General features: G+C 41.1%; 6 protein-coding genes across 10 annotated transcripts; 2 read left to right on the top strand and 4 right to left on the bottom strand.

Annotated features, from left to right (window-relative positions):
- Positions 1–2819: 2819 nt before the first annotated feature.
- On the bottom strand, positions 2820–19500 carry UBA2 (ubiquitin like modifier activating enzyme 2). The gene is made up of 17 exons (XM_074157861.1): positions 19258–19500; positions 15563–15646; positions 15231–15301; positions 14070–14134; positions 13496–13596; positions 13212–13333; positions 12482–12549; positions 10730–10851; positions 9741–9840; positions 9049–9209; positions 8051–8144; positions 7840–7952; positions 7197–7352; positions 6533–6629; positions 5913–6018; positions 4914–5050; positions 2820–3912 (listed from the first exon to the last, which is right to left on the bottom strand). Exons 1-17 carry the CDS (start codon positions 19399–19401, stop codon positions 3731–3733), a joined length of 1923 nt encoding a protein of 640 aa, XP_074013962.1. The 5' UTR covers positions 19402–19500; the 3' UTR covers positions 2820–3730.
- Positions 19501–20395: 895 nt separating this feature from the next.
- Positions 20396–25677, bottom strand: PDCD2L (programmed cell death 2 like). Of its 3 annotated transcripts, XM_074157966.1 has the most exons (7): positions 25550–25666; positions 25297–25460; positions 25142–25211; positions 23141–23544; positions 21988–22101; positions 21082–21230; positions 20396–20550 (listed from the first exon to the last, which is right to left on the bottom strand). In XM_074157966.1, the coding sequence occupies exons 1-7, from the start codon at positions 25664–25666 to the stop codon at positions 20420–20422; spliced, it is 1149 nt and encodes a 382-aa protein (XP_074014067.1). In that variant the 3' UTR covers positions 20396–20419. The 3 variants fall into 3 exon arrangements, with proteins under 3 accessions (XP_074014067.1, XP_074014068.1, XP_074014069.1); XM_074157967.1 differs by lacking the exon at positions 25297–25460 and having other exon boundaries at positions 25550–25669; XM_074157968.1 differs by lacking the exons at positions 25142–25211; positions 25297–25460 and having other exon boundaries at positions 25550–25677.
- A 3190-nt stretch (positions 25678–28867) lies between these two features.
- On the bottom strand, positions 28868–37414 carry LOC141471430 (fatty acyl-CoA hydrolase precursor, medium chain). 2 transcript variants are annotated; one of them, XM_074157964.1, is made up of 14 exons: positions 37281–37414; positions 36311–36515; positions 35319–35463; positions 34739–34872; positions 34268–34421; positions 33951–34052; positions 33011–33115; positions 32829–32879; positions 32183–32323; positions 32012–32098; positions 30885–31032; positions 30549–30680; positions 30163–30235; positions 28868–29746 (listed from the first exon to the last, which is right to left on the bottom strand). In XM_074157964.1, the coding sequence occupies exons 1-14, from the start codon at positions 37351–37353 to the stop codon at positions 29572–29574; spliced, it is 1725 nt and encodes a 574-aa protein (XP_074014065.1). In that variant the 5' UTR covers positions 37354–37414; the 3' UTR covers positions 28868–29571. The 2 variants fall into 2 exon arrangements, with proteins under 2 accessions (XP_074014065.1, XP_074014066.1); XM_074157965.1 differs by lacking the exon at positions 32829–32879 and having other exon boundaries at positions 37281–37365.
- Positions 37415–40507: 3093 nt separating this feature from the next.
- LOC141471334 (fatty acyl-CoA hydrolase precursor, medium chain-like) lies at positions 40508–56490 on the bottom strand. Of its 2 annotated transcripts, XM_074157823.1 has the most exons (14): positions 56065–56490; positions 51627–51765; positions 49805–50009; positions 49247–49385; positions 48854–48987; positions 48154–48307; positions 47793–47894; positions 46867–46965; positions 46244–46384; positions 44853–44933; positions 43824–43971; positions 43039–43188; positions 41193–41265; positions 40508–41041 (listed from the first exon to the last, which is right to left on the bottom strand). In XM_074157823.1, exons 4-14 carry the CDS (start codon positions 49364–49366, stop codon positions 40852–40854), a joined length of 1392 nt encoding a protein of 463 aa, XP_074013924.1. In that variant the 5' UTR covers positions 49367–49385; positions 49805–50009; positions 51627–51765; positions 56065–56490; the 3' UTR covers positions 40508–40851. The 2 variants fall into 2 exon arrangements, with proteins under 2 accessions (XP_074013924.1, XP_074013923.1); XM_074157822.1 differs by lacking the exons at positions 51627–51765; positions 56065–56490 and adding an exon at positions 50579–50654.
- Positions 53117–57934, top strand: CIAO2B (cytosolic iron-sulfur assembly component 2B). The gene is made up of 5 exons (XM_074157824.1): positions 53117–53282; positions 53390–53469; positions 53728–53853; positions 54321–54366; positions 54927–57934. Exons 1-5 carry the CDS (start codon positions 53141–53143, stop codon positions 55022–55024), a joined length of 492 nt encoding a protein of 163 aa, XP_074013925.1. The 5' UTR covers positions 53117–53140; the 3' UTR covers positions 55025–57934.
- Positions 57935–70936: 13002 nt separating this feature from the next.
- RRAD (RRAD, Ras related glycolysis inhibitor and calcium channel regulator) lies at positions 70937–76484 on the top strand. The gene is made up of 4 exons (XM_074157943.1): positions 70937–71422; positions 71517–71590; positions 72095–72299; positions 73701–76484. The coding sequence occupies exons 1-4, from the start codon at positions 71068–71070 to the stop codon at positions 73976–73978; spliced, it is 912 nt and encodes a 303-aa protein (XP_074014044.1). The 5' UTR covers positions 70937–71067; the 3' UTR covers positions 73979–76484.
- Positions 76485–121896: the final 45412 nt, after the last annotated feature.

Raw genomic sequence — 121896 nt, 5'->3', positions numbered from 1 at the left:
TTTAACAATTTGAAGCTGCTCCACAGATTTGCTTCTTGAATTGGATGCTATCTGATTTTTTTTGCAATTTCCCTCCTTGTGTCCAATATTAAAAAAACCCAATGAAATTATACCTTGAAGTCCCCAAGGTAAATAAGACTTATTATTACTCAGGGATTTACTGTTCTCATTTCCAGTGTTAAAACTGATCGGTTTCTTGGTAAGGAACGTAATGATTATTCTTTTTCTTTGGTCTGTTTTAAGCCTGATTAAAGAAACAGAACTGTGAAATTCATACACAAATTATGCTGAGGAATGTGTTTATTTTGGGAGGGGTGACTCCCAAAACTGAAGTTTTTATTTTCTTTGAAGTGGTAGCTGTATTTTGTTTTATATTGCTTTGTTTTGCTTGCCTGGGTCCTGCATGTTAATTTGTGTTGTGATAACTTGAAGGAAGCTTTTTGGAATATGTAGTTTGGATATTAATATGTATTTGGACTTGGGTGATTTTTTTGCAAATCACCTTGCTCTGACGTGTTTTTAAAAATACTCATTTGCAGTTGGTCACAGCCTTTAAAAACTGAAATTATTGAATGTGTTTTAGGGCACCATCTTCTGGCAGACAGAACACATTGTATTTTAATGGCTACCTTTGCTGGGCACAACTATTTAGAATATTTTTGACTAACACTACTCTGCAGGCATCCAGGTCATTTCTTATTCTAAATCTGCAATAAAACACTATTTAACATTTTTTACATTCTTCTGATTTATTGCAAATGCAGCTATTCACTGTGCTGCACAAATACGACTCGGGACAGACGCTGTAAAATTCCAGCCACAACAGGCGCTTTGTGAACGCGCGAGGTTGGACGGACAACACGTGTCCAAGCACTTAAAATTAATACAGCATTTATGTACCTTAGTTCTTTTATAGTTTCGTCTTCTCTTGCGTATTTCAGATAATAACACTTCTGGCCAAAGCAGTTTATCGGCTCATGCTTTGTTGTATTACTTCGTATTACTTTGATCCTAGTTTCTGCTTTCTTGCCTGTTTGGTATTTTGGATGCACAAAACTGAAGGCTTCTGGTCCTTATAGCTGCAGAGAGAAGAAAGAGGGTATCTCTACCTATAGGCACAGAAACAACAGGGGGGAAAAAGCCCTAATTTATTTTCCTTAATGCAGTGTTTATTCACTTTTCTAATCCAAATTTACAATTTTGGGGCAGCAGAGGTAAGGCTTGAAGCAGCTATCGATGGTATCTCTGAACCGAACACAAGCCTGTATTATCTTCTGGGGTCTAATAAACGGTTGGCAAGAGGCTGTTGTCGTACAGGTCAGGACGTGAAATGGCACATCAACCTGCTCGCCAGCTCTCAGAGCCAGCCGGCCAGGAGAGCACCATCTCTCTGGGGTTCAACAAGGAAATGGTTGCAGAAAGTAAAATAAAAATGTCACGTAGAACTACTACAAACATCAAACGGTTACCTACAGGTTACTGCTCCTCTTTAGGAAATGGGCTGGTACAAGGCTGTCATGGTGGCCCCAGAAACTCTTTCTCCTCCAGCTGCCCCTTAAGGGTGATTCTCGAGATGCTTTGAGAATCAGAGAAGTTGCACTTGGGCCTGTTTTTTTTTGTGGGAAAATCATTAAAAATTTCTTCACTGTAAGTCAGAGCATCTTAGTGAATCTCTAGTTACCCGTTGTGTGTCAATGGCAGCCACTATTCCCTTCCCTGCTCTGCTGCAGGAAAGGGATGTTGAACCAAGAGCCTTCAAAGACACACACTACACTCTCAGCTGCATTCAACTACGCTAAAGTATTCCACTGTTTTTCTCATCCTTTTCATACATGGCACTCAAATTCACCATGTAAATAAAAAATACAAGCGTCAAGAATGAATTGCTGCTACCGAAAGCAGCCAGAAAGGCTTATCTGTGCTACAGAAATTCGCATCAGTGTAAACAACCAACCAGAGGCTGCTGCATGACAGAAGAGCCAATTTGTATCACCGCAAATGGCAATTTGTAGTTTGGTTTAATGAGCCTGGCTCACAAATTGTTAGCGAAGGCAGAGCCTACATCAGGGTTGCCAAGCTAAGGCACCGCGAAGAATTTCTCCTCCATTTTAACATTTAAACCTTGTGTCTTCCAACCACACCCCTTCCCTATCAATACTCCTGCTATTAGGACTTGAACAAATTGTCAGCTGAAAAGTGGCTTCCCTTTTTTTTTTTTTTAATTACTTGAAATTTAATTTCTTGCCATCTAACTACTTCCTACTCAGACAAAAGCAGCGCAATTCCATCTCCTAATGCCATCGAGATGCAATTGCTTATGGAGTTACATTCTAACATATTTAATTCTAGTGCCTCAACTGTTGATGGCAAGAGCTATAGAAGCTTCCCACTGCAAACCCTTCCTGTGACACCTCTCATTTACATCTTTACCTCTCAGTCTTCACTCCTGCTGGCCAAGCAGCAACTGACTCAAAAGGATTTAATTCCGGGGTGGAGTACTATGCCTCCAAACAAGCCACTGCGTCTGACTATTTCTACCTAAAAGGAGAGAGAAAACATTAATTGCTTCGTGGAACCGTAGTTCTGCGCTGCATTGGCAATGTAAGTTTTGGTTCACTAACACAGCGTTGGAAAGTCATTTCGATACAGCGACAGAAAAGGCCGATTAACGTGTTCAAAGAATCAACGCCGACAGTTTGACCAGCGCTGTCCTCTCCCCAAAGGTGCGAGGTGGTGACAGCACGTGTGTGGTGGTGCGAGGTGGTGACAGCACGTGTGTGGTGGTGCGAGGCCAAGAACTGATTGTCCGAGAAAAAAAAAGAGAGACATTCACAAAAGTTTTATTAAAAAAATTCCCCTTTCACCTCAAACAAGTGAAGCTTAAGTTCTGTACTACTAGGTTATGTTTAGAAAAATGAAAATAATACAGTAATTTTTGAAGGCTATACATTGTAAAATCCCATAAGTCAGCATAAACTTGGACTGTGCAAGCAAATATAGCAAGTATTTCAGATGTCATTTATTTGGTCCATCAGATGTACAGTATAGTAGTAGTATCTGAGTTTACAAAACATCAAATATAAATAACCTGAAACTGTAACAATACACAAAAATTTGCTTCTTACATTGACATACCAGGCAGTACGAGCTGAAAAACTTGAGTAAATTAACAGTTTTACAGTAATGTACATAGTGCCAGTTGAAGTTCAAGAACACTATTAAAACATGGCACTAATTTGCTTTATTGAATTTTTTTCTTTACTTGTTCAGGGTGTGAAAAACGTTTAGGACTAGGCTAAAAATATTTTTCTTCAAGCAAAAAATAAAAATGTAGTTACTTAAAATCTGGGCATCAGACGATGACCCTTTACCAAACGAGAGTAGGCTTTTTTTTTTTTGTCCTATTGAATTATACCTAAAAGGTATTTACACAAAAATAACATGCTTGTTTCATGACTGTTTAAGCAAATACTTATCTGTAAGTATTTATAAACTATGTTTCTACTACATTTATATATGGAATTAATACGGAAAAACTTCTGAAAGAGTCTATTGAGAGCTTTATCATCAAGAGAAACAGACACAAATGATTTAAGCCATTGGTTTGGTATTCACTTGGAAACAAAGGCCTTAAAGTAAGTCTAGTTCTGGACATTTTTCACATCCCAACATAATATTCTGTTACTGTATTACTTTATCTGAATCGTTTTGTCAAGGGGCGTTCGTGTGTTCAGTCTAATGCTATAATTTCATCTTGCTCTTCCGTCTGCTCAGTACGCGCTCTCTTTGTACCAACGCACTCTTTATCTTCTAGTTTTCTCTTGCGGCCTTTGTTTTCCATATCGTCGGCGGCGTTGCTTGAAGTACCTTCGTCTTCAGAATCAATGATCAATAGATCGTCTTGATCCGGAGCTGTAAAATACATGGTTTTAATTCAAATGGATGCTGTAAAGGTAGCTACTCTCAAACCAAATTTCATACAGAAAAATGAGAACGTCAAATTCAAATGAGAAGTACAAATTCATTGTAAAAACTAATTTTATGCTAGGTGTTTTGTTTTTTTTAAGTGTAATTTAAATCAGTTTTAGCAATACTGTTAGCATTTAATCTCCCCTGAAACAAGAGGCAATGACTATATACTTGTGCATTTATCTTAAACAGGACCACCTGACAGGCAGAGGGACATCATCCAAAAGCGTAAGAGAGAACTACAGGTATCTAACTTACATCTGCCACACATTTGCAGATTCATACGCTATCCCTATAAAACAGTGTGACGTTTCCAGTACGTTAGCCTTCAGTGCTTAAGCATCCCATATTCATTTAAGTTAAACTATTCTGAGTATGTTCAAAGAAACACCTCTACTTTAGGAAGGTGATGGCACTTGTTCCTGGATAGCAAATACTATTTCCTTGCCATGCTTTGCTTCACAGGCGAAAAATAATTATTTTGTAAGCAGATAATAAAGACGTCTTCTTAAATTAACAAAATGAAACACCATCAAAAACATCCACAAAGTAATTTTTAATCTGTAGGGAGAAAGTGACAAATTTGGTTGGTTCTTTTTGTCAAGCAGTAGCATGACCATCAGATAGAACAGGTCTAACTTTATTTAAATCACTGTGCAACTGATGCACTTAAGGTGACACCCCACCAAGCCCTTGCAAGTTAAATAATATCATTTCAAGGTGTATTTACTGTAAACCTTTATAACAAACTTAAATGTGCATTTTGTGACAATTGTAAATGTGCATTTTTCTATTTAATATCATATTTATACACAGAGGCAACTTAAATGCCTTTTATTTCATGTTGGCAAAGTTAAGTCATAAAACTGACGACCACTGTTTTAATTGGACGGCACTATTGAAAGTCTATTTGGTTTTATTTACTATTGATTACTCTTATTTACCTGTTGATGTCGAGGGTTGCGCTCCATCGTCGCTACCATTGGTAATGTTCTTGGATGTTGGTTCTGATGGTTTGGGGCCAACTTTTTCAGGGGTATCACCAACAACTTCAAATTCTACATCTTTTTCTAGGTCTTCGCTGCAGAAAAATACATATGCTTTTAGACAACCAGGTGAGAATAAAAAACTTGCCTTTTTCACAAAGGATGTATGTATTCAAGTACTACAGCACCCTGCAACTATGACAAAATGAGAAAAACATACTAAGAAAGAAGAAAATCCGTTTAGTCCTCCTTTGTAATTTATGCTTTGTCTAGTCATAGACACTGTTCCACCCAGTGCCATGACTTAAAATGCTTTGGAATGAGAAAAATCATCACCTGAGCTTACCTTTCTTCCTCAGTGTCACATTCCTGTTCTCACTGAAAGGGCAGTGCGTTCATTTACTGTATATAATATGTATATTACTTCTCCAGGGTTAAAAACACACACCAGTTATTTCAGAGCGACTTCTATTTGCATTGCTGCATCTGAACACAGGGAGTCAAGCAGAGGATCTACTACCACAGCAGGCTGGGAAGGTTTTTTGCCTTGTTTTGTTTTTAAACAGCAGTTTGTCACTTGTTGGCTGCCCCAAAAGTAAGTTTGGATTTACACTGTATTTTTATGTCGTATCATGACAAATTATTCAAATAAACTTTTTCCATTTACTGTTGTAAAAAAAAAAAAAAAACGAAACAACCAACCGACACCAAAACCACAACAGAAATACAGAACAGAACCCCAAGCACACTAAACTCTATAAATTCATAATATATATGAATATATGAATATTCATATGAATATATATTTATACTCATATAAATTCCTCTTTTACTTCTGTATTTTCTTTACACAGCTTAATACTTGAGCTTTATTCATGAGTTTAAAATTCTGAGTTGGAAATCCCCTGTGGAACTATTCTACACATAGACACCAGCCTCACTATTCCGAATCCTTACCTATGCAGCACATTGATTAACAGCGTATAGTCTTGGAGGAAGTCATCCGCTTGTAGTCGAGTGCCGTTTCGAATTCCGAAGTCTGATAATTTCCTGTGGTTATTTGCTACAAAAACAGTGAAAAACTGCATTGTGAACAGCTAATTTATAGAAAGATCCTTTACACCCGAGTAAATATGATGAAATGAACCTGCAGATTTATGTAGAAACATAAGGTTCGCATTTATTTGCTATATTTAAAGTAAAAGCTGTTGTTTAAGCCCATAAGGGGTTGAAAATTTGTTTGTATTTGTATTACAATCATGCCTACAAGCATCATAAAGAGTCCACAATCTAAGAACAAGAAAACAAACAGGACTTGCAAACAGAGGAAAATAACTGGTGCACTTTTATAGCTCAAAACCTGTTCTTGAAAGGAATCCTGACACTCCAGGTGAGTGCAGCCTTATAGACAACACCACGAGCCACTCTCAGGCCACTTAAATACTTGGAAATCCAGTTCTCCTCAAATATGAGCCTGGAGAATGACCACTAGAACATTTGCTATACTTCCACTCTGTATATCCCCGTTTCTTCCTAGTTTTTATCTACTCTTACCTAAAAAGCTCCAGCATACATACCTTCTGTTTCTCCTTCTTCTGAAGAGATGAGAATCGTTCCTTTTCCATCGTCTATTTGTACATCTGGTGCTACCATAGCAAATTTTTCTTTCACTATCTGAAAAGAGGAGTATGATTATTTAGTCAATGTCTGACTTAAAAACACTTATAAAAAAAAGAACCTTGAATTACGTTGATTTTCTTATCCTGGCTCATTTTCAGGCATCTGCTGAAAGTCTATACTATTTTAATTTTTTTTTTTACTTCCAGAAACACAGTAATTCTAGTTTTGCTGTCTGAAATCTACAGGTTCAGATATTCTAAACATTTTTTTAGAATACTTCATAGAATGACAGAATTACAAATCAGTTGTGACTACGCAGCTGTAATGTGGCTACTGAACTAGTCAACTGAAATACAAATTTAGGTTTTTGATGTTATATATGAATAGGCTTTGAAACAACAAAAAAACTTACAAAATACATTCTTTCACAAGATACACAAGCACACACGAGCAAGCATTGTACTGGCTAATCTAGCTCTTCTTGTAGCCGAGAGAAATGCAAAATGTAGAGCAAATATAAACAGCTGATGTTCAGTCAAAACACATTGACCAAAACGCTAACTTTAACAATTTACAGTATTAAAATGAAAACGAAAGCTGTAGCTACTATTCAAGATTTACCTTATCCTGGAGTGTTAACACAGTAACTTTGTGTACATTGAGTTTCACAGTCACTTCTGGCTTGCTTGCACATACGTAACAGTTAGGATTCGGTGGATCCAAAGCACAGGGAACCAATAGCTTCTTTCTGGGATTTGGCTGCTTGTTCAGAAAAATCTTGAGGACAGACAAGAATAAAACAAGTTATTCTGTAAGTAAGAGCACTCAGAAAACCTGTTTTCCTACAGATTGATTCTCCCAGGCTGTCCTGTTCCCTGATCCCCTTTAAGATCCCCGATGAACAGCAGAAAGTGTGTGTCACGGCCAGTCCAAACGACATCCGTGCCACTACCCAACAAGCAGATGGGTTTGTTGGCACTACCGTGCCAAACAGATCCACAACGTGACACAATCACATCTCAAGCGGTCAGACTGGTTCTCTCTCCTATTCAGTAGCCAATTTGCATTAAATCAGAGGAATTTTGTGATCCTTGAGACTTCCACTTCTCTTTTCATTGTGGTTGGAAGTTCCCAGCACCTCCAGAATCTACTGAAGCAACAAGCGAGAGACTGTAACACTACACAACAGTCAAAGCAGGTTAAATGCAACTTTTAAACAAGTAATAAATAACAAGAAAGTAAGAGTTATCTTATTCCCGCTTACCGTTCTACACTGATCTATTTTTCCCGATAAAATCTTCAGCCCCTCCAGCACTATCAGACCAGCTATTACTGCATTAGTAGTAGCTATAGCTGGGATAATATTTCCTGCCATTGCTGAAAAATAAGCAAGAGAATGCAGATTTTTAAGAGCAAATGAAAATTAGAAGTTTAAATTATTATTTATATAAAACAATGTTATATTTTATCCTTACACTTGATATCAAATCTGCTCTTCATATTCATACTGAAAACATGCATCCTGAGGTTGGCAGCAGAAGTGACAAAATCCATTGCAGAAGGGTCATCCTGACAAGAAGTTAATACAAAAAGTATTTTAAAATATCAGATTGCACATCGGAAAAAAGTCTGCAACACATGGTTCCCAAAACCTTAAAACCAGAAAGTTTTAAAAAGTCTGTACAGTATCCCATTTCAAAGTCAATATACTTCCTCTTTCAGATGGTATGTTTAGACAGAGCAGTAACACTTTCAACACAAGTTTAGAAATCGTACTTAGTATTTCAGTAGTGAATTAGTGTATTAGTATTAATAAAATGCCTTGTATGTTCAAAATAATATCTAAATCCTAAATTAAAATGTTTTATGCTCAGTTTCAAAAACTGGTATTTCAGAAAGAGGTATTTTTACTGTCTGTTGCGATATTAGTTTACTATTTTGTCCCCCCTATATTGACAAACTACTTGTTTTTCTTACACCAAATGACAACTGACTGCAGGAAGATTACACTGCCTCTGGGGCTAAAAGACAAAATCCTTTTCTTGACTTTTCTTAGAAAAACTCATATTGTATCACATACGTATCATCAGAGCTAATTACTGTATACGAGTCAGCAGAACTCTAGCTACAAATGACTGTACAAGAGTGTGTTTTAGAGAAAACTAAAAAGGAAGAAGTGAAGCCACATTATTAAAATATTTTAAAAAATAAAAATATGACAAGTACTTTGAATTTGTGCTTTTTAAAATTGGTGATTTAAGTTATTTTACATCACAACAGGTTAATCCTTACAGTCAGTGAGTTACAAAATATAAAGTATATCTTTGTTTACATATGGGAAGTGGTTTCAGTGAGGTGCCAGACATTTTTGTTCTAAGTAGCACCATTCTGGAATGAAACTGAATGAATCCGATCAGTATTTGCACCACACATGTAGACTATAACAGGTTCTTACGTTTTTTGGCAAACTAACCTTATCCCATATAAGCTCTGCTCCGTCACCCTTCTCAGCCAGGTGAAGTCTCAGGGTTTCAACACTCTTTGAGAATAAGTGTGCGTAGCTCTTGACATCCAGAACCTGTTGATCCTTCAAGACTGCAGAAGATTCATTTTGTTGGTCAGATACGTTTTTCTCTTTGGGAAAAGAAAAAAATGATTAATATCAGTAATACGTAGAAGTCCCAGAGAAGTCCTCTCAAAGAGCTAAGAATTTTCCAATTTCAGCAAAATTAAGTATTTTCAAAACTGAAGAACAATATCCTTAAACTACAGGAGCCCCAACATTTTACAACAAATCTGCATTTAAAACCGCAACTATAGCTTTACTTTTACAACAGCAAATGTAAATTTTCAGCAAAATTCAGCTTTCAGAGATAAACGCTGCAGTGCTTGTAAGGCCTCCTAGAATAAGCTGACATATAATTTTGTGAAATGTGAATTTTCTGCAGCCAATACTAACTATCTAAAAGAACACCTGCAAAATAGTTTTAGCAAAAACCATTTTCTATCTAAAAAAAAAATTTTAAATCTTCAGGAATCGCAAAGAATTAATATGTTCATTATTAGTACTCAACTGTGACAGTGAGAAAATGGAGGTATCACAGAGCTGCCTCAACAAACAGCAGGCATGATGGGCACACATACACTGGGAGGAAGGACAATTACCTTGATTCTGTACTTCAGCCCAGTCCAGGGGCACTGGAGGCTTTCTTTTCCTCCACAGCTTATCCATTGTCAGCAGATATCTAATGTCATCCTTGAAAAGCTAGGAAACATTAAAAAAAAAAAAAAAGAAACACAACAACAAACAAAAAAACATTAAAATGAAAGGGAAAAAAAGAAAGACATTTTATTTTTACACCTGCTGTGAAACTGAAAAATCAGCATCAGATTTATGAGCTTTTGCTTTTCTCCTTGAAAGTATTTTCAACCACGTTAAAAAAAATAAAATCAAACTCCACAGGAAAGAAAAAAACACCCACAACAAAAAAAATGATTCAAAAAACTTCTTATTCCCCATTCTCTAACAGTTACTGCATAAAGCAGACACAGCTCCAATTAATTTGGAGGGGAGTAAAAACCAAGTAACAATAGTCCAAACAGTGGGTTCATGCACTTACTGAATGAAGCCATCACTACAGCTCTTTGCATGCTCTCCCCGAGATATCCTTACCTACATGCCAATGAATTTCCAAAGTAAAGTTATTATTACCTGTCAACATAACATTCCATACTCATTTCCTCTATTTACCCACTTTCAGCAACTATTTAGAAGGAAAACTCCTAAACCAGTGCATTTTATTATGCCCAATTACATACAGCAGATAAGTGATAGCTTTTAGGTCCTCAGATTACGCCCAATGAAACTCCTACAAAACTCAAGTTTACCTTTTCCATATTAAAAGTAATTTGAATTAACTTTTTTTTTCTGTACAGTACGGACAAGCTGCTGAAGTCATCTGTACAGACACCGACAGAATGCCATAAAACACACAAGTGGTGTAAAAGCCCAACATTACAGCAAAATTGGTGGAAGTTGTAACATAATTGCATAATTGATAGCTAGCATTAAGTGTCCAAACAGGGTTTTGACTTAACTTTAAAGCACCTCATACACTTCAAATAAAGACATTTATTGGGGGTAAAGAAGATACCTTAGTAAAAAGTTTAACTGGATCATATCCAGTTGATTTAGCCCACTCCTTAGTTGAAACACGTTTAATCTCCCCATCTTCATTGGACGCTCGTGCTCTGGCTTCTGCTTCTGCCGGCTCCCCTAGTAATAAAGTGTTAACCAGTATTTTAATTCAAAAAAAGGAAAATCACACCTAACTATTTCCCCTAGAGTCAAGAACCAAAATTCTGCAGGGACCACCAAATGGCTGTGCTGCACCCAACAAAAGCTGAATTAGACCCAGTGCGACTACTCCCGTTTGCTTCTGCGACTGCAACTCGCTAATTCAGCTTGATGGCATCTAATTCCTCTACTGGCACAAATAACGAATGATTGTTTCCTATTAATTTTCCCCACATAATGTGATTTCCTAAATCTCTAACCATCTCTTAGTTGTCTCTTTTCCTGGCTGCAGAGTCTTAGTTTGGTTAGAACTTCAACACAAAACAAAAAAAAAAAAAAAAAAAACAAAACAAAAAAAAATCAGCTTCCTACCTCTGATTATTCCTATACAAAAACATCCCACCTGTACAGACACTATTCATTTTTTCTTTCCCAGTCACATCCAGCAATTGCTGTTGTGATTCCTAATAAGCAGCAGGTTGATGTTCTCATAAAACTATCTATTAACATCTCAACTAAATGAGAAAAATAAAGTCGGAGACCATCCCTTTAGACATAAATTTGTGAACATTTCCCCCCTTTCACCAATGCATCATCTCATATTTCTCTGCACCAAATCTACCTGATGTCCCACTGCCCCATCATTCTGTATCGTGAAGCTTTCTACTACTTTTTTGGAGTTAGTGCTCATCTTTATTATTCTGAGTGACTTTGCTTAATGACAGATGCTGAACAGCACTGGTCCCGTCCCCATCTGAGGCACTTCTCTAATCACCATGTATCTCTAGCATTTAAGTAGTTTATCCGCTTCAAGATTTGCATCCTTTTCCCTCCCCATGGCTGCTTAGCTCCTTCAGGTTCCTCATAACAAGTTTTTGAGTAAAAACCAGCATAAACCAGGTATCAAATTCAAATATACAGGGAAAAAAAATACTGCCCTGTGAAGATCAGTTATACATAATTTGTGCTTCAAGCTTGCTTTTCACTTCAAGTTTCTGTGCACATGGGGAAGACAGGTTGCTGCAGAGGGAAGGAGTCGCCCAACAGATACAAGCTATTCAACTAAATCATATATATTACAATCACACCTGGATGTGTTAATTGGAGCTTCATCATTAGCAAGTATATCGCTTGTGTTCCTCACAGCTGATATCTGAGAACAACTAGTGAATGCCAGTGACCCATCCTGCACTGTATTAAAAGTTTTCACAACAGCTGAACTAATCATTTTAGTAACATTTTAGGCTGCCCAAGGGGCCACAGTTCTGACAGGGGAAACCATTAAACTGTTGTCGTTTTGAAGAGTATTTTTTGCACTTTCTCCATGTAAAAACCTCTGGTGTGCACCATGCATCAAGTTAACTAAAAACCACTGAAATCGTTACAAATACCTAATAAGCAGCTGTACAGGGAACTACATTATGCACAGTGTACACAAAGGTCTGTAAGGGAAATTAACACACCCCAAACTCCTGTTGTCAAATTGAATCCTCTTAAAAGAAAAGGGAGCTGAACTCTCTAACCTTAAGAAATGTACAGAAATAAGCCATAACCTCTGAAACAGGACATTTCGGTAACAGGGTAAGCTACTGGCTTAGATCACACTCACAGGCAGCTTCAGGATCAGCTCTGTCAGGAGAGACTTCTTGATCAGCATCTTCTTCTCCAAACAACTGGCTATATAATAATTAAGAACAACAACACAACACTAGAATTTCATCATATCCAGATAAGGACTGAAATATTTGCTAATGGATATATATCCACTTCAGAATTCTTGCTATCAGGGTACCGCTTCACACACTGCTCTTTAAATTGTTGGGGTTCATTTAACATTAACGGGGATTTAACACTGACAACACAAAATATCCAATATAAAAATGAATTTAGGGAAACAGATTCATGTAACGCACTCAATAGTTCACCCAGCCTTATATTTATATTGCAGTACTGAATGCACTGCTTAGAGGCCTCCAAGATTCCAGCAAACTTTACCTCTGTTAATACATGCATTAAACTGAAAAAATGTGTTAACTTCACACAAAGATGAAGAATAAAGTCATCTCAATGTACGCTGCTGTGCCAAACCACTCTGCCAGATTTTCTGTGATACTAGAGCAAGGCCTAAGTACTAACAAACTTTCCGCCTTTACATTAAAGGAAAAAAAAAAAACCACCACACACCCCAAAACCCAGGTCAAAGAACTGGAAGCTTTTCCTACAATTCACATCCATTTAAAAAAACAAACCGCAAAAAAGCGTGTGTCTGCTTTATTTCTCTCTCTGTAGGTTTAGAGACCAGAAGAGTGAACCACAGTACCTATTTTCTTTTCACTTACTTGAACAAATACTTAGCCCACACAATGCAATGGATCGGCTCCGATGGCGTATTTCGGATTGTGCAGCCTGGAAAAGTCTTCTGAGTTGGTTTAGGATGACATTCATAACATTCTGTCACTCCCTGGTAAAAAGTGAAATATTTCCTTGTCACACTGCGAAGGCTACTGAGAGTGTACGCTATTACCAGCTGAACTGTAACTGTATCTCAAAACACCCAACCCCCTGTTGTCTAAAATAGCCAATGATTTAAACTTAAAGCCACAAGAGTAATAGGCAACCTAACCTTTTTAATAACTGTTACTTGTCCAAGGTAGCCTGCAGTTCCACTCTCTATAAGAGGAACATCAGCAGCCAGACACATCCTGTTCACATGGTTACGGGCAGCTGCAAATCAAGAGTTTTTAAAGAAAAATTTGAATAATTAGAAAAAAAGAAAGTTTTATTTCTCCAAATTCAAACTAGCCTCCTATGCAAACATTTATCCTTAATCTGCCTTATTTTATTATAGAGCACTACACCTTTTTTACAGTCAGTTTTCCAGTTAACACAAAATATATCGACACTATCAAATATAGCAAACTCAACTGAGTAAGCTGCATATGTACACACAATACTCATCATAAAGCAGCAACACAGCAGTTAATGTTTGCTTTGAAAGCACCTGTAAAAGCACTAACTACCCTTTCAAGTTTCTAGTGAAATCCGCAAGCCTTAGTCAAACTACAGACGGGGTAAGAGGCTATTTGTTATTTAACTGACATTGCAGAAGTACTAGCAGTAGAACACATTAAAGTTCAGTTTCTATGAACAAGCAACAGTATTTCATCTCCAAAATAAAATCATAGTGAAAACTTCACCTCTGTTATCCAGAGCATTCATAACCAACGTAAACCGGCGGAAGAACTCTACGTTATAGTCAGGGCTACAGAAAAGAAAAACAATACTCAAAATGGCACATCAAAGTTATGGGTTACTACACCACAACAGAAACCATACGCATGCAAAGAGCAGACTCATGTTTGTGTGATAAATCACACATATTATAGACTTACTGCTAGCCTTTACCTGCCCCATTTGTCTCCTGCCCATTTTAAAGTCGGGTGAAAGCATGAATTTTATGCTGCTGGGAGGAAGCTATTGCAATTAGTACTAATTTGACCAAAGAAACAGGCAGACAACGAAAAAGTGATTATGCTGCTCTGACCTAATGAGTAAATTGGCTGAGCGATGGTAACTGACCTTAAAAACCATCAGCTGAGGCTAAAACATGCACACTGTAATTACCATAGCTCGTCAGGCTGTTGATAACTCATTCTACTGTGATAGCTCAATTGGGTTTGATCATGTCTCCGTGCCCTTAGGAGCCAAGACACGGGATTTTAAGATCTCGACACTTTAGTATCTTTACACTGCGCTTTTCTGATTTGAAGAAAGTGGCAAAGAAGAGAGAGTAAAGAGGAAACAGGGTTAACGGTTTTACAGTTTCAGGAGAAGGATGCAATGAGTCAGTGTTTCAGTGACCAACACCAATACCAGAGTTCAAACCTTAATATTACAGAGTATCAATTTTTAAGAAACTGGACAAATACAAATTAAAACACAGGAAACAGCTAATGAAAGTCTACATAATCTTGTACTCATTGGTTAGGGATCATAAGGACTAAATTTTAACAGTTTGGGGCATGTATAAGTGATACACAAAGCACTTGGTGTTTCTAATCGTGGACTCAACAATCGGATTTATTTTAATCTAATTATTGCTCAAGACAATATATTGTAAACGTTGCTATTAAAATGAAAACCAGACACAAGCAAATGGCTACAGCTTCCTACCAGAGCTTATGGAAACCCATGCAAAATCCACACTCGCCTTCCGGTGTGCGACAGTCTCATATTTACAGCTACTCCTCCTTACTGCTGCAGCTTTTGGAAGTATCTTAAAGCACACCATTGTAGCATTTAAACAACACAGTACTTGCAAATCAAAACACGTAGTTAGAGCTTAAAAATAAACATACTTCATGATGCTATCATGGTAAGCTATAATATTAGCTTCTGGATAAAACTGTAACACGCTTTCCTTGGCAACCTAGAAATAAAAAACAAAACAAAAACAAAAAACCACTTATTATTTCTTCCTTCCTTCTAAAGACAGACTCAATACCAGTTGAGTATCGAGTAAATTGACTACCTTAAGAGATTTAAACACTTTTATAGTGAAATGTTGTGGATAGCCATGATCAACCAACCAACACTTACCTCTTCACAGCAGAAACAAAATTGTGACACGTTTCTAACATTGTCCATAAAATAACACTAAGAAAGGCTTGAGCTTTGGCTCCTTCCTCACCTGTGATTTTGATCTTCCAACATGTTTCTTTTGAAACAAAAACTGCCTGTTGAGATTGCTGACATCAATAGTATCCAAATCAATCTACGAACACACAAGAGACAGCCATTTCACTTTCACAGAAATAAAAGGAACAGAACTGTTAACAGTTTGAAGCAAGTGTGAGTGACCAAAATGCACAAACTTTACATCCCCCTTTTCAGTCCCGCACACGGGTGATACATCCGCACTACAGCAACTCTAGAGGCACAAGGGATCACCTAATCGTCTTCAGGAATCCATACATTTTAAATAACTACCAACAATGGAACCATATGTCAAAAATTAAGGGCTACGTGACAACAAACTTTGTGAAGAAAAAGTCCCTACTAACACCACACGGGAATTTTGAGATACGTATGCACAGCAGTTGGTAGAAGACACTGCAGCCTCTCCATGGGACTGGCCACCCTGAAGGCTGGCTCGGCACCACCCTGCCCCAGGCGCCAAGAACGGCCACTCAGCAAACTAATTAGTATTTCTACCTCGTAGTCAAACACGACTTTGAGCAGCTGAATCAGTCAACTGAGGGCTGCACGGTCATCTCAGTCAGACACCGCAAGGCAAAAGCTTTTACTGTTTGTCACCAGCACTAACTGCTTAAGTGCATATTAAAAAAAAAAAAAAAAAAAAAAAAAAGAAGTCTACTTACAAAGAAAATTTCTAGTAACGCAATCAAGACGTTTAAAAACATCTGCCACAGAACAGCTGTGATGTACAACCTCAAAGGATGCCATGACTGTAATTCCTCCAACAGCCCTGTTTCTATTTATTAATATAAGCACATGAACATCATAATTTCAAGTATCTTTACCTTCCACCACAAGAATTAAGAACATTTAATTAGAACTTTGAGGAGATTTATTCCTACCTTTGTTTCCTCTACTTTTCCTTTAATTAAACAGTTTCTCTGATCAACAGCTCTTTTCAGAAGTCGTCTCCTGTCCCTAACATTTTTAACTAGGGGGGAGTGTGACAATTTTTCAGACATTTCCAGGCGATTTTTCTCAGAGATATTTCTCCCAAATTCCCATAGCTAATCCTGACATACTCAACACAGCAGTGCTTGCAACTAGAGAGAGAGCGCTACCGGACTGACTCTGTAGTGTGAAGTTTAAACATAACCTACTGAGGGTGTTCTCATACGCTTTAAATTTTATTAACCAAACTTGAATAACGAAAAAGGTATGCCCCACGCTCCTCAGTGAGGATCCTTCGCATGCCAGACCCAACATTAAACTTCCTGCTTTCTGAAGGGAATATTTGTAATTTAAGGATTAAGTTTTAATATGCTAAAAACTGCAATAGCTACAGAGTTTTATTTAAACACTAAGTAAAAGCACCTGCGGATATAGAGCAAACAAAATAGACAGTGTTTTAGAAATGTATTATAAAGCAGAGACTGTTAATCTTTATTACCCATTGTATCCTAGTAACTACCCACGGTCTTGTATCTTTTAACGAAAACGGTATTTGCATGAGAACACATTTCTGCCTCCTTCCCTTTCTCGTAAAACACACTGGGAAAGCTTGCTCAGTCCAAAGCCAAAAATCCCAAGAAGCTTGAGTGAAAATGATTAAGTGCATAATTCTGTTAAAACTTCCACTACCCAGAAAGCTTTTAGTACTTTAACTGGAGAGAAAAACAAGTGACATAAGCCACAACTGAAAACAGTTACTACAAAGACCCAAAGAAGCAAAGGAGGTTTTTCTCCAAAGAGAACACTTGAGACACTTAGACCTCAACGGAAGCTTCAACCTAGTTAAGAATGATCAGAATTTAACAGTTCCCTTATTTTAGTAACTTTTACACTGCTCCCGTTTCGTAAGTTAGAAGGAAATGCCTCAGAATTTCCTGAGTATCTATTCATGTTCTTAACTCAGACTTGGATTTTGAGTAATTTGATTTTGTTCTTCATTCATGAGGACAATGGCACTGCCTTTCAACAAAGTATACTTCACGAAATCACACACTAGTGAGTTGTCTGGCATTCAAAACTACTGGATTTAATTTTTTGAGTATTAATATTTTGGTTTAAAAAATATTTTGCAACTTACTTATGTTCAAGTTGTATTCAAGTGTTAGTATGCAACAACCAAGGGAAACCCCCAACAATATCACAAACATTAACCAAGGCAATTTATTCTCCAAACAGCAAACTTCCTCTTTGTGTAACAATCCTCTTTTTGCTCTTGCTTCGTCTTTTGCCCACCCACTCCACATGCTATCAAAACATTACTGCCTTGCATAAAACACTGCCAACGATATTTTTAAATTAAGATGGCCCTGATCCAACATGTACTTGAGTTAATATTGAGTCCAACCAAGTTGGCCTTGAAAGACAATACAAAAAAAATCAGGCTATAATAAGTGAAACAATAAGCATACCCCAGTGAGGTTTATGCCTAATGACGAACTGGAAAATCAGGATATATTAAACTGTTTCTACGATAATGGACTGCGGGAGTATGCAAATGACATCTTAAGGTTAAAAAAAAAAGGGGGGGGAGGGAACAGTGCAAAAAAAGCAGGCTCCCACTCTCCTGCATATGCTTACTTCACCGGTAGGATGTTAAGTCCCAGCTACACAATCAAATCAAAGGGACAATTTGGAATTAAGATTTAAGCACATCCTAGAAGTTTTCAGAAGTATTTAAATAGGAAGACGCAAGTTGTACGAATAACGAGGCAAACCAGTAGCCATGCTCTTCCACAAGCTGATACAGTTTTAGATAAAAGCTGTTTCTAACATGCCTTGCTCAACAAGTCTGACTGTAAAAACAAACTCCTTACAACTTGCCGTACAGCACCCCCAGACCTGACTCCTGGCCAGGCACACACGAGTAGAAATGCATTCAAAGACACCGACCTGTGCCAGATTTGTGCTCCCCTGGTTTCTTAACACCAGATACTTTCCATAACTACTCTAAGAAATTAAGGAAGGCCTGGAAACCAGGTAATGGGAGTTTTGCTATCAGTATTTCTCCCTAGCCCTTTCTCCCGACCACCCTCTCCATCCTGCCCTTCCCGCAGAGGTTCAGCGATCAGCCTCGGGAAGCAAAAGCGAAAGCAGCGGCAGCAGCCGGCGGGAAGCCGTCCCCACCGGGCTTCTCGGACTGACAGTTTTACAACTCGGCGTATAAAAACACGGGGCGCCTCCCACCTATTTTGGTTTTGGCTGCAATCCGTCGCCGGACCATTTCCCACGGCATTAGCAAAGGCGGCGTGAGGCAAAGCTCAGCCTTCGGCGAGCAGCAAACATGGCACACCGCTCCTCCCCCCCGCGCTCCGGCTACGGGCTCCCCAAGAGCCGCCGCAGCCGCCCTCGCCGCCCGCCCGCCAGCTCCCGCCGCTGCCCCGGGAAGGCGGCCCCCCCTCCGCGGGGACGGAACACCGCCCTCCGCCCGCTCCCGGCCCGGCGGGAGGCGGCGGGGCGGATGGCGCCCGCAGGCCGCAGCCCCTTTGTGGCGGAGCCCGTCCCCCGGCGGCGGGGGCGGCGCGGCGGCCTGGCCCGGCGGCTTTGGCGGGCCGCAGCAGTTTGAAAACACGCAGACAATGCGGCTGGCGGGAGGAGCCGCCCGCCTCGGCGCCCCCCGCGCCCCCCTCCCTCAGGCCCCCGCCGCCGCCCCGGCCCCTCATCCGCCCCGGCCCGCACCACGTCGATGTTGCTGAAGCCGGTGAGCACCAGGTCCTTGAGGAGCTCGCAGCCGATGCCGCCGGCTCCCACCACCAAGAGGCGGGCCTGGGCCACGGCCTCCGCCAGCTCGCTGCGCAAGGGGCCCGACACCGGCGCCGACATGACGGCGGGCGGGCGGACAACGGCGGCGGCGGCGGGCAGAGGGAGCGGCTCCGCGCGCCTCGCCTCAGCCGGGCCGCGCTCCGGACAGCGAGCCCGGCAGAGACCAGAGCGCCGCCCGCCCGCCCCGCAGCGCCCCCTGCCGGCGGGGAGGGCCGCCGCCCGCTCCCGCGCACGGAGCTGAGCCGCGGGTTCGAGCCCCGCTCCCGCCGCCCGGCACCGCGGGCTCTGCCCAGCGCGGGGGGGGGGCGACCCCCACTCCTCCTCTGTGGCCGTGGGTGCAACCCGGGCTCGGCCCACAGACCGGGGCCACTCGCCACGGGTGGGGAACCGCGCAGGCCCAGCGCCCACGGGGAGTTCCAGCAGCATTTCACACCCAAAGCGGGATTTTTGTGTATAGTGGCCTGAAGTAACCGACCCTCCCCTCTACACGCTACAATTCTTCCTTAAGAAAAGTTGTTTTGCAAACACATTCCATCATTTTAGGGCCCCCCCGCCTTCTTTCTAAACCCAAACTTTTAATGCAGTAATTTGTGCTGCAGCATTAAACCTCTCCAAAAAGCTTTAAGGACACTTACTTAAACTATTCCTCTATTAAGTCAATTAAAATACTGCAAATTTAGCCTAAACCACCAGGGACCTCCCCAGAAGAATTCAGGCAGTTTTAACTAAAGCAGCCCAATTAATGAGCCTGCGAGCACCAGGCTGCAGTACCTGCCCCATCGCTCCGAGAACAAAAGCTCCCACAAAAACCTCCCCCCTTTCTCCGTTAAGCGTAACTCAAATCACGAGAGAATCTCTCTCTACAATTAATTTTCCACGTGTAACTGAATTCTGCAAGTTTTCTGTCACTAATATACACTTCAAGCAGTTATTCTTGTAAATAAGCACCACGTCATCACAGGAATTTCATTTTTCACCACATCTGAGGCAAATTCTGTCTCATAATTACACACTTTCACCTGTAGTAAAAGAAAAAACCAAACACAACAGACTTTCCATCTGTGCAGAGAAATCCAATTTATTTAAATAATCTCTGATCTGGGTCTTCTTGTACAAAAACAAATTCTTCAAGCGGGGTTTGGTGATTTGCTGGCCAGCAGCTTCTCTCACAGGTGTAAACCACAGCAGTTCCAAACTCCACCGACAGGTCTAAAACCAAAACAATAAAGGTCTGTCACGTGAAGGCATGAAAAGTGAGATAATCGGGGGCTATTGCTTATTGCTATATTTCAATCTTGGCCCATTCAGAAAATGTTTTTCATATTTGGTCTCCTCTGTACTTGTAGCATTTTCTATGCTTTCTCAAATCCTATGTAGCATTTTCTAATTTTAAAGACTTTAAAGCAAGCTGGCTCAGAATTTTCAAAGAGCTTCGTAAGCGTCTGCAATCTCATCTGACAATCTTCGTTGTTATCCAAGGCCTCATTTAAGAGGCAGTAAAGACAAATTACTCCCAAGCTGGCTAGAGAGCAAATGAAGTTGCGATCGTAGAGTCTCCGTAAAGCTGAGTTATGTATTTTGCTCAGTGAAATCTATAAGGGAAACAGAGCAGATTCTATAGAAACCACTCACTGTAGTTTAACCACGTCAGTGCCTGTGGGGAGCAAGAAACAATCCAAACTCCCTAACTTTACCAAGGAGGTGACTGTTCCTGGCTTTCACGCAGCCAAAGGCCATCACCTGAGTCACTCCGGAGCAGGCTGACCAGCGCCGGCATGAGCTGAAACTCAAATATTCTGCTGCTTCCACAGTGAGCACAGGCTGGAACGCCTTTGTCGATGTCGGCTGGAGGAGAGGTGATGAATAAAGGCTGGCCGCCCCATGAGTATCTAAGAGAAGAAAGGAAAAGTAATTACCATTATTATTATTTTTATTGAAATTTCATAGCAAAAATTACACACAGGCAACAGTGTTCAGGATTCTCTGAAGCCTCTGAACTTGCTTGAAGTAAAAAACATTGTTATGAGCCAAAATCGCTGCCTAAGCTTCAGAAGAGTCATTAAACAAAGAATAAAGACAGGGAGGGGTAAACACTTGGAGGGTCAACACTTGGAAAGTCTTAAGGAAAGCGCTGGATTTAAAGGAGACAAACACTTTGAGCTGACACCTCCAAAATATGCTGCACCCGACTCATTTCATCAAGAAAACTACAATTTCCTGAAAAACAGAACCCCAAGCAGTGGCAGTTAAAGGCACTCAGCATCAGAGCTGATGTTTTAGAAGAATGGAAAATTCAAAGAGCATAATGCTGCAAAGTGATAGACCTGCTGAAAAAAAGTTGTCTGAAAACGTTGCTTGCACTCTGCACGAGCACATTTTCTGTATAATCTTTGTTAGACAATTCATGAAAGTTTCTAATGTTTCTTATTTGTGCTTACTGAGACATAAGCAATGACAAAAAGGTGACAACATTTCAGGGACTGAAGTCTGCCCACACAGGCTCAGCAACAGCCCTCTTAGCAATTTTTATTTTTTATTAAGAAACAAAGCCACGTATCTATTTCCAATGAAACAGCCTATTTTGAGGTACCAACAATCCATGCCAACGCTCTGTTCCTCCCTGTTCCAACCAGACGATCAACACACCTCAGAATCTGCTCAGGACACACAGATATTCTTTTCATAAATTTATGGAACGTGTGGTCCCCGCTTTTGACTTCACTCTTCTCATATTTTTCATGACCACATTCACCTGCAAAACTATAAGAAAACAAGAAAAGAAACAAAATTTCCACTAAGGTTTTCAGTATGATATACATGCTTTAAATAAGTTACTATACATTCACATTAAATTATACTAAATACAGTGAAAAAAAAAACCCTGTACGTTTTAAATTAAGAGGCAATTCCTGCTTGAGGTTGCAAGTGAACTTTTTGCTTCTAGTTCTTCAGTTTCTGGTGGCTTAAAATTACTAACAGTGTTTTAAACTACCGCATGAGATTCAAATCCACCAGACACCTGCTTACTCTTTAAAAAAAATAAAAAAATCATTCCTTTAGTAACTTCTCGGGAGTTTTTCTAGTTTTTAAATTAAAGCGTTCCATGTAGATTCGGCAATTGAGAGTAGCTTTAGTTATAAAAAAATTCAATGCTGTCCACCATTCAGGAAAAGTCACTGTACATGTTAATATAATCAAAAAAGAAATGGTCTGGATCTAAGTGCCCACTCTGATCACCCAAGGTTAATACTTTTCAGTATTATATGTATATTCAGTATATTTTCAGTATCTACATTCAAATATTGTTTTTCAGACAGCCTTTACAAAATGTTTGGGAGTCTTACCATCATCCCAGGCTCTAGTCAAAATCACTAAGTAATTAAACTCTTAAAAATGCAACTGGAATATAAGGAAAGCTCTAGCCTTGTAAAGAAAACCACCAAACAACAGAAGGCAAGTGCTACAATAAAAATTCATGCCTTTTAGCACAAGGTGGTGTTTAAACCACACTGGTTTGGTTTCAGAGGCTGACGTTCCACCGCTCTGTGTGGAGCCCAAGGACTTTCCAGCTGCTCAGTCACTCAGAAATAGATGTCTCTCTGAATAACTCCAAATTTGACAGAACTGGGTGCATCGTTGTGTTCTCCCAGCAAAGTAACTACACACCAACGATTCCTGAAGGACCCAGTTAGGAACAAAAAGCACTCAGATTTAGTGAGTCAGACTTAGGTTACCAGTCAGCATTCAGGAAACTACCTGATCCCTTCAGTTCCAGCATGAAATCCAGACCCGTTCTCACCTTTCTGACATCAACTGCTCCAGATCAACCCCCTCTCTCTGCTGATACTCCCTCAGCAGCTCATCCGCGTGCTCTGTGTCAGGGTGACCAGCGTAGTCTTCCTCATCCACAACGCTAATGTAGAAGGGCTGAAACACGGGATCTGAACCAGACGTGGCCATTCCCGTTCCCTCGCTGAGGAGAGGATGCGTATTCAGGGAACCTGTCCCGTCCGTGGCCTCGGACAAGCGAAGCTGCTGGAACTGGGACGTGCACTCCACGTCTCCGGAGAAGGAGCTGCTCACTGCTTCACTGAGGCCGAGCAGCTGAAGGGAGGCACAGGCAGGAGATTCTGCTCCATCACAGACTCCCCAGTCATCCGCTTCCTCACACCAGTCCTTCGCAGCAAAGGTCGGGTCTTGTTTCTGAGAAGAACAAAAAAAGAAAAACACAACAAAGGAAAAAGAACATCATCAAGATCATCCACCCTCACGCACTTCAAATACCGTCCCGTAACAGGTAAGAAAACTGAACCCTTGACCTAACACTTCATGTTATTTCACCCATTTTCTACACAGCGGCAGTTACCAGCACACCCACGTTTATTCTTCACAACAGCGCGGCTACAGCAAAAAAACACCTCACGCTGGAGAAACAGAGCAAGAATTCACTGGTTTTTTGAAGGGCCTCCGTACATCGCATTGCCGTGCCTCGGCTGCTGGCACCACCACTGCCAGCAGTTTGGGGACGTGTATCTGAAGCACAGTTACTGCACCACGACCAAGCTCAAAGGGCAGAATGAGGAGGAGAAATAATAATAATCATAACAGCAACAACAACGACGATAACGCCATCATTTTATAAGGGTATAAGACCATTTACCACAGACTAAAATTCCCCATTGCAAGTGCAGGGCTGAAGGAACACCTTCTGCCTGTCACCGCTACTCTGAGCGCCGTCCCCCTCTCTCAATCTTCTGAAACCAACACGCAGTTTTGCTTCACAAGCAAAAATACCAGAAGTACATTAACAATAACTGAGTCAGATTAATTAAAACTGATGATAAAATTTCAAAAATCTATTTAGATTAGAAAAGAAAGAAAACACCTTAAAGATCCCAACCTAAACAGTACGGCACCATCCTTTAAAGCTGAAAAATAACCTTTAGGTAGCTCAAGTAATTAAATATCAATTCTGACCTCACGGTTCGACCACAATCTCCACTTTAAAACAAGTTAATCTTCGAGTAAACGACGTGTAGTACTCACGGACTCAACAATTCCACGACCACGACTTCTCCTCATAACCACATACGTGACTCGGAACTAGCACACAGCACAGCTTCTCGAGGAAGGTCAGGGTTACTTACACAAGCACATAAAAGGTGCGAAACTCATCCAACTGGACTGCATTTTTATTTCCAAACCCTCTCCACACAGCACAGTGAAACAAAGGACACAGCCCTCGTGTTGAGGCTTAACCCCAGCCGGCAGCCAGGGCCACGCAGCCGCTCGCTCACCCCCCCCTTTGGGACGGGGGAGGGAATCGGAAGAGTAAAAGTGAGAAAAAACTCGTGGGTTGAGATAAAGAGGGTCTAATGGGTAGAGCAAAAGCCATGCACGAGCAAAGCAAAGCGAGGAATTAACTCCCTGCTCCCCGTGGGCAGGCGGGGGCCCAGCACCCCCAGGGAAGCCGGGCTCCATCACCCGTCTGGGTGACTCGGGAAGATCAATGCCATCGCTCCCAGTGTCCCTCCCCCCTTCCTTCTTCTTCCCCCGCTCTATATATTGACCGTGACGTCCCACGGCAGGGAATATCCCCGTGCCCACCTGGGGTCAGCTGTCCCGGCCGCGTCCCCTCCCAGCCCCCCGTGCCCCCCAGCCCATCGCTGCCGGGGTGAGGCGCACAACAGCCCTTGAGAGCCCCGCAACAGCCGGAGCCCACCGCGCTGTCACCCCCTCCCCACCCCGCTCCGCGCACAGCCAACCCCCTCCCGGCCGCCCCCCCGGCGGACGGCGGGACCTGTTTCAGGCTGGAATCCCGGGGTCTCTTTTCCTCCGCCGGCAAACACTGGGAGCGCAGCACCTTCCAGCTTGGGGGCGCCGTGCAAAGAGAGCAGAGTCAGGCACGGCACCGGGCCGGGGGGCGGCGGCGGGGGCGGGGGACCGGGCCCTCACCTGCGGGGCGCCCCCCGGCAGCCCTCCCGGCCGCAGGCGAAGACGTTGGCCAGGCGGTGGAAGGGGGAGCCCTCCCGCGGGCAATACACCTGCACCAGCTGGGCCAGCGCCCCCCCGCAGGCCCCGCAGCGCGGCGCGGCCGCCCGCACCGAGGGGGCCCAGTCCTGAAACACCGACACCGCCGCTCAGGGGAGCGCCCCGGGGCCGGGCGCGGACCCTACACCGCCGCCCCCCCCCCCTTCCCCGTCCCTACCGGGGAGCCCCCCAGCTTGCTGGTGGCCCAGGCGGGGGCCTGCCCGGCCCCCCGGCACGGCCCCCACATGGCGGCATCGCGCAGCCCCAGCAGCACGGGCGGCCCGGCCGCCATCATGGCACCGCCCCCGCCCCGCCCCCCGCGCTACGGCGGCCGCCGGAGGACACACGGCGCCGCAGCCCCGAACGCCGCAGGAATCGCGTCCCTAACTCTGCTCAAGGGCCATAAATAATCGTGAAAGAATCATTTCGCGAGCCCGGATTCCGGCCGGGAAGGGCTTTCAAGGCCAGGCTGGATGGGGCTTGGAGCAACCTGGTCTGGTGGGAGGTGTCCCTGCCCAGGGCAGGGGGTTGGAACTGGATGATCTTTAAGGTCCCTTCCAACCCAAACCATTCTGTGATTCCCTCACGGAAACCATCCTGTGCGGTGACAGAGGGGTCACACAGTTTGGGGTTGGGCGTTTAGTTGGACTGGGATGATGCTGAAATTCGTGAAAGTGCACGGGATTGTCTTAATAGACAGATAAACCAAGTGACCAGAAGTCGGAGCTGGTGCTTCAGCGTTACTTAGAGTCACAGAATCATGGAATCGTTTAGGTTGGAAAAGACCTTTCAGATCATGGAGTCCAACCATCAACCCAGCACTGCCCAAACCCCCCCGGACCCATGTCCCTCAGCACCACGTCTGCCGGGCTTTTAAATCCCTCCAGGGATGGTGACTCCACCACTGCCCTGGGCAGCCTCTGCCAAGGCTTCACAACCCTTTCCGTGAAGAAATTTTCCCCAATATCCATCCTAAACCTCCCGTGGGGCAACGTGAGGCTGATTCCCTTGTCCCATCGCCTGTTCCTTGGGAGAAGAGACCGACCACCCCCCTGGCTACACCCTCCATCAGCTACGAGTAATTAACACTGGAAGCTGGTGCTTCGGTGTTACATGTTGCAGCTCTGCTTGGCAGGGAGAGGTTTGTAGGAGCTGAAGGGGGGATTTCATGGATATCTGCCCCATTCTCCCAGTCAGCAATGCCTGCTGCTCTCCCTATGCTTAAGGAGAACAGAATTTGAATAATCTGGCTGTGATTACACCTTCGTTATTTTACATACTGTTTTTTTCAGCTTTCTTAGTGTTGACCTGAAGAAATCACCCAAATGACCTATTTTTAGTGATGATGTGTAATGCCAAAGGTGACTAAGCTTCAGGCCTTGTCCTGAGTTTCCCTTACACAATTTTAGTTCCGCACAAGAATTTAACCCTGGATGCCCACGACAGAGGGCGACTCGTTAACCATTTCCTGACTGCAGCTTCTTGGGGCTGGGTGAGTAGCAGGGTTGAGGGGGTTCACGGGGTAAGATTGCAAAGGGACTGCCAAGCCAGCGCCGCGGGAGGGAAAAACTGGTTATGGCAGCGGGTGGAACGGCTTCTAACAAAAGCTCGGTTCGGCTAAAGGGAGAGGTTTCTCAATGACTGCGTTTCCTAGAAAGGTTTGATAAATGCTGTGTGACTCGCTCCAGAAGGCAGCCCTTCCCTCTTTAATTAAAAGACCAGCCAGCTGCTGGAAGCACCTTGCTGGTGACAAAGGTGACATGAAGGACCGTGCAAAGCTGGCCAGTGGCATTTTTGCCACTTTAGCTCTCCTGTCTGGTATTTGTGAGCCTGCATGGTTCATAGCCCTTCCCAGGGGGAAAAAATAAAAGGCGTTAATTGTTTACATTCCTGTGATGAGTGCGCTTCTACCCTGAAAGGGGTGGTAGGGAATGTTCCTGTTGAGATTCGTCAGGTGTTCAAGTGCACTGTCGTGAAGTCTTGCTGAAGCCAAGCAAGTGTCACAGAGGTTTGCTTCACGTCATCTTAGTCTCAGGGAGGGATTTATTCTGTCTTGGAAAACAAAGCAGAGCGCTAGCTACCGTTTTTTGGAGTTATGCTTACCCTCCCTCTTGCTATTTTTTCCTTTGAGCACTGAACCACTGCAGTGAATCAGGTTCCTCACACCCAGAGCAATTGCAATTCTCTGCAATCAGCGTGACAAAAGACAGACAATTTTCTTACATTAACTGTGCCGCTTCCTCCTCCCTGGGCAGCGCTTTCTTCAGCAACCGAGTGACAGGGAACAGTCGTCAGCCACACCGTGCTGGGAATGCTAAGGGATACGGCAGAATTCCTAACTAAAGACAGGAGTTGTGCTTCTCGTAAAAGCCGTGACATAAATGAGTTACATCAGTAAAGCTGTTACATAAATTCATGCAAAATAGTGAGTATTTGCAGGTTTGAACAAAGCAGCGTCACAAATGGGTGTGCAGATGGGACTCTTTTCCATGGGAAGCATCAACATGTGGAAAGCCACAATATTAAAAGGTGCATAATAATGTTGAGTACCATTAAAGTAGTAAAATGTGGAACAATATACATTTTTAAATGACTTACTTCAGCTTGTTTTTCAGGACAGTCAGTTATGAGAGCTCTGGCTCCAACTCCCCTCCTCCCTGAGACAGCCCAGTGGAACAAACCCTTTGCAGAGGAGAAATGACTGGAAAAGCGGGAAGGGCACACAACAAACCTACTTGGTCACCAACTTAGAGAGGCAATTATAGAAATTACATATAATTAAAACATTTTTAAAAAAGATTTAGTGTTCTATTGACAGAATGTGAAAACCAGAGCAACATCAGCAGTTCTTGCTGAAAATTATCAACTAAATATACTGCTAAGAATCTCTTCAAATACAGGTGCAGAGTACGTGCATTTGTATTTAATGCACATGTACTCTTACCTTGAGCCGAACTGGTTATCCCTATGAGGTGATCATTAATATTACAGATATAAAATAAAATGCGGTTTGGAGCATAACGTAGGAGTCCGGTACCTAAAGGTAACCTGTATGTTTTGGCCCTAATATTATTCCTTTCTCAACTTTTTGAGTTTTGAAAGTTTGAAAGCTTTATATTTGGGGTTTTAAAGTAGAGAGATTGACAGAACGCTTCTTCCACACACTCAGAAGCTACTTTGTAGTAGCAGTATGGTCAAACTGGTACTTAATGATGGCTTTTTGCGAGTCGTGGTAACAACTGGTGGGTTTTTTGCAAGTTACGGACAAAACTGCAGAAAAGGGGGAAGCCAGGCAGAGGCTCGGTACAGATCACACTGCTCGAGGTCCAGCAGTGTGTAAAAGCAAATCCAAGTCCTGCCAGCGACGCCTCCAGCCAGGAAATCGCAAATTCCTTGCCAGGAAGGGCTGGAGAGCAGATAATCACACCACAGAACAGTCCGTGGAAACCCTAGAGCCTTGGGACTTGGGTCCCGCACGGAAAGCTGGAAAATTCACCTCCGAAACCCTTGAGGCTGAAGAAAGAAACTGGGCACATTTCTGGCTTCTTGGTTGTGATTTAACCTCTTGGAATTAGCCTATATTAGTTAAGTGAAAGAAAAGGAAGTTCAAAATAAAAAAAAAAAGTCAAAAGCAACATTTATTTATAACAGTTTACAAAACAAGAAAACAAGTGGAGATTTCTCTGTCCTCATTTGACAGATGTCAAGCCCACCTCACAGATGGATTTTGATGGATATTCTGCTCCCCATAAGCTATTTCCAATTAAAGGAAGTGGAAAGAGGCTGTAAGGATGGCAACTGACCATTCCCTTCTGAAAGAAGAGGGGAATATGCATATAACATATTCTGACACTTATATTCTGTACAGATTATTTCTTACAGATTTCAATATTTTTGCCAATTTCCCCCTCATTCCCCCTTCTCCCAGGAGCATTACTCAGTTTTGATACCCACTGAGTAGATATGATGGTCTTTTTTGAACCTGAAAGACTGGGGGCTTTTTCTGCTTGCTTCATTAAATAGCCATTTTTAGTCCCATAAACATTCCAAATCCCCCTTGATTCTCTCTTTTCACTGTGATCATGACAAGATACATAATAGTGAATTAGAAGGTGATCATTAAACTCTGCATCCTGACAAACTCATTTTGCTTGACTTTTTACTTCGGGTTTTAAACACAAACTGTACCCTCCCCAACTCTTATAAATCTGTGTGTTCTCTCCTTTCATTCATCATTTGTTTTGTGAGCTCTGTCCAAAACTCCATTTTCTGTTCTTTCAATTTCTTTGCTGCCTTTTGCATTAGGTCTATTTCCAGGTATCTTTCCTCCAGGTCATACTGAGGCCAATGGACCAAGCCTTCTCCATTGGGATTTCTGGAAATAATAGAATGAAAAGTTAGTTTTCCAGTTTCCTATTGATTGTGCTCTGGCTGCTCAGGCTGAGTGCACCTCAGAAAACTAACACCAGCTCACAGTACGTGATTCCAGTATCTGAATAGTTAGATGTTTTTTATCAAAATGCTTATCAGTGGAATAGTAAATGTTTAATAATTACTGTTACTTTTGTATCTAAAACTCCATTGCAGATGGAGTAATAGCTCTTGGATTATTTTTTTCCTTTTTTGGTCTGCAGGTTCATATAAAAGGTTTATCTTGCAATCACTAAGAATAATTTGCTTCAATATTTATCTTAAATTATGCCAAATCTGCAGGAACCACCACGTAACTTTCTGTTATGTTTCAGGCAGCACAGACAAAACTCGAGCTGTGATTAGCATCATGATTCTCACCCATTTCTAGCAAAGTTGGTCCAGTATCTCATAACGGTTCTACTAAGTTCATTTTCCTCTTCTGTAGCATGCCCTGCAAAGTGAGAGATGAAATGGCAACATTAAAGACTAAATAATGGAAAAAGCAGTCCCTATATTTATTCCAACAGACTGTAACCCGTTCTGCTTTTTCCTCTGGGCGACAGGAGTTTTACCTGAGCAGAGCCCCAGGAGAGAACTGCAGATGAATGATTTCATGAGAAGTAACTACTACTAAAGACAGAAAGTGCTTACGTTTATTTCAATGTTTCTAAAAGAGAAAGTCTATTCTAAAAGCCCTTCAGTAAATAAAAACTAACAATAATGATGTTTTAAAAGGACTACTTTATTAAGCATGGATACATCACCGGCTAAGAACGGCTTTCCAAAGACAAAGGCAATCTCATCTCCATGATCTGCTTTTACAAACTCCGGTACAACACCAGCCGCTGAACTTGGCCGATGCTGAAATTCATAAAGGTAGACTGGGTTGCCAGCATCTGGTAGAAAACACACAGAAGAGTGTTAGTTTAAGAGCTGAAAATACCTGCCACCAAAGATGATAAGCTTTCATTACAAGGTATTTTGATAAAATGAAAACACTATCAGTTCTTTGGCTAATGAAGTGCAATGCAAACAGTCCATAAACACACCCAGGATGGAATTCCACATTTCTTCTGGCAGATGCTGGGTTAGAGACTCACCTCTATGGTATCGAGCCACTTCAATGGCCGAGACCACAAACAAAGGGTCTCCTATTGCATCAAGAAGGCCATCCCGCACCTGAGCACGGTTTTCTGCATTCTCTATGTATTCGTTGTATACTCTGTCAACAACTTCAGAAGTAATACCCTAAAATTAACAACAAAAATACTTCTTATCAGGATGATGAGTATTATAAAGAGTAGCAGCGCTAATTGAGCATGCCATCTGTGTGTCCCTGGCTAAGCCCCAAACGTTACTTTCTTTCAGAGAAAACCCTCAGCTGTGCCAGAGTGTGGCTCAGGGCTCAGAATTGGGAGTTATAAATGTTCTCAGGGAAAAGAGGTTTGCAAGATCTAAAGATCAAACGTCTTTAGCTAAACATCAGTCAGCGATAAATAGATACTGTAGTCTGCTCTCACTTCAGCGGAAACAACCCTCTTAAGAGACAAGAAATCCTGTTGGACTTCATCAAATTCGTTTACTGTTGTAGATGGCTGTAATTTACGCCCTTTCAGAACAAATCTGGGCTCTGCCTTTCCGAGTTCTGTGACACTGAATGATCCATTGCAAGCACTGGCCATGTTTAGAAAGTTCTTAATTCTTACTCATTAATCTGCATTTTTCTGTATTTAGTAGTTTCAGGAGAGCACAAAGGAAGCAGAAGGCTGAGAGGTTTGTAAATTACAGGGAAGCAAAACCTCAAGATGCCTAAACATAGGTCTCTCAGTGCCACTTTAAACACCTCAGGTTATCCTTTCTAGTCTCCAGCTACTGCTTTGGGACGGCATGTTCTACAGATCTTGTGTCATACCTGCGGGTACCATGCATGTCCTGGATACCCTAGAGTATCGAAAATGTCACCAGGGATCTATGTTTAGGTACCTGAATCACTCCAAGATTTCCACAGAACTCCTTCTTAAAAAGAGGGGCATTTGGGATAGAAATTTAGGGTGTATTTTCAATTGCTAGTAGGAATCCACCATGTCTGCTGCCCTTTACTGCCCCATGCTAGGAAGGTGTCCAACAGGACAAAGTTTGCCTCTAGAAAACACCCCTCCAGGAGTACAAACATAGAACCAGACCAGTGAAGAAGCATCACTGGGTTATTCTGAAAATGGTCTCTTACCTTCAGTGATAATGCTAAGGAGCTCTGTAAAATTTGACGTGCAACATCTTTATCCAGACCATCTGCGTAAGCAGGGAATTTCATTGCCTGCACGATACAGTGAATCATATTTATTAGAAAGCCTTATATTAACAACATGATATCCAAATAGCAACATTATGAGTCTCTTACCATAGGAAGTACCCATCCAAATTCACAGTTATTTACTCCTATGATATATGGGACTGCATTGATCACTTTTTCAGATAGTAATTGCCTGGGACTCTTTGGAAAAAATTTACCATCTGCAGATGCACTGATGAACAGGGAAGGCTGGAAAAGAAAGCAAAGCTTCATTAATACATGAATTTTGCTTCTAGAAAAAATTTTCAGGTTTTTACTGCAGTTCCAAAGCAAAACAAAATGAAGTGCCAAGTGAAAATACAGGAAGTAATAGCATTGATGCTATTGATCTCTAAATTTGCTCAGACAGATTTTCTGCACCAGGCAGAAGATTCTGTGGAGATTAGCATTATATTTGTAATGCTTGTGAAACAGAGGTGATGATGTCCAATTTACATGTCCTCTTAGTTCAGTCCTATTATGGATGTGTGGAGGAGTAGTGGGAAAACTATCTTCTGTGTTGAAACTGCACAGCAACATGGAAGCCAGCACTGTGATAAGAAATTTTAAGTAGGATATAATATATTATATTAATTAATTTTCTGATTCTCCGGGAGAAACTGCGACATTTCATATAATCTTTTCCTTCCCCTGGTAGAGCATGACAGCAAAACACAAGTAGCTCAAAGTCCATGCAGAATGAGAGGGCAGTAACCTGTTCACAGTTTTCAGGTGAGCTATAGCATAGCTGCAGTGTGGTCAAATCCTGAAAAGACCAAAAAAGTCAGATGTTACATTCACTTCAAGTTCTCCTAATATTGCCACACACAAATAGCACACTCTGTTACGAAAAAATTTGAAATGCCAATTCAATGCAAGCAGTATAGTTCCACCTACCATTTTTAGTGTTGCCTGTATTATCTCTTCTTCCGTTTTTCCTCTTAAGCATTCAACCATTGCAGCTGAACTGGATTTTTCGCAGCCAAAGGCAGTAGCGATTCTCTGCAATGGATAAAAACACTCACTTTTGCACACACTTCCCATGGAAGGCTCTATGTGCCACCCAGCCCGAGTGCAGCAGGGGGGTGTCTAAACTTCTGCACAGGGATCACCAGAGCCAGAGCTGTCCCAGTGCAGAGGCAGAGAACTGGAAAATCTCATAGCCCTTCACACTGTGGGCTGAGCACAAGGGCTAAATATACACCTCCAAAATATTTTGATCCAGAAATAGACCAAGATAGCCCTTCTGGTAAAAAACACACTGGGCTGAGAAGGCAGGAGGATGACAGGAAGGAGTTAGACCGCTCATCATAATGCTGCCTCTTTTATATCCAGATTATCAAATCTAGGTTCCTGGAAGCTGTTTCTTGTAGTTGGGAGAAAAAAAAAAAAAAAAAAAAAAAAAAAAAGAGGGTTGAAGTCAGCTCGTCTTTTCAATTATGAACAAATTGAATAAAGTCTTGTTTATTTGCACATGACGGGCATCAAAACAGGAGGGGAAGAGAAGAGTATTCAGCATCTGGTGCCATTTTCCAGCAAAAAATTACAGCTCAACTTTTCTTGAAGGCAGTATACGTTATAGCACTCCTTTACATTTCACAGTTCTTCCCTGCTTTTTCTCTTCTCTTCCTTTGTCTTTTGCTTTCACTCAGACATATGTGGATATTTGGGTATATGAAAATTAAACATGAGTTATGTGCACACAGAAATGCTGTGTCTAATGACTGTGGTTGTAGTTTCACAAGAGAAAAATACCTGGTTTTACATTTTGGAATAAACAGTTTAAGATATGAAAAAACTACCTGGAAAGATACTTTAAATATCACAAAATACCCACTCGTGCATCTTCCTCAGGCTGGTCAGTGAACAAGACCCTGATTGCAGTTCCACTCTCTGAAATGGCCTTATGGAACAAGCCCTTCGCCAGGGGAGATAAGACCTGTAAAAAGGCAAGAACAAGCATCTCAAGCACGACAAGCATTATGTTCTGACCACTGGCTTGGAATTCCAGTCTCGGGAATAACCATTTCAAACATTTTGAAAACAACTTTCTCTCACTGACTTTTCAGGCAATTATTAAAAATTAACATGTATGATGTTTTGGGTATTTTTTTTCCCCTAAGTCATTACAATTTTATATTACTGTGAACTTACAAGAGCAGAAACGCTGATTCCTCCTGCAGATTCTCCAGCGATAGTGACGGATCCTGGATCTCCTCCAAAATGTATGATATTTTCCTGAATCCACTGAAGAGCTGCTACTTGATCCAAATACCCCCAGTTCCCTCGGGCATGCTTATCACCGGTGCTGTGGAGAAACAATAGATTTGTTTAAATGCTCCATGAAAGAAAAAAGACAGAGAAAAATACAGTCTGTGGCATAAGAAATCATCTGCCGTTTTCTACCCAGACCTTCTCTACCCAACTGAAAATAAACGGCTCAGAAAGCGTTGAGACTGGAGCAGCAATCCAGCAAGAACAGACTTGGAAACTGACTTGGGACCTGTAAATTGTTCCCAACTGTTGCACATAGTTTCCTTGCAGTATTCTGCACGTCTCCTCACAAAGGCTTTGGACACATAATTTTGGAAGTCACTTAGCAAAAACAGAGGCAAAATATCTTACCTGAAATACCCAACAATACCTAATCTGTACTGAATTGTTACAACCACCACATTGTCAAAAGCCGCTAACGCTGAGCCGTCGTATGATGAAGCTGCTCCAAAAACTAATCCACCTCCATGGATCCATACAAAGACCTGCAAAGACACGACCAGAAACAACCCAGCACAGGTAAGAGCCCCCAGTGATAAAAACTCAATGTAAACTAAAATAGAACATTGTGTGCTGTTTCCCTCTGGACTCTTTCAGATTACATTTCACAAATGCTAGAAATCTTTCGAATATGAATCTCCAGTCTTACAAAATGGCTTTGATTTTATTAAATACTTACATTAGACCAGCGCCCTGTGACTTTTCACAGGTTATATAGAGGATATCAAACATTACCTAGCTAAAATGTCAATAAAATTTTATTTGTAAAATAGGATTTTGTGTATCTTGTGAACCTCAGCAAGTATTTACTGGGGCAAAGCATGCAACTTCATCATCATCATAAAACTGCACCTGTAAGTCTGCAGACAGTACAGGTTGTAGGTTTGCTGTATAATAATTTTGCTAGAGGTTTTAGAATGATTTTGCTTACAGGCAGCTTCTCCTGTTTTTCTGTAGAAACGGGTGTGTACACATTGAGGTATAAGCAATCTTCAGACATGTCGAGAAGAACTTTTTCTTTTCTGTTAGTAATAATGTCTGAAAAAAACTGTCCTTGCACTTTATCCTGTAGACACCTGAATAAATGAGAAAAAAACCCAAGCAATAGAAATAACTAAAACCTCAAAGCTATGAAATGTAGCTTTTTTGTACTTCCACAATAAAGTGCAAACTAGAAACCAATCTCTAGTACATTTCTTGGCAACAGATTGTTTGCAACAGAAAACAAACATAAAATATTTTTTCTACTTTTAATATATTTTCTTCCTTTGAGCTGGCATTAAGGAGATCCGTAAAAAGGAGGCATAGTCTACAGCAGCACACAGACATGCAGATATAATTTTGCATGTTTCAAAATATTACAGAAATATACCTGCAAATACACATGGCTACGAATTACTTCAATGAAGACACAAATTAGTTATTTTACATCTCCAAGAGCTTTTTGTATTGTAATGGTAGGTATTAGGCTCAAGGCACTAAACAAGGGCATTACCACAAACGGAGTAAGACATTTGCAATATAGAGTAGACTTGGTCTGTGTTTCTTATGTGTCCTATTAAGCATTTTTTTCTTCTACTATTTAATTCCAACATTTCCTCGGCTTCTTTCTGGTTTTGCTCCAAAGCTACATAGTTTATAAACATTGCTAAGTAATGGCCAAATGCTCCCAAACCAGAACATTATAGGCAAAGCGCTGGTCCATATTAGTTCATCACTGATGCCCATTAGATAAGAGTTTTTAGCAAAAAGAGCAGTTTATAAGGATGTCTGTAGAAATGCATTCATTTTATCAGCTGCAGGTGGTAACAAGATGGCACCAAGGAATTTATCATGTGGCTTTTGATCCCCTGTACATCAGTGTCCTGGAATTGCATATAATATAAAATTATTAAAAAGGTTAATGGCTTTGCATTGTCTTACATTGGCGGGTAGGAGGTGGCATCTCTGACACCTTTCCATGGCTCAGGTGGCTGGGGCTCAGAAAACCTCAGTGGCCCAACTGGAGGCTTTGCAAAAGGAAGTCCCAAAAAGACATTTATGCTCCTCTCAGCTGTGTCTACTTTGAATTGGTACCCTCGGACTGTCCCATATTTGGTCACCACTTCTGGCTGCTCTGCTTTTTGTCCTGGGGGATGTGAGCACAAAGTCACATAATTGGCCTATTTGTAAGTATTTGCCAGAATTCTAAGAGCTTTAGCTACTTAAATATATACCTTTTGTTTGCTTAACAATTCATTTTCCTACATAAGGCTTCAACAATGCTAATCAGTATAGCTGACATATTTCAGCCTTCATCTGATTGCTTTGTACATATAATCTCCCTTGGGTATATGGTATGTATTGCCCTACTATCCACACACATCAGTAATTGCATATAGATCTTAATCCTTTCTGATCCAGGTTGTTAGTTAAAAGTCCAGTAGACTGCTCTCATTAAGAAAAGCCATTTCCTTTTTAAGAAAAGATCTGTGAATAAGCAAAAGATATTCCGGACCCTTGACAGTATGTACAGCCAAAAGAAAAAGCTTCTAAGAGATCTGAAAACAGTCTGGCATACACAAACACCGCTAACATTTAGGTAAGATTAATTTTAAGATCAGTGTCAAAGTTCCCAATACCGAATTACAAATGCGGAAGAGCGGACTGCTCTGCCTCCGCAGACAGGACTTTGGGACAGGAATTTGATTTCGCAAAGAAGGCAAATAAGACAAATGACTGAAAACAGATCACAAAAAGAAATTAAGAACTATTTTCTATGCAGACTTAATTTCTGTGCAGCAAGGCTGGGTGCCCAGCTCCTCCGATAGAGCCGGGGTTTCCCCAGGTAAGCAAGCTGCACGTGTGTTCTGTTGTCCCCTTACAGAAGGCAATAAACACCCCTAAACCTTACCAGTAGCGACAAGCGCTGCAGCCCCAATGGTGAGAATCAAGGACAGCAGCGACGCGTCCTTTCCACTTGCCATTTTGCAAGCCGGTCACATATTTACCTCCTAAGCGCGTTGCCTTATATACTCAGTTAAGTATAACTCTTGCGCAAGGCAAACACTGATTAGGAAAAGTAATACTTGGGCTGTGAGCCAAGCCCTCCCTGCCTGTAAGTCCCTGCTTCGGGGGGAGGAGACCTCCTGCCTTGCAGGGTGGCCCCACCAGTGTCCCCAGAGCTCTTCGTAAAATCACAAAACCTCAGGCATCAAGTACGTGCTTTAAAACACATAGAAAACAGTCTTCCATTGCAACAAATGCTGTCTCACTACCACCTTTCACAATGCAGTCAGGATTTCCTCACCCTACACAGTGAAGAGAGTGGGAAGGGAACTACACTTTTATTTTGTTACATCTGTTCACTTCATTTTAGTATTAATATCTCAATGTAAGGAACATACAGTATAGCCACAAAGAGCAAAATCCAAAACAATACTACTGAAAAAATGTACTTCTGCTGAAGTAAAAGTTGAGGTATTTTTATTCTCACAAAATAGGAGGAGTCCTGTGTGCTCGGGAATGTTTGTTTGGTATCGGACACAATACAAGAGTTTTGCAACATTAAAGAGATCATTTCTCAGCTTTTCTATTGTGAAAACAATAGTAAAGGATTTGGGCGGTAACTATACATTTCGTGCCTCTGAAAAACCAGGAGGGTTTATGGACTTCTGTGTGAATTCACATCTATCATTGGAGCATGGTAAGAAAAACAGGGACGAGAGAGCTGAAGAGAAATAAAAGAGATTTTCTGCCCACGTTGACTAAGAGGTTGTGTTAGTTCTATGTAAGCTTTAGGCTCTGCTTTTTTTTTGGTTTGGTTTTGTTTTTTTAGCAAGGCTCAGTAGCTCTTGCCCCAGAAAGGCTGCTTTGCAATTTTATTTCATGAGAATTCTCAATTTTCTGAGACAGCCTTTCTGTAGATTTATTTACTGCTTGCACCTGTTTTCAGCTAAGTGGGCCCTAAAGACCCACAGTCGTTACTTAGTTCAGCACATGCATTTCGCACCTCGTAGCCCTGTGTGCCGAGGCTGTGCTTGTGTACTTTACTCCCGACCTTCCACAGTGCATCTGCACAGGTGTGATTTACAGCCCTTGTTGGTAAACCCAGGTCAGCTTTAAACTGGGCTGCCCAGGGAGCAAAACTTTGTTTGTGTCAATAAAACTGGTCTGGGATGAGTCTGCACTTTTTATGCAATGAACGGAAACAGGTGCCTGGAGCACAAGGGATGGAGTTGAGTATAAGTTATCTCCTACCTTTATCTGTGTGATAAAGGTTTCCTAGAAGCCAGGGGCAGAAGTACTGTGCAGTAGTAAACGCTGCACTCCCATTTGCCTGCTCCAACGCTGTTGCAAATTCTCTCCCCGTCTCCGCTTACCTTGGACTGCTTCGGTTCCTGGCACGGGAAAACTGTTTCCGTGCGAGATGGAACTACAAGAATCCCTGCTTGTGACTTGGCTTCCACCCCGATGGGCATGCCTGCCTCGGCTCCCTGGTGACCCACAAACTGCGGGAGGGGTCCTTGGCTACAAAGCCAATGCTGCGTACTCTGTGTGCTGTGTACTCTGCTTGCTGCTCTTTCCTTTTCCTGAAATGAACTTCATTTATCTCCATACACAGTTTATTTTTCTATCTCCTGATCTTCACTGATTTTACTAAACTCTCTCCCGTTTGCTTTCCCTTTATTTTCCCCTTTCATTTACTGTTCTATTTTCCAAGCCCTACTCTTCAATCTTTCTTTGTTCTGCGCACTTTTTCTCTCTCAAGTGCGGAACGTCTCAGCCCACATCCCATCCGCAGTCCCAGAGAAGCAGCCATTCTGAAAATATCACCAGTGCAAACCAGTTTCTGCAAACTCTGCCGATCTTACTTACAGTAAGATAACAAAAAAATGGGATTTTAGATCCCTACAGCCTTCGCTGTAGATGCTTTTTATGGATCTACAGGTATGACCTATACACCCTGAGAATGTGGAAACCCTTGCTCCAGTGCCACAGATGAAACTTGTGGAACCTGGAGACTGTGCTACATATCTGGCAAGTGGAATTCTGGAATCTTGTTTGGCATCCAATTTTAAGAGAACATTTTGCAGCTTACCCTCCATCAGTGAATAATGCGTAAGTCAGGGACCAAGCCAAAAAAATCCTGCCACACGATGATATTTGCCGCTTTATACTTTAATGCACTGCTACCTTTCTTGATTTCAGTAGCTGAAAAATAGAGACAAATACCACATGTATAGGCTCATAATTGCATAAGAACTCACATTTTGCCTCAAGTATGGATGGTAGAAAAGTTTAGAAGTCTGCATTTAAAACAGGGTCAGTTTGGTTTTTACTCAGCCCCTGGTGAGCATTCAACGAAGCTGGAGTGTATAAATCTCAAAGTTTATGAAGCCAGTATTTGGACAGCTTTAACACTGTCTCTTTAGCATGTGGCAATCTCGTGTCAGGATGTCTCTGGGATGGGACAGAGGATCAGAGCACTCACCCCTAAGTAGATGGGGGTAAAATTTTTCGACATTTTCCACTGTCATTTATTTTTAGCACTGTGCCTGTGCAGTTCCACTGCACTCCTCTGCATATACTTACAACAGAAGCATATATTCTTGCATATACCTACAATGCTGCCTGTTTATCTGCTTTTAAAAGGAGTGGTACAGGACCTTAGGGGAATTGTATGTGCAATGAAAATCTCTTAAGACTATTTTGAGATTATATTCCCCTCACAAAACATGTTAGCTAAAACAAAACACTTACCAAAGCAGCCGTTGTACTCACAGTCTAACCCTACCTCCCCAGTTCTGACTGGCAACAGACTCTGGGCAGAAAGATGCAGAAAATCCCACCCTATTTCTTCTAATAAAGCAGAGAAAGAAGTTCTTGACAACACTGAAATGAAGTGTTCAAGACTTGTTCCCGGCAGTCCAAGTGCACATCAGCTGGTAAAGGCTGGAATAATTCTGGTGCAACCCAATCTCTCCAGATTATGTACCACAACAGTCAGAAATATACTCTCTCTGTCACAAACCGACTTACAGAGCAGAACGTTCATTAGAATACAGAGCATTTCTGTATCTAAATCAGATCAAAACTTCCATACCATCACGGTTACACTCGACATAATAGGACAGTTTTACTCGCAAATTAGGTCTTTATTGATGTCACTTTATTAAAACGAAGTTGCTGCTACATTCTGTCTTCAGTCATGGGGAAGCCACAGAAAAGCCCGGGTAGTAGGGAAATTTGGTAACTGTGTTTAATGAGTGAGGCTTCTGTTGTAGACACAAATCCAGGAAAAAGTAAGGATCACAAAGGGGAAAAGGATAAATTGGAATCATTACAGTGAATAATTGTAAATATGACAACTGTGAAGAACAGGTGAAAAGAAGGGAAATGCAATTTTATCCTCAAAATTACTTCAAGTAATTTCTTTTACTATCCTAATAGTTTGCATATTATGTGCATGTTTAGACTGTAAATTATAACTCTGAATTAACCTTCTTGTTTTCCATTCTTTTGTTATTTGTCTTGTCAAACATCACCTTTCTCCAGAACTCTACCTTCTTTTCCTTCAGCTTTCTGGCTTTCTTCTGTTTTAGATTTATCTCTAAGTATTCTTCATCTAGGTTGTAAGATGGCCATTCAACCAAACCCTCTCCATTAGGATTTCTATAAACAACAAGAAAGAAAAGAGTGAGTGCCCTTTTCAGTCACAGGGAAATTCAATCACAGAAGTTAACACTGAATCAACAAACCAGCTAACTCACTAGGGAGTCACTACGAACCAGTAATGCCCTGTCATGGATCTCATGATTCTTACCCATTCCGAGCAAAGTTTGCCCAGTACTTCATTAGAGTTCTACTCAGGTTCTTTTCTTCCTCTGTAACTTCACCTGAGAGACAAAATGCAAAGTAGTATTATATGTGGCAGAAATCAAAACAGTTCTGCTACAGAAGCAGCATTTCAGTCCGTGAAGATGTTGTAACCATTTACTGATTGCAGCAGAAGCAACGTTAGCAATACAGCAATCACCAGCAGAAGACTTCAGCACTCTTTATGAATGAGATACTGCAGATTGAGGAATTAGGGTACCAGAAAATAAGATGATTTGCCCCTAGCTTTTCAGCAAACCAGAAGCAGAATGAAAAAAAGAACCCATGTGTCCCGAGAGCCATTACAACTCAAGGAACGGGCCACGTGGTTTAGTTTCATAGATCTCATTCTAGCTTTGTGGGATTGAAATTCTCCTTATTCAGAGCATGACTAGGCAAAGATTTTGTCATTCCGATACAAGACAATGTCATTCCATGTCTCAGCACTTCAAGAATATTCATTTAAATATAGCTACACATATGCCCACTGTATCAGCCAGGTGAAAATAATTTTAGTTACAGTTACAGTGTGTTATTAATTATAAATGCATCTCAATACATCATGAAAAACATTTGCTATTTTAATGCTGTCAGTAAATTCAGGCAAATAGAAAAAGAAATGTATAGTGTTTTCTAGTGTAGGATAACATAAGTAAAAAAAAAAAAAAATACAAGCAAAATAAGAAGGCTCTAGTAACAGATTAACGAATGCTTTTACAACGTAGCTGGACTGCTCCAAAGTTCAATGGAGTAAAAGGAAATACTTTCATTTATGTAGGCTTTGACACAGACTATGAACTACTGTGCAAATGACAAAAAATAAAAGCAGAAAAAAATTAATTCACTCAAATAAGTAAAACATCTATGGGTTTTTTTTGGCAAAATTAGAACTGCTCCTAATTTGTTTCATAGGAAAGAAAATAACCAATCCTGAGTATCATTGTTTTAGGCATATGCAATTAAAGCAAATTGCTGGATTCATAATAGTCCTGAGGACGTAGCATCTTGTATCTGACTGTTCAATGACTGGCACATTCTTTTGGACTGTAGCAACACGGGATTCTGCCTGAAGGAACCAGAACTTCCAGAATCCCATGAGAATGCCCAAATTGATGAGGCAAAGGCAATTTTGAGAATACACCCTTAATCCTTTCTCAATGGACTGTTTCCATTTTGAATAAAATGCTTAAATATTAACTGAGTCACAGGAGAAAATAGTCCTTGACCTAACCATTAGATTTTCATGCCAAAAATGAAACGCTAGAGTTCCGAGCTTTGCTCTAATCAACACAACTGGCACACGATCTGCAAAAGAGACCGAGTCCCCCATTCTCTGGAGCATGACAGCCTGGGGGATTTCCCAGAAAAGAGGGAGATGTTAGCTTAAATTCCTCAGGAAAAGAAGACAGCCTAGATTTCCTGCTTCCCAAGCACTCTGCTAATCCCCTGCAAGCTGACCTTTCCTTCAGTTTATTTGTCAAATTGGCAAATTCATTAACAGTGCTGGTTTAACTCTAGCAAATGTCCTATTTGGTAACTTGTTGACAACATGTGTAATGTACTGAAATACATTCAGAAATAGCTTCAGAAATAGCAAGCTGTATGGGATAGACAGTGGAGAAGATGGTAAATTAGTGTTAAACAAATTCCAGCAGGAGAAAGGGTCGTACTTTGGTCCCACTGTTAATATACGCACTTTAGCCTGATTAGAATGGAAGTAGCACTACGCAACAGAATAATGCCCATGTTAGGAGAGTAATTTTTAAGTGAACATTGACTGTTCTATTCCTTACTGCGCAGCTGAATGTCACCAGCCAGATATGGTCCTCCAAAGACAAAGCCGACTTCATCTCCATGATCAGCTCTCACATACTCTGGTTTACTATCCCAGTATGAAGTGGGACGATGCTGGTATTCAAAGAAGTAGGCAGGAGCTCCAGACTCTAGAAGACGTAACATTTAGAGACTTAAAGAAGAGATGCATAAATTACAGCTGACATCAGCTGTTTAAAATATTACTTTAGATATGCCCAAAGCTTTATACTGGGCATGTTTTTCATGTAATGTTACATTCTAATATGTATTTTTATTTTTAATTTAAAATTAAGAACTCACACCACTTACACATGAAAAAAAAATTAAAAGATTCATCCCAGGAAAACTTACAGAAAACAAAACAACATAAAATTATTTTCCAGTTCTGGGTATTTTGGCACGGCTTGTCTACACTTAAATACCAGAAAACCTCCAGACTACAGAGCTGCTGACTTCCCAAGCAGCAGCGGACCAAAGGATAAATTCCAGGTTGCTTTAATATGTTTTAATTTTTAAGCCTGTATACTTCAGTTACCAAACATTTACCTGTGTTATCACGCTCTACTCTCTAAATATTGTGACTATGAGTGCAAGCGCAAGAGGCTATGACAAAGATAAAGGAGTACATACACTTGATTCACCCTGAAGTTCCCAGTGGAAATTTCAAGAAGGGCTGCCTACACGCGACAGGATTTGTGTCTACATCATTTGATTCAGCATGTAACACGAGGTTCAAATATCCTGCTGGTATCAATTAGCTCACCCCTGTGATAATTCAATGCTTTAATGGCTGGCATGACAACTCCTACATCCCCTAGCAAGTCCAGAAACCCGTCCCGTAGCTCAGCAGGATCCTCTGTGTTTCCTAGATATTCATCCACTATCGCAGGCAGAAGCTCTGATGGTACAAACTAAGAGAAACAGGGGAAACAAGAAACAAACAGAAAAATTATCACTCTCCGAATCAGCAACTAAAAATACCATCTTTTAAATTTCAGAGATTCTGCAAAGGCACAAAGGTCCAGGATGGCAGCCATGTTGATGGGAAACCATGATGGCAAATAAAACTTGTTCAGACTTTTTGTGGGGAAGAAAAAAAACCCCAACACCAAAAAACCAAACCAAACTACCTCAGGTCAAATTTGCAACAGATTTATATGGGTTACAACTCTACAGGAAGATCCAGCAACTTCTCCTGATAATACCTTTGGCTTCTGTTTTCTTCAGGAGAAAAGAGATGGGAATAACAAAAGTAAGTTCTCTGAGTTCTGAAAGATTTATGGACTATTAGACTCCAGAGCAAGACCAGTGGGATCTCCAAACACAGCTTACGGTTTTAGGGTTAGAATTTGCTGCTTGAAAGATACACTTTCAAAACGAGGAGGGCAAAGTAACTACTTTAAAAGTTATACTTAATAATGTAAACATATTGAAAAATCCTGCCTTGAAGCCCATCAACCAGGAGGATTAGCCATCAGATACCATAAGATTAGAGACACTATTACAATAATCCTACATACAAATACATAAGATAAAAATGTTGGTTCAGAGGTGTAGAAGGAAAAAGGAATTTCCCCAAATCCCAGGCCTGACTCAATCCTATTTCTGTGTGACTCCATACACTGTGGTCCTGTCAACTTTGCTGAGACTCTCCCCAAAGCATGACATGACCTCAAGCCTTAGTAACACTATGATTCAAGCAGAAATGAGAGAACACCAAACTTCACGTATCTGTTATATGCATTACAAAGAGATTTCACTTCTCAAATGAGATTGGTGCAGCAGTACTTACCAACATTGGCAGTAAAAACTCTAAAGTGGAAGTGATTGATTTTTTATCTCCTATTTCCTTCAAACCTGGTATTTTTGATGTCTGCACAGAATAAAATATAATAAAATATGGTTAGTGACATTCAACTTCTCCAATACTTTTAACATTGGAACTACATTATTCCACTGTATTCCTACTACTGGTGTTTATTTTTGAAGCATCATATCATATGCAAAAATGCAGCATAATGCAGCAGCTGTCTTGAAAAGCTTGTATTTACTGCAGTAAATGGTTCCTTGGTGAAGGTTTCTACATAAACCTCTCATGCTAAGTAGTTTATCCTTAAATCAACACATGTTGTTAAGAAACTTATAAGACTAGAAACCATTAGGTCCGAATTGAAGCAAAAAGCTGTTTCTGTCTCAAAGGCCTATTTTCCCTATGGTAGGGGAGATCTTAAAAGTCACTGGCAGCTTCTCTGTCTCTAGTCCAATTGTTTGAACTGTTTGAAGTAAAGATAAGGCAATGCTGCTCCTCTTTTAGAGCATTCTATAAAATGACTCTTCTGTCTGCAAAATGAATCAGAATAGATTTCACTTTACATTTTTCTTTTTGGACTCAGTACCAGCACACTCCCAGAGACACACAGTTACTACAGAGATTCGGAACAAATGCTTTGTACTACACAGATGAACAGGAATAGGTAGGAAATGAAGAAAAGAGGACAAGGAAGAGAGAGGACACAAATCCACCTCCTGCAGCTTTGTGCACTGTGTAGCAACTGCTCACTTTTTGGAGTTATCCATGGAATTCATATGAGAAAGAATTTATGCACTGACAACAGGTTGGACACCTGCATTATCCCCATCCTCTGTCCCCAGATGAGGCTTTCAAACGCTAGGTCTTTCTGCGTGGTAACAAGGGACATAGGGGCAGTGACATAACCAGCAGTCAGAGCTCATAACGACACACAGGGTAAGCTGGTTAAGGTGATAATGTCACATTTTTAAACATTCTATGTATCAATCCTGAATACTGTGTGTTGTGAGGGAAAGGACTGGTTTTATTTTTCTTTCAGTAATAGGCCCTCGACTGCTGCTTTCTTCTTCCTCTCCTTGCCTGGATGAGGGATTAAAATTTTAGGATGAGATAATACTGTATAAAATTGATGTTCCAAGGATGTCCATGTAGTTTAACTTGCGGGATGAAGTCTGTCTCATTGTTTTGTGACCAACTGGTTCTGGGCCACTACAGAATCATAATGCAAGCAAAGTTTACCTTATATATATTTCCAACACCGCAAAGCCCTTTGGCCATACTCAAAAGGTGTCCTACCAGCAAATACCTTCTCAGAGTTGCCTGCCTCAGTTAACACAAACACTCAAAAAAATGAAGAATAGCCATAAAATTACAGATCTAATATTCCAGCCAAATTCATTGTTGGTGACTCCTATCATGAATGGGACTGCATTAAATTCTTTGCCAGCCAATATCTCTTCAGGTGACTTGTGAAGAAATACTCCATCCAAAACTAAGGGTAGAAATGGGATTTCCTGAAGGACGAGAGAAAACAAAAAGATCAAATTACTTGTTAATAGTATTTTCCTTTTTTTCTTCAAATCATATAATAAAATGCCCACATTTAATGTTCCAAGTGCAAAAGGGGCTTTAAGAAATCTGAGTATCTACAGCCACTGTAACAGAAATTCACAGCTTTGCACAAAAGGATAAACCAAAAGCCTGGTTGGGCATGGTATGGACTAACGTAAGGGTTCCCCGACACTGCTGCTTCTAACTGACATCAAAACATATGTACATTCAAGTCTTGCGCATAAATTTACAGGTGCTGTGGCACTTCACTAAAAATTCTAAAGGAAATTACGTGAAATTATTTCAATATTTAGGAGGTATTTTGACAAAAATTAAGAAAAATCAACTTTGGAACAGGCCAACAATGAACTCCGGTCAGAGGTTGAGCTACGGTTTTGCAAGCGTGCCATTAAAAAAATCTGTCAGTAAGTAGAGTCTCACCTACCGTAGTGTTAAAGACTATGTCGTCTGCTTCCTGGTTCCTTAAGCAGTTTATCAGTGAGGATGAACTGCTCATCTCACACTTAAATACACTTGCAATTTTCTGAAAATTATTGACAAAGACAAAAACTGTTAGCTCTGAGGTGGTCCTTAAGGAATTTATCAACAGAAAACTATTATACACAATAGTCTTATTTAAGGGCAGATTTAAGTGAGCTTGATCGATCTTTGAGTAGTTTATTTTACTAGAAATACTAGAGTTTGATCATGAAGTGAAATCATTCTGGTATACTTAATTTTCTCGCTATTTGTCCATTCACTGTTCTACAACAAACCTTGCTGTAGAGATAGTATGAGGTTGTAACATAAATCAAATAAGGAAAGAAAATTCAGGAAATCGACGTATGAGAGATTCACATTATTACTACCTGCCGTTTCAGCAGGAGAAATGAAAAGGTACTTACAGAGTGGAATGTAATTTTTCATTTTGTTTGTTTGTTTTAAATTAATTTACTTCAAATAAAGACCCTCTGTAAAAGAATAAAAACTGAATGCCCTTTCTAGATTCTAAATAAACTTTCCATGATAAATGTCATAGTTACTGTATAAGTTACAGTGTGCACGAAAATGGACATATGCCCAGCTTGGCATGTGTGCAATTGAAAATACCTAACTTGGCCCACAGATATTATAATCACACAACTGTACAATCTATTTCCAACACCAAACGAGACTGAAAATAAATAGATTATTTGAATGAAAATTTACTTAGCGCTAATCTATATATTTATAGGTAGAATGCATTTGATCAACTTTGTTGCATAACATGCAATCAGATTTTCCCCTTTTCTCTTTTAACCAAATTATCAGATATAAGTAATATCCTACTGTAGGTTATAAAGACTTTAAAATGGAAAAAAATGAGCCTACCTTAAGATCTGATGAAAGAAGTAAATCTTTAACAGGGGGGATTAGAATTCCACTCTCTGATATTGCTTTATGAAAGAGACCCTTAGACAAAGGAGATAAAACCTGCCAAGAAGGGAAGAACAGAAAGCATTTATTCTACATTAGGGTCCTTATCCCATAACTTTATGCTTGACTAAACTGCTGGATTCGGTGGGGAATTACACATTTTTATGTGCTTACAGGGGAAGTGTCCAGACTTAGCCTAAAGCACCATTAATTTTACTTTCAAAAATCAGATTAAGCATGAAATATTACACTAATTGAGTTTTTGAAGACTTTTTTTTAAAGACTTTACTTTTTAGTGTGTCTACGGCATACGTACATGTGCAAAAACAGAGCAAGATCCTGCAGATACACCAAAGAGCGTGACAGATCCTGGATCTCCACCAAAGGGTTCAATATTTTCTTGGATCCACCGAAGAGCTGCCACTTGATCCAAAAATGCCCAGTTCCCACGAGCGTGTTCATCCCCAGTGCTGAAAGAAAAACATTATAAGCCGAATTCTCAGGAAGAGTAAGAGTTCTTTTAATACTAGAATAAAATAAATCTCACCAACCTACATTCTGCACAAATTTGGCCGAGGAAAGATCTGTATAGCTGCTGACCTAAAGCCCTTCATAGTCAGATCTAAGCCCCACTGACTTACCTGTCTCTACTGTTTGTTCACCCACACACAGATGGATCCCTGGCCTTTAGTTTTTGCTTCACACACCAAGGGATGGAAGCAAAGGCAAGAACAAATGTCCTACCCAGAACCAAAGAAGCCCACCTGTGATTTGATAGTGGCTACAAGCAAATGACAGTGCAAATGGAATTTATGGACATTTCTTAATGTTTTTAAGTCCTGCTGTATGGACTTTTTATGGACATTTAAATCACTGTATGGACATTTAAATGGACATTTAAATCACTGTAACAGCGAGAAGCTGGTATAGAAGTTCGGCTGACTTAGAAAACAAAAGTACCCAGGCTTTAAACACCATAGGAAGTATTTTGTAAAAAGTGAAATAGGTCATCTTACTTGAAGAATCCAAGGAGTCCAAGTCTGTACTGAATTATTACTACCACAATGTTCTCATAGGCTGACAGTGCAGAACCATCATACCTAGAAGCACCACCGAATATAAAATTGCCTCCATGGATCCACACCATTACCTTGGAGAAAAAAAAAGGGTGAGACACGCTTTTATACATTACTTGGTACATTTCATTTGAAAAAGGAAGACCACATCAGAGAATCAGGAACTCCAAATCACCGAAGACCAATGGAAGCTGAATGGTGGACTTTGAATTTTACATAATAATATTATTTTTGCTACTGCAGCACCACATTTTCAAAAGCAATTAACTGACTTAGGAGCTATCATTAGGTGTGACTTTATGCAACACAAATCTGTCCAATGGGTTTACGTACAGGTAACTTGTCCTTCCTGTTTGAACCAGCAGGGCTGTAAACATTCAGATACAAACAGTCCTCAGAAGTTCGGAACTGCAGGTGTTTTTCTTTAAAGTTTCTTTCAGCTGTTTTCAACATGGACAGATCTTGAGGACATCTTCACAAAAGAAAGGAAACGTGACTATTAGTAATAAAAATGCAATAGCAACCACATAACAACGGTAGAGAAAACACACTTTCTGTGGCCCCACAGACTGAATTCCCACAGGGTGCTCAAACTTTGTGTTACCTGTACACAGTTAGAGGTGCAACCTGTGCAAGCACAGCTCTATAGTTGTACTTAAAAAGCTGAGTTATTTCAGCACAGTTTAAATAGAAAACTTGATCTCCGAAGAAAGGAATTTCTTGTGGTTTCTGGTCCCTCAGTTCTAATGAAATATTTCAGTACTGGCAGCATATTCACTGCCAGCCAATACAAGCTCCTTACCAAAAATCAGACTTCTGTACCCTAATAAACACGACAACACTGACAAACGTGAGCAGGGCATATACACAAATGAACAGAACGGCTCTCACAGTGGTGGGTAAGAAGTTGCATCTCTCAGATCATCCCAGGGTTCAGGGGGTTCAGGTGGGGAAAACCTCAAGGATCCAAGAGGGGGTTTTGCAAAAGGAATCCCAAGGAAAACATTTACAAGTCTGTCTGTCCCCTTCACATTTGTTTGTCTCCCTTTGAGCCGTCCAAGTGCGATAGTCACTTCTGGCTCAGCACCTTTCTGTCCTAAGCAACACATAAGGAAAAAAAAAATAAAGTAAATTGCACCTTCGTAATTATCAGAAAGACTTTTCAATAAAGCATTTTTTACTGACTGTTTGATTTAGAAGATTTCAGCTTATTCCTTTCCATTTTGCTTGGTTTTCATTTCGCTTTTGTGGAATGACAGACACCCCCTGGCAAACACTCCTATAGCTGGCTCTGCCCATGACAGTGGGAGCTAGGTAATTAGTCACTGTGCGAGATCACAAAGCTTAAAAACAAATTTCAGAGCAAACAGCAACTGCCAAAATCATCAACATTTTCTAAATTTATCAGCCAACCAGATCTTAAAGAAACATTTTGTTTAGATAATTTGAAAATGTTTTCCTTTCTACTGCTTAAGACAAAGTTTTATTTTCATAAAATCATCACAGAAATGGTTTCATCTCAGAAAATCAGTAATTTTTGCAGCAAACTTATTAGGATACTTTTGCAGATTGCTAATAAAAGTATAAGAGATGGACTGCCTTAGAAAATCACTGTACTGAAACTTGTCAGTTGCAACAGCAATAGTAACAGATCTTGCATCTCACCTTCTGCTCCGCAAGTGATGAATGTTATACTACAAAATAAAGCACAAAGCAAAGCGATGTGGCTTTGAGGAGCCATTTTTCACCCCCGTTTGGACTCTACCTGTTTGTATGCGGAAGAGAATGGTACAAAGGTCTCTGCTGAGGGCATTCAGAGCAGGGAGTGCAGCTAAATTCCCTTTTGAACATGCAGTGCACTAAGCACTTTCAGAGCTGTACTTGACACAGAGCCTTGACGCAATCCCTTAGCGAAAGACACCTAACCATTACCTGATCCTGAGAATGGGCAACCTGAAAATGACCCATAACCGTCTGTGAACAACAACAAAAGGTCTGATCATAGTTAATCTGCTGTTAATCCTAACAAGCAGAGAAAACAGTGAAGCTCCAAAGAGGTTGCAGAGCTGTCAACATTTAAATTTTTGTAAAAAATCCACAAAACAACAAAAAGCTCACCAAAAAACAGGATTACAGATTAGAAATAACTAGAAAGTAGCAATTAAAAAAAAAGAAAAAAAAAATATAGTTAATTCTTCCAGAAGTTTTAATGGGGGCTAGCACATCTGTACCTTAATCAACATTTTATGCACTTTCCAGCAGGGTCGCCAGCCTCTAAAATAGTTCTTTGTTCCTTCTTGAATAAAAATAAGACTCCTGCACTTTTCAAAATTAAGAGGGTGATTAAAGTTGAGGGTCAAATTATAGCTTCTTCTCTATAAGTGGCCTCAGTAGAGGTGAGAAAGCAAGGTCTACTTACCAGCACCTTATGGGGCATGCACTTCCCTCAAACAAGTGGGAAAGGGCCATAACCTCACCTTCTCTATGAAATAGCTTCCTACAGTGGTAAAAGGCTGGCAATCCAACAGTTTTCACTTGCTGACTGAAAAAGTCCTAAAACATTTTGTAGTTTATAAAGCATGACATCTCTCAATCTGGATGACTGGCCCCAAGCAGATCAGCCTCAAGGCCTCCTTCCTGCAAACCTGGTCCACCAACCCCCAATCTTCAACTGGCAAAACACCCTCTTCATAATGGGTCTTTGCCTTCCCACCTTTGATGTGGAAACATCAGATGTCTCAGATCTCCCAGATGAATGGTGCCATCAGCTTCAGGCTCCTCTGCGCTGCTTTCACTTAATCTACCTCCAGCGAAGCCAACTTCTTCATCACAGATCATGGTGTAAATTCATCCTGCTTGGGAAACAGGCTTGTCAGAGAAAGTCAGCCCTTCTTTAACAAAAAGGGTGGCAAATGAGATGATAGGTAAGACAAGATTTTCAGTGCAAGAGACTGCAGAGCTACTTGCTATTTCTTATACAGTTCCTGAGTCTCTGGGTTGCGGTAGCTTTGGAAAGTGTGCCAATTTCTCATTAATTTCACCTAGAACTGTGGAAATACACATGGTAGAACATAACATATAACATAACATAAAATAACACCACTAAGTCAGCTCAGTCAGCTTTGTATTTCCTAAGCAGCCAGAAAAAAGATGCTTACCAACAAAATTTATCATCCAAAACAACATACACTAATTGAAAGACCAACTTAAGATAACAAAGGAATAAATTAAGTGAACTTTAATGTAAATGTAATCTATATATTAATTGAATATAATACAAAACAAAGATGAAAGCACAGATAAATGGAAACTTTCCTCACAGGTAGTTTGCTTGCCTTATTTAAAATCTCAGCAGATGCGTAGGCACGTCAGTGACCTTCAGAACAGGCCCCATGGGGGCAGACCCCATCTGGGCCAACTCCCTGCCGTCTGGAGCGCACCTGAGGTGACCACCATTTCTGCAAGGCAGGGCTGAGCAACAGAACACAAATATACATCTTTTCTGCCAGCTGTAACGTCTTTTGAGGCAGGAAGTCTCAGCTCCTTCCAAACCCTCCTCTCTTTCTGTCAGCTGCCGGGGAAATGGCCACCCTCCGCCTGGGGAGCACCTTCACCTCTCCTCACCTGTGACCGTGACTTGATGTGGCAGGCACAGAACAAAACAAATCCTATACAGGTCATTTTTTGCGAAGAGAAATCAAACATATGGCAAGGAAGCTAAAACAGATAGTATACAGTATGTTTACACAGCAGTATGTGCTTTCACCCCGTTATGAAGGGCTGTATGAAGGCAAAATATGTCGCCCTTACACTGTATCACTTCAGTTTCTGTAAGTTTGCAGGGTTTTTTAGCTAGTTTGACTTCTCCAATTAATTAAAAGAGAAAAGAAAGAATTTTCAGCAGGAACATTTTGTAGTTAACAGGCAGTTTAATGCACCCATCCCTGGCAGCTCCAGAGGCCCCTCACAAACGGGACCCTCTGCGAGGCCGCTGGTGCTTCCCCTCAGGGCTGCCGGTCGCCCCCCTTCCCCTCACGGCCGCCCTCCCCGAGCTCCCCGGCACACCCTCCGCCCGCAGTTCCGCTCCTTCCCCACAGGAGAGCGCTCCCGCAGCGGAGAAGCGGGGATCGCCCCCTCCCCACCCCCAGCAGCTCCCGGTGCGGCGGCGAACGGCGTCCGGGCTCCTTCCGGCCGGGCGGGCGGCAGCGGAGGCGGGGAGCGGCCGCCATGGTGGGCCCGGGGCCGGGCGGCGGGGCGCCGCTGGAGAACGCCAACCCCCTCATCTACCGCCGCTCGGGGGAGCGGCCGGTGACGGCGCGGGAGGAGGACGATGAGCTGCCCGACTCCATCGACGACCGGGAGATCTTCGATATCCTGCCGGGAGCGGGGGGACCGGACCGGGCCGGGCCGGGCCGGGCCGGGGGGGGTGCGGGACCGGGCCGAGGCGGTGCGGGGCCGCTTTCCTTAACCCGGCACATCTCATCCGCTCCATTAACGACCCCGAGCACCCCCTCACCCTGGAGGAGCTGAACGTCGTCGAGCAAATGCGAGTGAAGGTGAGACCCGACCCCGCTCCAGGGGCTGGGACCGGGACATGCCCGCAAACCGCAGGGCAGCGCAACCTCTGTCATTAACTTAATTATTTTCCCACAGCAACCTACCGCAGCTAAACGTGGTACTTAAAAAAATGCCCGGGGAGCCATCTATAAGCGGCAAAGCGCTGCCTCGAGTTGCATTTGACGTTAAACGCCGCCTACTGGTTTGGGGTAAAAGCGGTGGGTTTTTGTCTAGGGGCAGCGTTTGTTTTTCCGCAGGTGAATGACGGGGAAAGCACGGTGGCGGTGGAGTTCACCCCCACCATCCCGCACTGCAGCATGGCCACCTTGATCGGCCTCTCCATCAAGGTCAAACTGATCCGGTCCCTGCCGGAGAGGTTCAAGGTGAGTCACCGCATGGCGCTGGGGAGCGGGAGGGGGAGGTGGCGTTTGAAAAGGGGGGAAAAAACCAAAAGCTGACTAACTTACAGTGAAAAACAACCAGCCTTTTTTCATGTTACGGGTGGGGGAAGCACCCCAGAAAGCAGAGAGGGCAGTGGGCTGAAATAAGGATGCAGAATTAGGGTGCTGTGACAGTCGGGACACGGGCGAGGGGGGCATGGAGGGAAGCACCCGCATGGGGGGAGGAGAGTGGGAGCCTCACCCCCCCCCCCCGAAGGAGGCTTCAGCAGGTGGGAATGCACAATATTCTGTGATTTCAGACTCTGTTTTACTCTGCTGTACGCAGTAACTGATATTGGCAAGAATGTCCCTTTTTTCAGTCTTTTTTTATTGTCTTATTCAATAGTTTCAAGTTGAGCTTCCAATGTTGTGTTGACTTGTCCCCTTTTTCTTTTGCAATGCTTTTTAAGCTGGATGTTCACATAACACCAGGAACACATGCCTCTGAGCATGCAGGTAAGGTTTTTAGTGCTCTGTTGTGTGGTCGTCTCTATTTTTATTTTTTTTTTTTTTTAAATCTTGCAAATTCGAGAGGAGAGAGATGCCCACACGTGCAGAGCAGCTGTGCAGTGTCTGGGACTTTGTGTGTGTCAGCTTCTGGGGGATGTCACGGATCAGGAGTGTGCAGTGATGACACTGGGGTATGTTCTGTACTGTGCTTCAAACAGCTCCCCGGGCAACCTGCGCTCTCATCTACTCGGTGATTTGCTGGGGTCATGGAGGACTCCAGAAAGGGGGAGAAACTGGGGGGAAGTTTCTGCTGGTGTTACACCTACCCACGCGTAGCTCCCTGCTGCTGAGTCATGAGCACCTCATTCATTTAACTTGCAATAACGTGCAAGCTTTGATTTTTAGACTGCAACTCTGCAGCGTGCTTGGCATCTGCAGAGTTATTAGCCCGCCTGAGAACCACAGCAACAGCTTGGTGATGTGCCTCAGTGTAAAATAATTTCAAAAAGACATTGTATACCAATGTTTTGACTGGTTTCTTGTGGTGTGTTTTTTTTTCTGCACAGTTAACAAACAGCTTGCTGATAAAGAACGCGTAGCAGCTGCTTTGGAAAACTCTCACTTATTGGAAGTGGTGAATCAGTGTTTGTCTGCTCGATCATAACTGCCCGATGAGGAAATTGTTGGTGTTCTGCTGTGCCAGATTAATTTTGTATATAAGTGGTGATGCTGGTGTTAGCCTATACATATACCTATGAGCAAAATAAAACTACTTGGATTTTCTTAAAGTAACTGTTTCATTACTTCTACAAAAATAGTACGTATCTTACAGGCAGCTACAAAAATATAATGCAGATTGACTTAAATTTTATTAGTCCTTGCATAGGTAGGATTTTTCTTTAAAAAGATTTGTCTTAACCTGTGTTTAACTGGTTTCTCACTATCCAAAATTAGTTATAAACTGTATTTTAGAAGTGGATTTTGCACACTGGACTCTACAAGTACACCAACTGGCAGTTAAAATCTTTACATTCCTATGACTGTTTTGGACTGCTACTATAATTTTAGATGCAGATATCAAAAAATGTGTAAGTTTATGTGTGCAAAGTTGTAACAGGTTTTAGGAGTAAGTGTAAGCCTTTTTAAATCATCTGCCTGGTTTTTATTACACTAACTTGGATTAGCCAAATGTGGAGGGCTCTTTAGATGTGTATAAAAAGTGATTGATTTTTAATGACTCATTACTTGTGGTAGGAAATACAGTATCTTTAAGGTAGGGGTTTTTTTTCATCCACCTGTGACAATATAGGAGAGAGTCATTCATGGTTTCCAGTATGAACAGTCCAGCTGCCATCTGCTGAAAGACTCTCTTGGCAAAGTTTGACACTAAAATGACAACTTTTGCTTTAAACATACTGAGATTTCATAATAATAATAGGTAGCCTATGCTTCTGCTCCGGGAAATGTGGCATTTAGTAAACTATTGTCTTTGGCAGAAATTGACAGTAGAAAAATTCATTAAGATAGAATTCCAGAATTACAAAAGTCCAAATGAAAAGATGTTTCTAATTGTGGACCACGTGGAAAAATAACCTGTTAAAGAAATCCTATCGGGTATTTTGGTACCTGCACACATGTAATGTTCCCTTCATCACTCATCTGGAGAGTAACCGATACACTTTTTATAAAGCAGATTGCACTCACCTGTTTGATGGTAACGCTTTATACTTCAGTGGTGTTTTCTCTTGGAGGGTCTCAGATGCTATTTTAAAAATGGTGAAGCTTATGAGCACCACGTAAACCACAGCCTCGCAGTCCAGTCTGGTCTGTGTTGAGCAGCTGAGGAACCCGAGGCAGCAGTGAGCCAAGTGGGACACCTAAAGTCACGTAGCAAAACAGGACAGAAATCAATACAAATCTTCCTGTTTCAGAAATGAGGCCCCCAGTTTGCACAGGGCTTCTACAGAAAGTCAGCCTTAATCTGCGTATTTGCCTTAGCGTCCTTTGAATGGTCAGCACGTGCTTGGATATATGAATGAAACTGTAAATAAAGACAATATTTATGTAGTATTAATATTGGGAAAGGAGCAGAACGACCTAGCTGTTAATGCCGTCTCTGCTCTCTGCCTCTCTTGCTGAGTCACTGAGCTGATTTGTTCCGGCATTGCCAGCATTGGCACCACAACTGCAACTTCAGCCGTGGCGATGGATGCAGGCGGCTCACAGGCAGCACACCTGGTTGGTTTGATTTTGTTTTCTGGATTGTTTTTTTTTTTTAATAGAAAATGACAGATTTTGGGGAAGAAAGGAATGCAGATATGTGCCAGGGGGATAATAGAAGGATGATTAAGCTGCCAACAGATTGTTTCAACCTGCACTCCAAATACAGAAGGAATCAGGAAATTATGCTTTGTTGAATCTCTCTGCTTGGCTTTCACCACTACATAATAATATTGTTAAATAATTTATTGGGCTGTTGGCACTTGCCTCGTGAAGCACATCATACAACCTGGGGGTGCGCTTTGCACCATTTACCTTCCCAGAGAAGCAACAGTATGGGGTTAGATTGTTTAAATTTATAGTATATAGCTGGGGGTTGACTTTTCAGCAAAGGGACTCTATTGTGGGATATCAAAGAAAAGGTCTGACTTCTGCTGCTTAGGGATGGAGAGTTCTGTTACTGCGCATCTGGCATGTTTGTTTAAGTGATGTGGATGTTATATTTATGAGTTGATGGAAACAACAGTAAGGACAAACCACCGTTACTTTGCTGAAGATAACGGGTCCTCCTGTACAGGCTCCCTCGGCTTGGGTACTTGCTCAATGATAACATACTGCCAGTCCTAGCAAAAATCTTCCCTTCCCTCGTTTTGACAATCGTTAGCTGGCTCCTGCTGTACGGAGATAAAGTGGGAGAAGAAAACATTAATTGGCTACAAATATTTATTTTTAGACTTTTTATTTTTCCAAAAAGCTACCCCTAAATTTAGCCTCTGGAATGCTTTGTAATAGGACACATTCAATCAGAAACTGTGACCCTTTAGAGCAGCTGCGTTGAATACAAACAGCCTCGTTCAGGAAAAATGCCAGCAGCAGACATCTGTTTCCCATTCCTGGGCTCTGGAGGGACTTCCAGGGGTGGCTGGATGGCACTCACAAGCTCTGCAGGGCAACTGGTTTTGCTGTGGGAGCTCCATAGGGCAACTGGTTGTGCTGGGCGCTGCCTTTGAGCCCACAGACCAGTGCGGTGGGTGCATTGGTGCTTTTGTGGTCCCACCACAGACCTCTCCCCTGCTGATCCCTGCTACCACCCATCTCAAACTTCTCAAGACTTTTCATCCCCATCCCCCCCCCCCGATTCTGTGAGTGGCAGGGAAGCAGCTCAGCAGCTCTGTATGCAACAACACAACTGAACTGTCCGTGGAAGAACTTCACACTTCTCTGGCAATGTTTCTTGTGCTCCTTGGGTGGAGCGATGTGTACCACACGCTGGGAACTCTTAGTTAAAAAAAGCTATTTCAGTCGTCTGGCCACGCTTAAGATTGATGTGTTTACCTCAATAAAGTGCTTTGATAAAGATCTCCCTCTGGAGCTTTGATTTATAAACTACATGTTTTACAATGTGGGCTTTTTTTTACAGCTGTTAAAAACATTTCCCTTTAGCCTGTCAAGCAGACAAATACACCGCTTTCCCTTTACGAAGTGTAGTGTTTGGTGCAAATACAGACTGAACCAGTGGCAGAGTCAACTTTTTTCCCTAAACAAAAGAAAAGTTCATAGCAAAATCTTTCAAATGTTACTATGGAAAGGTAAGTATCAGCAAAGAGAATTAAACCAGGGGAAGCTGAGGCTGTTACCTGTGTGTTTCAGTCTGCTGGGATGTCTCACAGCCATTTGCCAGCAACATTTAATAGAAAGCATGTGAAATTTTTTTCATTCCACAAAATAGTAAAAATACACAACATATTAACAAAACGTACAAGTAGCAGAGCCCTGATTTTGTTCGACACACATCAGTAGCTGCACAAGACACAGTATCACACTCTGTAGCCTTCTTGTCTATTTCTTACCATCAATTCATACATTTCTTTCATCTCCTACCTGCAAAGAGCTTTTGCGTCCTGTGGCAGGTTGTCTCCCTTCCTTGACTTTGTGGATCACAGGCGCAGCCCCGTCTGTGGCGATGAAAACAGTGGTGATCCAACTATCCTGGTGATTTGGATAGTTGGAAACACTGTTCTCCCGGCTTCGTTCCACACGCTCCTTGGAGCCAGTAACTTGTAGTTGTAACACTTGCCAGTTGTCTCATGGGTTCTGTTGCTTTTCAGCCTCTGGTTGCAGCACACACGAGCTTCAGATGCCAGGGCTGCCCTCTTTAGTACAGCATTTAAAACAGTCTCTGGTGCCTGGCATTAGCTTGGCTCCCTGTGCAGGGCTGGAGGGGAAGAACAGGGCAGAAGTTAATTTCCAGCAAGTCTGTGGAACAAATATAAGATGGGAATGGGGAGCAGCTGCTTTGGGAGGGCACAGGAAGAGAAAGAGAAGGAACACCACCTCTCAGTGCTGTCTTGGTCTGTGGCAATGTGAACAGGGAACTCCTACAGCGCTGGAGGCTTTGTCCTCCAAATTGTGGGGGAAATCAGCAACCTCCAGATTTGGCTCCTTACGCCAGACACCTCCCAGCCCTCTGGTTTCCTCATTCCCTGCAATCTGGCTGCCTGAAGAGGAGGTTCCCATATGGGGCCTGTGGCCAAGGCACGGCCACAGCTTGGTCCCCTCTGCCTTCACTTGCTGGGGTGGTACATCCCGTCACTGCCCTCACACTGAGGTAGGTAACAAGCAATCCTTGGCTGTCCCACTGCAGGCGGGTCACAAGCAGCAGGAGAACAAGTATCTATGTAAAACTAGTGCTTTTAGTTGAGGAAGGGAGATGCACACCTTGCCAGATGGTAAGTGCTGTGGCCAAAGAGCATGGCAGCAGCTATGACCATGCTGAGCCAAGCAGGAAGACCCAAGCAACTGGCAAGTCATCGCTGCCAAACACTCTCTGCTGGACCTGATCCTCCCTGTTATTTTGCTGGAACTTTGAGATGATGGTTTATCGTAGCACTTTTTTTTCCCCCTCATCTACCCAAATTAGTTTCATCTGGGTTCCCATCAGATGTGTCACACATGGCTTTGACCAAAATAACCTCGGAAGGTTGTCGGGAGGTTGTTTAACCCCAGGCTGCCTGGCAGTTTGATTTCCCTGCACTTCTGCTAATGGAACTGCTGGCACATGCTCTGGCTAAGGATTATGAAGGGTATCTAAGCAGCAGTACTTTTTATTTCCCCTGCAAAGTGACAAATAAATCACCCGTGTAGCCTGAAATGCTTGCAGAGAAGAACAATAAATGCCAATAGATTCCAAATTTTTTTCCTAACAGTTTTAATAGAACAAAACTAGTTTTATTAGTGAAAATCAGAAAATAGTTTCATTAACACTGCAGCCAACTTTTTAAAAAACACAATTACTTTTGAGGTAGACAGAAAATAATGATTAGGAATGAGTCACACAAATTGTTTCTCTTCAAATTCATACTGACTTATTTTCACAACAATGCATTTCAGACATTGTTTTTTTGAAACATAAATCAATAATGTAAAGAGCCTGTCAAATTCTACTTTGTTAATCATTCTTTCTAATGACAAAATTGACTGGGAGCTGGAAACAGGAGCTGTTATTCAAACAATTTCTTCCCCTTCCCCTTCAGACTCACCATTCTGGGTCTGATCCTGCAAACTTAGAGCTTTAATTGAGGTTATACTCTGGATTATATTTTTAGCATAGAAGTGATGAAGTCTTGTCACATTTATTTTTGCTGGTAAGAAGAATATTGGGCCGCATCTAGTAAAACAATTGAGAGTTAATTTATTTTTTCAAACAAAAAGAAAACATTGTATTGGCTTTAACTTCAATCATAACTGCCTGACTCTAAATGCATATGCCATTTGTGTGTACAGGTTTCGGTCCATGTGTAGTCTCAGCACTTAACTCCACGGGTGATGTACTTGTGCAATTACCAAGTCATATAATTAATAATTTTCTGCATTTTATGGCTGAATAAGTAAACACTCTAGCTTAGATGCAAACTGTATACACATCAGTTAATGTGTCGTACTAGTTTAGCACTTGCAACATATCCTACTAATCCTTCAAACTGCAGGAACTTTGCTAAAATGTTATGAAGACAGTACCTTCCTCTGACATTTCACTCGGACCCAGTCTTCATCCTCTTAAAACTTGCTTGAGTCTTTCACTGACTACAACTAAATTGTGTCTTTTTTTGGCTCACGTGCCTAATGGGGCAATCCCTGCTTTGCCACCAAGAAGGACAGGATGAAAGATGCAATGTGGAATATCGTGCCTTGGTCCAGCTGGGAAGAATGGGAGCCATCCCACAGAATGGGCTCTGGAGCACAAATAAAAGAACGTGCCAAAGAGAGGAAATACACATGTGAAAGCTGCCAAAACTGTGATGTAATGTCTCCAATTAGCTACATTCGGGGCTGTACCAGAAAAAAAAATGCTCGCCACAGCAATTGCAATGAGTGGAGCATATGCTCTCACAATGATGGCACCCCGGCAGACGGTGCTTTGCAGGGGTCAGTTGCTGTCCTGAGACCTGGTCAGCACAAAGCCAGGTGAGAAACAAGGGAAGATGTCTTCATCCAGCATCTCAGAGCTCCTGCTGCCTCTCCAGGCTGGAATTGTCCCCCTACAGCCCAGAAAGCAGCCTGGCACCTCTGTCATCCTCTGTCTGCTGGGTTTGTCTGGGGCACCAAGGCATGGATGCCTGTGCTGTACCTGCTTGCAATTAACCAAATTAATCGCTTCACATGCATAAAATCAGTGTTCACCATTCACAATATCCCTGTCCCTTCGTACAGTGAGGGACTGTGCATACAACAGGGTGCCTTCTCCACTCATAAAACCTTTTTTTTTCAAGCTGACACAGTTTCAGCTGAGCTGAGACACAATTTATTTCAGCTGGCTTGGTAATTATTGAAGCATTCAATTTTAATTAGGATGATGGTTAATGAAATCTGCCATAAAATCGTTCGTGGGTTTTAGTCTTTCTAAAAAACCGTACAAATATGTAACAGATATAGAGAAATAAATAGGAACAGTATACAATGCACTGTTATGTCCTTTCACAGCTAATCAAGGGAAGCCTATACATCAGTATGACTTGACGGCGACAGGATGACAGAGTCATTTCTCCAATGAACTGTTTTCTTCTTATAAGGCAAAAAAAGCACTGCATCTGTATGAGATCATCTAGAAAAGTCCTCCTTCCTGAAAAATCCTATATTCTTTTTTGTTGCCTAGCTACATGCTGCTGTTACCTTAGATGGCTGTAGATTCATCTCAATGATTCTGGCGGTGCTGATGTGCTGGAGCAGAGGAGTAATGCAAATATATAACCCTTTCTTTGGGAAAGATTATGAAAGAAAGGGGTGAGTGTGGAAAGCAGGAGCCCCGGCAGAAAAGCAATTTACTGTATTTATCATATTCTTTTTGACATTAATTGTTGAATAAAGACCATTTTCCCCGCACAGCCCTGGGTGCATGAGCAGGCAGTGAAATCACAGACTTGATGCTTTTGACGTGAGAGCCTGATGCTGAGGAAGCGTTTGCCGGGTTCCTGTTAATTACTGCTGTGAGTAAGTGTAGAGAAGGGGAAAGACTGTCAAGGGCTGGATTCTGGTCTCATTTCCAAAAATGTAAACAGGGAAAAATGCCATGAAAGGCAACCAGTTTGCTGAATTTCATTACCACCAGAGAATGGGGGGATCACCGAGTCCTTCTTTGAATAGAAGTAGCTGGGATGATTTGGAAAATTAAGGAAGTCTGCTTAAAATGCCCAGAGATTTACATTGTAATGTGCCTGTCAGAGAAACGCCTGATGGGGAGCTCTGCCCTCAAGCAGGAGTCGTGTGGAGATTGAGAGCTGAGTGATAATTCCCTGGCATGTGCCCAGCGTGCCCGGCAGCTCAGCAGACCAGTGCCTCGCCAAAGGTTTCCATGTGCTGGTGTTCACTACGCATGGGGAAGTTGCTTGCCGGGGGAATAAGATGAACAGGAAGAAAAGGTTATTTCTTACCTGCTTCACTGTGACTGCTTTGGCTGGAGAATGTTCTTGATATGTGTCAAGATTTTGCAGCTTTATCTTTAGGACTAAGAGACTTTTTTTTAGCACTGGAGTTTTGATTCAGCTTCTCCTAGTTAGGTCTGGCTTTGAAATTAAGATCTGCATTTGCTTTCAGAAAATAATATTTTTGAAGTCTACTGTCTATAACCCTCTTTATATAAGGGACACACTTTACACCATTCTATTACCTCAGTTTATGCTTGTGCTTGCTCTCTGTATTTTATCATGAGCCTAGACCCTGATAATTTTCTATTTTTTTGAGAGAAAATGGTAGCTTATGAAGCATATTGTGATTATCATAATTATTATTACATTCTTTCTCAAGAATAAAATCAGAAAGAACTTAGAAAATTTAAAGTGAAAATACGAAATTTTGTTTGATTCTAGTGTCATCCTGCAGTAAGAATTTTGGAGCTCTGCATCAGAATACATTGAATGGCAGCAGAGGCAAAGCAGGAAATGAGACATTTGGAAGAAGCTGAGATGCCTGTTGCTGCTGTGATGCAAGTGTGGAATTTGCCAAACTCAGCACATACCAACCGAACAAATCTGAGTTTCTCCTGGAGCAGACAATAACATCTCTCATGTCCAAATTCCTCACACTTGACATGAACAATTCCATGACACCACTCACCACAGGAAAAGACACCACAAATTCTGCACTGGCTTATAAAGAAGTGTAAAGCCTTTCTAATTCAAATTCATAAGTCTCCCTGTGGCTGGGAGTTTTTGTCCCTGCTTCAAGCTTTCATCTGTTGAAATGAAAGGGAAATGGAGTTTTCCCCACAAGGGAAACAAGATCAGACTTTATAGTAGAAATCAAAAGGGCAGCTGTGTTATAATTCTGGTCCCCAACAGGAGCCTTACTTAAGGTGCAGCGATTCTAAGCATTATAAATGCACGTTTGGACACAAAACTAAAGTTCTCTGTGTAGGAAAAGAGAGATTAAAAAATACTCATCCTTTTTTTTTCTTATCTAGTACACAGAAGAGGGCAGCACAGTTAAGGTTTCACTTTATATTGCCACAAACATTATTAATTGTGTTTTCCTTGGTGACAGATTGATGCGACTCTGGGCGCTGGAAGCGTGTTGGTCATTTCCTCGGAGCACCACAGGTTACTTACGGGGTCTCACTGCAAGGAGACTTTTCCTCCTTCACCTGTCATATTCAGGGAAACATCTACAACATGAATGATGACTTTATCCAGGTTTTCAGACCCCACATCCCCAGATGTTCTTTCCTTTGATATCTCTGTGATGTGTTGAAACAAAGCGGCGCTTTGTCCCTGGCGCAATCTGCCGTGATACCGGCACCCTCCCTGTAATCTCTTGCTGCAGAGAAGTTTTCCCTCACAACTACGCTGTCCTTCTGCAAGTTCCTGAGCTTTTTTCCTGCAGTACTACGTGGAAGATGCCAGCTAACAGGCAACTTTTGAAGACACTCTCCTGCAGGCGGTGGAAGAAATGGGCTCTGCGGGTTATCAAGGGCAGCTTTAGGCTGTTTCCTACCCAATTTCCTGCCCATTAAATCCTTAGTTTCTGAAAAGAGAGTTACAGTGGGTCCATGAAAATGTTACTCACTGCTCAGTTGACAGCGTGAGCAGATGCCGGGAATTCTCAGGGTTCACGAAGAAAGCAGAAAGCATCGTTGTCCACTGCGGAAGTCCATGGGCACATGCAGTTTGAGTAATCTGTGTTTCTAATTTGTTTCTTGTCCCTTAATTTCTAAAAAAGAATTATTAGAAAAGATACAAAGAAGGGCAATTAGGGATTGCGTTTATACCAGGAGTGACTGAATACTCTCGGTTCCTCAGCCAAGGGAGACAATTACTGCAGAAAGCTATAAAATCAATATATGTATGAAGAAGACACGAGGGAAATCTTTTCTCTGCTTCACAACACAGTAACTGGGGGTGTTGCAGGATATCAAAAATCTACATAGGTTAAAAAGCAATTAGAAAAATATGCAGAAGAAACACATCAAGGGCCTCTGAACAAAAGGAATAGTTTTAGCCCGGTGGTTGTATGGGGGGAGCTTTAATTGCGTTTATCATGTTCTTATTGTCCATTCTTGTTCAGATATCTGCTACTGACAGCTGCTGGAAACCGGCTGTAAGCTGAGTCTGCCCCAGTACAGCTCCTTTAATTTGTTATTGTAAATAGATTCATTCCTCCTGCCAAGAGCTACTGCTGGTAAACAATAAATCTTATATTTGCCATTTGCTTCCTTACCACGATGTACTTCTCAGACAGACAGACATCTGCTTTGCTCACTCCTTAAACCAACTGTTGCAATCTGTAAATTCAGAAACCTTTTCATGGTATCAGACTTCTAGATATTTCTTGTAAAGGGCCTCTGAAATCCACACTAAGGAATATACATCCTCCAGGAATTGTAACAGGATATTTAGCATTCCGCTCATGGACGGACGATGTATGTCACCCACATCGGTCATGATGGGTCTAATACTGAAAAAGAGGAATCAGGGGTGATAAAAGAAAATAATTATGGAAATATCTTAGGTCATCTTCTGATTTTACCCCAGACTTGAAATGCAATAGGGGCAAACAGCTGATGACATACAGTACGTGGTAATGTGTCTGTTCCGCGGTGACTGAGGAAACCGAGGGGGTATCCAAACACTGGCTCTTGTGGCAAGAGCAGTTACTGTGTCAGTAAGAAGTGAACTCAAATCTAAAAAATTAAAAATCAAGGCAAATTTGAAGTTAGACTGAGACAGAATGCTTTTCCCAAGTATATTCTAACAGCACAGTGCGGTGCACTCTGTGAAAAAGAAGTGGGGGAACTGCCCAGGCAAAACCGAAATTAGATACGTCGCTTGTGCAACCTCTTTTTTTCCAAGCAATGATTCACCTGGACCAGCTGGTCACGAGGTTATCTAGGGCTGGAAGTTTCTGAGCTTACTCAAAGCACTGAGAAACTCAAAACAGCAGCAAGATGAACCACGCTTCCAATTATTCTTATCCCAAGTTATTTTTTGCGCTCTTTTCCAAGAGTTTCAGAAAGACAGAGGCCTTTGCTTTATGTTACAAGCAACGGACTTAAAAAGTACCTATTTTATCATTTTCTGCCTGAAAAATGCAAACAGTACTACGTTCTTTTGCAGTGCCTATCAGTGACCCTTAGAATTTCTGGTCTGGAGCTGAGAGGAAGCGCAGCAGCTGTGAGAGGAGCAAACTGGTGATTAATTTTGTAGATATAATAATGGATTTAGTTAGGTTTCTGCTTGCATTTCCCCCTGCGCACACCCTGTGTGAGCTTTCTAAGCTATGTCAATTCCTATTGACTCCAAAGCTCCTGTTTCTCGCACGTTATTGTTGCAGCCCCAATTCATGGCCACAACTACTCAACCTAAAATATTACCTGTCATTAACTGCAAGAGTAATTAGGAGAAAAAGCATAGCTCCTTGGCCGAAGGGGGGTGCTGCCCTCCCTTGGCAATGCCCAAACGCAGGTGCAGGGCGGATGAGACATTTATCAGGTTTTCCCACAAAGGAGTTAGTGCTGAGTCTGAAAAATCCACCATTCCTATAGTTACACAGTTGAAACTGCAGCCTGCTTTAACATCCCTGCATATTAACCGCAAGATAACGCAATACACCGGATGCTACGCCTGAAAAGGTCTAATACCTATTTGCCTACAACCCACAAACGGAACTAGTCAGCCCCTTATCTGTTCAGCACACACTAATCTGTAGTTTTAAGGGTGACGGTGAGGAAAACTTGACACCGTATTTGCACCATGTCCTACTTTTTGTAGGATAAGGAAAAAAAATGTTTGTGTTTGTTGTTTTTTTCCCATTTCCCTCTATCTTTCTCGCTTGGGTTAAAAAAACGCAACACACTTCCTCCTGCTGCCTCTGTCACTTCTCCCACTGGCCTGGGACTGTCAGTTCTGTAATTAAAATAATAATAAATGCTGCTATTTCTGTTTTAGTGCAGGTATTTGGGAGGTAGCCAGACTCATACTTCTGCAGGAGTAATGCTTCATGTAACTTGGCAAGAACAGACCTTTGTGAATCTCTCTGGAGTTTGTATAGAAATAACTTCACCGACATAATGGCTGATTAATTAGGCTTGAGGCAGTGCAGATGAGTTGAAAAGTAAGGAGAGGAGAAACCCACGTCTTCCAGCATGGAGCCACGCTGAGAACAGTGCTTTCTCCCAAACCACACTGCTGCTAATCCTGTCCTTGGGTCATCCAAAAGATTTCTATTATTCCTAATTAAATGTGAAACAATTCCAACATAAGACAGCAGCAACAGCAAAAACAGGCTTTCAGTGATAATATTAATTTAATGTAAAAAATATGAATGCTATTTATAATATGCCATTTGGCCCTGAACAAACACTGATGAGGTAGAATCACATATAGTTAATTCAACCCCCAACAGTCTGCTTTTTTATCTGAAAATTCAAAGGAAGGAGGTTAGGTGTTAGGTTATACATGCTTAGTTATCACCACACCCCCTGCAAAGTCTGTGCTTGTCATTTAGACCGTGAAATGCACTCTGCACCTAATAGAGCATAAAGAAACTCCAGGCACAAGCCTTATTACCCCAGGAATAAATAACTGGAAAAAGAGGATCGGACCGCTCGTTTTACATTTTCCATACAATGAAAAGTACTCAGGCCAGAGAGCACACTAGGAGTGAACACTTGACACTTCTCAAAACCCAGAGGAAAACTGAAAGGGAAAAAAGGGAGAGAGAAAGAGTAAGAAAGGAATGAGAAAAGAGAAAAAAAGAAACTAGATACGTTACAACAGTTACATACAAAGAAAGGCACCTTAAGTGAAAAGCATATGAAATAAGGAATGTGAAAAATGTATGAAGATGAAGTGAAACTCAAAAAAACCCCAAGTAATTCCTTTTTAGAGGGATTCCACTCAATAAAAGACATCAGTGTTCCTTTCCTAAGTCTCAGATCAAACTCTTCCACGAGACCCACACAACACACCGCGCCGATGCTGGTGGGGGAAAGTGAAGTTTGTGGATTGTTTCACAACCGGGATGTTACAGCGGCTCCAACAGGATCCCGGAACACCCTGATAATTAGGATGTAGCTGACTGGGGTCCCCGGACCCAAAATGACCCTGTGCTGCAGCAGAATTTCCTTGTTACTTTTATTAAGCTGTATCCCCCTGTGCAGGGAGGATCTGGGTTAGACGGCAGCCCCTGGTTATGTGACACTGCCACCGCAGGGGACAGGCACCCGCATCGCTCCGGGGCCACCCGTGACTCAAGACCCGCACTCGGCACCACTGCCACCAACCAAATTATAAAATTGCCAGTTTCCATTTCAATACGTAAGGAATGGCATAGTAGGCTTACTAAAAATATCGGGTCTAAAGTGTGTGTCTGAAGCAGTCATTTAATCAAAACTAACCCTAGACCTAGAGCCCTAGAACAATAGAAAAGAAGGGTAGAAAAGCAAGTCGGGAAAATCTTTTTTAAATAGAAATAAATCACAGTTAATATGTCTGCTTGAAGCACAGTCGGATTGAAGTGGAAATGGAGGGTAGGTGAGAAAGGAGACGGCCTGAAAATCCTTCAAAGAAAGAAGAAAATCAGCATTTCAAGCCTGTGGTCTCATACGAGCCCCACTGAAACCAGCAGGTGCCACGGTCATGTATACATGAATATATGGCAGCAGTTAACAGCAAATAGAATTACAAGCTATGTGAAGAAGCACGTTAAGTGTCTCAAGTGATTAACCTGAATTATCTGTTAATTCCTTCCAACTTCACAAAATAGCTGGACCTATTAAGATCAAAGGAGATAACCCAGTTACACGATCTCCCCCCGTCTCTGGCTCCAGGCACAAATCCTGGGGCTGGCGGGGGGGACGACGGACGGAACAGACCTCCCTGCCCTGGCACCGCTGCTCCCCGCAACTGGGACGCAGCCCCCGGGGAACCAGCGGAGCCCCCGGGGACCTAATCCAAGGCCATCTCATTTTCCGTTCAAGGACATCTCGCAGAAGGCGGTGGCAGATGCCCAGCAGTATCCTGTAACCGGGGCGGTGTTCTATAACCAGCAATTCATTAGTTGTACCTGGGTGCTGGCGCAAAACAAGAATTTGCTACAGAGTCCTGAATTTTTTGGTATGATTTCCATTAGGTATTCTTTTATTTTCAGTCACTTTCCCTGCTGAAACACTGATCTCTCAAAGTTTTTATTTAGCACTTTTACGTATGCCTTTCCTGTTCTATTTTGGCTAGCAAGGGGTCTCTCTTGCGTTTACATCATTAAAATATTCATAATTCTCATCAGCAAAAGGCCTGGAATAAAATACGGCTTCTTTACATCCTGTCAGTGGAACTCCCCTTTTTAGTTTGGTTCCAGTCAGAGGTGCTATATGTGGCACAGAAGTGGCACTGGGTCTTCGGTTCTGAGGCTTCTCAGATTTCCCTCCTTTCACACAGAAAAGAATTAAAAATACCCCCACTTCGCATGTCAACTTCTAAAGTTTGACCCTGACACACAGTAAAGGCACGCAGGAAGGACTGCCCCAAAGGACTGACAAACCCACTCAGAGTATTTTTAGGTGAGAATTTTAGGCAGAAACACTCACATTTTTAAAAAGTTGACTGAAGACAAACCATTTCCAAAATGTATTTACCTAATTAACTGTATATAAACACAGATTAATCGAGATGGTTTGGCAGATTCCAGTTTATCCAAGTCAAGTAACCACAGCGCACTTCAAATGTTAACCCTGATTTATTTAAATATGATTTAAAAATGCTAACCAGAGGTTTCTAATTCTGTTAACTAAAGCACTCACTTCGTTTCACCACCAAACTCTGACTATTCGAACTGACAAGGCTATTTTGGTTGCTGTTTAGTGAGACGGGGAGAGAACACTTGCTGCAAGCACTTGGTGATCTTTAACTGCCACATTAACACTTCAAACTGCACTTATCAGGGAGCAGGGGCCAAAACCACCCCAAGACTCTGCACTGGGGAATTATAATTAGCTCCTGAAAATAGCAGAATATTCACTCATTTATTTTCTAGGAAAAAAAAAAATCCGTTCCCTGTGGGCAGTCCCTTTGAAGTATTTTTCATGTTTATCTTTGTCGCAGTTAAGTGGCCTGAGAAGTTTAACATAAGAAAAAAGGCGGTTCTGAGCCAACACGCTATATTTGATTGGCTATTCAACCCCATAGCCCAACCCCACAGACTCTTTTCCTTCCTTTACTTTATTCCCTACATCGATAACTTAATTTCCACCACCTCCCTATCGCTTTCCTTCTTTAGTCTTCTTTCTGCAGCTGATTTGTAAACCCTTAAACTTTCCCGAATCTGCTGGCACCCGTCCCTGCGGAGAGTCGCAGGGATTTTCCCGCAGTGAGCAGGCTGTAATCTTTCGGGGGCAGGAGCCAGGGTTATTCTGGCTGTCTCACACGTTTCGGTTGCTAGGTAAACAGCAAACTGTATACACCATGCTTGGGTGAGCCCTTCAGAATACCAGTATAGTTATCTGGTTAGTCCGTTCTTCGCCCCATCACACGGTGATGACTGTGCCGCTTGGGAGATAAGACTTTCACTCTCACTTTGCTGCTCAGGTGAAATCAAGAGAAAAATGTGACCTTTGTGTTTTACATTGCCCTCCTAAACCGTTAACACCGCATGTGGACACACTGACAAGCTTACTATGTAAGTGCAACACCTAGTGCAAGCGCTTTTCTCAAAACCCCTCCTAGACGTGAACAGAAGCATGCACGAAGTGATGCAAATACTGCAAATTTGAAAAGAAATGTTTCCTAACGCTATTGTAGACACCAGGACTGTACCGAAACACCTGGACAATGACATAGAGCCTAGAAAACCTATCTGCATACAACACATGACATACACAGCAAATCACAGAATTACAGAATGGTTTGGGTGGGAAGGGACGTTAAAGATCATCGAGTTCCACCCCCTGCCCTGGGCAGGGACGCCTCCCACCAGACCAGGTTGCTCCAAGCCCCGTCCAACCCGGCCTTGAACCCCTCCAGGGATGGGGCAGCCACAGCTTCTCTGGGCATCCCCGGGGGAGCGTGGGGAAAGGGAACCCCCCGGGCCGGGCGGGAGCGGTGCTGTGGGGCAGACCCCGGCCATCCCGGCCGCGCAGCCCCTCACCGAGGAAAGGGAACCCCTGGGGCCGGGCAGGAGCTGTGTCGTGGGACAGACCCCGGCCATCCCGGCCGCGCAGCCCCTCACCGACCGCTGCCCACGGCCCCGCTCGGCGCCGCTCGGTGCCGCGGTGGGCGGAGGCGCTGCCCACGTCCCCGCGTCACGGCGGGGCGGGCCGGGCCGCGCCGGCGGAGCCATAAAAGGCTGCGCGAAGGCGGGTGGCGGCAGCAGTCGCTGGGGGAGCTCCCGCGGCGACAGCGGCGATTACCGGCGGGGAATCCCTTCTTCTATTCCTCCCTCGGCGGAGGTAAGCGCTGCGGAGCGGCGGGCGCCGACGGCTCTTCTCTCCCCCCCGGCAGCCCCATGACCCTGAACCGCGGCGACAAGGTGCGCTGCCTGGACAAGCGGCGGGGCAGCATGCCCTTCTCGGCCCACCAGCACCTGCACCGGCGCAGCATGCCGGTGGACGAGCGGGACCTGCGGGCCGCCCTGCCGCAGGGCGAGCTCTCCGGCCTGGTGCGCTGCACCTCCTACAGCCCCGGCGAGGAGCACCGGGAGAGCTGGGCCTCCGACTCCTCCGACTCGGTCATCTCCTCGGGCAGCGACTCCGACAGCCACCTCTACAAGGTGATCCTGCTGGGCGAGCACGGCGTGGGCAAGACTAGCCTGGCCCGCATCTTCGGCGGGGTGGAGGACGGCGCGGAGGCGGAGGAGGCCGGTAAGAGCGCGGGGCGGTCCCCGGCGGGGTCCCGGGCACCGGGGGGCGGCGGGGACGGAGAGGAATAACCCCTCTTTTCTGCGCCTTTCCGCAGGAAATACGTACGACAGGTCCATTGTAGTTGACGGAGAAGAAGCATCCCTCGTGGTGTTCGATATATGGGAGCAGGTACCCACACACTTAAGATGTTATTTCTTTATGGCTTTGTCCGGGGTTCGCTCAAAAAAAGTAGAAGCGGAACACCTATTTCTCCGATCAGATCGGCAACAGTAAAAAAAACAGAATTCCTACTGCTTTCGTTCTCTCCCGCAAGTAATTCCTTGTAGCCAGCCAGGCAGTTTAAAAACTGAATAAGACTGGAGTGTGAGCCCCTTAATGCCTTGAATAAGCAGCGGCTCCCATCAGCAGCCCGGGGAGTTACTGTAAAATTGGAGATTCACAGTCTGATCCGTGCAGACCTGATACTATTTCTGGATACGGGAGAATTTTGTTTTGTAATATATTTTAATTAACACAATTAAAAAAAAAAGGGAGGTTGTCTTGCTTTTACTGACTCTTTATAATAAAGCTAAGAAAAATACTTTTAAAGTGTTTACAATAATTAAATCATTAATCAGTGTTGAATAGATTTTCTTTCATTACACTATATCTATTTCTTGCCTTTTGTTTTAGGATGACAGCCAATGGCTTCAGAACCACTGTATGAAAATGGGAGATGCCTATATTATTGTATATTCAGTAACAGACAAAGTTAGTTTTGAAAAGGCCTCCGAGCTAAGAATCCAGCTAAGAAGAGCAAGGCAAACGGAAGACATTCCCATTATTCTTGTGGGCAATAAAAGCGACCTGGTCAGGTCCAGGGAAGTCTCGGTTGATGGTAAGAGACACTGTTTATTTATACAGTAATGTCTAAATTAGTAGCAAATGCTACGGAGGCTTGTGGTTGATAGAAATGCTGTGATTTTGATGTAGAAAAATGTATGATTTGAGGCACGCTGGCTCGTGCTGAGGGACTTGGTACCACTAAAACCAGTGGAGATGGTGTCGGGGGGAGGAAGATTTGTGTCTGATTGTGTCAGAGCAATGCTCTAAACTGCAGTACAAGAGGAAAAAAAAGCTTCGGAGCTGCAGCTTTAGCATTGTTTTGTGTGGGATCCATTTTTAGTCAGTATTAACTGAAAGAGTTTAATTGTACATTATGTGTGCAGCAGCACTTGCTAATATCAAGATTTGATAGCTTTTAAGCTATATTAAAAAAAAATAGCTATGCTTTTTAAGGGGCAGGGGTGCCATGTCGTAGAAGCTAGGCAGCCTTTGAAAAGGGTGATCCCATTCAGCCTGTACAATCCCCCTTCTTCTGGGAGTGATTCCGAGCTGAGCTGGTGGGACCAGGCTCATGCAACTTCAAGTCTTTTTTGTGTAGGCTCTGCAGTTGTGATCAGTGAGAATTTTCCCGGTGTTACGGTCCCTGTATTAAAAGCCTGTGCAGGGAATTGACTGGAGTTCATCGTGAGGTTATCACTTTTTTCAGGCTGGTTGATGACAGCCAATGACTTCAGAACCGCTGTGTGAAAATGGGACATGCCTACATTATTGTATATTCATGGTTGACATGTCCTAGTGGTGACATCGGTACTTTGCTCAGGCTTAGAACTTTGCCATTATTTACCACAAGTTGAACATGGAAAGTTGCACTGCAGCAATGTTCCAAAGTTCCATTCTTATGTCTGGAACATTGACCATCTTGCATTTTGAATGCAGTCCTAGTCAAATCCACTGGTCTACAACTTCATGACCTCTAGTGATCTGTTCCATGACTTGACCTTGTGGGCTGTATCTGCTTCATTTGTAACTAGCATGGAAAACTCTCACTTGTCACAGCAAGGCAGAGGTGCGTAATGGCTCAACTTCCAGAAGAAGTAAAAACTCTTTGGTTCTGTACCTCATGCTGATTCCCATCAAACAGCCAAGTGCCTCTCCTAGATCAGCTTCAGCTCTTATAGTCCTATAGGACTTCAGTCCTATAGGACTATTGTTGCCTTATATTCAGTACCGTTGGTCAAATGAGATTTCTGGCCATACCCCAACAAACCTAAGAAAAGTAAGGGGGCAAAACCATGAGTACAAATTTGCACTTTCTTGGCACGTAGTGAAGCTCTTTTGTGGCATTCAAGGCATTTTCCTTACTTAAAGTCAATTTTTGTTTTGTTTTTCTGCCAATATATATGAAGAGAAAATGTCCGTCTCCACTCATCTCCCTTTTTCTCTTTCGTTCCAGAGGGACGAGCCTGTGCCGTTGTGTTTGACTGCAAATTCATTGAGACCTCTGCTGCTCTTCATCATAATGTCAAGGACCTGTTTGAAGGTATTGTTCGGCAAATTAGACTTCGCAAGGACAGTAAAGAAGACAATGCCCGGAGAATGGCCAACACAAAGAGAAGAGAAAGCATAGGCAAAAAGGCAAAGCGATTCCTTGGGAGAATTGTGGCAAAGAACAATAAGAAGATGGCCTTCAAAGCAAAATCAAAGTCTTGCCATGACTTATCTGTGCTTTAGAAGCAGATGTTGCACGTGGGTGATGAAGAAGCACTATTAAGAGAAATGTCTGGATGATCCTCATGGTGATAACAAGAAGGACTTATCAATTAAGACTCTCGTTAATGCCTTAAGGTGCACAAGCAAGGCTGGAAGTTACACTACACTGTCTGCTTCATTGATAAATGGTTTAACTTTCAAAGTGTGCAAGTAAATGAACTAACTCTAAATAAGTGGCTTGACATGCCCACACTTTCACTGTGTACATATGTTATATATCCTCTTTCCTGTGGATACCAGAGATGCAAAGATAAGAAAGGATGATGATAAGTATCACCATAGACTTGTCTTGTTTGCAGAGCAAAACTTAAACTTGTACGCAGGCTCGTACACTCTTTTTAGTATAAAGCAAGCAATGATAAATCTTTTTAAACTTAAATGTGGGGAGGGAGGGAGTAGAACCACATTAGAATGGGAGAAAACAAATTATATATAGTTAAATACAGAACAGATAGCATTTTATGAAGTTAATTTGCACTTCCATTAACAGTTATTCAATTAATTTGTTACTTGTTTACATGCAGATTTTATAATAAAGTATTATTTCCTGTTATAATAAACTGTGCTTTTCTCATAGTATGAACAAAGAGCGAGAGAGCAGTATTTTTATACTGACATTTTTTCACTGTATTGGACACTATGCACTGACTATGCAGATTTACATGGGATAAAGTTCTGGAACAAGGTGAATCAGGAATATTCGGTGTCTCTTTAGTAGACAGTTTCTTTAAGAAGTAAACCCTGCTTGTCTGAACACTCTACTCCAACAGTTCCTATTGGGAAGGTGTGTTCACCTTCAACCTGGTTCTTTTGTTGGCGCTGGCCAGAACAGGCCTCTATATAATGCCTTTACTTAGATAGATGTCTTGTGTCTACACTGATAAACTGAAGCCCGTGCTGTTCTACTTTCCAAGTCTTCTCCTGGCTTGAAGGTCTTGTGTTACAGACAATAAGCAAATGTGAGGGTTTGGGTTTTGTTTGTTTTTTTTTTTTTATGTTTTATTTTCTGGGAGCAGTATAATTGCTACTTACAAGCCTGTAGATACCTTCCAGTGGTTTCAAGAAGGTCAAAGCAGACTGGCAAGGCCCTGTGAAAGAATTGTAGGCTTTAGTTGTGGTGTATGGTAGCCTCCAGTGCTGTTAAAGTTTTCATGTTCATTTTACTGTGTCATAATTAATGTGTTGCCATTCATGAAGTTAAAAAGCAATCATGTCTCAGTGAAAAACTTGGACTTGCTGCATTTTCTTTATAAATACATTCTCTTTAAATTCATCCATAGACATAAAACACCTGTTCTGCCTCTTTCTGCTCCCCCTGCCTGAGCCCAGACCTTTAGTGAGGTTGTTTCAGCTGCCTGGGAGCTCTGTTCGCCCAGGATTTTGTAAGGGCCGACCTTTCCCACACAGCAAATTGCACCTTAGATCAAGCTTCCCTGAGCTCAAACACACAGGACTGTCCTTTGGGATGGCCCAGTGCTTGGGCACTCATCAGGGAGCAGTTAGTACTGGGGGAAATGGCATTTGATTTGCATAGGTAATGCTGTGTAGAATTAGTATCTCCCGACAGTGAACCTAGCTGGTGAGATGCACAGTTTAGCATATGTTGCTGGTAACGGGTCCCGTTTCTTACAAAAAGAGGTCTTTACTTTGTGTCCTGACTGATGTCTAAAGTCAATCATTCTGTCCTGTTGCCAAAACTCACATTTACCTGATTATACATTTTAATTGGATTTGACTTTTTTTTCACTAGCCTTGCTTCCTGGCAAACTATTATTGCTGGAATGTCTCACCAGTGCCCGAGCATGGCAACAGGCATCTGTTTACACAGAAGCTTCTGACTGTCAACACCAAAGCAATTGTTTTAGTCCTGAAAACTCTACAGCAAGAGTGTCCAGATTCATGTGCATAAATTTGGCACGTACTTATTTGTGCACACGTTAAAGTTACCGAAAAAACTACACAGTATTCCCTGTATGTTTGCAGAGCTGCTCTCTTTGGGTTGCCCTGTGAACGACCAGGAGAGGACTGGCATGTTTGATTGACTTATGAGATTTAATTCTGCCCATAATAAATACAAGGAAGGGGCTGCAAACCCAGGGTTTAAGGTACGGTGTTTCACAAAGTGCAAAACCTAACAAAGATGGGTCTCTCTTAATGCTGCAACAGAACGGCAGCTGCACAGCCTCTTCAAGGTCACGGTTAACAGCTGTGATTTCTGCACACTCTGACCCACAAACGAGATGTTTTACTGTGTTCCTGAATTCAAAGGTTAGCTTTGGACAAGTCCCAAGTCTAAAATATTTCTGAGGTGTTCATTTAAACCGTGGAAAATAGTTTGTATTTTGAAAGTATGTCATATTGGACACTATGACACAGTCATTAGTGAATGACTCTAAAGAAACTTGGGCTTACCTATAATGTATTGTATCAGTTAATATTGTACAATAAAATACTGATTAAAATCCTCATTATACTGATTTTTTTCATTCATTTGCTTGTACAGGAATTAGCATAATTCAGCCATGGTTCATGAAAAGGGGGAAGGTTTGTTGTTATTGCAGGTCTGATAATAACCTGCCCTAGACCAAGATCATGTTCTGTGCTATAGAAGTATTACCGTGAGTACTATTTTGCAGAGATTTTTTTAGCTCCTGGAAGATTTTCTACCCAGAAAAAGAATTTAATTTTTTGGATGTCATTTTGTGGAATTTCCAAGCAGACTTTTTGGAAGAACATGTGCAACACCAGCTACAAGTCAGCTACAGGCCCCTAACTGACAAACGCCCCTAAAATCAACCTTCTTCAAAAGGTTATTTGTGTCCTCAAGCATTTGAAAGTCAGCTATAGGTTTTTGTAATTTGAGCTAATTTATTGGTTGGGACACCCAGATTCTTGTCATTAATGGGGTGTATCTACATCATGTGAAAAATAGTGAGTTCCATACAGCAGTATTTTCTCTAGTTATTACCAGAGTAGAACAGAGTGTGAGGGGTAACAGTGGTGTGAGATTTCTTAATTTTTGCCAATGTACATCAGTTTTAATTTGGAAGGACAGCTCGCACAGTCATTTAATCTTTACTGCCTTCACTGACGCTGCCAGCTGAAGTTCCCATTACTGCTAATTGTGGGGGTGGATTTTGTGTTGGCACAAATCCATTTGGAACAGCTAGTTATTAACAACTACAGTGGAAGGACATTGCCTTTTATATGTGACACATACATTCAGTAAACAAATCAAAGCCTCCTCTGCTTGCTATTGCTAAGCCAGCTCCTGTAAATTCTTCGCCATATGAAATATGTGAAGAAAAATCGTTCCTCCATCTGCCAAACCCACAAAGCGTAAAGTCATGTCACATAAATATAGACGAAATGTTAAGTGCTGGGGGAAGACTTAGCATCACCAAAAATGTAGTTTTACTCAGATGTAGTTTCTCAAAATAGGATAGAAAAAATCAGGGCATGATCTACATAGTAACATTGCATAACATCACTGCTCTTCACTGAAAAGGAACGTATAGTGAGTTGACAGTGATTAAGAATCCAGTGTATGATAAAAGATTGCTAAGAGGTAGGCTAAAAAAAGTGGAGCAATACTTACTTATGCTGAAATTTGCTTTAGTGCCCTTAATTTTATTCAGAGACAATGTAGAGGCTTAATTGCACGTACATCACAGGGACCTCACTGAATCTGTAGTCACAGTCAAAGCTGATGGCTGTGTGTTCCAGGACCATTTAATCTATAATTTACCGCATGATCTCTGGCATTATAATGGACAATTTGACTCCCTCTTTGCATACAGGAACATCTGAACTCCAGTATTATTGAAGTTACTAATTTCTAAAAATTAAAATAGTAAATTATGTCAACTGTCCTTGTGCTCTATGATATAGGCATTGAACAGAGAAGTAAAAGGTAAAAAGAGAGAACAAAGACCCGTTGCTTATCTCCAAATAAGGTTTCTCTAACCTACTGTTCAGAATCCAAGGGGGAATAACATTGTTCAACTTAAAAATGTACTAAGGACTCTAGCACCAGAAGGTAGAAGCAGGCTAAGAAATTCACTTCAACACCGAGTTCTTCACCAACAAAATAATATTAATTATGTACCACAAAAATGTGCTGGCAGCTGGGTAAGATGGACAGTGTGTGACCTAAAGACTCTCCTCTCTCTTGCTCTTTCTTTTCCTCCTTTTCTTCCTATTTATAAATGTCCTGCCTGAATGAATCATTGGAAACCAATTAGGACCCTGCAGAATTTTTTCTAATACTTTCCATATTTGTAATGGGAGCTGAAGAAGATATTAATCTGAATTAAAATTTAGCAGATTCAGATACAGATAAACAGAATACATCACAAGATACTAATTTTCTCACCTCCCTAAAAAAGCTTCTCCAAGGTCCGAAACAGGGGCTGGAGAAAGGACAGGATTTGGAGAGCAAGTGTTCCTGCTCGGAATAGTCTAGTTGGATCCGTAAAAATCTCCTCAGCTTGCTTCTGGCAGTAAGTCCCACTTTCATCAGCCTCATCACACTAGCATAAATAATTACACTACCATTAGGCTTCCAGTCCCACTGAAGGTTGTGACCCCTACTTTGGGAATGTCAGTTTTCAGTTCAGTAGATGCCTTGGCAGAAGAACAGTAATTTTTGTCACGATGAAATTGGATTATTGTAATGCATTGTGCTTAACAAAGCTTTCAGGAGCTGCAGGTAGCAGGAAATGTAGCCACGTTAATTAAACTGGCTCGGTCAAAATGAGCACATAACTCCTGTGCTCGGGCCTGGGTTCCCACACATTCTGAGGTGAAGTGATGATCTAGAAAAGCTGCAAATAGCACTGGACATGACTAATGTTGGAAATGCTCCACTTCTGTTGCATGTTTCTTGGCCAGCTCCAAAGCTTGTTGAACTCACTCTAAAGTCAGGAGCATTGCTTGATTTTGGACCGCTCAGCAAGAACAACTTTTGCATTTCTAATTGCAGGAATTCAGGTATCTCATTACAGGTATTCGGGACGCAACGGTTTAGTGCATTTGACGCTGCAATGGGGGCTGCAAGAGATCGCGCCCTATTTATTACTCTTGCAGATCAAGGATGCAAAAAGCATGAAGCAACAGAAATACATCTTAACTGAACTAGGACATATGGTGAATTTTAAAACCATGCCAACTTGCATCATCTCCACTTCATCACAGGCCTGCCATTGGGATTTACTGAGGAGCGCCCACCAACCTTCTTCAACGAAGAGAATAATGTCACTCTCTTTGGGGATCAGCCAGGGGCTGAACAACTTTCTCAGGGATTTTTCAGTTATGCGTATCTCAGTTGTAGGGCTTCTTTGTCACACGCTTTTCATGTCAACTTCAATTTTATCTTTCCAGCCCCCATTGTTACACATTGTCACCCTTGCAGCGGTGGCTCAGCAGTGTTCTGGGGACGGGGACGTGGCTCTCCTCTGCTGCTGCACGACTTACTGAAAAACATCAGCTGTCAACAGTTGTAACACGAAACTGGACCCCTGCTCGTTGCTTGACATAATAGAGTCTAGATAAAAATGTCAGATTTTGCAGCACATAAGTCCCTGATTAAGACAGCACAGCAAATTAAATTGCTCCCTCCTTGAGTGTCAGGGGTACTGCTGCCTTTGCAAAGCAAAAGGGAATGGAAGATTTTTAGCTAATCCCAGTATGGAGAAAAAATAAAAAAAATTTATGCAGTCTGACAGTCGCCTCTCACTTCTACCCTATAGTCATTTCTTCAATGGCAATCTTTTCAGCTATGGAGCATTGTTGTGTATGAACTTCTGCCCTATGAAGGGCAGGCTCTATGATTCATAGAGTTCTTGGATCTCTCTTCTTCCTACCCAGTCCCATATGGAAAATCTTCTTAGAAGTCTGACACCTGAGATCTCAAGGAAAACAGGTTAGGTGAAAAGTATGAGCAATGGAAAAGTTTCTGTGATTTTGGAAAAACACTAACGAAAACATTTTGTTCAACAAATTTACATTTCTATGCAGGGTTTGCAACTCACAGTCCACAGCACTGTGGTAGCCCATTAAATAAAAAAGGAAAAACTAGTTAGAGAAACAAGGAAAATGCAGAACTCATTAGTCTGTATCAATAATAAGTATTTTCTGTGTTTATCTTGATACTCCACAGCAGATCTAAAGTCACTGTTTGTAATAAACTGCAAAGAAGTAGAATTCAAAAGCTGAGCTATTCGAGTATCAGAGCAAAACTCTGAATGGCCAAGTCCTCAAGGATGTAGGATGCAAATATGGACCAATGTACCTTCTACCTTCCCAGAGATTTCATTAGTACAACGTCCAATTCTTTTTAGATTGGCTCCAAGGGTTCTAGAAAACAGCACGTTATATTCAGAAATATATTCCAAACCAAAAAAGTTTAAAGAGCTTTTAAATGAACAATTTTATACTCAGCCTTCAGCAAATGAGTTGCAAATTAAATTCTTAGTTAAATTCTACAGATCCCGACTTGGTTAGTAATTGGTTCATTTTTAATTACAAGATAAATAATTAACTAATGTGTCTTTATTATTTTACACCCAAAGTAATGTTCTGCCCTTCAAGAGTAGGATGGAATTTTCATTTTAACCAGAGAAACTGGGAGTTGGGTGACTTCCTCTCTCTTTGCTGTGCCCCCTTTAACCCCACCCCACTCTCACCTTCCCTCCCACCCCATGGAAGGAGATCTCCAGCCCTCGATGGGACCCCTGCAGTCACCAGTGCTTTGCCTGCTCTTCTGCTTTTCCATTTCTTGCTGAAGGACCGTGCTTAAATAGCTGCTAATAGAGTATTCGTTGGAGGAGTATGATGTTGAGCAGATGGCAAGCCCGAAAGAACAAACCACAGACAAATTTTGACAGGAGTTCAGATGTTATGAATATTGTGAAGGCAGATTAGTATTCTGGGTGGTAACTTCAGGTCTTTCTTGGTTGAACAAAGATTTTTAATATTCTCCTCATTAATAAATGTCAGCATTTTGTAGGCTTGTTTTTAAGAGTTTTTGAAGCATTCAGGCACTCTATGCTGGATGGGGTTGTCTGGAGATAAACATAGAGATAAAAGATAAAATTATGTCTATAAAATGATATTTGTTTTACGTTGAGTTTTCTTGGATTTTTTACTTTGGGCATCATAGGAAGACTGACTGTGTTGGCACCTGCGTATGTCACAATAAAGGACTGAGCAAAAAGGGAAGCATTGAAATGAAATCTATATGCAATTCAGAATTTCCATTACAGGGAAGAGCTAAAGCATTTATGAAGCAACGCACCTCTGACTTCACTGCTGAAATTGCAGATGGGGCATGAAGTGGATAGAGGGCCAGAGGAGACCTGGAGGTCCAGCCCCTGCTGCCAGCGGTTCCCTTTCCACCCTCTCCAGCCAAACACAGGGGCTCTCGGGCTGAAGCAGAGAAAGGGAGGGCAATCAGGGGAGGAATAAAACCATCACTTGCACTAACGCCTTGTCTCTGAGCTGCTTCAAGAGGAAACCGCCGCATGGGGACTGCCTTCAGCGAGGAGCTGAGCCTGAGGAAGACAGAGTGAAAAGTCTCCAAGCTGCTCGCACAGGAGTTTGTCCTTCCATGCCCCTCCATGCTCAGTGGGAACCTTCCTGATCTCAAAGCATCACCTCCTCCCTTCTTCCTTTCCCCCCCCTCAAAGAAAGGGCTATTTTTAATTCACTGATTGTAAAGCTTTCTTTCCCAACAGCAGGATAGAAGTTTAATTAAAACTCCACCTGGTACTAACATAATCCAGCAAAATCCCATCCATTTCAGGGGATAAACCCTCGCCGAGGTTGGTTAACCAAAGCGATACAGTTTAGGCAGTTTTTTGTACTCTTCCTTGAATTTAACCGTATTTCTGTGTGAAAAGCTGCCAAACCTATTCAAATCTCTAACACATTTTACATGACATTGAAAATGGCTTATTAAGGTCACTTGGTGAATAATGGATGAAGAACACTAACTGCATTTTAATATCTGTGTTTCACTTATCCTTTGTAATTTCCACAAGGATGAACAGAAAAAAAACCACAAAAACCAGCTGAAGTTCCTCATACTCCTGATTGCCATCCCTATCTGTAGGGCAGAGAAGGCACAGCACCTTCATTGCTCAACGTACACCCAGCTTTATAATTCCTTATTCAACTGAGTACTATTTATGTAAATGATGCTATTAAGATCACAGGGCAAATCCTGCTCTTTCCTGAGAGTCAGCAGATTCAGACGCTGGTTTTGGGAGCACTAACACACATTTAATGTCAGCAGGGTACACCCAACGTGTAAAATGGAATGAATTATTAAAAAGGCTGTTGGTTTGGAATTGTGTTCTCGTTATATATAGGGAAAACAAAAATAGAACTTGGCATTGTGAGAGGGTCTATGTCATCTCATGAAAATGTATGGGATGTTTGCAGGATCAGGGCTACATTTTGAAAACAAAAATAACTGCAGGGCAATTTCTGAGAGACACAATCACAGTGTGGCAAAAACATGAACAGGCACAGGATAGTTCTCCAAACTAATCAAAACCAAAGCCAAATAATTCCTCCACTGATGATTTGTTTTACTTAGTTTCAGGAGCCACAAAACCAAGACAGATCAGGTGCCCAGTAATAGAACAAGAAAGAGGATTACGTTAATTACTAATAAATTCAACCCTGTTTGGAAAGTTCTCAGCACTTACAGTTCATCAGCTAAGAAATCATTAAAATAATAAACTTAATGTCACATAGACACAGCACTTTCACAGAGCAGAATGGAGCTACGAATTAGTTTTCCAAAGAAAGGGATGTAATTCTAACACGTCATTCTAATTCTAAATCCTGCAAATTTATCAAAGGGATACCTGAAATTGTTTAACATCCTGCCCATTCTACCTTTTGAGAGCAATGATTATGTTGGAATCCTGCTTCTATTAGAAATTAAGGACCTAGCTATGGAGGTACAGGGAAAAGATGAAAATGTAAACTAGATGGAACCCAAAGGCTCAAATAAAAGATATTTCTTAAATTTCATGTAATTTCTAATTTCATCTTGTGGATTTGTGGTAAAAATTTAAGACTGGCAGTATCATGAGTGTCTGTCCTCTGTGGAAAGCATGAAGTTAGAGAACTGGTATGAACTCACCTCTGAGCCTTATCTTTTTTTGAGTTACAGCAGAACAAATAAAAAAACAATTGCACTGATTTTGGAAAAGAACTGGATTTAGGGTTTTATTGCTTGTGGTTCTTTTTAAACAATTCTCTATTTCCTCTTCGATAAGAATACTTTAGTAAACGAACCATTAATTTCATATCCATCTACTGGCTCTCACCTGGGGATCCAGGAACTCATTTTAGACCTATGTTTAACTGTGTGACAATTTTTCTATTCTCATTAGAAGCATCATTATTTTATTTTGAAAAAGAAAACATTCTATAAATACGCAGCACAGCACACTCTTTCCCTATGTCAAGCTTTCCCTACAGTAATTAGCTTGCCTTTTTTTTTCCTTTTTTATTTTTTTTTCAATCTTTGTTTGCCACCTTAAATGTTGAATTCTTAAAGAGCTGAGTAGATAGATTTATGGTGTAATGTAATCCCACCCTATCTGGAGCTTCTTTGTCTTCCCTATGTCCTCATAGGCTTTTTCTTGCTGACACGTCAGGCACCATTCCTATACCTTTGCCATACAGAGCAGAGACCCAAGTACATCTCTGGAATTTTTAAGCCCCAAAAGCAAGCTGTCCTAAAATGCCTACTTGGATGGTTGGAGCCCTGAGCTTAAAGGTGAAAGTTATGGTTTTTCACTTGTCTTTCCTAATTCTGACCCATTCCGACTTAGTTCAACCAGTGTATCTTGGAATACGGATAGATCTGGATTCATTTGCTCTAGCTTCCAGAATCATTGCTTGATGGGGTTCCTTTTCACTCCCTCCCCCCTACTTCCCTAATGAAAAAAGAGTGTACTGAGGCTGGGAATAAGAAAAACATTGAATGCCTCCAAGAATGATGTGGTAGGAAAAGGGTTTCCTGCCCAGCCCCGCTGGCAAATACAACGGGTTAAATGCTAACCCTGATGAAGCCACTAAGTTTTCCCTTGAACCTGACCGTAGCCAAGAGCTGGATTTCTTCCGTTATTAAAGATGGGGTAACTTGAAAAAGCACAAGAAGGAAAATTAGTTCTATTTTTAAGTGGATTTTGTACATATTAGCAAACTAGGCACAGAAAGAATTCAAAACCTGTCCCTCATGTTATGTGTTTTGCACAAGAATGTTTTGACAGATGGATGCATTCAGACAGAAATTGAGAAAATGAACCCAGTAAAGGTTTCCTGATTATTTTTGTTTCCAACATCTCAAATATTTGAATGACTAAATGCAAAACTATGTTTCTATGTCTGGGAGGCAATTAACAACAACAAAACCGCGGAAAAGTCTTTTATTTGATTTGATTAAAAATAGAGCGGAGGTCAGAGTCCTACAAAGGCATATGCTCCTGCCACACTTTATGCTGCAGAAGAGCTTTACAGGAGTTCAAAGGAACAACTTTAATTTAAGACATTAAATGTATGCTGGGGGATTTGGAGAGCTCTTTGCCAGCAAGTGCATGTCCTGCATCCCAGCCCCCCGGGTGACCCAGCTCGAGCCACTAGGGAAGGCAGGACTGAGACAAGACTCGGATACTCCTCACCTGAGAGGTGCTGCCCGTATCCGAGAACATTTTAAAGATCTGCAGCAGAATTTATCAAAGCTCTTCTATCACAGCTCTCAATGATTAGAGCCCTCCTGAACAAGTTGATGTGTATTAAAGAATGAATCAGGTAGAACTAAAACTGATAGACTGCTTTAGTAAAGGCAACTTCAATATTGCTCCTCCCCTGAGATGCTGACATTTACACACGTGCTTGATGTTACTTGAATAAAATTCAAAGTAACACGTGCATATGCATTTGCAGAGCTACTGCTCTAGTGACTAACTGTGGTACCAGGGCATCCATCGCGGTACTACCCCTCTTTTTGTGTAAACCAGTATTTTTTCCTCAGAATAATTTATTTAAAAGACATCAGGATAATACTGATAGATTAAAATAGTGTCCAGTACATACATGAAAACAGGAGAAATCAAAACCATACATCCACTGTTGGATTTTGTTGCTTTATATCATGGGAATGGTCAATTAAATTTAGTCAATTGTGTTAATTTAGTTTATACCAGGGATGTAATTAAGCCAATTTTCTGATACTGAGCCAGACAGAAATCACAGCTGGCTTTCAGAATTATTTTTCCACATATCATTCTATCACCATACTTTTGAAGAACTTTCTTTTTGTTATTTCTAAACAAATCAGAAGATTAAATTCAGGTAAGAAAGTTTTCTAGATAAAACGTTATTTCTTTCATTGCATTTCAAGATGTCTAAAATAACTTTTACAGTCCGGCTACTGAGCGTTTCCTTTTGATGCCTGAAAATAGAATCAGATTGCTTCTATTAATAACTTTTCAGTTAGGACTCCATAGACTATATATTGTTGGACTCCGTATGCAGGGTAAAGTCAAAAAACAAAAGCCCCTGTTAAGAGTAATAGTAGAATACTAGAATAGACACGATTTCTGGTCATTGACAAGAACTAAAACAGTATTACATTTCTGAATATTTATACCATTAGCATTAAAATAAGGAAATAAGCTTTTAGTTTTAAGTACAAGTTTATGATCCCCGTGACTTACCATTCTAAATATGGAAAATCCTTTCCAATAAGAAAAAAAAAGAAACTATTCTATTACTGGGCATAAAAATATTTAACAGTTAAGTTTTTTAAGGCATGCTTGACTTTGAGTATATGAGCCATCATCCTCCTATGAGTAGCTCTCTTATTAATGTGCTTAAAACTGGATGTCTACTTAAGAAAGTGGGTGAATCACGGCCTAAATCAAGAGTTATTCTATTCAATTGAACTTACACTGATATGAGATCAGAAGGAAATATAGAGGGCCCTGTTCTTTACTTCTTTTTTAAATTTTTATGCAGCTGAATTCAAATATTCAGAAATTTTGGGTGGATAGACACAGATTCACAGTAACATATCATAATGGGATATTTGGATTGTAACATTGTGATACAGGTCTAAGAATAACAGTGGACCAAAAGAGTCATTTGTACCATAGATGTTCTTTCTGGATCAAAAAAAGTTTTATTTGATTTTGTCCCTAAAGCACATTATGAACCTGCTCCAGGAGTTTGCACCATGAAGAGAAATCTGACGATGACTCTGGAAGACCTGAGCCTCATAACCTTATAACACATCTACCCACAAGCAGTGTATTATTGCATTTGTTCCATAATTAGACAGAAAAGGGTGTAGGCTGACAAAGACAATGACCTGGTAAAGTAGAAAAGTATGAAAACAAGGTGATAACACTGTAGGAGGCGAACGATGAAGACTAATGAAGGTTCAGATAAATCTCTTGCACATATAGCTGCACACTGACGGGATATTGAACCACACTTTCCTCATTTCATAGGAGTGAGTTTGTCCTTTGTCACCTTTGTCTCATTCAGATTCCACATTTTCCAATAGGGGAATATTTATTACAAAAAATGTCCCTGCTATTTCTTGCAATACTGACGTCTAGGTAGTGACATCAGTACCAAAGCAGCAGAGCCTCCATTTCTTTGCTCTTCAGACCTTCTGGATACTACAGAAAAACTCTTGTAAGGTCTTTTCACTCTTCATAAGAGTTATAGGAGCCGCCCATAATTATTCATGCTCTTTTTGCCTCTCCATGGTGATTCACAGTACAGCAAACATACATACATACATAAAATTTTTTCCTTCTGAAAGGTGAATCACCAGTACTGTTTTGAACAGGCTCATTTTTCATTGTACTGGCATCATACAAAAAGGTACAACATAGAGTCTCATTCAGGACTTGGTTAAACCCACATTTCTCTGCATCAGGAGGAGCAGTAATAACCAGTGAGAGAAAAACATGGGCTACTAGACACAGAATTGTTAACTCTAGCTAATGAGAAAATAAAAAGGAGGTAACTTTTAATTACAATTTATATGGGATGTCCTAGCTTCTCCACAGGTCCTCTTAATATAAAGCATATGTAGGGACCACATCTTTGAGAAATATATTTTATATTGGTACACTACCATACCAGAATCAAAAAGTAATGTTAGGCATATCAAGGAGTCCTGATCACATTATATTATTAAATGGGCTAAAATATATTTGTGACATCATTCAGAGCTTTCCTCTATGCTTTTTGCCTGGGATGTAATCTGTGGAAGACATCAATAAATCATGGAAAGGTGACAGCTATCACTCTGTCAGTTCAAGCATTTTCTGCTTCCCCGTATTGTCTGATAGTCAGTGAGGTTACAAACAAATGTTTTCTGCAGGAATGGGAATAAGATTTATTTCTTCCACATGACATTTATAAGTGCAGTAATCCTGTCACCTGAGCAGCCGCCTGTGTAATAAGCCTGTCTGTTTAATTACTCTGAGATTTTATTTAGACCTGATTCAAGGTTGACGGTGGTTATTCCAATGAGCGTGAACCATAAACTTATCCTGACACAATTTTCCAGAAGTGCAGGGGTATCTATTGCTGAAGTTTTATTCTGACCATCTTTAAACTATAACAACTCTCTAGCTTGAGTTTATTAAAGACCAAGGAACTTGACTGTACATGGTTCCTGTACCCAGTACTGATGTCAGCTGAGTAGCTCAGACCATAACCCATGTGCAGAATTAGAGATCGGTTCAGAACTCATTCCTTAGCGTTAAAAGCAACTTATTTTAGGGAGATGACTTCAGATAATCCTGATGAGAAACCTGACACAAAGACATTCTGAATTCTAGAGGATTCAGTGGAAGTTGTCAATGTTCAGCACATTTAATTCAAGATTAAATCCTCTACGTTCAAGCTTACTCTATCTGCTGCTAGAAACAGTCTAAACATTTCTTTGAAGTATAGCCAGGTTTCCAGCCACTGAGGTCACATATAAAGATTAAACACAGAATGGTGTGTTTAAGTTGTTAACCTATGCAAACATTTTTGCTATGTATTTCAACGAAGTAGATAACTTAGAGAAATGTACTTAGGAACACTGTACAAATAAAAAGCGATTAGTCATATTAGAAAGAGGAGAAAAGAGGACTAAAGTGTGCCCTAATGCATATTGATCAACTTCAGAATAACAGGACTAACTGTCGGGGGGGATGCCACTGGATGAGACTGGCATTGGTTCCATTGCTCTAAAGGGAAGATGTCATCCTAGTATTGCCCAAAAAAAATTAATTATCTGTATTTATTTTGTCTAAATTAAGACGTTAATTTATCTATCTGGTTTTTATCTTGCTACCAACACTATATCTCATTAGCAGAAAAGAATGTGTAGTTACCTGAAAACTATAGTGTCTCATTCCTACTCTACCGTAAAAATGCACTCAGGACTTCAGAGGTATTATTTTCCCCTCATTTTCACTGTTTAGCAGCCCCACCAAAGTCAATGAAATGACACCACTGTAAAAGAGGTATGAGCCAGACTACCCTGGCTCACCTGCACCACCATAGCCTGGTGCTGCTTGCAACAAACCTTTGCAGCATATAAAAAAAAAAAAAAAAAAATCACTTTCAATCTTAGCTCGCTATGTGCTTTTTAATTCCTTTTGTTCTTTCAGGCCCCTATTGCGGGTATCCAGGAAAGACAAGAAAAAGGCACTAGTGTCAGCTAAAAATACATTGATTTTAATATATCTGTCTTCAGCAGCCTCCTTTTGCCTTATATCCAGATAGACTTTTATACTGATAGCATTTTTGAAGCAGATCGAGACTAGGAGTTCAGTGTGAAAAATGGACTAGAAAGCTTTGTCTGGTCTTTATTTACTTAAAAGAATTATCTCAATGCTTAAAAGAAGTATTTGGAAAGTGTTTTTCCTCCAAGAAAAATGTTAACAGAAACACATAAGAATTTAAAAATAAAGAACATTTCATAGAATAATTTAAAAAAAAAATCCAGAAAACTTAACTTGAAAATGTTGCTGTGGTAACTCCACGGAGTCACAGTTCACACTCCACTGCATGAGCTGGGGTCCCTAACAGGGCAATGTGCATCCATAAAGCACCAAAGTCTTCCCGCTTTTACATGTCTTATGAGTTCCTGATGATTGTGCATCAAAAAAAGTAGGATTATAGAGAGGTTAGTTCACAGAGGAGAGAGAAGCTATCAGAGAAGACTTTCTAGAAGGCTCTGAGGGTCTCCAAGTACATTCTTTACTACTTAAAGCCATAATTTTCCAGGTTATAGTCAGCATCTCCATTTGAAATGAAGAATTAGACACATCTAGCCTACCTTTAGTTCTACAATTACTATATTATATAATATTTGCACAATAAATGATGAAAAACAAATATCCTAAATTGGTAAGTATAAAGACTGTTGACTGGACCCACTCAGTTAAATTACATATTGAAAACAGTTTATACTGTGTACTTCTCTGTACCTTGGGATCTCATAAGGCACAGAGAGATTTTGGAGAAGGCATCATAATTATTCAAGAAAACAGTCAAAGTCCTTTTAACATAAATATTATGCTCCTGCTCAGCTTTATCATGGAGCCTGCAACCAAAACAAAACAAATGTCATTGGTACTAAGCTTGCCTTTTAATTCCTAACAACCGGTTTGACTTCAGTAAGTGCCCTCTGTGAGAAAAACATGCGGTTGTTCTCCTGCCCAGTCATAAGCACCATCTGCCATTTAATAGGTGCTTCAGTGACTCATTAGTCTGTGCTTAAATTGACTTTGAACAGAACACTGCCATTTTATTGCTGCTGTGCTTCACACCGCCAGCTCAGACCCTTAAAGTCAATACTGATAACATCGGTATCTTGGAAAACAGTTTCCAGACTTATTTCCAGTCTTAGTATTGTTTTCTTCACCTGGCACTTTTTGAATTCACAAGCACACAATACGGTCCAAATACAACTGTACTGTTTTGCATGGAGTAAAGGCAATGTGCCAGCGCTGGCTGAAGATGTCTTCTCTGCAGTTCTTAGCAAACATAGCAAGGTAACACCAACATCCCCAGCTCCTTTCTAAAAAGGCACGCTCCTTTATCTCATACATTCAAAGCTGAAGGTTTTACAGATCACGTATGCTAATCTTTGTAAATTTAGTCAAACATTTTCATTAAAGTAATCCAATTTATATAAATAATACAGTGTTTATACCAAAAAGTTCAGAAATCATTTGCTCTCCCAGAGAAAAGGCTAGAACTGAGTATCAAAAGAACAAGTATAAAATGCTGTCCCTCCCCAAAGATAATCACAACCATCCATGTGGGAAGGAAAAATACCATGCCTTACTCTTTGGGATTAGGGCATTCTTTTAATTTGCCATTTGGCATTATGACCACAGTAAACAAAGAGAGAAAATATAGAAACCATGTGACTGCTTGTTCCATAGCCTTTTGCACGCTGCTGCTGTAGACTTGCTTTCAGATGTCAGTACAAAGCTGCCTGCTCACTGATGCTCAGTAAGAAATGTCAGGGAAGAGATAAGCAGGCTAAAAGGAGACCATTTTAGAAACACGGACTGTTCTATCATTAGTTCTATAGATAAACTTTCTGACATATTTTTGAATAGCAAATGTTATTGCTTAGTGAAACGTAAAGTCAGAAGGAGACAGTATTTTAATATGGAAGTAGGGATGATTTCAGGACCTTCATATAGGGTGAGATAGTTTAACCCTGTTAGGTGGCTGTTTTAAGCTCCTAGTATACTTAAGTCTTTATGTTAAAATTATTATGCTTGTCAGAAAAAAAACAGAAAATATAAGTGTAAATCTTCAGGACATAAGTCAGAAATAGGAAGAAAATTACTTATTTTCAGGTGAGCATTAAGCTGTCATGGAATGGTAAATAAGGGACAAATTCTGCATAATTCTCAGTTTTGCAATAGAAGGAATTCATAGAATGGTTTGGGTTTGAAGGGACTTTTAAAGATCATCTTATCCAATGCCCCTGCAATAAGAGAGACATCTTCCACTAGATCAAGTTGTTCAGAGCCCCATCCAACCTGACCATGAATGGTTCCAGGGATGGGGCACTTACCACCTCCCTCAGCAACCTGTTCCAGCGCTTCACCACCCTCATTGTAAAAAATGTCTTCCTTGTATCTAGTCTGAATTCACTCCCTTTTAGTTTAAAAGTATTACCCCTCATCCTGTGGCTCCTCTCCCTGATCAAGAGTCCTCCCCAGCTTTCCTGGAGCCCATTTAGGGACTGGAAGGGGCTCTAAGGTCTCCCCGGAGCCTTCTCTTCTCCAGGTTGAACCCCCCCAACTCTCTCAGCCTGTCCTCACAGCAGAGGGGCTCCAGCCCTCCCAGCATCTCCGTGGCCTCCTCTGGCCCCGCTCCAACAGCTCCATGTCCTTCTGATGTTGGGGTTACACCTTAGGTAACACATTATGGACATTGTCAAAAGCTGAAGTGGTGACAGACAAGATAATACACTATTTTCTTGAGATGATCCTGTAAAGGCACACTCAATCTAGAGATCACCTTTACCTGCAAACATATATTAAATTGATCTTTTTTCACAATATACTTTTAAAGCATGTTAGTTAACATATTTTTAGAAGTCCTCTTCGTCATATCTAAATGCATCCCCAAAGGGATTTAATTTAGACTGCGATTAATTTTCCTCTCCCCTACATAGCAAGTACAAATGGTATAAAAAGCTCCTCGATGAAACAGGAAGCATTTTATGGCCAGCACAGATGTCAGGCACTCATGATGCGAGGCAAAAATCAGCAGAGACTATGACCTAGTTGGTACTATATTTCTCTCACATTGCTATAAATCAGGAGTAACTCCACTGAACTCTGGCTTATTATGCTGATGAAAATGAGGTGTGAGCCAGAGAGTAAGATCCTTGATTAATCACAAGAAGTTTTTTCTGTCTGAAATACTTAGTTGTCTTTGGCGTGATGGTTGCCTCAGTGCATTCATTTGGCCTGCATCGGTCATGCTGCTTTGCGTCATGTCTCAGAAGGTGGCTTTTAACAGCAATATTCATTGTATTGTAGATGTTATAAAAGGCTGTGCATTTCCATACGTTTGTAAGAGGCAAAAGTTACTTCACACCACAGCAGCACAAGGATTCATAGTGTGAAGGCTAAATGAGTTTTAATGGGTACTTGTCATTTGCTCCAATCTGTAACAAAAACCCTCAAGAACAAAGAAAAAATAGGTGGAGAAACATAGTGCTACAGTACTGACATTTAATGTAATAGCACTTTCCTAATGCTATTTTCTACAGATTACTGTTCCAAATATTAACCCTTACGTGGCCTGTCTCCACTTTCATGTTAATGGGAATACACTGCATTGAGTATTAACGCTTACCCCTCAGAACAATCCTGCAAAACACTGATGGAACTCTCATATCCCTCAGGAAAACAGTGACACACATTTTTGACCAGGCAATTAGCAGGTCCTTTGGGATACCCCACGCATGTCAAACCATATGGTCATTCAATTTGCATTTAGCAAATGCTACCTGACTGTGTAAGCTACAAACACACAGGAATCCTCCATTATGTCTAGAAATCCCACTTACATTGGCATAGACACAAAGGCAGAGCCTGGCTATGTTGTCACCATAAAGACAGCCACCTCTAGCATGGAATACAAAAACTATTTAGCATCTGTTTAATGCACATGCAAATGTAAAGACTGGGCTATTGACTTCAAAGTAGGTTTCATTTTGAAAAATTAAGAAACAGCATATTAAAATAAATAGAAATAAAAGAGTGGACATTGTTTACCTCAGGGAAACTCACGGAGTTAGACCAACAAGGCCACAGCCCCTCTAAACAGTATATCTATTTGTTGACTACTTCACACTCTTGCTAGAGAGACAAGAGAATTGGGTTTCACTCCACCAGATATTAAAAGAAGAGTATTTTAGAAACATCTCCACCCCTGAGTAAACCCCTATTGAGAGACCAAGGCCTCAACTCCTGTTTGAGCTATTGCTGCATTTCTTGGGCCATAACTGATCTCAATGCGAAGCAGAAGAAAACCGCATCAGTCCAGAAGGAAGTACTGCACCCCGTCTGGAGCAGTACAGATGACTGCAGAACACGAGGAGCACTGATATCTGGGCCATGCATTCCCAACATTTGTACAAAACATCATACTTTGTTTCAGTTTTGTCACCGGGAGATTTAGCTGCCACAAGGAGACACACATGTACCTGAAGACTCTCTCACCTGGCAGATGTTCTTACTGTCGATTGCCTTCCATGCATCGCACGTACAAACGTAACATACACCCTAGTAAGTTCTTTGACCCCAAATTCTCAGGTTAAGCTTTCTTTCTGATACTGGCTAAGAACAAAACCAGCACAGAGCTGTTTTTGTGCCTCCTCCACACATTTCCAAGAGAGAGACCTCACCTAAGATACAGTTTGTGAAAAACATCTCCAGCTGCTGAGCTGAAGGGTTTAAATAGCAACAAGTGGAAAGAACCACCTGTGCCTAAAGCCGCAGGCCACACTTTAAGGGTTTCTGTGCAATCAAAATAACATGTTGCTTCTCTACTAGCCTAGTCAAAACTGCCAGCAGAGGGATTGAAGGGAAAGACAACAAATATTGCAAGAGCTGGCAACCTTGAGCCTGCAAAACGGGGCTGACAAGAAATACTCTAAGGCCCTTGAATGCCTCAGAGGAAAGGTGCTATAAATTTGCTCTTCTAACTGCATCTCATTTACAGTCGATATCTGAGGCAGCCCTAACATTTAACAACTTACAGGACACAAGTTTAAGAAAAGAAACTGTTAAACAGGCAATGAATGCAGAACCAGCTTGAACACGGTAATGATGGGAAGGTACACACTGCTCTGTCTTTTCCACCTGAAAAAATACCAGACTCTCATACAAAGTGCCATAAGTACAATGCAATTAATGTTTTCAGGATCGGCAGATGCTTGCTAGGAAAACAAATGTGTCTATAAAGAGGATTTGTCATGTTGAACCCCACTGCATTTTAGATAAATTAGTGTGCCACCAAACCCAATTTACAGTCTTTAAACCCCTGTGGCACTGACTCAGATGACCCCTCCCCACCAAACAAGGTGCAAAACCCTCCTGCAGACTCCAAGCCAACCTTCAGGGTGTATTTTCCAGATGGATTCAAGGATATGGGTAACTTCTTTATCTGTAGAAGGTAAGATAACACATGGGCAGTTCTCCCTTGTTTTGTATTGAAGTGTTTGAACAATTTTAGACCTTAAGGCTTAGGAAACAGAAGTCGGTTATCTATTTTGAGATCATGTAGAACACAGACAAGCATATGAACTAAACAAAGGAATGTTTTTAGAGGCTCAAGGATGTACTGTTTCTTTTAGAGCTAGGAATAAGCTCTAGGTTTGGAGAGCTGTTTAGGTGCTGTTACCACAAAAACAAAGAGTCTTGAACTCCCTACACCACTCCAGTGATAAAACTCTGAATAACCAAATTAATGCATTGTAGAGAAAGACCACCACACAACACAGCAGCTCTCATATCATGGAACTCCTTGGTTTTAAATGCAAAACAAAAAAAAAAAAAGGCCCTTTAGTAATACCTGATACAAGATTTTTCATCAGGTTTCCAGTTCTGATTTTAAGCTAGCTAAGCAGTAGAAATGAAATACCTTGGCACTACTTACTCTGAGTGGCACTTTCTAACGACCTCAGCAATACTGAGATTTTCTGTGACTCCCAGCAGAAAGCTTCCTGCCAGGTCGTGTCCCAATGCACCTTCCTCCAGGTGATGCTGCCCTGTCCTCACCTCTTTTGTGGATAAAATCCAATATGCAAAGTTTTATTTTAGAGCAGATTTTTTCCCAAATCTGCAGATTATAAAATACAGCTGAGAACGTACAAATTGTTATCCTTGAAAAACACTGCCTGATGCCTTGTGAACACCCACACGACGCTTCACCAATAATGAAGGTTGGATTACATTTTTTTGCATTGCAGTGAAATGTCTTTTTGAAGTTCATTTTGTGTGCCTGCAGTCAGTGTGTACTGTATGAAAGAGTCTCGAAAGATAAGTCCATACCAAGGTAACAGCCATAGAAAATTTTGGGAAGTGCAGCTAAAAAGTCAATACATATGGGTAGGGGACTAAATAAATCTCTAAAGATTTTTTTAAACCCGTAACTTGGAAGTGTGTCAACAAACTGTGCTTATTATTTTGCATCAGTAGAAAAGCAAGAGGAAGGGAAAGCAAGCAAAAAGACTTAGGGGAAAAATTACTTTCCTTTAAAACAGCTCCAAAGAAATTGACAATGTCAGATGTTGCAAAAGAGAACTACAAAGCCTAAAACAGAATATCCAGCCTGAGAAGTTTTTAATCACGTTATATTGATTGAAGAATAAATGTTTTGGCTTGGGCTTCAATGGGCTGGCTCTGTAGTAAATTCTCCTGCCTTAGACATTTTGCAAATGACATTTACACAGAGAAAAATCTCCTGGAAATATAACAATAGAACACAACAACCCATAAGTAATAATGGAATGAATTGGGAAGGCAAAGCAATCTCACCTTTTAAGAGACTCACACAGGTTACAATGTTCTGTTTAAAGGTACATCACTGCGTTGCGTTATGATGGCACAGAGGCATGTCCCTACTCACCTCCCCATGTTCTTTATGCAATAGCGTGGAAAACACTTATTTCACTTTGAAATTAAAAATTCAAGTCTGTAAACTGCTCTTCAATGCATTTTTCACTTATTTTTACATTTCCAAATCTTATTGAAGCTGACCACTGTATTGGGAAGGGCACTCAAAAACAAACCCAAGGCTGAGACAGTCATTTCAACTGTTTTCATGAAACTGGGAAAAGAGGGGTTTTTTACCCTGGAAAAACAGCTGGTGGCCATCACTTAAGGTCCTCCTTTATGTTCTACATAAAGGCTAAAGTCAGAACAACAGTCAGGAGCAATGACCAATCTGGACAGCTAGTTTCTTAGATTATATGAAGGCTGTTTTTACCTAAACTAGCACTGAAAATGTGTCAAATTAAGCAACAAATCCCAAAAAGAAAGGTTCAGATGAAATCAGATTTTTTCCAGCCTTCTAGTCTAATATTGCTTCTCTAATGTTTAAAATACAGCTGTCATTCAGTTGATTTCCCTTATTCCAGGAACAGTTTAATAGTGAAACACATCATCCATATAACCCTGTTTTGGGTAAAGAGGTTGAAAAATACCAGGCTTTCCTAACTTCTCTCTCCGGGCTGCTATTACTTTTGTACTGACACAGCAACCTGATATAAATCTCACCCTCTGATACAAAAGCAAAAACATTCTCTGCCTCCCTCATGATAACAGAAGAACACATCTTCCCTTATTCAAGAGTTCAGAGAAATTTCTATGGCTTTCAGGTATTAGTCACTACCGAATCATCACAGAAAGCTGCATCACCAGCTCAACAGAAATGTAGGAGTGAAGAACATTCAAAGATAATTCTCCATCCCAGGCTCCTTTAACACAAGCTTAAGCCCTACATCTCCTCCCACTCCTGACATTCCTGACTCTGGTCAATGAGATTACTTGTACCAAGGAAGCAGGAAGGTAAATCCAGCAAAGTTTTGGAACTAGAGGAAAGGTCCACACAGAGCAGTTTGGGAAGGGCTGCCTTCTGCTCACAGAGAAGCCAGGCAGAAAGGTAGGATGTGGCCTGCAATTCAGTGGCAAATTGTTGGATTTCTCAGGGGTTTGAGGCTGTCCTCACTGAAGAAACACTTGCTGGCCATTGTGAACCAGCTTGAGATCATCACCATCCAGCCTTAGATAGTAACACCCATCACATTGACACACCAGGCAGATCAGGATGCCTGGTACCTAAGGAGCTGGTGTAGCTGCATTAGCTTGTCTGAATGGGAGGACTTTCCTAAATCCAACTTCTGAAAGCTCTCCCCCTTGACTGCCTGCAATAACAAAGGAGCATCCCATGCTGTGCAGTCATATTGTCCTGAAAACAAACGTCACCTCAGATAAGTGATAGTGAACACAGGTGACAGCATTGCCTAGATCAAGACTAGTATGATATCTAGGTGGCTGTCCCTTATTTGCATACGTATTCCTTCATCTGTCCCTCAGCAGAGCTTTGCTCTCCTCAGAGCCCACAGGCTGCGCCTCTCCCCTGGCACCTCATTCAGGGATACTTGAAGACCTTTTCCTGGCAACGCTTCATTTCCTTTCCAGCAGCAGATGCTGCAGTCACCTTACAATGAAGATTTAGCAGCCAGTAACCCAGGATTACCAGCAGTACAAAATACAATCATCACAAACCTCCGAAGGACACATAGGTATCATGAAAAATATGACACACAAGTCCTCAAATTCTTCCCTTCTAGCAGGCTCAGCAGAGGTGTCACATCCCCCATCTTACTACCATTGGCAATAACAAAACTGAATTGAACCATCAGTAAGTAAATATAGAAAAATACACAAAATCAGGAATACAGAAATATCCCTGTAGCAAAGTAGCTGCTTTAATTATTTAGCAGCAACAACAAAAATGGGAGCTTAATTTCAGGTTTCTAGACCAGCTGTCAAGCTTTTGCAAAAGAATTATAAATGTCTTTGATAAGTTTCTCTTATTTGTAGACAGCTCTGTGCTAGACACATCCCAGGTCAGCAATTACCATCTAATTGTGCAAGTCAAAGATGTGGGGAAGCAGTCTCCAGCATATTGTGCTTTAGCAACAGCAGAAATTGCAGCGGTGGGAAACACCCAGGTACCTCCAGGTGCCATTTTCCTTCCAGAACTCCCAAATGTGAGTTATCCTCAGGTCATTTCCAAGGTAAGTCAGAAGATCCCAATTTTCAAAATCATTCAATTCAGATCTTTCAACCTGGATGAAATGAGATTCTTCTGCAATCTTGTATATACTCTGGGTAATTCCTTTGGATTAGGAACATTGGCTTTGATACTGCAAACCTGTGATTAATTTAGGTTTATGAATAATCCTGTTAAATTCAGCCTTCTCTTGTGCATTTGCAGAAATGCTGTTGGCTGCACAGGTTCACTATGAAAAGCGGATTTGCTGTGTGTTGCACTTTGGAAAGCAAAAGGGAAACATATACAGCAGCAGGCCAATTTTAACTGGGAGATCAGGAAATGGCTCTCAGGTATATGATCTTCAAGTGACAATTGATGGAAGTGCGTTTCATTTACACAGTGGTGTTTAAAATAATTTACATACCTGTGTTTTGGACTAAAAGTCTTGTTTTTCTCCCTGAAAGCCTAACACTTTTACATTCTTACCCCTAAATTTTTGGAAGTACCTAAAATCGGTGCTGCCTTTTCCCAGCTCCTTACTCCAGCCCTAGCAGTGCTCAGGCAGTAACAGAAACAGAGGGCTGTCTGATGCACAGAGCAAAGCTGCTGCTGTTCTATTTTTTGGAACTCCAAAGGGAATCCCTCAGGCATGCAAAGATGCAAAAGGGGTAGGAAAAGGTCACTTAAAATAACAATCTTATTTTAAACACGGATTAGAGATCACACTGTCTTTCCTCATAGCAAAGTAAGTGATGCAGTGAGGGAACCGAGACGCATGACTATATCCACATACTTTGGGAATACAGTCATATGGGTTAAGAGGCACAAAACCTAAACAAAATCACCCAAGAAACACATTAATGCTATCATAAACAAATGGATGTTTAAATTAGAATGAGGCCTCCATAATGGCTTTGCCTTGTTATTTTGAGGACTGATGAGGCACCGCACACATCTCATTTATAACAGTCACCTTCTCCTTTCTCCTTGTTAGGAACTGTTCTGCATCCATGGAGTCGAAAGGGTTTATGTCTTATAAAAACAACTGACAAGCTGTATTTCATGAGGCCTGTACAGTCTAAACACAAGTCTTTGTAGCTATATTTCCATGGTAACAGCAAAAAAACTGGTTATCATTTTCTCAGGGTTTGCCGTCCATTCTTCCTTAGACTATCTGGCATAAAAGTGTTTATTGCTTTCCACCAGTGCAGTACTGCAGAACTATTTTTAGCTCTGCTAATTCAATTTCATATTTAAATCAATCTGAAAATGAGTTAACTTTCAGTCTGCCAAAGGATATCAGGCAAAGCTTTCACTGATTTGATTTTGCTTGGGCTTGTGATGATGAAAAGATTACACCATGTAACAACAAGGAAATGCATCCCAAAATTCTAGAAGAATTTCATTATTTCACTTCAATTTCATTATTACCCTTTAGAATTTATTTGATATAAAATGCTGCTGTTTGTGGAACTGTGGAGGCTTGCACTATCTCATCATAATTTATGCCTCCTGCAATATTGCAGGACTTGTATACATAGTTTTCTCAATCTGCTTTGAGATCCTTTGAATATATAATTATGTTATTATTCAGACTTCTGATATTTCACAATAACTGAGGCAGAGATTAGTGATGGCTGAGTATTTAGGTGTTCATTCATAAATCCAGTTAAAGTCAATAGAATCTGGTTGACTTCAGAGTCATAAATAGCCTGCTTACTGATATGGAGAATGAGTCTGGCAGAAAAGAAGCTCCAAGCCAGCACTTCTTGATTCCCAGATGCCTTCTGTAGCTAATAGACCATATCTCATCATTTTTTGATGGTATAAATTGTTTAAGAAGCCTGTTATGGCAAAATACATTGGCACAGTCTTCAGCCACAGCTGCTTCAAGAGCAGCACTCTACTGCAGCTAAGATGCAAGAGTAACATTGCCTCCTCTTTCATCCTGAGGCCTGTTGCCTCTCTGAAAAGAATAACTGATAAAAAGGATTACGTTCTTTTGATAAGAAGAAATTCTGTGCTGCTAACACCAGAGCCAAGCTTCTTAGTTCATACTCAGGGTGGGTAAGGAAATGGAATGACAGCACAAGAACTTCCTAATGTCCACCCAAAGTGCCTGGACAGTGCTCCAAACACATGATTTCTATGGGGCAGTTTCATTTCTGTGCCTCCTTATTCTTAATAGCAACCTTCTGTGGCTGGCAGCAAAAACTTAATGGTGTTTGTGAGGGACCCTTTGTCCTTCAGACTGAATCATTCCAACTTTATTCATCTGGGTTTTTTTTTTAAACTTGGAATATTTCCACTTACATTAATGTTTTACCCGTGATTCCAGCTTCAGTGGCAACGTAGAGAGGTCCATTACTATTTGACGGGGAGCTTCCCTCAGGGCTTTTTTTTCCCCAATTGATCCAGCCGGAAAGATTTATCCACCACTAGAGTCTGACAGAGAAAGTCAGGCAGAGTTAAGTACAAATATAAGGAACAATAAGTCTGAAGTTGCAGGATGATTCTTCAACTGGTGCTCAGAAGATTTGAGTGCACAGAGGATTTTGTTAATATGGATTAAGGAAACTTCACATACGTGAGACACTAGGATTCTTAAAGATAAGGCCAGGGAAACAATCTTTGCCTGTGAATAACTCCTTGTCTCACAACACTAGGATTTATGTCCCTTGCCTTGCCATTCGTAATGGAGAGCTCTTCAGCATTTCCGGGCAGTGGGAAAATGCTATTATCTCCTCCTACAGAAGAAAAGACACTCGGTAGAGTCATTTGCCCAAATTCATACGGACAGCCTGTGACTAACCCAGCAATTATATTCTGCTCAGTGCCTAATCCATAAAACTCCTCCTTTAAGGAATAAGCTTCTGATAGCAATTGCAAAATGTGGTTCTATTTTCCAGTACAGAAAGGCTGTACTAGATTAGGAGAGTGATTTGACCCTCAACTATGAAAACAGTGATTTCTCAAATATAACTAACTCGGACTTAAATTCTGATTTATTTGAAGCATTAGCTCTGTTTAGACTTTTACATCAGTATTACATTCCTTTGTACCTCATCCATAGTCATTTTCATGGGACTAAATCTTACGATTTTTCACTATGTAGTTAGTCACAATTCCCTCTAAGTACCAGGGAAACCAACTGTATTTTACCTGAAAACAGTCAGAATGAAAACCCCAGCTCCAGTCCAATGAGGATAGAAACAGGTTATGCTGCTCCCCGAAGGAACGGGGAGCACAGAAAGCCGTTTGGGCACTGCTGCAGCAAGGTGGGTCTGGCAGCAGCACTGTTAAACAAATCTGTGCTTTAAGTACCGTTGCATCTCCTCCTAAATCTGATCCATCAGCCTATAACAAGCACTAATAAGAAAGAACACTGAGCCAAATGTTGAGTTGGGTAGACACACAGTACAGATCTTAGTGTCTACATTAGCCCATTTTGGATTGTTTGGATGATGCTACTGTCCCACTTTTCCAAAGGGATGCAGCAGAGAAGAGTTTACTGATGTTTCAGTGATGTAGGAACATATGGTCCTAGATATTTATAGAAAGAGCCCTGGGACTTCCATGTAATAGGAAAGCCTGCAAGCTGCCATCTGGGATTCTGAAGTCTATTTTCTGTCAGTGATAACACATTTTACCTTTAGGCTTTAGATTTTTCTCTGGAATATATAAAGCTGAGAATAGTGCATGTAGTGAAGTCATTTTTGAAGATCTCTATAGACAAACTCTCATTTGAAATACTGTAATTTGAAAGGTGATCAATAGTTGTCAGAGGAATTTATAAATAGAAAGTAATTTTAGCTTTGTCTTTGTAGTCCAGCTCATGACAAATTCTCAGCTTCTGGGCAGGACTGAGCTTGTTTTATCCAAACTAGACAGGCTAGCAGTTCAAAAGCTTAGAGTATCTACCAGCACAATCCACAAACAGCGTGGAGTAGCACAAGAGTTAATTTTTATGCCTCACTCTAGCTGAAGAAACAGTTGGCAGAGGAGGAAAAGGAGGAAATACATATTTATTTATTTTTTTAACACACTAGCTGTCCACTATGGTATTCTCCTCTGCTCTTCTTATATCCATTAGTTCTGCTAATATAACACTAGGCTTTGTGTAATCTATAACAAAACTTATTAAATATAACACAAGTTACAAGTAGCCTGTGAAGCTCAACACAGAACTTTAACATCTATAGTGTAGATCATAGCAGATTTTTAATACGAATGAAAGTATTCATGCCATTCATTATCTACTAAGATTGATAATAAACATTTTTGTCATATTACTTAAAAGTTTTTCTTCATCAATTTGAACTGTATCAGCGTGAGATGCAGTTTCTTGCCCGGAACAGTGACAGGCTGCTGTACAGCAATCCACTTACGCTACTGATAAGAGGGATGGATGGGAATGACAACTTGCCAGTATCCACCCAGGAGTTTTATCAGGTAGCACTCAAGGAGAATACAGCCAAACGTGAGAACGGTTCTCAGGCACTGACACAGGCTGTAAAATTATGATGAGTCCACTGCAGCTCTGGGAAAACAGTTAATTTACTTAAGACTTAGCTGCACAATCTTTACTTCAGTGAGATTCTAACCTTAGTAGCTGCTAAATGAGAGAAACCCATTCATTTCTGGTTTTGCACAGGACTTGCAAGAGCATGTGAAACATTCATAGATTTTGATCTAGAAGAGGTGCAATCGTTCATGAAGTAACAGAAAACCTTTGGGGTTTGAGTGATTGTCATTGCAGCCATACTCTTTTCTCCTGTCTCTTCTACACAGTTTGTTTTTTAAACCTCTGCATTTCAATTAAGTCACATTTCTACCCTGTCTCCAGGAGCTAAAGCTATAACCAAAGTACCAGTTTTCAGAAGATTTGCAGTAACAGCATGAGCATTGGGCATGTGAACTTGGATGTCTACACACCTGTAAGAACTCTTCAGAACACCAAGTGCCTCTTGAAGCTTTTACAGTAGGTCAGAGTTTTTACTCACTCCCCCAGGTATGACAAGGTCCCCTTTCCTTGCTGCAACACTGTGTCTTGAAGACACGGCTTGCTTAGGTTAGAACCGAGACCAACTTCAATACGACTGACAGCTTTTTCTTGCAATCTCAATATTTCTCTGTTGTTTTTAGAAAAGCATGCGAGGGCTTAAGGCTGAGATAAACGCAGCACAAAACATAAGAAGTGATTCCAAGCATCCCTGATAACTATCTGGCCCGTTAAGATGTTGTCATTCTTATTATAGAAGGTGCAATGTTTGATCTCAGAGGGGACAGATTAGCACAGCAGACTTGGAAACTTGACTCTAATAGTTAGCTGTCAAAGGAGTGCTGACATCTTAAAGAACTGCACTTCGGAGTATTGAATAACGTTCAGTTACTCAGCAGCTGAATCACTTCCATATGTAGACAGCTATGACAAAGGTTAAGGGTGGACCTAACTTTGTTCCCACTAAAGGCAGTGATAAAATTTTCATTAATTTCACTAGGAGAAGAATCAGGCTAATTGTAGCCCGATATTCTGTCACAAAGATTAATTTGTTGTTTTGGAATCTAATTACACTCGCATAAATAGTGCTGGAAGGGAGAAATGGATATATTGCATGGTATATTTATTAATCTCAGATAGAGAACATTAGTTTTTCTATGCAAAAATACTTTTCTCACCACTTCTCCCTACTCTCCTTTTTTTTTTTCCTTCTCCTTAATTTACTTGGTCAATTTACCCTAAATTGTGATTCTAGGATTACTAAGTCATGGTAATAACTGTACACATTGATAAAGCTCACAGCACAGCTGGAATTTTGCCTACTTGATCTCCTGGATTTTACAATAATGTTGCCGGAAGAAAATAATACTAAAATAATTAATTCTAAGTTAGGAAGTGTAGGGGCGAAATGTCTATCAAGCACTGTATATAAACACTATAGCAATTATCATAGATTGTACCAATCTCTTCCCTGATACTATAGCTAAAATTAACATATTTCAAGATATAAGCCAGAAGAACAGTAAAAGCTACTATTCTTTTATAATCTTTTTCAATGTGAAACAGATGACTCATTTTTCATGCAGATACAGAAGTAGGTATACTGATAACAGCTATGACCACAACAGATAAAGCCATGATATTCAAGTTCATTCCCTTTTCTGAAGATGAAGCCTTCAAAAGTCTAAATGACCCGCAGACCAGCACTGCGAGCATCCGGTCTGCAAAAGCTCCACAGGATTTTAGCTGGGGAAGAAATAATTTGAAGCTTGTGAACCAATGGGTTAAAACTGGCTCAAAATTAAGAGGCTATGACCCACTAAAATCACAACTCTAATTCAGGCAGCAGCTGTTTTCGTATTAGGGTAGAGTCCCTTGAAAAGCATGCGTTGCGATACATAAAAGGTTTGAACTTATACTAGCGTTGCAGAGCTGATAGTTTTAGCTAGGATAATTCACAGGTCGAAACGTGTAGCAGAAGAGATTTACCAGTTTAAGCTAACTTCTACATTTAAATCTATGGGCTAGACAGTAAGTTGCACACAAAATAATAGAAAGTTCCATAAAAAAACCCCTCCAGAAAGTTCCATAAAAAACCCAATCATAGTAACCATGAAATTTGTAGAGTAATTCTGGATTTCTCTTGGAACTCAAAACAGAATCTCACTATTTGTGTTTTGACCTCAGCCATTAGACTAGTTCAGCTAGCAAATATTAAGATACAGGTAGGTCTAGGTCCCAATAAAAATCGTAGAGCTAGCAATACTATTTCTAGCAGCAGATGCACAGAAAACTAGTAGGATGGTAGGCATGACTTTTTGTTCTTTTTTCTTTTTTAATTACATTTTTATTCAGTCAGCTCTGTCCATAATCTGCCCTTGCTGTGGTACCCTAAGACAAGGTAAGTGTTATTAGTACTGAATTGCCTGAATACAATGGAATCTGACAAACTAAATTATATTCCCAGATATTTACCCGTCTATGGACTAACCTTGTATAGCACTCTTGCCTTTTTGTAATTTAAGGCAAGCCTTAATAATGAGCCTCAGTAATGAGTGTTATTTAGCAGCAGTTCAGTCTGACCCATAAATCTGAAGGTCTTTTCTTCTGAACACTTAAAGTAACCAGGATTTGTGAAAAATACCTTAATGACTATTCCGAGCCTTACTTTCCCTCCTATAAATGTTTTTTTTTCCTGACAGCAGGGCAAAGCAGACAAGCCCTTCTGAGGTATAAAAAGACAACAAACAAAAACAATGCAGAAAAAGCACTTTGGTCTTATTGCAAAGTACATTAACCAGCGATACCAGTGTGCCCTCACCCAGGTTGTACTCTATGAAGTATGCCTCTCTGAAGAGCTAACCTTTAATATTTTCTACCTCCTATTTAGCTCACATATAATTACCTTACAATAAAGACCACAAATTTATAGGTGTGAATTCAAAGCTCTAGAAATTTTTTTATCTGTCCTGTGTGTTACAAAGGATATTTGCTGTCTAGTGTCTCATGAGGAATATTTGAGAAACAAATTCTAAAAAAAAGAGTTTTACCACTTTGTTCCTTTTCCTATAGTTTTCTATTTAAGATGAGAACATACAAAAAACCAAAGCAAAGGCACAGTAGACTATTGCCAAAAAAAGCAGTTAGAAAAACTCTAGTCAAGCTTTCCCTACCAATTCTTCTGCAATTATTTACTGAAGTATTTCCCCTCCTTTTACTATCACAGTGCAAGTACCAGTTTCACTAATTATCTGTAACATAGTAGCACCTGGGAATCTACTCCTCAGATAGGACATTATTATACAAATACTCTGCAAAGAAAGAATGGGACAAAGCTCCCTGTTCCATACAAATTACTGTAGCCATAATTCTGCTTTAGTAGGGTAAATCAGATACCATCACTGAATAGATTCTTACAATACAGAGATAAGAACTGCATGAAGCTCCAGGTTGGAACTCCGCATTTACTAACTACTTACAACATGGCTACTTATCACTAAGTGTCTGTTGGAATCACAGGCAACTGTTATCACTTTCCATGGCGCTGAAACAGTATTAAAATGAAAGAAAAAAACCCTTCAGTTTCTTGTGATCTAGTTTCCACTAATTCCACAGATATTTCCCTCTTCTCCTGTCTGGAAAAGCTCAGCACAATGCGATATAAAGCTACAGAAGAAAAAAGGAGATACAAACATTTTTTAAAATTAAAATTAAATTATCTCCTTCCTAAAATATAGTCTTAAGCTCCTGGAAGTTAGTGTTTAGCTTTTCCTTGACTTTAACTTAGCAATTTCACTGTAATTGAAGTGGCAAGTGACACTACCAGATAAGTAAACAATTTAGTCATTGCACTTGTGAAAATAACATGAATTATTTCTACAGCCATCTCCATTAGTAGAAGATGGGGCAGACAAGACCTGGTCTTACAGTCCTTATGCCAACCTCTTCCCCACTCTAGTGGGAATCCTGCTTGGGAAGGGCTACAAAATGAACTGTAGGGATCCGTATTTCTTCAGGTTTAAGAGGCAATAATAGAAGTCATTAAAACACAGTGTGGATTTTGTCCTGTGACCATATGAGTCACTAATAAATAAAGGCAATGAAAAAAAGAGATTATCTTTTAGTAATTGTATAATCCAGTACATCCTTATTCATTTACTTCCGTGTAAAACAGCCTTACTTTTCTACTGACATCAATGAAAGGGTAAAACCTGGACTTTTTAGTGTCATCAGTGAAAGTGCTAATACTCTTAAGCAGACAGCCATGTAAGTGATAATATCCTTTCAGTGAGGTCAGCTAGAATAGTAGGTTTTTAGTCACTGCATGTCACTTGAAAGGAAATTTTAGCTTCTGACAGAAATGGCATAAGGTAAAACAGAATGTTCAAAACTAGGTACCCAGTGAGTTCTGAGTCAATAAGCTAATATGTACAGACATGGACAAGGCTGGCCATTATCAGCAAACATCAATTTTAGTACAAACTCTGTCCAAAACAGAAGTGGAAGATGTTAATTCATAACTGGGCTTTAAAACTATTTGTTTCAATGTGAAGAGTTCAAATAGTCTTTTATCCAATTCTCAGATTACAGAAGTAAGCAGTTTGGTATCACCATCTAAAAAGACATTTTGTCCTTAACACAATGCAACCTACTGCAACCCTGCAGAGACTCCAGAAAATACTCTGAAGTGAAACAAGAGGAATACAGCAACATCATATTTGAGGGACACGTGTTGAACACTGAAAATCTTGTGGGGAAAACATGAAAACCTGTTTTTATCCAGTGGTTCTGCTTCCTTAGGAGCCAGTACTCTTCGAAGTCCTTAGAAATAGGGGTTACCTGTATTTCCTGGGGCTCTCCAGGCTTTAATCTCTTTGTTGAGCTTGAGTCCAGGTGCTGCTCCTGGCTGCCATCTTCCCTTAGGGGCTCTCTCCTTTTCACAGGATGAGCATGATGTACTTTAAGAAGGTAGAATGTCCGGGGAGCAGTAAGTCGCAGCACTCGGTTGCCCTCCACTCCATACAAAAGCATCTAGAGAAGACAATGGTAGAGAGCACATTAGCAGCTTGTATTTTCATGCTTTGCAAACCCAGGCACATTGAATCTGAAGGGGCTTAACATTCTGCCAGTGGAGATATGTGGCCAGAGTCTGAATTCTTGGCAACAAAGGGAAGACTAAGCTGTTTTAAAAAAAAAAAAAAACACACAATGGAACACTTAGCCATAATGTAACAGTGATCCAGAAAATGCTGGCTTTGAATTAGACAAATTCCTGAATGGAATATAGATAGTTAGATCCCAAAGTCTGAGAAACAAATCCATATCCCTCTCCCAAACTAAGCTAATTTGGTTTTACTCTCTAGAGTGCTAATTTCCTCAGATTTCAGGAATCTGAGCCAAGCTCAGTGAAGTGTAGAATTTGAAGGGTAAATTCTTAACTTACTAAGAAAGAGACAGCTAGATCAACAGATCAGTCACATTTCTGGAAGAAAAAAAAATCCATAGGAGAAATGCATTCAGCTCATTCTGCCACTGAAAACTACACAAATGAATTCCAGCTTGCGGAGAGCTGGAGAGTTGCAAGCAGGCAAACAAGGATGACCCAAGTCCTCATACTGGCTCTAACAGGGATCCCCGGCACCACGCTGCCTGTTCTGAGGTCTCTGCACCCATCGCTTTTACCTTGCAAGATTGTGGAGATTCGTTTAAAAGAAAGAGGCACACAGAAAACACAAGTGCTCATGTAACTGCTATTAAAACTACGGCTAAACTGACTAGGGAAGTAAACAAGTAATTGTTTTCTACTTTTTCATAAATCTATTTTCCTGAGAGACACAAAACCAGGGGTGATTACAGGTAATTACAAATATAATCACTCAGCAGAGACCACAGATGCTGAGTGCAGCACAGGGCATTGCTTCAAAACACAACTGTGTTTATTTGATCTGTGTTTATAGAGTAGCCCTTAAAGAGTGATGATGACTACATTATTATAATCTCATTTTAAATTTGAGATAAATGCTGACTTTGTTTTAGCTTATGGTAAGCCAAAGTTACTAATAATTCTACTCTGTCTCTACAATTCACTGTAGTTTGTGTACTGTTTTGATGCAGGCCAGGCATGTCTGGAAGTGAATCACCACATCCAAGACAGCTGGAAATTTAAGTGTCCATCAAATTATTGTGGTATTCAGAAAAATTGTCCTTACTATTTCTGATCTGATCCTTCATTTGTAGCCAAAGTTTTGTGTAGGTGGGAAATATTCAACCAGTTGCTTTACTATTTTTAATTCTCCTTCAGCAGAATATTTATCTGGGGAGGATACAGGCTACATGGAGGGAATGAAGGCGTTTAACTTAATTTGAAGCTTTAATACTTAATTGTAATATATTATCTGAAAAGAATACTAAAAACATTAAAGTGTAATCTACATCCAGAAATGAAGAAAAAGGGCCCAAGCAAAAATTAGGACTATAACCTCAGTTCTTTTCTATAACTGTACCCTGCTTCAGTTTTCCCCTTTGGGAATTAAGGGTAGCTCTATCTACTAAACTCATCTGGTGAGTCTTGTTCTTTTTCTCTGGAATGAGTGAAACATCATTAAAAGTCAGTCTTTTGACTTCTTGGAGATATTGTGGTGAAAATACATCTTCCTTTTAAAGACTTTGTCATATCTTCATTATTGGAGAGGCCACATGCCAAAACCTCCACAGGCTCCATTTACTATTTACAGAACAAATTATGCTGTTAGCAGAAGAAATGCACACACTTCGCAAAATGCACTGGGAACCGTGCCCTGGTCAAACTGGGGGAAAAGGAGATTTCCATCCCCGGTGAAATCTTGCATGTAAATTTGAGCTGCGCCTGCTGCGCTCGCTGGCCCGCAATGGATGTCTTCAACAGCGCTGCTAACAACGGACCAGGAGAGCCTTACAACATAGTCTGGTATATCTGACAACTAAAGTACAAGAAAGGCTAGTGATTGTTACATGTGTAACAGCATGGGCTATGGAAAGATTTATCAATACCAAGAACAGCAAACAGAGAGAGACAAAAGAAAAGAAGGCATGAAGAAATGGGCTGGTGACCAGATGGATTTAAAGCAGGATTTGGATTCGGCAAAAAAAAAAAAAAAAAAAAGCAGGAATCTCACTAGAACTTAGTTATAAGCTCTATTTCTGAGAAATTTCAAAGAACATCAAATTCAATCAAAGAAAAATATTTGTAAATGCTAGATAAAGCAAAAAACTGGGATATGAAACCTCAAATTGTTCCCTTAGAAAATCTTATCCAACTGACAGCTGTTGTCAGATTTTGTGCAACTTTATTGGCAACCACATCTTAGAACTGAAGGGGGTGCTGGCTGAAATTTGTTATGTTACTTGTTCATTAATATTTCTAATCAAAACTATATATCTATCTACAAACTCTTGGAAATTTTCAGCATTATATCAAGAGGTAGAAAAATAAAAAAAAAAATACAGCCAAATCCAAAACATTCTTCATCAAGGTTTCCCTGGCAAGAACTGTAATATGAGTTTTATTCCCACATTTCTCTCCAAGCTGGGGTCCTGGTAAGCAGCTGCTATGATGTAGTTATCCATGGACACTACTGGCATCTCTAGGCTTGATCCACATCAGGAAAGTCTGACAGATTTGAAAAGGCAACAGATGAGGGCTCTGTTATGGTACCAAGGTCTTACTCTGGCAGCCCTGGTGATGTATGAAACAATCCGAGAGGCCGGTGCCCTGGAAAGAAGGGGGGAAAGGAAGTAGAGGTGGATTGGGCATGGCACAGCTTCCCCTGGCTGGCTTCAGCTTCGTGGGACCCCTTCTGCTGTGAGAAAGTTTTGAGGACCATCACAACTTTCATTACTGTAACTAGAATAAACACACCCTGCTCAGCAGTTGTTTAAGAAACCCTGAGCTAAAATATACAGATTTTTCTGGCCCTCATTCAGTCTTTTTCTATATTTTGCACAAATTAATCCCTTTTGTGCAACTTTTTGTAGCTGGTATCATTGACATATTATTTACTCTTTCTTAATTATACCCATATTTACATGCTTCACTGTCGAATAAATATAATAGCCAAAATCTATAAGGAATGCTAATTGAGAGAGAATTTTGTTCAAAAGGAGATGTGGACTTTGTTTCCTTAGTGATGCTGGAGAGGTTGCCAATACAAGAGAAAGAACTGTATATAATAGCATCTGAATGCTACCATTTGAGGAAAGAGTACAAAAAAAATGTGGATGCTTTGAAAATGCCTAAGTCATTTGTGCTTAATCTTAAAACCTACAGGGTTTTGATAGCATAGCAGATTGGCATGTCATTTTTTATTCAGAACCTAAAATGGACATTGCAGTTGTTTAAGGAACATCCAGGGTACGAGTGAAAACGTTGCCCATGCTGTAAATGCACGAGCCTAGAATTCTGATTAAAAAGGAGGCAGTAAATAAGTTATAGATGCTTTGGCACCCTGCCAGCAAGCACAAAAGCACTAATGAGCTAACACATAATTTCTTTCAAAGCCCAGTCTACAATTCAAATTATTTTTTATTTGCCTTGGTAATGTGTACCCAAACAACATTAACACAAGAGCAAAGATTCTTTTCAAAGCAGATTAACCACTGGTTAATTGGACTGGCTACAAGGGAATAGCATACAAAGGAAATTCAAAAAGAAATACCTAGATTTTAATTTTCTCCCAGTGCTCACAGCGTATCTTTTCACGTAAGTCTTACCACATCTGTGTCCTATCTCACACTCAAAGTTTGTTAGCATCGATGTTTCTTTTCCTGGACTGGTTAGTACAGTTGGTATAGCTCCTTTTCAAGCCTCCTAATTCAACTTCCTCCCACCTAAGGCACTGATTTACTCTACCATTTCAGATATCCTGGAGATCTACATTCCAGGGAAAAGAGGTGGGAACCCCTCCAACACAGCACAGCTATCTGCTATGATGGAACTGTTGGAGCCCTGCACAGTCATTCCCCACTGCAAAAAATTCCAAGAATTGTAAGAGTTATTTCATCTGCAAACAATCAAATTATAAGATTGCTTTAAAGCATGTAGAGTGCAAAAGTATTTCAAAAGCTAGGACGTTTTTAAATATCAAACTAAAAACCAGTGGCCAAGAATGCCACTCTGCTCCAATTGTACATTACCCAAGTCCTCTCCAAAGTACAAAAGCACAAAAGTAAGTTAAGCAAAAGGTAACTGGAATTTCTTACATGAAGCCCAAACATTGTCATTGCCTAGATTTATAGCTGGGCATGACTATAAAGATAAAAACACAAACAAGAGTTGTCAAAACTGAGAGTTCCCTCTTGCCTAATATGAAAGACTCTTTCAATAAAACTCTTCCTTTGTGGGTCGTTCATCACTGGAAAGGCAGCTGACCTGCGCACTTGGACTGTGGAGAAGATTCTGCGGCACAGAGTGGATACCGCAAGGACCATCAGAAACCTCTGATGTGATAGTTTATTCCTGCAAAATTCTATTGCTGATTACAAGAGCGACAGTTTACTGTAACCTGTGACAGCAGGGTGACAAAAATCCTTTTCTTTCACACAAAACAAATCTTTTCCTGCAGTCTTTTCCTTTGTTTAAAAAATGAAGCTAGCTGTTTCATAACCCAGTTGAGAAAGTATCCCTTAATGTCACAACCTCATATTGAAAGCAATATGAACACACCTAAAGAGCTAAAGGTCTCTTACTGGGCTTAAGACCTTAATAACAATATATTCCACATCCAGAATGCATACATGGCAGCCTCGCTGAAACAGCTAGACTTCAAAACTGTCTCAGTTTTGTATGTGTCGAGGGGGCTGGCAACCAGATAATCCAGTTTACACTGAGCATCACAAACATCACAACTTCATTGTGACTTTTCTTCCTCAATACCTATTTTGAAATCAGCAGACACTGGGAAGGAATCTAATTGTAAAAAAAATAGCAGGCTATTGCTAATGACCAGAGCTGTTAAGTCAAGCACAGCAGCACAGAGGCACCAGCCATTTCTCACTCTAGAAGCTACTTCTCTGCAGTGATTCACACTTCAGTGACGTCACCAACCAATTTACCTAAAAAAACTCTCCAAGTAAGTTGGAGAGGAATGTTTCTTTTTCAGCCTATCTGAATCACACCTCACCGTGACAGCAGATGGGGAATCTACTCTTGCCCTTGTGAATGAAAGAACCGTATGTGAAAGCAAGCGCTGTGATTGAAACATTCGTCTGTGGCACACGAGGCTGCCGTGAGCTGGCTGCAGCAGACAAAGGGTGGCACTCAAATCGCCTCCAGCCAGCGACAACTGCTGAATGGTAAATCACTGAATGTATTAAAGAGGGGAAGGTCAACAAGATGACTGTGATCGCATTTCTTTATAGACAATTACAGTGAGAAGCAAATGGGATGATTCATTCCTAAATATAAATAGTATCAAGGCACTCCAAAAGCCCAATCCTGAACACTTTCAAAATCAGGACTGGAAGGGTTTAGCATCCCAATACAAGGAACTCAGTGGCTTCTGATATTAGGCTTTAGTATCTTCGCTTCAGGGTCACTGGTGTCGGAGGGGCTGCATTCCCAGTCTGGCTCCAAGGCGGCACTCACTATTTGGGGTTTTGAGAGCAGGATTATGTACATGGGCCTAACAGATATTGGTTTGTTACTTTTACGAGAAAATGGTTTCCCACTTATTTTCCCAAAGGCTGAGGAATATTTAGGTATATGCTTATATATTTAAAACAAAACAAAAATCCCAAACCAAAAGCACCACATACCACATTTTTCAGAGAATTGTATATTATAACACTGACTTCCTCGTAGCCTTACATTAAGGTTGCTCGATGCATTCTCACTGAGGCTATTTTTGCTACTTTACTCTAGACTGCTCTCCATGCCAAAATACATTTTTAGGAAAAGCAGTTTTGTTAATCTGACAACATGTACATGAAAGCTATCTTTTGCCTTGTGCCAAGAATATTTGGTAAGTTACCTGCAACTTCAGCAGGATACAGACAGTAAATTATCTTCTTGTCCTTGTTTCTGTCTTGCTACCTGTAACATTGGAAATATCTGAAGAGAATAAAGCTTGTCCAAGACTGTCTATTTTCCCATGCACCTCCAACTGTCCCAAGAAATTTGAAGCCCGCAAGAAGCACAGTTAGGACTCTGAATTTTAAGAAAGCAAACTTCCAACTCTTCAAGGAGTTAGTAAATAGGACCCCATGGGAAATGGCCCTCAAGGACAAGGGAGCGGAACAAAGCTGGCAGATCTTTAAGGATGCTCTCTATAGAGCACAAAAGATCTCAATCCCAACATGTAGGAAATTGGGCAAGGAGGGCAAGAGACCACCATGGTTGAGCCGGGACTTGCAATCAAACTAAAGGGCAAGATGGAGCTACACAGAAAATGGAAAAAGGGACAGGCATCCTGGGAAGAGTATAGGGACGTTGCCCGGCTGGGTAGGGATGAGGTCAGGAAGGCCAAGGCACAGCTAGAACTGAATTTGGCAAGGGATGTAAAAAAAACCAAGGTTTCTACAGGTACATTAACCAGAAAAGGAGGGTCAAAGAAAACATACCCCACCTGATGAGCAACAGTGGGGAACTTATATCAACAGATGAGGAGAAGGCGGAAGTTCCCAACAACTTTTTTGCCTCTCTCTTCACTGGCAACCCCTTTCCTCCTAGCTCCCATGTTGATGGCCCACAAGTTAGTGACCAAAGTGACAAAGTCCCTCCCGCTGTAAGTGAAGACATAGTAGGTGATCAACTGAGGAACCTGAAGATATACAAGTCCATGGGACCTGATGAAATACACCCCAGAGTCCTGAAGGAACTAGCTGATGTAGTTGCCAACCCACTTTCCATGATATTTGAAAAGTAGTGGCGGTCAGGTGAAGTCCCTGTGGGCTGGAAGAGAGGAAACATCACACCCATTTTTAAAAACGGTAGAAAGGAAGACCCTGGGAACTACCGATCTGTCAGCCTCACCTCCATGCCTGGGAAGATCATGGAACAGATCCTTCTAGATGCCATGCTTGGGCACATGGAGGACACGGAGGTGATTCAAGATAGCCAGCATGGCTTTACTAGGGGCAGGTCCTGCCTGACTAACCTCGTGGCCTTCTATGATAGAGTGACTAGGTCAGTAGATAAGGGACGACCTATGGACGTGATCTATCTGGACTTCAGTAAGGCCTTTGACACGGTCCCTCACAACATCCTGCTTGCCAAATTGGAGGGATACGGATTTGATGGGTGGACTGTTCAGTGGATAAGGAATTGGCTGGATGGTCGCACCCAGAGGGTGGTACTTAATGGCTTGAAGTCCAGAGGGAGAGCAGTGACAAGTGGTGTCCCTCAAGGGTCCGTGCTGGGACCGGTACTTTTTTATCAACGACATAGACAGAGGGATTGAGAGCACCATCAGCAAGTTTGCAGATGACGCCAAGCTGTGTGGTGTTGTCGATACACCAGAGGGATGGGATGTCATTCAGAGGGACCTGGACAGGCTGGAGAGGTGGGCCCAGATGAACCTCATGAGGTTCAACAAAAGCAAGTGCAGGGTCCTGCACCTGGGAAGAAACAATCCTTGGTATAAATACAGACTGGGGGATGAGGTGTTAGAAAGCAGCCCTGAAGAAAGGGACTTGGGGGTGCTGATGGACGAGAAGCTCGACATGAGCAGGCAATGTGCTCTCACAGCCCAGAAGGCCAATCACATCCTGGGCTGCATCAAAACAAGTGTTGCCAGCAGATCCAGAGAGGGGATTCTGCCACTTTGCTCTGGTGAGACCTCACCTGGAGTACTGTGTGCAGGTCTGGAGCCCTCAATATAGAAAGGACATAGACCTGATGGAGCGGGTCCAGAGGAGGGCCACCAAAATGATCAGGGGGTTGGAGCACCTCTGCTATGAAGACAGGCTGAGGTAGCTGGGGCTGTTCAGCCTGGAGAAGAGGAGGCTCCGGGGAGACCTAATAGCAGCTTTCCAATATCTGAAGGGAGCCTACAGGAAGGCTGGGGAGGGTCTGTTTCCAAAGGCCTGCAGTGACAGGACGAGGGGCAATGGTTTTAAGTTGGAGAAGGGGAAATTTAGATTGGATATTAGGAACAAGTTCTTTACTATGAGGGTGGTGGAGCACTGGAACAGGTTGCCCAGGGAGGTGGTTGAGGCCCCTTCCCTTGAGATATTCAAGGTGAAGCTTGACGAGGCCCTGGGCAACCTGGTCTAGTTGGGGGTGTCCCTGCTGACTGCGGGGAGGTCAGACTAGATGACCTTTGGAAGTCCCTTCCGGCCTGGACCAATCTATGAACCTGGATGAAGTGCACCCAGTGTCCCAACAGTACACCATTCTAATTACCTGTTCAGATACTGTATTTTAGTTGAAAAACATGTTTTAATAATGAAAACTGGTTATGGCATTTATCTGCTCAATCACTCCATTAGCAACCAGTCTCCTAAAACTTTTTTCCACACTATAGACTCAAGTACGTATGGTGATAACTGGGTGTAAAAGCAGCCGAGTATATTTAGAAGAAATTGCTGGCAAAATGGCAAGGGTTTCCAATAGTGGCATTCCCTTTCAGAGAGGGACTGCAGAAAAGTGAGTTACTAAATAAGCAGAAAAGGGGAAATCAAGAGTCTGCTTTCTGTTGCTGGCTAGATCCTTGACACATGAATATGAGATGAAATCACAAAACCAAGAAGAAATATGAGCTGTTAAAAACAAGTCTACATAAATAGTAAATCTCATTTGTCGAACTTAGTGAAATTTATTTAAGGGCTAACATAGAGGACACAGGAGGCTGAACAAGGCAAGGAATAACATAATCCACATTCACGAGAAGACACCTGCTGCCTTGCAGCCTAGTGGGCTTGTAAGTGAAGGTAGCAACAGTGACAATACTGAGCAAATAACGCTAAAATGCGAAAAAGGAGTCATAGGAGGAGTATGGAATGGGTCATCATCTGGACCTACACCACAGTAGTTTTCGTCATTTGTTACCATATGAGTCTGAGGAAAACAGCCTTCAATTTAGACTGTACACTGATTTTTACCTCTGGCTTGGAAGGGCTAAGTTGTTGTACCTGCAATTGAAGAAGTCATGGCCTCTTAAAATAGAATTAAGAACCAATTGCCAACATTATTTTTTTTTCCTGCTGTTGTCGGTGACCTACAAGATCCATTTATAAATATTGCTCACAAGTTTCTCCAGGCCCTTACTCACCAGTGTGGAAAGGCCAAGGACTGTTACTGCTGCAGCACAGCTGAAGAAAATTATTTCCACCCAGAGAAGAGGGCAGTGACCTGCTTTGCTCTTATATTAGCCAACTGGCATCTGTGCCGAACTTCCTTGCTTGTCCTTGATTAAGAACTCAGATCTGCTTCTATTAAAAATAAGACGCAATTGTAAAAATAAGAAGAGCTGTCAGATAAGTTCATTTTACTTTGAAGCTGAAGAATAGGATACTATCTACCCACAACAACAGTTCAGGGCAAACTGAGTATTGTCCATCTAAAATGTTATTTCCTACTTTATTTCCATATTCTCCTTTCCTTATTTATGGAATACTGCTTATTAGTCCTTGATTTCTCCACATCTGAAACAGTTCAGAGAGATGTGCCAGCCATAGAGTCTACTCTCCCTGATGGCCCTCAACATCATGAAGGGTTCAAATAAAAAGAAAGCTCTGCTGTGACACCGATGCCATCTACCTGCTCATGGGATGTAGAATTCCTGTCAGAATGAGGCATGGTTTTCCTTTTCAGACCAGGTGTTATGGACACTGTTTTTAGCAGCAATAAACCAGAACTAGCATCTTTTAGGTCATACTAAGTTCCCACTTCAGACTGGGCACAGTCTGGTTACTTTACTGAGTATGTAAATATGCCAAAACCAAAGCTTCTCTTCAATTCCTTCTCCCATGCTTGCACCAGGCTGAATTGCATATACGGAGAGTGGTTTTGCTAAAGTACCTGAACTCTCAATGCCTTCTTGAAAATCAGCCCAGTAATACTAAACAGCAAATATGACAGGAAGCCAATACGCATGACCAAGCAGTAATTACTCAGCCCAGGGCAGCACACATAGATTGAACTTGAAGAACAATTTGAGCTTCCTTCTTCAGTTTGCAGCTCCCAGCTACAACAGCTACGTGCCTGTGAAACATGCCTTCAGGGGTTTGCCTTTTTATTAAGTGGGCCACTGCATCAGATGGCAACTGTTTGTTGACAAACCTGACCATGAGTAAGTTATATACTGGGCCTCATCTGGCACAGCTATGGAATGATCTGGCAGTACTGGTTGTGGATATCAATGGATAAGGACACTGAAGTGAATGCAAAATACTGACAGAAAGTACAGTAATTACTCAGGGTCTGATCTACAGTAAGGACACATTAGCTTTAGTGACAGTATTTCTCATGAAATTTCATTATTTCATAATGCTTCTGCATGAGGGTCCTGACCTTGTTCCCAGATTCTTCATGAACTGCAAACAGATGAAGTTGCAAGACGATCTAATACACAATTTGCCAGTTTAATGAGTTTTTTTAATAGCTAATGCACTGCAGCGTGTTTTGGCTGAGTCCCTAAGGTGTTTCAAAAGCCCAATTATATCATATAAGGTCAGCAGGCACTTAAAAATAAGTGCCCATGATTCAGTATATGCTTGGGTTCAATAGTTCCTGTATTGTTTTGATGTTTGTTATAAAAATTTCTGCAGTGATTCATTTGCATCTATTTCTCCTTTGTTTGAAAGGGAATCATTTAGAGTGGCTATTTTAGGGGTTGTTAAGTGGAATATCCTAAGTGTGAACACTCTGAAGAGATAAATGGAAACATTTAATATTTATGCTATGCTATTTTACTGTGTCTCAGTCACGTAAAATCAGATCACTATCCTACAGCTCTTGTTTTAAAAAGACAGCACTAAAAATAATAAAATGTAGCCATATTTGACTTGTTAACATAGGTGATGACTCAAAGATAAACAATTCAGAGGCACAATTCTAGCACACTTACAATGCTGAAATAGAGGAATACAAAAGAAAAGACTCTTCAGTGTTCAGGCAATATTATACAGCGTGCTTGCTTTAGCCATAGCTGCATCTGAAATGCTTTCGGGCTGCATTAACCTCTTGCTCCTGCTTCCAGTACATCCCGAAAGTGTAGTTCGTGTGTTTAGGCAGTGACACTAGTTCGCAGAGTTCCCCAGTCTTGCTTCCCCCAGTATTATGCCTACATAACTGCTTGTGGGGTCACAGCACAAACCTAATCATTGACCCTTGTGCCAGCGTGAAAGGGCAGCTAAATACAACACAAAATCTCCTCAAGTGGGCTTTGCTGCAGAAATCAGTCTGTTGTCAAATATAGCCTCAAAGACTGCAGGCAAGGTATTGATCTTGATTCCATGAGAAATAAAGCTATGAATATCCATATTTCACCAAATCAGAGCTGTACTTCATCCAGTACCAACTTGGGAACCAACTGGTACTGCTGTTCACAGGGCTCACGCACAGTGGCATAAGGACCCTACAACAGCACCCCTGAGTGATAATCATGGCTTCGTGTTAGATGCCAGTATCTCTGGTAGATACTTCTTCAAGTCTTGAACTATGAGACTGAACATACCAATTAAAATTGTCTTAGAGTCAACCAGATAAAGTTCTTGACCATATACAGATCTAGTCCCTTATTGAATCTAAGTTCTCAGTCCTTCTATTTCAAGGACTAGGATCCACTGTGCTCAATGGCCAAAGTGAGACTTTGTTAATAGTATTTCAAGTGGTTCACCTACTTCTAACAGTGTCTAGTAGTATCCCATATTAGGGTTAAACCTGCATTCTCAGAACTGAAACTTGGCTGCTAAATTTAAACTTGAGCTTAATCCAAGCTCTTGCTTCAAAAATGTTAGTTTATACAGCTGACTGTGCTAAGTGGGGATGGAAAGTTGTTATTGCTGAAGAAGTTCCTTACTATTTTAAAGCAATGTTACCAGCTATTTCTTTGCTGTATCTCTCACTGTCACATTGCTGGTCATAGCTAAAAATACATGGAATATTTTTTTTTTTTTCCTTTCTCCCCAGAACAGTAGGTGAGAGCAGTGAAATGGTTAGGGGTTTTCACAGCTGACATTCTGTAGGCCCATCTGCATGTTTGTCAAGAACAAGGTTGGGTGAAGAAACACAGGCAAAGACAATCCATGAAGATTAAACTGAAGATAAAACAAACACTTAACTTGCTAATAAAGGTCTATTGGAGCACTGAGAAGACTGTATGTCCCCCCTAAAGGAAGGGGACGCACCCACATCACCTGGTGTGACAGTCAGTCATATGGCACCTACTTTCCTCCTCCTCCACTAGGGTGCAACTCGATCCAGCCTTTCCTGGCCTTGAGAGTTTGATCCAACTCCAGTTGTTAATACTCAGATCTTCACTTGTGCTTGGTTATTCTTCTCATGGATTTCCAAAATGCAAAGAAAGCAAAGCTCAATTTAGCTGCCAGCTCAGAATTTCCTACTCTGAATATTCAGAAACACTTCCACACATTTTTTTCCAATCTATTCCCCAAAAAAATCAGTGACAATTATAACTATCTTGCTGCATGTTAATAATGACCAAAAAGAGCTAGAAAGTTTCAGTCAATATTAATAACTATTAAGACTTCCTCCAGTGGGACCTGCTTCTGTTAAGATTTCTACATAACAGACTGTTGGCCTGGCTCCCATTGGAGAATTGGAATTTAATCTCCAGATTTCAGACAAGGTGCTTTCAAATGAGGCAATTTGATCTTGTGCTCTTCCTAGTTAGTGTATTTGTTCAGGAGAGGCCCCCCTCTCCTTTGGAGGAAGTACTGCTTTGGTCTCCTCTTGGTCTCAGTGACTATTTTCTTGTGTACTAAGGACAGTCAATGCAAAGCAACAGCTGAGAGGACAGAAGACAAGCCTACAGCGATTTCTGCATCATTGTTGGTACCATTGGAACTCTAGGTATGTCACTGTCCATAAACCCACAAATCTGAGTTTATTTTTCCATCAGAAAACCTACATCCTTTATTTTACAGCTAATAACATTTCATTGCTGATAGTCTCTACATCAAGTTCTGTTTATGTCCCCTTTACTTCTTTAATTTAAAAAAATATTGAGATGAAAAATAGCAAGGACTTTTACAAATTATTCTGGCTAAAATTTGTAAGGACTTTTAAATATTTTTCTTTCCATTTTATTCCCTCCAGCAGGTTTCCTTGTGCTATCTTAGTTCATTGTGTCTTCTTGGAAGTAAATAAAAAAATCTCATGTGACAACGCTGTTATAATCCAGAGTATACTTTGGCAAAATGAGGTAATTTATTTTACAGAAATGCTAGTGAATGGATGGACCGGCAACACTGTGCTATATTCACTTCAGTAGATGAGCTTGTTATTGGGACATGTAAAATTTGAAAGCCAAACTCAAAAGTAAATATCATAATGAAATTTCCTTAAACCAAGAAAACAATGGTTAGAACTGTAAATACTTGTCATCCTGGTTTGAAAGTTTGAGTTGGTCTTAAAGTTACAGGGTAAGAACCTGAAAAAGCCAGAGTCTTGGTGTTGGAGTTTTCAGTACAAGAAATGCCACTCTTTTTCTCTTCAGGGTTCAGATCCCAGAAAGTACAAAAAGAAAATGCTTCGCTCTGCTCCCATTTAAGTCAAAGGTAAGACTCCCCTCAACTTGGATGAAAGCATACTCAGGCCAGCGAGAAACAGCACAAAGTAGAAGTTAGTCTGGTCTCCATGGCAGCCTAATTAGAGTTTGTTCCCCCTTTTCTCACATAAGTTACCTATTATTAGAAAATAGCCTTGTGCCCCTGATGAGAAAAGTAGCATTACTGTGTGTGGTAGTACACTAGAACATCCTGATCACATTGTCTATGGATAATTCACTGTATTTCTCCATTGTATGACTGACTGCATTTTTAAACAAATTACTGCTAAAGAAGTTTTCATCCCTGTTCCCTTAGACAGTTTCTCCTCCCTACCCTCTAGCTTCTTGCTCCTAGTTATCATCTGACAAGATCAAAACCTTAAAATGTACTCTCCTGCTCTTTATACTCCATAGTCCAGTACAAGTGGGAAATGAGGACATTTGCTTTAATAAAGACCTATATTAAAGAACTACAGATTTGTCTGGGAAGCTTTTTAGCAACTTTGTACCCACTGTGAATTTATGGGACAAAAAGCAATTCAAACTCTAATCACCAGTTACTGTTATGAGTTTTATTGTTCTATAAACTGTATAAATCCAATAAAGTTTATTCAATATTGCAATTAAATGACCCTTTGGTTTATCTGATAAGCTAAGTGATCTGTAAGCTAAACTGTTTGCGGAAGTATTTCCCTAGTTACTCCTAAACTGTACCCATGGCACATCAGACAATGAGTAAATGTCGTAATAAATTAAGGCAGTAGCACTAGCACTCATTTCGTATCCCTATCGTTTAATAATGA

This window comes from Numenius arquata, chromosome 13 (assembly GCF_964106895.1).
Source record: "Numenius arquata chromosome 13, bNumArq3.hap1.1, whole genome shotgun sequence".
NCBI classification, from domain to species: domain Eukaryota; kingdom Metazoa; phylum Chordata; class Aves; order Charadriiformes; family Scolopacidae; genus Numenius; species Numenius arquata.
The sequence above is the reverse complement of the archived record's forward strand: the minus strand, read 5'-3'. Positions and strand labels throughout refer to the sequence as shown.

Excerpts from the sequence above, each read along its gene's own strand:
- CIAO2B (XM_074157824.1), top strand. The coding sequence starts at position 53,141 with ATGGTGGGCCCGGGGCCGGGCGGCGGGGCGCCGCTGGAGAACGCCAAC. Across the intron at positions 53,283-53,389 it reads CGACGACCGGGAGATCTTCG|ATCTCATCCGCTCCATTAAC; the intron begins ATATCCTGCCGG and ends TTAACCCGGCAC. Across the intron at positions 53,854-54,320 it reads CCCTGCCGGAGAGGTTCAAG|CTGGATGTTCACATAACACC; the intron begins GTGAGTCACCGC and ends ATGCTTTTTAAG.
- UBA2 (XM_074157861.1), bottom strand. The coding sequence starts at position 19,401 with ATGTCGGCGCCGGTGTCGGGCCCCTTGCGCAGCGAGCTGGCGGAGGCC. Across the intron at positions 12,550-13,211 it reads TGGGCTAAGTATTTGTTCAA|CCAGTTGTTTGGAGAAGAAG; the intron begins GTAAGTGAAAAG and ends ATTATTATATAG. Across the intron at positions 9,841-10,729 it reads CAGTTAAACTTTTTACTAAG|CTTTTCAAGGATGACATTAG; the intron begins GTATCTTCTTTA and ends AATGTTTCCTAG.
- RRAD (XM_074157943.1), top strand. The coding sequence starts at position 71,068 with ATGACCCTGAACCGCGGCGACAAGGTGCGCTGCCTGGACAAGCGGCGG. Across the intron at positions 71,423-71,516 it reads CGCGGAGGCGGAGGAGGCCG|GAAATACGTACGACAGGTCC; the intron begins GTAAGAGCGCGG and ends GCCTTTCCGCAG. Across the intron at positions 72,300-73,700 it reads CAGGGAAGTCTCGGTTGATG|AGGGACGAGCCTGTGCCGTT; the intron begins GTAAGAGACACT and ends CTTTCGTTCCAG.
- LOC141471334 (XM_074157822.1), bottom strand. The coding sequence starts at position 50,654 with ATGGCTCCTCAAAGCCACATCGCTTTGCTTTGTGCTTTATTTTGTAGT. Across the intron at positions 50,010-50,578 it reads CATCACTTGCGGAGCAGAAG|GACAGAAAGGTGCTGAGCCA; the intron begins GTGAGATGCAAG and ends TGTGTTGCTTAG. Across the intron at positions 47,895-48,153 it reads CTTGCTCTGTTTTTGCACAT|GTTTTATCTCCTTTGTCTAA; the intron begins GTACGTATGCCG and ends CCTTCTTGGCAG.
- LOC141471430 (XM_074157964.1), bottom strand. The coding sequence starts at position 37,353 with ATGGCAAGTGGAAAGGACGCGTCGCTGCTGTCCTTGATTCTCACCATT. Across the intron at positions 35,464-36,310 it reads GCCACCTCCTACCCGCCAAT|GTGTCTACAGGATAAAGTGC; the intron begins GTAAGACAATGC and ends TCATTTATTCAG. Across the intron at positions 34,422-34,738 it reads GGTATTGTTGGGTATTTCAG|CACCGGTGATAAGCATGCCC; the intron begins GTAAGATATTTT and ends GTTTCTCCACAG.
- PDCD2L (XM_074157966.1), bottom strand. The coding sequence starts at position 25,666 with ATGATGGCGGCCGGGCCGCCCGTGCTGCTGGGGCTGCGCGATGCCGCC. Across the intron at positions 25,212-25,296 it reads TGCCGGGGGGCGCCCCGCAG|CTGGAAGGTGCTGCGCTCCC; the intron begins GTGAGGGCCCGG and ends GGCGCCCCCAAG. Across the intron at positions 21,231-21,987 it reads TGTCCTGAGCAGATTCTGAG|ATACTCATGGGGCGGCCAGC; the intron begins GTGTGTTGATCG and ends TTCTTCTCTTAG.